The 143356-nt window shown below is 46.0% G+C and overlaps 3 protein-coding genes and 1 pseudogene across 5 annotated transcripts in view; 2 read left to right on the top strand and 2 right to left on the bottom strand.

Moving 5' to 3' along the window:
• Positions 1-26213, bottom strand: part of MARCH4 (membrane associated ring-CH-type finger 4) — a 101868-nt gene extending 75655 nt beyond the window's left edge. Inside the window, exon 1 of the mRNA XM_029225979.1 lies at positions 25526-26213. Within this exon, the coding sequence (XP_029081812.1) occupies positions 25526-26020 (495 nt within the window). The 5' untranslated portion in view covers positions 26021-26213. The remainder of the gene's footprint in view (positions 1-25525) is intronic.
• A 35234-nt stretch (positions 26214-61447) lies between these two features.
• Positions 61448-113669, top strand: SMARCAL1 (SWI/SNF related, matrix associated, actin dependent regulator of chromatin, subfamily a like 1). Of its 3 annotated transcripts, none has more exons than XM_029225315.1 (18): positions 61448-61628; positions 62751-62787; positions 63182-64050; positions 64634-64684; positions 67801-68046; positions 70374-70424; positions 74943-75129; positions 78664-78814; positions 80434-80592; positions 82318-82383; positions 88814-88954; positions 94627-94845; positions 100909-100979; positions 104225-104327; positions 107501-107683; positions 108822-108922; positions 109887-109983; positions 113417-113669. In XM_029225315.1, exons 3-18 carry the CDS (start codon positions 63240-63242, stop codon positions 113633-113635), a joined length of 2856 nt encoding a protein of 951 aa, XP_029081148.1. In that variant the 5' UTR covers positions 61448-61628; positions 62751-62787; positions 63182-63239; the 3' UTR covers positions 113636-113669. The 3 variants fall into 3 exon arrangements, with proteins under 3 accessions (XP_029081148.1, XP_029081147.1, XP_029081149.1); XM_029225314.1 differs by having other exon boundaries at positions 61448-61636; XM_029225316.1 differs by lacking the exon at positions 61448-61628 and adding an exon at positions 61744-61764.
• On the bottom strand, positions 90300-94148 carry LOC114896955 (annotated as a pseudogene).
• Positions 113670-131225: 17556 nt separating the features above from the next.
• On the top strand, positions 131226-133698 carry RPL37A (ribosomal protein L37a). Its single transcript, XM_029225448.1, has 4 exons — positions 131226-131306; positions 131722-131850; positions 132424-132506; positions 133575-133698. Exons 1-4 carry the CDS (start codon positions 131304-131306, stop codon positions 133636-133638), a joined length of 279 nt encoding a protein of 92 aa, XP_029081281.1. The 5' UTR covers positions 131226-131303; the 3' UTR covers positions 133639-133698.
• Positions 133699-143356: the final 9658 nt, after the last annotated feature.

The following is a 143356-nucleotide window of genomic DNA, read 5'->3' as shown; positions in this document are numbered from 1 at the left end:
AGTCTTTGACCTTCAGTATTGTAATTCCTGCACTATAGTTTGAGAGGATAGACCTTGGTCACCAAGATCCCATGCCCAGATCCCCTCCAGCAGCAGCTGTATCATGAGAGAAGAAAGTGCTTGGCCTCTGACAGAAGATGCCAAGAAATCCTAGCTGCAGTTAATGACCCCGCCTTCCTCAGCACCTCCCTCAGTTCCTCCATCCTCAATTGATAAAAGGCCATGATTCCCTTTGGAAAATCCACCCCTCCTTCCAGCTCCGGCTCCCTTGGCATTTGCACATCGCAGGGAATTCAGGTTGCTCTGACTCAAATTAGCAGGTGCTAAGCAGTTTCCACGTTTCTTAGTAAATATGTCAAAACACAAAATCCATTCATTCCTTCATCCCCCCTCCTTCCTTGAGACACACTTTTCTCTCTTAGCTGGTCAACTGAGAAGTGTTTTTCTTCAGCAAGAGCGAAAGTGGCATTAACTCAAGGAGGCTGGCAGTTGTACAGTCCTTTGCAAACCCTCCCCTGCCCTCCTGGTCATTCATTTGCCCACCGTGGGGCAGGCACCGACTTGGGGCTCTGGGTTTTACTGGGGTCCCTCGAATATAAAACAGGCATCATGAGGGATCCCACGGAGACCCTCCAGGAGACCCCATTATCACCTGGGACTCTGCCCGGGTGATAGGGGACCAGGGAGCCTCGGGGGAGTCGTGCACTTAATTTCCACCATCTCTCTAGGCCTCCTGCTGGCGTGATTCGAAACCAACTCCTTACATCAAGCAGCCGCCGGCTCTCCGCCCGCTGGGCTCCGCCCCCAGCCCGGCCCCCTTTCCCTCGGAGCCCGCCTGGACGCAGAAGCCAATTTCCAGTCGGAGCTGCCTGCCTCCTTCCCACACCTCGCCAGCAGCCCTCGCCCCAGACAAAGGAAACAGGAAGTCAAGGGGGTGGGCCCGGCTCTTCAGACCTATCACCGCTCCCTGGAGCATCTCCGCAAAGCCTGCTGCCTGCTTGGTGTTGCAGCCTGGGCTCTGGGAGCCATGCTTAGTGTTAATGGCCAAAATGAGGGACCTCTGCGTGCGCTGGGGGGGAAACTTTCCCATCTGTGTTGTTGCAGTTTTTGTAAATCTAGGGTGACACATGAATATAAACCCCCCATGATTTTGCTGGGCTGGCCAGCAGTTTCAAGCCAGGAACTGACACACATTGTCCTCCACAGCCTTCCACCTGACGGTATCCTTGGGGGAGGGAGAGGGGAGAGGGGGGGCTTCCAGGCCCGAGTCTCAGTGTGAACTAATGAACCCCACGCGAATCCAGTCAAAGCCAGTGATTTGAACTAATCCTCCACCACATTTTCCACTGTAAGTAGCCCGCCTGCCTGCTGCCTGCAATGGGCTTGGCCATCCCTCTGTCCATCATTCTGTCATTCCAGCACAGACACAGAACCTCCCAGGCTCCTAGGACCTCATGACCAAAAACAGAAAGGAAATAATTCCTGGCATTGAGGAGGAGCTCCAGGCTGAAAGAGAGAGAGAGAGAGACAAGCCAAATAATTGCAACAGAGGAAATGGAGTTGGGGGCATTCATGACGAGTATTTGAATATCAGGGCCAGTAGGGTCTTGGAAGCTCCACTAGCCCAGTCTACTCAGTGATGCGAACACTGGGGCCCAGAGAGGTGAGGCAGCTTGCCCAAGGTTACGCAGCCAGGAGCAGCGCAGGGCTCCCATCGAAGCTTCCTGGCTTCTCAAACTGGATGTCCACGCGTTCCTGTCCAGGCTGTGGACAGCGCCACAGTTGCGCATCAACTCCCTCTCCCTCCCCCTCACTCTCCTCTGAGTCATTCAGCTTCTTGCAGAACTAGTGACACTCCCTTCCGCTTTCAGATTCCCAAGTTTTTGCCCTCCCCGAGTACCAGACCCCCAAGTGCCGGGCGCCCAGGGCAGCCGCTGCTAGAACCGTTCCAAGGAGGCAGGCAAGCAGTGAGAAGTGCCAGCAGAATCATTTTCATTAATTTATACCATTTTGCAGCTCCTTCTCTGTCCTGAGATCGCTCTTCTGTTTCTTTCTATTGTCTGAGAAATAAAATGGTTTTGATTACACTCGCGGTCTCCCATGCATGACTACCTTTGGCTGCCCACAAGGCAGAAGGCACCGTCTGTGTTCCTCTGCCTCTGGCTTCTGGAGAAGGCCTGCTTGCTGCTGCAGGGCTTCTGCCGGGGTCACCACCAGACCCAACCCAACCCCACCCGCAGCAGCCAGTGTGGATTGAGGGGGATTGAGGGAGGGCTGAGTGAACAGACAGGATCCAGGGTGGACTGCTTTCCTTCCTGTTAGCATCAAAGGAAGGGGAGGATGAGGCAAAGGAGAGGAAGCTAACATTTTTGAAAGTATAAGGCAGAGTCAGTCAACAAACAGCACCTACTGTGTGCCAGGACCTGTTCTCAAGGCTGGGGACTCGGAGGTGAACACAGTGGGGCAAGCTCCCGTACGTCTGGGCTGTGATGTTGTTCAAAATATTTGGCAACAGGACCTGCACAAACATCAACCACTCATCTACCTGGGTAGCACAAGGGTCCCAAAGGCCCCCTGCTGCGCTTGGCATTAACCCTTTAACTGCTGGAGCTTGGTGATACCAGGGAAGTGGAGTCCCAAGGGAGGAACTGGGATAGCCAGGATGGTAGAGCCCCAGACAGCAGCTGCTCACCAACCGGCATGGAAGCTTGGGGATATTACAGCAATATTGAATTTCAGCCATGTACACGGAGCATCAGATCAGGGGGTTGAGGAGGGACTGTAGCAAACAGCCTACAGTTAGGGACAACCACTACTTAGCAACAGCCCACAGTGTCTCAAGGGAAGGAAGGGCCCAATGATTCTGGATCTTCCAGTTCTTCAAGAGTCAGTTCTGGAGTGTGTGTGTGTGTGTGTGTGTGTGTGTGTGTGTGTGTGTGTGTGTGGACTCTATTTTTTTTAACATATTTATTGGAGTATAATTGCTTTACAATGGTGTGTTAGTTTCTGCTTTATAACAAAGTGAATCAGCTATACATATATCCCCATATCTCTTCCCTCTTGCATCTCCCTCCCTCCCACCCTCCCTTTCCCACCCCTCTAGGTGGTCACAAAGCACCGAGCTGATCTCCCTGTGCCATGAGGCTGCTTCCCACTAGCTATCTATTTTACATTTGGTAGTGTATATATGTCCATGCCACTCTCTCGCTTTGTCCCAGCTTACCCTTCCCCCTCCCATGTCCTCTCTATAAGGTCTACGTCTTTATTCCTGTCCTGCCGCAGGTTCTTCATAACCATTTTTTTTTTTTAGATTCCATATGTATGTGTTAGCATACGGTATTTGCAGTGAGGTGGATGGACCTAGAGTCTGTCATACAGAGTGAAGTAAGTCAGAAAGAGAAAAACAAATACCGTATGCTAACACATATATGTGTGGACTCTTTTGATTAAAAATAACTATATGCCCAGCCCAGATCAAAGAAAATGCATCTTTGCCCACACACACCCCCAAGAGCACCCACTTTGAACCCTGTGGCCTTAGGATACCAGGAACTGTGCTGCACTTTACAGGTTAAACTGAAGTTAATTCTTACAACCACCTATCACGTTCATACTGTTCCCTCCAGTTGACAGATAAGAAGAACCGAAGGTGTTTTCTATGGGGCAGCAGGAGTCCACAAGGTCACTGGTACAAGAGAGGGCGGCTATTTGAATCCAGGATTTCCTGTCTCCAAAAGAAGAAAGGACACCTTTGGGTGCAAAAATGTTCTGGTGCTCCAGTAGGCACCTGCCCTTTTGATGCATGGGCTGGTGCTGAGGGCAGACCTGCAGAGGGCCCAGCAAGGGAGCTGGGGTGGCTGCGAGTGGCAGGATGGCTATGGGAGAGGTCGGGACATAGGGGTGCGTGGGTACAATCTATATGTAGAAGTGGGAATGGAGTAGGTATGTTAGAAAGATTCTGGACTTTATTCCAGCCAGAGGAATGAGCAAATCTGGGTCATGGTGGGAGAGGTAGGGACCCTGCAAAGAGAGTCAGGGGTGAGGTTTTGTTTTCCACAAGCCTGCAGAAAGGTCCACATGCCACCTTCTTCTTTGCACTGGGTCCCAGGGAACTGATTACCATGTGCAGCAGTACACCCTGCCCTTGAAGATGCCTGCAGTGCCTGGGCTGGAACCCAATCTGCTTCCACAGGTCTCCAGTGGAGCCACCAGCTGGTGTGTGTGTGTGTGAGGGGCTCCTGTGTCCCCTTCTGCAAGACTGTACTGTGGTAACGAGGTCGGAGAGAGGTGGCATGGCATTGAGGGCAAGGACCAGTTAGGCAGAAGGCACTGCCCAGGAAAAGAGGACAGAGACGAGAATGTGCCTGTCTGTGGGAGGAATGGTGAGTCGTCCCACTGTCCAGAAGCACAGGAACCAGCAGAAAGAGAAGGCTTAGACGGAAGGCTGTGGCTAAACTGAAGGACCCTTAGGAGACTAAGACCAGGATATTGAGATATTTTTTTTTCAGTAGGCAATAGGGAGCCATAGAAGGTTCAGCAGCAGAATGTCTGATGAATTAGGAGGCTGGAGAGTGATATCTGAGTTCCTAACATGTGCCAGCCTCTTGACATATCCTTTATCCAGGTTTATACATATTCCTTATGTATCTTTCAACTAATCCTAAGAACAGCCCTAAGAGAAAAGTATTAAATATTTCCACTTTGCAGGTAAGGTTAGCTTGTAAATGACAGTTCAGGATTGTAACGGACGGGGGGGCTTTGTGAGACTGGAGGTTGGGAGAGTAGTTTGAAGGCTATTGTCATAGTTGGGGTATGAATAGTGATATCTGTAACTGCCGCTGAAGCCAGGAGAGATGTGTGTGGGAGGATGAATGCTCAACTCCTCGGAGCAGGACCTAGTGACAGTCGGTGTGGACAGAACGAGAGGGAAAAGTCACAGATGGGAGGATATTACCCCGGAGAAACCATCAGCAGAAGAGGGAGTTTGGGAGAAGGGCTCAGTTTTCAGAAGACAGTCTTACTGTGATTTTAGAAATGTTGCAGAGGTGTGGGAAATGCTGTTTTTACTTCCCAGCTTGGCAGTACAGAAAGACAAACTAGAATAGGAGCCTCTCAACAATACTCGCCTTCCCACATGTAATGCATGCAAATGTTTTCCTATCCTATTCTTGTCTATTTCACGGTAGGACAGTGGGTGGAGAAAGGGAATGCTGGTTGCAACTCAATCATGCAACTGACTTGAGGACCCACAAATGAGCGGCCTGAAATCTGGACAGGACTTCACAAGCAGCAAGGGGATGGGGGCTGAGCCGCAAGTCCTCATTTTCACTGCACACGATGTTAGCAAAGACGAAAGCAGAAACATAGAGGCGAGGAGTGGGAACTCCAGAGTGCCTAATGTGCAGAGGAATCTAGGGAGGAGAGCGTTCTGAAAGGCCACATGTTTTTCGAATTAGATCACCAAGGACCTTCCAAGGAACATTTTCAGTAGGTGGTGGAGGTGGAAACTGGAATGCACAACTGGAGTGGGCGTGAGGAGATGAAAGGGGAAGTGCTGCCCCTTTAAGGGATATTAAAGACCTGAACACGCCTGTATCCAGAGGAGAGGGAGCCAGTGGAGAACACGTGATGGAAAGAGTCTGGCGGTGGCAATGGATGAAGTGAAGTCCCAGCGGAGACGGAGGCTGCTGGGGCAAAGGGCACTGGTGTGGTCACTTTGGGAAGGAGGCAGGCAGGAGGGAAGGGGAGAGCCTAGGTAAAGACAGACATTTGCAGAAGTGAAGAGGGAGCGATGGCCGGCAGGAGGGGAGAGATGATGGCATGTGAATGGCTGACCCCTATTTTCTCAGTAAATTAGGAGGCAAGGTCATCTGCTGGAAGGAGGTTGGCAGCTTGATGAGAATGGGAAATGTTGGAAACAGATGCTAGAAAGCATCCACAAGCAAGGAAATGAAAGAAATTCTGAAGAGTTGGAGGACCCGTTTAGATGACTCAGTCTGTGAAACCTGTGATTTGCTGGTTTCGCGACCTCTGTTCTCTGCTATCAGATACTTTCAGAGCGGGACCTCCTGCTTCTCCCCAAGGTTGCACACTGGGCTCCATCACCCTGAGGGCAAGGGAAACATTGTTGATGCCCTGCTAAAAGGCCAAAGAACACAAACCATTATGCCCCCAATTTTTTAAAACAATTTTGCCTCTAGACTTTCCAAAATAATCTCCTTCTTTTAGATTTCTGACTCCACTTCCAATAAATCTCTTGACATCACAGCCTAGCCCACCTGGACCAATCCATCAGCCCTTATCATCAGGCAGAACTTTTCTCTCCTTCCCCTCCCTGGGATTTGCAGCCCTGTGTGCACATTGGAATCACCTGGGGAGAGTTAAAAATGCTGATGTCTGGTCTCGCCCCTAGTGACTGACTTAATTGGTCTGGGTTTGTGGCTGCAGATCTGTAGAATCCGCCCCCCAGCCCCCCCAGATAATTCTAAGGATGAGAACTACTGAGCCCCTTGATACTCCAGTTGTGGTCTGTGGACAAAAAGTATCTGCATTGATCTGGGTACCTGTCGGGATGCAGATCTTCAGGCTCTGCTCCAGATGCGTGGAGTCAGATGCTGCAGCTCAACAAGGGCTCCAGGTGATTCATATGCACATTAAAATCTGAGACGCTTTGTACTGGAGATCTAACTTCTGAAGCCCTCCCTCCTGCCCTGTATGAGATCAAAAAGGAGGGTCTCAGAGATCACGCCTCCTTGACTCTAAGCAGCCCGGCAAACAGCTAATGGCTGCTTTCTCCTAGAGTGTGAAAACAGTCACCCATCAGCCAGTCAATCAACAAGTGCTACCCAACTTACGGCAGGTAGGCACTGAGCACCGGAGTTATTGTCCTGGGGTGTATTAGTCTACAGTGTAGTTAGCTGGAACATTCTTATAGGGTGATCGACTGTCCAGGTGGGTCTGGGACTGTCCAAGTTTGAACACCGTAAGCTCCACATCTTGGGAAACTTATCAATCCCCAGGGAAACTGGAATGATGCCCACCCTACGTTAAGTAACATTGAGTAACATTTAGAACCCCTGAAAACTATTGCCTAATTGTTTGCTGGATGCCCCTCAATTCTGGCCTGTCTGATGTCTACAGGTTTCTGCCTCCGATATCGAGAAAGTAAGTCCTAGAGGGCAGGGACATTGTCTGACTCTCACTGACAAATTCCCAGGGCTGGAAAAAGGATGGACTCACTGTAGGTGCTCGATGTTTTGAAGGAGCGACTGGGAGGGTGACATGTCAGCTACTGAGATGGTTAGAAATGATAACGTTTCATAAGTCTCCCCTCGCCCACTGTATTAGTCTGCCCAGGCTGCTATAACAAAATATCATAGGCTGGGTGTCTTAAACAGCAGACATTTACTGCTCACAGCTCTGAGAGCTAGAAGTCCAAGATCAGGATGGTTAGGTTTTTTTTTTTTTTTTTGCGGTACGCGGGCCTCTCACTGTTGTGGCCTCTCCCGTTGCGGAGCACAGGCTCCGGACGCGCAGGCTCAGCGGCCATGGCTCACGGGCCCAGCCACTCCGCGGCATGTGGGATCTTCCCGGACCGGGGCACGAACCTGTGTCCCCTGCATCGGCAGGCGGACTCTCAACCACTGTGCCACCAGAGAAGCCCAATGGTTAGGTTTTGATCAGAGCTCACTTCCTAGCTTGCAGATGCCACTTTCTCATTGTATTGTTACATGGCAGAGAGAGAGCCAGCAAGTTCTCTGATATCTCTAATCCCACCGTGAGCCAACCCCCACCTCTTGACCTCAGCTAAATCTGATTACTTCACAAAAGCCCCATCCCCAAATACCGCCATGTTGGGGGATAGGGCTTCAACATAAGCATTTGGGGGGAAACCATTCAGTGCATATCACCCACTTTAGCAGAAAGGGGGAAATGTTGGTCAGAAAAAATAGAGATTCTTTTCTTGAGTGAATCCGTGAAAGTATTCAAATACCTAATTGGCCTGGGTTGCATTAATTACATTACCCTTTTGAGCCCCTACAACTGCCAGGCATGGTGGGTGATACAAAGGTGAACGGGACCCATGGGACAAGCTCCTTTGAGCTTGCCTTTGCCCGGAGAGAAGGAAATGGCGGGAGGGGAGGGCAGGCAGTCCGTGGTGAGTAAATCCTATGGGGGCACAGCCAGAAAGAGATGAGGTATAGGATGGAGGAGGTGACGTATGAGGTAGGGCTTGGAGGAGGTTAGGGTTTGGGCTGATAAAGGAAGAGGGAAAAGGATGTCCCAGGCGAAAGAAAGCCTTTGAATGGAAATCAAAAGTCAGAGAGCCATGGGGTGTATTTGGGGAATGGCAGGCAGTGGGGATTGGCTGGAGCATCTGATGGGAAGTAGAGGCCATGAGGCTGGAGGCTGGATGGAAAGTCAAGTCCAAATCCAAGGAGTCCTTGACTGTTACTGTACTGAGGGCATTTAACTTTTTTTTTTTTTTCTCATGACAATAAGAAGCAGGAGAGTGAACTGCTCAGAACTCCTTATTATGTAGAGTCAGGGGGTAGCCTGGATATTTCCCCAGCTTTCTTAGTGATAGGAGTAGATGTAGGGAGGCAGCAAGCTGGACATGCTCAGGGGCCTCTGGTCCTCAGCCTCCCGTCTCCTGACACTCCTCACAAGTCCTCCTTTCACATGTCAGACCACCACACTGTGTCACACCCCCTCACCTTGGCAAGTGCCTGGTGCCCCTTTGCCACAGGTCTCTGGTGAACTCCTGCCCGTCCTCTTAGCAGCAGCTGGAGGTTCTTGTCTATGAAGCTGCCCACCTCTGATTCCCTCAGAGCTGGCCCTCCCCTCTTTTCTGCATATGTTGTAACTAGACCATCTCTCCATTGTGATTTTCACAACAATTTGCTTGCATACATACTTCTCTCTTGTTTGACTGAAAGGCCACTGAGAGAAGGAACCACATTTATTTATCTGTATTCGTAGGGCTGGCACCATGCTTGGCATATCATAGGTGCTTGAAAAATAGTTGCTGAATTGAATTATGCTTAATTAAAGAGTAGAAAGAGCCCTGGACCTGGAGTCAGGAGCCCAGAGTCCAAACCCAGCCCTGCAAACCAACAAAGGTACCTGCCTTTTCTGAGTCTGTCTCCTCAACCATAAGGGGAGTAAGGAATGATACTTTCTATTTCGTAATTTTATCCTGAAAGACTCTATTATATTCCTGGAGCGTGATAGCTGTACTTCTGGCCATCACACTTACCTCACCCATAGCTACTTGCTCAGAGTCTGGTGAGATCATGGAGGGGCAATATGAAAAGATCGGATGTTGCTACTGCTGCTGGGGGTCCCGCTGCCTGCCCGACATCACCAAGTGCAAGGGAAAGGATGTCCTGTGCATGTATGAAGCAGAAGTGCAGTGGAGAAGGGACTAGAAAGCTGATCAAGAAATTGTTAACATTATCCAGGAAGGGGTGGGGGCTTGTCAGTGGAGGGGAGGCAAGAGCTACAAACAGGATTGTGCCAGGGAGTCAGAGCAGCTGCCCAGGTGGCCAAGGAGCAACAGGACCACCATCATGACTTGCGGGCCATGATCCGGCTAGACTTCCCCTCTAGACTGTGAGCTCCATGGGAGTTGAGGCCTTGTCTGTTTTGTTCATGGCTCTGTTATCTACACCTTGCCCGGTGTTTGTGCATCTGACAGTAACACAGACGCATCACTTACTCTCTTTGGGCTTCGATTTCTTTATCTCGTAAAAGAAGGAAGGTCCCTTTCTCAGTGTGCTGTCCTATGCTGTTAACATTTTCTAGCCCGAGGGTAGGTAGTAATAATGCTTCTGGCGATTTTGGAATGATCATTTCCAAAGGAATCAAAAGGCAAACATAGTACGTTGGTGCTGTGTCTACCAGAGCTCCACAGGGATGAGCAAGCACAGAGGACTGGGAGAACTAGGAAAGCTGAAGGTCTGGGAAGATTATGGGAGCTGTGCCATGTTGACAACATTTTCTTTCAGCTCTGGCCAGACAGTGACCTCCAGGTGAGGGACCTGAAATGAAAGTGTTCCTGGGTCTTAAATGAGATGTTGTTTGCCACGCACGTTGGAGGGACCCTGCCGGGTTTAGAGCTCCTGTGCCTCTGCATGCTCCTTTGTCAACCTCTTGCACCCCTACCCCCGGCAACCTGAGGTGGTTGTTACCAAGGTGATCACCCACGATGGACGGACCCCTGTGTCCTCGCTCCTTAACTGGGCTCAGCAAGGCAGACTTTTGGCGGAAGCAGGACTAGGTTAGGCCGGGACCTGCACAGGGGAAGCCCCAAGTTGAGTGAGGCTCACAGCTGCTATAGCTGATGCCCTAGGGTGGCAGACATGACTCTACGGACCAGAGTACAGAGAATGGAAGATGAGGGAATGCTTGTGTATTGAAGCAAACTGGGCTTTTGGAAAAGCTTCTCCTTCTGCCTGGAATGCCCTTCCACTCTCTCATCTGGGTCAACTTCAGGGCTCCCATAGCTGTTTCCTCTTGTGAGAAGCCCTCCCTGATTCTCAAGTCTGTGCACCCAGAGCACTTTGCACAATTCTTAGTCCTTTGCATCCTGCATTATAATGGCCCCATCTGCAGTTACAAGACAGCAAAGCTCCCAGGAGACAGGAGCTGTGGTCTAGCTCAGCTCTGCTGAGGGTTCTGTGGATAGCCAGAATCCTCAGCACAGTTCTGGCAGAAAGCAGCTGCTCAATAAATATGTGCTGAACGAATGAACTGGAAATTTTACACCACTCTTGTGGGAGAAAGATAAAACAAGTTGATATCACAGTTTCAATAAAATCCACCTACTGATTTTTACAAGATATCCTGTGGTCTGTGAAGCTAAAAAGACATTCCTTTGCCTTCTTTTTTTTTTTTTAATTTAGTTTTTGGCTACGTTGTGGCACATGGGATCTTTTGTTGCAGCGCACAGGCTCCTCGTTGCGGTGTGCAGGTTTCTCTCTAGCTGCGGCACGTGGGCTTCTCCCTAGCTGTGGCATGTGGGCTCAGTTGCCCCGCGGTATGTGGGATCTTAGTTCCCTGACCAGGGATCGAACCAGCGTTCCCTGCATTGCAAGGCGGATTCTTAATCACTGGACCACCAGGGAAGTCCCTCCTTTGTCTTCTGTAACAGAACCTAACTTTAAGCAACAACACTTCAACATAAAGGGAATTTGGGGTGGTGTTCAAATACACTGCAAAGTGGACTTATGTTTTATAAAGATTGTCAGCAATAAAAGTTGAAATATAAATTATAGGGTTATCCCCAAATTCACTGGAAAATTAAATTAACCACGAATGTGTCCCATTCCTCCCCATTTTCCCTCCCTAATCTCTTTCATTCTCCAAACATCCTGATAAATTACCACTTCACTACAATATGTTCATCTGTTAGGAAGTGAATGAATGAATACTTCTGTAGCTGGTGAAAGGGTGGAGAAGGAAATGTCTTCCTCCTGGTATTTCCCATCTTAGCATTCTGCCTTCCATTCACTTCTGTAGAACCTGGTTTCTTACCTCTAAAAATTAGGAAAATAAAGTTTGCTCTTTCCTCCCTAGCACAGGAATATGACCCAGTGCCTCTGCACGCATTGGAGGGTAAGGAAGCTTCTGGACCCACAAGTGAAGCTTTCAGATACAAACTCAATTCAATCAGCCAAGAGAGTTTTTGTGGAGTTACTATTACCAGGTAGGTGGCCCCCAAGAACAGTCAGACCACTGGGATGCAATTACAGAAAGTCCAGTAGGACCAAACCCAGAAAGGCTGGCATTGAGCGGAATAGCTTCTAGAGAGGAGCTAATGCACCCCTCCCCCGTCTGCACGGAGCCCACACTTTAATCCGCCCAGCTCTCTGAGGAGCAGTTCTGGGTCTTAGAGCAGAGAAGGGTGATCTGAAAAGCAGAGAGGATTAGGCTGAGTGGAAAATGTTCCTGACGTGGAGAGTGAGGGTAGGTCTCGGATAGCCTTACCTTACACGCACTTCCACCTGGAGAATTCCCCCTACTCATCCCTATGTGGCCACTCAAGGATTAGCTTCTCTGGCGATCCTTCTCTAGCTTTCCCAGACATTACTAGTCACCCCTTCTGTGAGGTCCTTCAGCACAATGAATGCAACCCTGGTCCAAGGCACTCATCATAATGTCATCTTATGGTTGCTTCTTAGCATGCTGGGTTCTTGCACTGGACCCTGAGCTCCCCATCTTATCTCCACATTCCCAGGGCCTGGCACTGGGTGCGTTCACTCGATGTCTGTTGAATGAATTGTCACACTGATCCTTTTGCTGCCACCAAACCAGGTGGACAAGAAAAGGAATGGACAACAGAACAATTTCATCCTTAAATCATGACCTTTGGGGACAGAACATCCCTTAAGAGGTCATCAAATTCATTCCCCTCATTGAGCAAGACTGATGAAGTGCCCACTGGGATGCACTCTGGTCCTGTCTTTGGCTCTGGTCCTCAGCATCACTGGGCCCCAGGCTATTTTTTCAGCCCTCAGCTAGCTCCACCTCCCCTTTTGTAAAACCTGTTTAATAACTGTCTTTTCATAACATTTAATTAACCAGACAATAGGCCATACCTTTCTATTACAAAAAATTTCAAACAGACACAAAAATAGAAGAGTAGAAGAAAGCATGTACCCAATCACCCAACTTCAGCATCTATCAACTCATGACCAGTCTTGTTTCCCCTCTAGTCACTGGATTATTGTGAAGCAAATTCCAGCCATCATGTCAAATAAACACTTTTTTTAAACTTGCATTGCATTCGTAGAAATGATGAAAATTTATTTAAATCTCGAGGAACCTCTCTCTATGTGTTTTGGGAGGGAGGAGGCATAGAACTTTTGAAATCATATCACATACATCTCCAAAAGCCTCAAACTGATTTTTTTTTTTTTTTGCAGACAAACACTTAATGGATGTCAGAAGTAAGAAACAAACGATTATTGTATAGAATGTCAGTACTGACTTTGCAAGGACCAGACCCCGTGTGCTCTCTCTGGAACAAAGATGACAGAAAGGCAGGAGCAGCTTAATGGACCAACCCCCTCAAGCACCTTTTTCTTCTGTGTTAAACAGTTGTAGTCATGTGCAGACACATACCCACTCGCTCGCTCTCACCCACAGACACACACACACAACAGGAGTGGACATCTCTTCACTCCCGCTCACGCCTGCCCTTGTTCACCTGCAGCTGTCTGGTTTGGGCAGTTGCTTTCTGAACACACTGGAGAACTCAGAGCCTCGGCACTAGAAAGCTTTCTTTCTAAAGTAGCACACTGCTTCACAAGGCTTAGGTCTGTGGCTCCTTGAGGCATCGCCACAGGATGAATCAAATATACAGCCCACACTCACTCAGTATGCCAAAATGCTCCTTTCGGGATGTCAGGTTAGGCAGTGTTAAAGAGCTCTGCATAATGGCCAATGCTATTTGTACTGATGTTTATGAACTCTGTTTATATGCTTAAGATCCCGTACTGGGAAAACATTCCTGCCCACTCAATACTTTTCACTGCTCAGGTGTCACCCTGTCAATCTCAGAGCACTTAGCTCACAGTACTTATACCCGGGGAAATGTGTGAGGAATATTTATCATCCTCTTCAGACAGAGGGGTAAAGAGAGACCAGAAAGAGAATGAATGTTTTTCTGGAGTCCCCTTCATGTACTATGGCAGGGGTTGTCTCCTCAAATTCTCACAATAATTCTATGATGCATTTCTTTTATTGGCTCCATGTTGCAGAAAGAAAACATTGAATCTCAGGGGATTGAATTGATTTGCCCAAAGTTGCTTTTAGCTGCTAAGTGCTAGAGCCTGGATTCTAACCCAATTTTTCTAACCACCAAACCCATGCTCTTTTTTCTATACTTTTTTTTCTTTTTTCTGTACTCTTTTTTTTCCAAGTCTGAGAAACTACCCCCCATTTAAATTATTTTCAGTTTTTAACTTTTCATTTTGAAATAATTTAAGATTCATTAAAAAAACTTATAAACATAGCTTCCCATAAACCCTTCACCTTTCTTTTCCAAAGGTTAACATCTTATAGAACCATAATACAATGACCAAAACCAGGAACTTAGCATTGATACAATACTGTTAAGTGATCTATGCACCTTATTCGAATGTCACCAACTGTCTCACTAATGCCCTTTCTCTGGTCCAGAAGCCAATCTGAATCACGCATTGTATTTAGTTATCATATCTCTTTGGATGCCTCCAACCTAGGAAAGTTCCCCCTTCATTCTTCATCTTTCACGACCTTGACAGGTTGGCTGGTTGTTTTGTAGAATGGCCCTTAATTTGGATCCCTTTTAATGCTAAAAGAGTTTCACAAACTCTCAAATGACTGTAGTTGTACTTTGAGTATCTGTTCATTGAGAATATATTTATTGACAAGAAGCTGCACTGAAGTGAAGGATGCTTTTGATTTTGCTCATCACGATGCCTTCCACATACATTTGAAAAATTGTATGTGTATCTGTGAGATAATTTTTATTTACTATACTGGCAATGCTTAGGTATATTTAGTTTCATCTACCCCTGTGATATTTTGGAAGCTCCTCCTGAGGTCAGCAGCCCACAATCATACACACATCAAGGCAGAGGTTCTCAAAGAAAGTTTGGAGAAGACCATTGAGAGTTGGTAGATCAGATAACATCAAGAGCTAATGTTCACTCCATCTTTGAGAATTTATTGTGCATTTGTACTCTATTCTTTGCCAAGAGTTTTGCATGCATTATATCATTTGAGCCTCACAATAGTACCTCTAAGACAAGTACTATTATTAGCATTCCCATTCTACGGTGGAAGAAATTAAGATTTCGAGTCTGTAAGTGACTTGCCCAAGGTCACACATCTACTGCACAGCAACACTGGGATTTGAACACAGTTCTGCTTGGCTCTGAAAGCCCCATATTCTTATCCACCATGCTAATCTTCTCCAAAAACATCTCTGATTTTTTGCTTCCATTGTTCCTATGTCTGGAAAAGCCTTCATTTTCTATTTTCCAAATTCTTTCCCTGGTTCAGTCTTTAAGGCCTAGTGCTAAGGGCGTTCTTCTAGGGAGATTTCTTCTGGTGGAAAGAGAAACTGGATTTATACAAACCCCAGGTACAGCTCCTCCACCTGATACGGCATAAAAGAGGACAACAGAATTAGAAGGGGCTTGGATATTCCTGAGTACAACCTCTTCCTTATATAATAACAATAACTACTACTATTTATCGCATGCTTTCTGTGGGTCAGCAGTGTTCTAAATGTTTGGCATGTGTTATCTCATTGAAATACCACAGCAACCCTAAGAGGGAGGTACTAATACTGTGGAGGGGGAGACTTCTAGAGCTCACCCACATCTGGATTTCCTCTCTTTCCAGGTACCTAGGAGGATGACACTCTCCACCCCTGCTGCCGTTAGGCAGAGCCATGTTTCTAGATCCAGCCAAGTTGTAGGCGAGTGTGATGCGCCATTCCAGAGCTGAAGCACTTCATTGTTGGTATTCAGTGAGCTGTGAGGAAGCGGGCTGTGCACCATCTGTTGCCTTACTCTGGGACTCTGGGGCTTCCCCAGAGAGGCCCCTGATTGGACTTTGCTCAAGATTACCCTCTGAACATAATTCAGGAGAGGGAATTGATGGTTGTATTCATCAGGGAAATTAACATTAGCTGGGCAATGTCTTAACACAGTCAAAGTCTGCATCTCTCTGTCATGTCACACTCCCACGGTGGTTAGACTTTTCCATCTTGTGGCTGCCCCATGTGAAACCTGTAGCTCTCAGATCACGGAGGCAGGGATGGAGAGGGATGCAAGAGGCATCCCTTCCTGCCTCTGCCCCGAGTGACACATGTCCCTTCCTTCTTAGTCACATGGTCCTGTGCCCACCCAGCTACCGCCCTCTCCTCTACCAGTGCCCACACCTCTGTTTCTTATATGTCTGGGAACCTCAGGTCTGGTGGAAGCATTTCTCCTTCCTATTTGGCTTCCTCCTCAAACTGCTGCCTGATAAACAGTATTAAAACAGTATTACTGTGAAGCAGTCACCTACTTCGGAATTGTCAAAGCTAATGGTTAGAAATGCAGATTCCAGGGCACCACCTCTGCATTTTCCCCTTCCTGACGCACTTCGTGGTGCCCACAGATGTCTCAGAACTATTGTAATGTGTGCAGCCCAGGTCAGTGTTATCCAAACTTCAGTTGCTTACACTGTTCGACATATTCATACTATTGTTTTCTTCATACGTAACATTTTTCTGTAAATGTCTCATATTTTTACTTCAATAAATTTATTTCTAAAGGAGACTTTTTGCCACCACCATAAGTGAAAAACCGGTATCATTCACCATAAAAAGAAGAGACAAGTTGTGCTAATACAATAGAATATTATTCAGCACTGAAAAGGAATGTGCTATCAAGCCATGAAAAGACGTAACCGTAAATGCATACCAATAAATGAAAGAAGCCAATCTAGAAAGGCTACATACTGCATGATTTCAACGATATGACATTCTGGAAAAGGCCAAACTATATTGCAGGCGTTCAGGGGTGGGGGCAGAGGGATGAATGGGTGGAGCACAGGGGATTTTTCAGGCAGTGAAACTATTCTGTATGATACTATAATGGTAGATACATGTCATCATGCTTTTGTCAAAGCCCTTAGAATGTACAACACCAAGAGTGAACTGCAGTGCAAATTATGGACTTTAGGTAATAACAATGTGTCAGTGTTGGTTCATCAATTGGAAAAAAAGCACCACTCTGATGCAGGATGTTGACGGTGGGAGAGGTAGGGAGGAGGGGTGAGGGTGAGTATATGGGAACTCACTCAGTGTTTCTTTGAACATTAAATTGCTTTAAAAAATAAAGTCTGTTAATAAAAAAGAATAGACACAAACAAATGCAAGCAAAACAAGATTAACAGATTCTAGCTAGGTATTGCTGTATGTCCAAAGGCTCTGAGCCTGGTGCCTTCTCTCTTTGTTTGCAGAGGAGAATGACAAGCGTTAGAAGGGTGTTAAAGACGTATCATCTCTTCAATGAGATTTTCTCCTGGACATAATCATAAGGCATGAGAGCAAAATGAGAAGAGAACAACATTCTCACTTGAGGATCTATGTTATTTAATGTCGTGTCTGTCTGGGGTATCCATCCTACCCCAGCTTCCAGAAACACTAGTCTAGGCATGACCCTGAATGCAAACACCTCGCTGTCACATGTTGAGCAGGTTTTTCCGCTGTCACTTCCTCAACATGCTCCTCCACGTGCATGGTCTGCTCCTGGCCTCTAGGGACTCAGAGTCCAGAAAAGTGTCTTTCTGCACAGTTCCTGCCAAGCAGACAGTGTTGCTTAACAAAGATCTGTCAGGGACATGGTGGTGATGGAGATGGTAAAGACAAATATGTTAGGAGTGAAGGACCCAGGCAGGAGAGGACAGAGGTCCAGCAGAGTCAGGCAATGGAAGACAGAAAGTCAGCCAAACAGAGACACTGGATCTAAACGTGCATCCCTGAGGGTCAGGCACAAAACAGCTGGCGCTTACCGTGGTCAAAGCACAGCCTTAATCAGAGTATCTGATTTTTTAAGGTTGTCGTGAGACAGTGTGGTAGAAAAGGCATCAGTGTAATCTGGGGGCCCCACTCCAGGTCTCTGAGTTGCACGAACAGAATGGGACAAATATTGTTCCCATTTAATGAACAGCTGCTGTGTGCCTAGAACTTTAATCCTGCCCACTCCTTACGACAAGTGTTCAAGCTCAGTATTTTATTCCTGTTTTATAAACAATGAAATCTAGGTGCAGGGAGGTTAAATAAGTCACACAAGATCACCCAGCTAGGAAGGGCCCAAATTGTGATTTAAATCCATGTCTTTCTGACTTGAAATCCCATGTTCTTCCCATCCTTCTGAACTTGTACGAGAAAAGATCTGCTCCTGGTCAAGTGGTCGCAAACCAGGATGATGATCACTGTGATTACTAGAACAAGAATCATTGCTATTTGTTGTTATAGAATCAGAAAAGGAGGTTGGATGGGGTGAAAGGTATCTCAAGAGATTGTCCATATCCCCCTTGCTTGGCATTTTAATTTATATAGACACAAACATACACATATGTGCCCATGTACACACAAGCAAATATGCCTTCTACTACGTGTACACTAGGAACCAAAGATAACTCTGTCAGTCTGGAATGAACATGTACCAGGATGGAGGGGAAAGGATCAACAAATACTGAATTCCTACTGTATGCAGAGCCCTATGCTAGCCACCAGGGTGGTTTCAAGAGGCTTCTTCTGGAGAAATTGATGTTGATTCTCTTCAACCACATCCAGAGTAACCTTTCAATAAAGAAGGAAACTAATTTGATCTGTTTTCCTCAACACCTCTGAGCACAGGCCCTGGAGATATTCTCATCAGAGCAATGAGAATTGCTCTGGGTGCCAGACTGGGGCTTTTGTGTCCCCTTTGTGGGCTTGGATCACAGAGTTGGACAGAGCTTCTATTCGCAGATCCCCTTCTTTGCGGACAGTTTGCATCTACCTAGAACTCAATTTATAACTTATTCAATTTCACCTATTTTGTCATGCGTCGGTCATTCCCATGTGCGCCCCATTTTTACTTTTAACATACACAGAGGGAGGTATCAAATGTGTACTATATGTAATACAGAATCTAAGTGACTCTATCTTACATACGATACTTCTTGAGAGGGGGATGGTATACAGTTCAGCTCACACAGTATTCACTTGCCAGCTCCTTCACATCCGGGCTCACTTCCAACTTGGCTTCCCTCTCATCAAACAAGAAGCAGCTAGCTCATTCCCACACTCCTTTGAGTATCCCCTCCCCGTCAAACCTACCCGCCTCTCCCAACTCACAAGCCACAACTGGGCTTCTCCAACGTACCAGCTGGAAAAAAAGAGCAGAGAGAGAGAGAGATTGATTCCCAGTATCTCTCCTTTCTTCTTCCAGGCTCTTTTGAAATGCATGTTTCACTCCTGCTCTACTGGCTTTATTAAGTAATTCTCTGTATGGGGGCCTCAGCTAGAAGCCACACCCAATAAATTAGCCAACCACCACAAACAGATGCAGTCTGGCAAGTGAAGAAGGATTACTCCAAAGTGAACCCCGTGCAGAGGATCTACAGACAGTTGAGGTGAGAATCACTCCACCACTGTCAAGACACCAGGTGTCTCCCCTCCTCCAGTGCCTAATTCTGTCTGTGAATGACAGACAGCTTCACTCAACACTTTATTCACATGTATGCACGTGCATGTGTGTGCATGTAAAGAATAGATAGCTAAATATGGAAAATAGCCAGGGACCCAATGGTGAGGTTTGAACATCCTTACATCATCTCCCAATAAAGTATTAGAGCACTGGTGAGAACCCTAAGGAAGTGGTCCTTGGACCTTCCAGTTTAAATAGGACCAGGACTGGCAGATGTAGCAACTGAAAAACTAGAGTGGGGAAAAAAATCTCAGATGGGAAAATGAAAACAGCTCACTCATGACTTTGGGGAAGGTGTGGCAAGTGTGCTTCCCCTTTCCTGGGATGGTTTTGCATTCTAGGTCCATGATGGTACCTGTTCCCTGCCATTCATGAAATGCTTCCTCTCCTATTGTATGTGCATGGTGTAAATTCAGGATTGCAGCAATCACATGCTTGCCAACAACTTAGGATTTCTATGAACACAGGACAGAGAATATTCTTTGTGATCTTTGCAAAAGATGCCATGGCATAATACATGCCATGTAGTATATACACGGGAAATAGATATTCTGGGACTAGATGACCCCTTGAATTGGAAGGGATGCAGACCCATCTCTTTGTGCTTAGATTAAAAATCTCCCTGGACCCCCAAGAAATCTCATAACGAACCCCAAGTCTCAAGCTCAAAAGGGATCTTGAGGGTCACTAGTTCCAGTTGCCCACTTGAGCCCTCTTTCTAAGGCAGCCTATACTATCTTGGGACAGCTTTGATAGAAGGTTCTCTCTGATATCAAAACCCAAGTTGGCTTCCCTGGAGATTCCATCACTGGCCAAGGCACTGCCCTTTGTGATTTCACAGAACAGGTCTGCCCCTTCTTGCGCACAACACACGGTCAGCATTTGACGCCAGTGAATATCCTTCTCCCTTGCAGTCTATTCTCCCCAGTTACCCTACCTGTGGGGCTGCCCACTGGATGAACTCTAAAGGCTCATTCATTCAACAAATAATTATAGAACGTGAAGCAAGTGCCAGGAACTGGATTGATGAGCAAACACAACCAAGTCATTGCTTCCAGGGATCTTACAGTCCCTTCGCAGTACCTCCCTTAGACCCAGGCAAGAGGGCCCCTTGCTATAGAAGGCTCCACTCTGACCCTTCTTCAGTTGCATGCTTCCCATAGGGTGAGGCGCCTACAGGGTCAAGGACCCCCATCCTCCTTCTAGAACATGCTTCAGTTACCTGGAACCCTGGAATGCCTGCCTATTCAGCCAAGAGCCTGCTCCCAAAACCTTCATGGTTCTCTTTCTTCAGAATCAAAGGGAGAGGGGCAAGGGGAAGCTCTTTGGAGGTGGTACAGATAGAGCCTGGACAAGCCAGTGGGTGTGCCCACACATGTATGTCCAAGGCTTATTATGGTGCAGGATGGAGCCAGCAGTGGAAAGAGAATCAAATCAGAGTGGCCTGTTGACCAAGGGCCAGATATCCTCATTTGGCTAGTACAGAATTCAGAGGACTCTAAGAGTTTTAAATTCAAATCTGTCTTCCATGTTGTTTTGAAGGTATATTTGTCAGGATAGAAGGATAAAATGCACTTTGTTTAACAGTTTGTTAGCTGGATTTATTACTTTTAAATATTTTGGTCTATGATATGTGAGCCTCCATCCATACTCTTGCCCTGGGGTCCATAAATGTTAGGGATGGGTCTATTCTTTGTGGATACAGATATTCGTTAATTAATCACAGAAAGAAATGTAAAATTGAACCATATTTCTAAGAAAAATAATATACCATTTGGGTCTCTCCTAAAATGTTCTGCTTGATCTCCATTCCCAGGGTTCTCCTTGCATCTTGGGGTCTACAGGTTCCCTTGAGCCCTGCAAAGCCCTTCCCTTATTTTCTGAGATCCCAAAACACTGACTAAAATATTCCACATACTATTGCCCCTTCTGAACTCAGAGCTTCAGGGAAATGAACCGTAGGAAGAATAAGGGAGGCAGACCAAGATTGTTAATCTCTTACAGACTCATTTCCTGCTTTTCATTAGGTCCAAAACAGATGCCCCATCACCACACTGCCATGGTAGATTCCATCTTTGTACCCACTCCAGGGGCTCCACAGCTGACCCAGCCTGGGAGGTGGTTTCACCTCTTTGTTAAGGTATCCGTGTGTCTCACATCTCTTCCGCTTCCAGCTGTCTAAACTCAGCCTAAATCTATTTCTTCTCACTTGGTCTGCAGCAGCAGGAGAGAAACCTTCTCTGACTAATTGGGGAAAAGGTAGCAAATTCATCCACTTGTCTCTCTGAATAGGCACCCCACACACTAGCGGCTTTTAAGCATGCATCTCTTTCTCGTCCCCGATATTACTGTAATTCACCTGCGACTCACTGTCTGTGTGCCCTTGATCTCTCTAAGCCTCTGTGATGTCTGGGTTAGATTGTGAAACTCCCTGAGGGGGCAGGGCCACATCTGCCCTGTGTCTCCAGACCCTGCTCAGCAGAGCAGCCCACATAGGTAGGCACTTAATATAGACTTTTGATGATGGAAACAGAAGAACAGCATTCTGTCTAGAGCATTGTGAGGGGGCAAGAAGCAATCTACTACCACAGACAGACCACGTCACAGCAGCCCTCCTGCCAGACTGGGAGCTGGGGCACACTTTTTCCTTTTAAACAAGGTGTGTGGGAGGGGCACTGTCTCTTGTCTCTGAGATAACAGCAACAACAAACACTGTGACAGCATGGCTCTAATTGTGTGGACTGATCTGATGCTCAGAATAACCTTATGAATTTGGGGACTACCATTATTATCCCAGTTTTCAAATGAGAAACCTGAGGCACAGAGAAGTTGTGTAAATTGTTCAGGCCTCAGACTGGGGCCATCTGGCTTCGGAGACCTCAGCTTGCCCACCACGGCACATGGTCCCTTGACGTGAACTAGTGGAGCTTCAAGCAGAAATGGAGAGTGAAGTGTTGCCGACCAGGCTCTTGTCCCACACTCTCGCAGATCCTTGATCGACTGACCCCTGTCCCACCTGAGTGACTGGCTGAGGGAAGGAGAGTGTCAGTCAGCTGTCCAGCCTTGAGCCAAGTTGGCCCTCAAAGCATTTGTTCACACCCCATCCCTCTCCCTCCTCCTATCTTTTCTATTTCTCAAACATGCTAAGCTTGTTCACACTTGGGTCTCCTCCACCTGGAAAACTCTTCCTCTAGACCTATGTATGCATCGTTGGGTCATTCTCATCACTTAGGTATCAGCTCAGATGGTACATTCTTAGGGAGGCTCTTCCTGGTCACTCTGTGTAATGTAGCTCCCAAGCCCTCCCTTTCATTCTTGTCTAACTCATTTTGTCTTCATCATAACACTCAACGCCATCTGAAATCACTTTATTTGTCTACTAGTTTACTTGTTTATGTCTGTATCTTCACTAGAACTTTAGGTTCAGGAGATCAGAGACCTCATCTGTTTTGTTCACTCCTGGATACTCAGGGTCTGAAACAACATCTGGCATGCTGTAGGCACACAACAAACATTTGCTAAATAAATGCATGTGTGAATGAATAAGTAGTAAGTCCTTTATAGATATGTACAAATACGGAACTAGCTGGATCCTTCAGTTTCCTGCCCCTCACCACATACATTTCAAGCCATTGGCAGGAAGACACCAAATTTTCAGTTTTTGCAGCCTTTTAGCCCCTGGAGCAGTGGCAAAAGACTGGGGAGCTGTTCAGTTCCTTTGTCTGGGCAGAGAAAAGACCAAGACATTCAGCTACTGAGACTGCAGACTGTCTGCACTCCATTCAGGGCCACGTGTGGACAATTGCTGGACACTCCCTCCTTGAACAGAAAACAAAATACTGAAATCTCAGCTTTTCACTTTCTGTGTCTGACTGTCTCTCTCCCTCTCTTCCTTCTCTAGAGAGTTTTCCCCACCTCCTCCTCTTTGTCTCCCTTCCTCATTGAAATCCTGTGAAGAAACACAAGTAAAAAGTGGGAAGATGTGTTCACATCTAACACATTTTACTCTTATTACTAATAACACAATCCCATTAAAATCTCCTGGCTACTGCGCAAATAAAGCAAACCCCCAAAGTATAATAATATGCAGGGAGTGCTTGATTTGATCCAGTCTGAGTATCAACGTGACCCCCTATCCCTCCCACATAATAACAGAGCCCATTCCTTTATTGGTGTTAGCTTTTTCTTTTTATTCCATGCTTTATTTATGACACATTGTAAAAATAACAAACAAGAAAAGAAAGCTCCTAACCTCCAACCAGACCCTGTATCACGTGAGGGTATTTCACAATATTCCTAATGATCCTTTTTTTCCTTTTTATTTAGCAAAATACTGCTTTTCTGTGAGCAAAATACATGCCATTATATATTAATCACTTTCAAGTCATTTTCAGGCTCATTATCTTCCGGATCCTCTCAACACATTTATAAGCAAATGAGGGGAACAGAAAACGGCTCCTCTAAATCACAGAAGTTGGAAAAGGGGCTCAAGGGTATAAAGAAATCTGAAGAAGTTCACACAACAGGTAAATATCCTCCAGAACAGGCTCCAAGTCCTGCTGTATTCTAGAGACAAGGGTGTTCTTGCCAGAAGCCACACTCCCAGTGGCCCCTATGACATGCAGACCTGAACCAGGGCACATGGAAGAAGAAAGAAATAGCTTAAGAAGTTAGGAAGCTAAATAAATCCTTTTTTTTTTTTTTTTTTTTTGAGAAGATGGGGCTTCTGATTGGGGCAGATGCTGACCAGGAGCATCCTAAAGTAAAGCACAATTCTTGTTCTCAGCCCCGCCACTCCTCCTTGTGTCTGTGCTGGATAGCCAGCACTGGAAGAGGGGCACAGTGCAGGCACCCTGGGCCTTCTTGCCTAACAAGAGTCCTTGGCTCTGGGCTGCAGTCCAATTGGGACTTCAGGCAATCCTAGTCACAAGAAGGAGGAACCCAGCCCTCAGCCTCTCGGAGACATTTATTCACACTGAGATCAACATCGCCTCCTCTCATAATGCCCAGGCCACGGCCCCAGCCATCATCTGTCCCTGAAGTGCCCTGTCCCTTCTGGGCAAAGACAAAATGAATGAAAAAGTCAGTGAAGCCTGACTCTCACAGAGAAAGCCTTCAACAAGAACCAGAGCCGCTCAGGAGCACCAGCACGGCATCCTGCTACACCATCATTTGTCCAAGGAGCACCGAGAAGTCTTACCCCACTTCCGGGAAACTAGTGAAGAAGTGGTTGATGTGACCACATAACCCTGCCCAGGGTGCAACTGAATGTTCTTTCACCAGCATCACTAACTAGATCAGATTTTCAGGTGAATCTTTCTGATCTGGGATTCTGTGGAAAGTGTTGCCACAATTCATGATTCTAGAAGAATGTGCACATACTATCCAGCACTGCAGAAACTAGACTGAAAGTGGAGCTAGAGGGGCTGGGGTGAGTATGTCTGTGAAAATCTGATTGAATGTGGTAGGGAGAACCCTTGGCCTTGGGAAGACTCTGGTCCATAAGGTACTAAGCATCTCCTATCCTGGATGGGGAGAGTTTAAGGGACTTTCTCAGTTTGTGTGCTTCAGGGCTGAGAAGGGAAATAGTTATGACAAGACTCCCTACTTGCTTCTCCATATTCCTTACACTCACTCTCACCCTACTTACCTACCTGCTTTCAACCTAGAAAAACTTGAGTCTGCCAAGAAGTGTCATAACAAACTGTATAGTCTTCATGAACTTACAATCCCTCTCCATCTCATCCTCGGTGACTGTTGTGGATGTCAATATAATATGGGAGGGGTTAGTATCAAAGTGAAGGAACAGGCATAGGCTTGCTGAGGACAAGATCTCCACACACCATCAGAGAGGGAAGAAGTCTGAATCTGGAACTGAAGATGGGCTGGGGAAATGTCACTAACAACAAATCAGGTACAAGGATGCCTCGGCAACAAGCATGAATGTACCACCAAGTTTCTTCACTTCACCCCTTCCGACTTCTGAATCTTCTACTATGAGGATGCTTATGGAATTTTTGGATGGAATTGAACATATTCTAATTGAGCACTGGAAGGAAAATGCAAAAATGGGGTACAACTGAGCCACCAAACAGGCTCCGCCAGGCACCAGACACCTCTTGGGCAAACTTAACCACATGAGACATCATTGAGGAGCCCTTAAAACTTACAGTCCTCACACTAGAAACAGCACAGTGGTTCCCCAGGGCAAGTAGGCGAGTAGCAACCTGCAAGACCTGGAGATCCCAGAAGGAAGCACGAAAAGGGAAAAAGGGTCTCACCTGTTCCGGCCCCTGGAAGCAGATGCGGCAGAGCGGGGTTCTCATGCCACTGTCCAGGCTGCTGCCCAGCGAGTAGCGATCCTCAGCCTTCCCCTTACAGAAGTCATCTGAAGAGGCACTGCTGAGCAGCAAGGCAGGTGGCTCTGCGGCTGGGCCACCCCAGTCATCTTCCACTGAAGGTGGCAGGGGAGGGGTCTCCCTGCCCACGCCTTCTCGAGGCCCCCTCCAGCCTGCCCGCCCCCCGGCACCCAGAGCCGGAAGGGTGTTGTTGGCTGCCACGCCGGGGGGCTGGGGTTCGCCGTGCATGGGCAGGGGCGCTGGAGGGGGGCGCCGCAGGAGGAGAACCTTCAGGTCATTGAAGAGCATGCGGCAGCGGCACTTGAGGAGACCCTGGTGGCGCAGCATCTGGGAGGCTGGGAGGCACAATGCACAGCGGCACCAGGCACAGCAGTGCCACCACCACCACCAGGGCAGCCCGCTCTGGGGCATCAGCATGTGCCCGGTGGAAGCAGAGAGACCGGTAGGGGCAGGCGGAGTCTTTGCAGAGGATGGGATCGTTTGAGGGGGTCCACAGTGTATCTGTGTGATGGGGGGAGGCTTCGTTCGCACTGGCTCCTGTTACCTCCCTTCCAAGTAGCAAATAAATTGCCCCCAGGACTGACGACTGCGAGCCACTGCCTCTGAACTCTACCTGGAAAGCCCAACAACAGCAAAAGTTTTCTCGCCCCTCCACCTCTACCCCAACCTTAGGCTTTGCTCAGAGTGTCTCCTTTTTGCTTTTGACCTGGTGGCACTGGTAGGGGCGGGGGGAGGGTAGAAAAAAAAATGTTGAGGATGGGTTGTCAGGGCCTTGAGATCAAGGTCTAATTGTTAGAAAGTTCCCCAGGAGAGGCTTATTGGGTTTTTCTCAAATGCCTAGGCAGTGGGAAATCTTTTCTTTCATATAAAAGGGTGGGGAAGGTTATCAATAAAATTTGGAGTGGACTGAGCTGGGCTTAGGGCAAGCTAGCTCAGTGAAGAATTGAAGACTGCATGTACTAGAGAGAAAAGGTAGTTTCCCTCAGGTAACGGGAGGTTGGTGGTGAGGGGCTGAGGGAGGTAAGGTGGGGAAGAGAGGAGGTTGGGAGAACTTTTAATTCTCCTGGGCAGAAAACTGGGGCAATTAACCCCCAGAAGCACCAGAATTACTTTTAAGAGAGCAGCGGTGGGGGTAGGGAAGGGATTCAGGTGCAACTGGGCAAGGGGCTTGTGCTTTGCCTTTGCAGCCAAAGGGCTGCACAGAAGAGGGGAAAGCCAATTAGGAGAACAGAGGTGGGAAAATCAGGGACTGGAAGGCGGGGGGCGGGGGGGAAAGAAAGGGAAAAACCGAAAAGACCGTTTAACCCTTGCAGAGCCACCTCCTTCCTGAGCTTTAAGATCCTGGCTAGAAGAAGGGTGTGTGCTTGGGGGGTGGGAGGCAGAGAGAGGAGTAGAGATACGGGGTAGAGAATAGGGGCTTGTGGGAGGGGACTAGAGAAAGGAGTAATTACATGGTCTCAGCCCCCCGCCCGCCCCTGCGGCAGTCTGTAAATCCTCGGGCCCCTTCCCTTGGCGCCATCAAATGTCCCTCTGGGCGAGGGGCAAGGGCCGGGATAAGGGCAGGTCCGGGCGGGTGGGTGGCCTCGCCTTCTCCTCGGGGGCCTCCTCGGGGCCGCTGTCGCCCTGATTCTCTGGCTCCGGGTCCGCCCGAGGCCAGCGATGCTGCTGCGGCGGCGACCGCTTGTCGGCGTGCGGGTGTCTCCGGGGCGGGGGCTGCTCGGGCTCGTCCTCTGGCTGCCGCTCGCCGTCCGACGCGGCCAAGACTCCCGGCCTCATGATCCTCCTCCCCCTCCTCCCCTTTCCCGGGGGGCCGGCCCTGCGCCCCCGCGCCCGGGCAGCGCTGCCATGCAGCCGGAGGCGAGGCAGGCGTAGGGGCGGGGGCGGCTCAGGAGTCAGCAGTAGGGGAAAGAGAAGACGAAATCACACTAGTGGAATAAGCATAATTCGCTTCTCAAATAATCAGAGCAGAGTGCTGCTGGGTGGGCGGGGGCGGAGGAGGGCGGCTGTCGGGTCTTCAGGGCAGCTCTGCCTCCGCGGTCCCTACCCAGGGCGGCCTCGGTCGTCTCTCTCCCCCCAGCCCCACCCTCCTCTCCGCCGCCTCTGGCTGGCTGGGCTCGCTGTTGCTACCTCTCTTCCTAGAAGCAGCGAGGTGAGGCTTGTTTGCGGTGCCGGCTGAGGGTGGGGAGGGGGAACCGAAGCGGCGTGGCCGAGGCGGGAGGCAGCCAGCACTTGGCTCCGGCTTGGTCCTCGCGACCCCCCAAAACCATATATAAATATATCTCTTATAAAAGGCGAGAGGAAGCAAATCAGATTCCAGGCTGCTGCCAGGTGTTGTCTTCCGCCGTTGCTCAGCACCCGCCCGCCGCGACTGCTGCCCCCCTACACACACCCCGGCTCAGTTCCCAAAGGGGTGGTGCTGGAAGGGAGGTGGCAGGCGGTGGGCTGACCGTCCGAGGTCTGGAAACAGGGTTCCTGGAGCAGAGAAGGCTCTCAGCTACCTCCGCCGCCGCAGCCGCCGCCGTGCATTCAGCACCCCGGGCGAGTGGACAGCTCCCACCCAGACCCTGAGCGTCACGCAAGTGGGGGCCTGACGCAGACGCCGGGGAGGGATTGAGGGAAAGAGGCGAGAGGGAGAGGGCTATAGAGGAGGAGGGAAAAACTGTTCGAGGCAAGGAGATGGGGAGGGATCAAGCGAGAGGGAAGGAAGGAGAAGGAGGGATTTAGGAAGGAAGGGAGGAGGGAGCAAAGTGGTGAAAGAGCGAGAAAGGCAAGCGGGGTAGAGAGGAGCGTTCGTGTACGAACTCGTGCATTTCCCCCCGCTGGAGAGTCTCCGTGTGGACGGGACCGCTGTAGAATTTCTCCCCTCTGTACACTTCCACGGCCCCCCTCAACGCACATACACAGAGACGTCTACGTCTCAACCAGAGTCTGTTTCCCTGCTCATAGAAACATTTTAAGCAGATATCAGTCTGCGAGCTTTGAAAGAGATACATTTTTGTGAGTCTTGCACTGATGCTGGAACTTGATGGAGACTAAGTCCCTCATGACTAGGAACTCATGAGAAGAAAATATTTCTAACAGGGAGAGGGATGCTAACATTAGGGATGCTAACATTAGGGATGCTAATTTTTGCCAGTTTCTTCTAGAATTTAAGCTCCAAAGGACGGGATTTTTTTTTTTTTTTTGTCTATTTAAATCTTATGTGCCTAGGTCAGAGGTAGCATGTGGCAGGTACTTAATACATATTTTTTGAATGGATTATGATCACCATCACCAAAGTCATCATTACTCCAAGCCATAGACCTCTTTCAATTTTAGTCATAAGTACCCAGAGCAATATTACAGGCTCATCTTAACCAACATCTCCAACCTCCCCTCTATTTGAGACTTTCACTGAACCACTGATAAGAGGTAATTTGAAATGGATGTTAATTTCCTCTCTTATTTCTACTTCTGACTCATGTCATCCTACTCCATCCTTCTCAGTGAGTTGCTAGTGAATAGAAAAGTGTCCCTAAATGTGAAGAAAAAGAAAATTTAAAGTGGTCTGTACAAAATACTCAGTATTTGCAGCTGTAGACTGGCCATTTAAAACTTAGGATTTCTTTCTTGCCTTTCCTCATAACTGCTCCCCCAACACCCCCCCCCACATACACACACCTCCAAGGTCATAGACTTGGATAAGCTATCCCAATGAGTCATCTACACTCCTTTAAAAATGTTGGAGCCATAGACAGAGTAGCCTGCAAAAATGTCTGCTCCAAAATATCATTGGCATGAAGTTCAGCCCTATGAACCATAAGAACACTACCCCTTTGCCGCCATCTCCTTCAATGATTCATTCCTACAAGATCCAAGGAGTAAGGACTTAAGTGTGGGTCTTGGTTAACCCAGGGTGGTTGCTTGTTTGAATCATGCCTCAGCACCCACCATGGATGCTGACACCTGGCCCAAGGTGAGTGGTTGGAAAAGGATGGTGATGCTGTTAATAACTACAAAATAATATGTATTTTATTGATATGAGTATGACCACTGTGCTGCAAAACTTTTTTCTTTGCTTAAAAATAGTCCATCTGCTCTCAAAGAAAATTCTCTGCGCTCCACATCACGCTGTGCTTGCCGAGGGAATCGTGTGAATTACACTCTATAATAATGATCTCATTATATATTCATCTCCCTTCACATGACTCAGAGCTCCTTGAAGGCAAGAATCAGTATTTATAGCTGAACCATCAGCACATAATATAGCGCCTAAAGTCTGGTGGGTGATCAAGAAAATGAACACTGAATGAATGAATGGCCTTTTTATTTCAATGAAGCTACTGTACTTCTCCTCTTCATCTTAGACACACACATGTGAATGCTCTCATACATGACTGAATATCTGCTCTACCTAAAATTGAGTTTCAGGGTTTTATGCCAATAAAATACTAGTTCCAAGTGTGTCATGCAAGTAAATTGGGGCAGGAGATAGAAAAGCCATATGAAGCGTGTATTCAGAGTCACTGAAAGGGGTGATATCCATAAGAAGACTATTTTTTTCCAACCCTTCCACTGAGAGCAAAAAGATTTCTAGAAATAGAAAGTTGCTAAGGGTGGGAAGCAACAACAGGACTGTCTTCAAAAAACCTGGAAAGCTTGAAATTTCTGTTTTGAATATAATGTAAATCTTGAAAAGCGCCTCACTGAGTTGGATTCCTCTCATCCTGACGATAAAACAGTTGTTGCGAGCCCCCAAGAATAAAAGTCAGAGATCAATGGGTCTCCATTTAAGCATTCAAAAAATATTTACTAAACCCCAATCACAGGCAAGGAGTTGTATTGGAAGATGTGGGGAACACAAAAACGAATTGGTTGGAATTGCATCCTGTAGGATCTAGTACTATAAATATGTACACAATCATAATATAAGTTATAAAATAATAAATGTTACAAAGGTAGTAAAAGTTTTGGAGTGTTTAGAATAAGGAGATAATTAATGCTTACACCTTGGCAGCAATTAGGAAATGTGGGAGGAGGTGGAGATGCCAGAGCTCCAGGAAAGCCTTTTCTAAGAAGTGACATTTGGGACTTCCCGGGTGGTGCAGTGGTTAAGAGTCTGCCTGCCTGCCAATGCAGGGGACACGGGTTTGATCCCTGGTCCGGTAAGATCCCACATGCCACAGAGCAACTAAGCCTGTCCTCCACAACTACTGAGCCTGTGCTCTAGAGCCCGCGAGCCACAACTACTGAGCCTGTGCGCCACAACTACTGAAGCCCTCGCGCCTAGAGCCGGTGCTCCACAAGAGAAGCCACCACAATGAGAAGCCCGCGCACCGCAACGAAGAGTAGCCCCCGCTCACCGCAACTAGAGAAAACCTGCGTGCAGCAGCAAAGACCCAACGCAGCCAAAACATAAAATAAATAAAATAAAATAAGAAGAAGTGACATTTGAACTGAGTTAGTATGTAGCATTCAGAGGAGGGAAGTATATTTCTGGCAATGGGAGTGCTGAATACTTTAGTTCTTCCATTTGTCTGGAGTGGAAGGTGCTTGAAGGTAAGTAGCTGGAAGTAAGGTCAGAAAGGTAGGCTGAAACCAGATTACAGAAGGCGCTGAACTACTCTGGGAGAAGATTTATTCATTGACCAGGCACTTGTTTTAATGGTTTTAAAGATTTGGAGCTGAAGGTGAATGGCAGAAATAAACTTTATCTCTGAGCAGGTTAATTAACTGGATGGGATTTCACTGCTAACAGGTGAGAAGCAATCAATATTTTTCATTTCACGCCAGAAAGTTCTCAGGTCCTTAACAGATTTATTCTTTTAAATGAGGTTGTTTTCAGATATATTTCATTACATAGAGATGCTGGGGTCATATGAATTAGAAGAGTAGAAGAATCAGGGGCTCCAAGGAATAGTCTTCAGGAGGAAATATTAGGAGATGCGGAGTTTAAGAAAAGACTCATTATGGAGGCCATTGAACTTGTTTCACCAACCAGGGGAGCCCTAAATGGATCCCATCTAGTAGTTACTGTTTCTTTTCCTAGACGGAGAGTACTCAGGGTAGAAGGCATTTTACAGAGGCTGGGGGGAAAGGAGAAGTCCAGAAAGATTAGGTGACTCTGTGCCTAAGATTCCATAGCAAAGTAATCGTCAGACAAGGGCTACAGAACTTATACATCTTCTAATCCTCAATACAGTTTGCTTTCCACTAATTCACAGCTGACTCTGTTTTTGCGGTACGCGGGCCTCTCACTGTTGTGGCCTCTTCCATTGCGGAACACAGGCTCAGCGGCCATGGCTCACGGGCCCAGCCGCTCCGCAGCATGTGGGATCCTCCTGGGCCGGGGCACGAACCCGCGTCCCCTGCATCGGCAGGCGGACTCTCAACCACTGCGCCACCAGGGAAGCCCCACAGTTGACTCTCTTTAAGCATATAGTTCCTCAAGAATACTTGCAGAATTACTGTCGTCATGCAGATTACTAATAGCTACCATACACTGAGCCACACACATTTGCATACGTACTTATTAAAAATAACAATTCTTAGGTGCCACTCCAAGTCTACTGAATATGAATTTCTTAGGGAGCAACCCAAGAATCTTCATTTTAACAAGCATCTTGCCCGAGTAATTTTTTTGATCCTCAAAACTCCTTAAGTGGTAGGTATTTTCCACATTTTTTGGACGAGAAAATCGAGGCTCAGTGAAATTAAGTCTAAAGTTAAATACAGTTGGTGAACACCAAAGCTGAGATTCTAACAGAGGCCTCTCTCAACCCAAAGTGTATGCTCTTCTTATGCTGGAACTCTGCCTTTTAAATTAAATTCCCGGGTGCCACACAGAATTCCCACACAGTTATTATCTGTCTGTCATACTGTGTCCCATGTCAAAAATAGTTCAAAACTCAGGCTAAGGTGTGGTAGGCAGCTTCTAAAAGGGGTTCTAATGCTCCCCACCTTCTGGTATTCATGCCCTTGTATAAATGCCTCCTTTGGAGTGTGGGCTGGACTTAGTGACTTGTTTCTAATAAATAGAATACAGTCAAAGTGATGGGATGTCACTGCAGAGATCAGGCTACAAACGACTGTGACTTCCATCTTGCTCTCATTCTCCCTCTGGCTCTTCTCACCTGCTCACTCTGATGGAAATCAGATGCTGTGCTGTGAGCTGTACTATGGAGAGGCCCACATGGCAAGGAACTGAGGACAGACGGCCTCCAGCCAACGGCCAGCAAGGAACCAAGGCCCTTAGTCCAACAGCCCACGAGGAACTGATTGCCAACAATCACATGAGTGGGCTTGGAATCAAATCCTTCCCCAGTTGAGCCTTGAGCTCGGCTGGCATCTTATTTGCAGCCTCATGAAAGAACCTGAGCCAGAGGACCCAGCTGAGCTGTGCCTGGATTCCTGACCTATGGAACTGTGAGATAAATGTAGTTGTTTTAAGCCCTCTGTACGTTATCACAACCCTCACTCCCAACACATATATAGAGACATCTACCTCTCAACCAGAGTCCATTTCTCTGCATGTAAGCATTTTGAGTCAATTGTCACCTTCAAGCCTTGGGAACGATAAAGTTTGGGGAATCTCTCATTGAACCTGGGGACATGGCGGAGACTAAATCTCTCACGACTAAGAACTCACGCGAAGGAAATGCTTCCAACAGGGAGTGACATGCTAGCATCATGTCCTTCCATTTCCTCTTCTAGAATTTAAGCTCCGTGGGGCAGGGGTTTTTTGCTTTGTTTAGTTTTGGTTTTTTGGTTTTGGTCCATTTTGATCCCATGTGACGGCACGTAGTAGGTGCTCAATACATATTTGCCAAATGAATTATGACCACCCCCACCATCAACATAGTCACTGTTACTGCAAGCTATAGACCTCTTTCAGTTGTGGACTGTAACAATCTAGAGCAATATTACAGCCCCATCTTAACCAATATCCCAGCCTCCTTATCTAAACTTTCACTGAGACACTATTAAGGAATAATTCGAAATGGATTTTAATTTCCTCTCTTATTTATGCTCCTGACTCATGTCACTTTACCCTATTCCACTCAAGGAGTTTCTAGTGAGCAGAAAAGTGTCCCCAAATGTGAGAAACAGATTAAGTTTTGGAGTAATTTGTTACACAGCAACTGGTAACTCATACATAGGGCACTGAGAACATCAGTCACTGTGCCTGTGTTTCTGTGCCCCGAGGCACTCTGCTCTGACCTCAGATGAAGAGTTTGATCATTCACAGGACAATGCAAGTGTACATGTGAGAGATCACCAGGCAAAAGAAGTACTTTGGTGTGCTTAATTTGTGGGCTGAACTTAAGACCTAGGAGAGTTCCTCTCAAGCCTTAGTGTGCCTTAAAGATCAGCTTGGGTGGTTGTTTAAAGTGCAGATTTCCTGGGTAGACTCTCATTTCCAGAGATTCTAACTTAGTATGTCTAGTATGGCACTTGGGATATGCCTTTTTGTCTAGTTCCTCTTGAGCTCCATTGCGGAGAATACCGGCTTAGAAGACAAAGCTCAGAGCCAGGACCTCACCCTCCCACCATCAGCCGTCACATGAGCAGAGCTGGCCATTCCCCTGCTCTGAGTTGATATTCTTCTCCAGACAGGAGTGAGTAAAGAGCAAGTTCCAAATCAATATCAGAAAGAGGCAACACAGTGATATGGAAAAGGTGCTGAGAAGAGATTTGCGCATTTACCCCTGGAGTCTGGACCATTCCTGGTGACAGGAATTCAGTAGGAAGCAAGACAGATGAAGGTTTTGCTCTCACAATGTCCACATCCTAGTGTGGAAAACAGATAAGTAGGCAAATAAATAAAACAGGTAATTTCATATGGTGATAAGTGCTACAACGAAACTAAACAGGTTAATGTGACAGGGAATGATGCGCTAGCACGTGTATTGACTGGAGGGAAATAGATGGTGAGGGCAGGGAAGACTTCCTGAATTTAGACCAAAGAGGTGAAAAGGAACTAATGATGTAAAGATCTGCGGTAGAATATTCCAATCAGAGAAGTCAGCAAGCAGAGAGCTTCAGGTGGAAATGATGTAGCGTGTTAGGGGAGCAGAGAGAAGGCCAGTGTGACCGGAGACTAGGGAATGCGGGGAGGGGTGATGGAAAATGAAATCGGAGAGGAGGACAAGAATCATAGCATGTAGAGTCCTGTAACAATGGTGAAAGAGACTGCATTTAATTCTAAGTGAGTTGGGACACCACTGAAGGATTTTAAGTAATGGATGTCTATTTTTTAAAAGGTCACTCTGGTTGCTGAGTAGGGAGTGGATTGGAGGTCTACCATTTCTTGAACACTTACAATAGGCCAGACACTGTGCCAAAAATTTTATAGACTTTATCTCATTTGATCTGCACAACAAACTTATGGGTTAGATACTACTGTTTTTCTTATTTTATAGAAGAGGGAACTGAGGCTCAGACAGTTAAGTAACTTGCCCAAGATCAAACAGCTTGTATGTGGCTATGGTGGCTAATACCAGTGGTCACCAAGATTTCTGATTCTCCTGACTGAGGGATCAAAACCAAGTCTTTCTGAACCACAAGTCAGTATCCTTAACTACTGGGCAATACTGCTTCTCCCTACCTCATTATCCATGAAGACCTCTTAGATAAAGTTATGACCTTGAAAAGATGAGAGAAAGAGGATCTAAGAAAAAAATGTAATCCTTATGAGGACAATTACTAGAGGAATAAAAGTAGAAAATCATGCCTGTCTTTCCTTTTCTTACTATGTCAATTTAAAAAAATAAAGAAAATAAAAAGGAGAATTTCTTAGAAAAATATTTATAGTTAGGGTATCCAGGTTTTTTGCTCATGACCAAGGAATTAATTGTGGCTACTCCTCATTGAAAATAATTTTGCAGCCCATCTCTAGGGAAGCATAAATGGAAATGCTTTCTACTTTGGAATAAAGGCTCCAAGATATGGCCCTTCTAATTGCAAGCAGGACAGAATCTCCATTTGAGCCACTGTCCCCTGTGTGGCCTCTTTCTTGCTTCAGTAAAGACCATTTGTTAGTTTAAGACTGTTTATTAATCTAAACCACCTTCCCTTTCAGCTTTCCATCACCCATCATTCTCAAATCCCAAGGATTGACAGTCTCTGTATCTAAGTTAGGAAAGAACCCACGTAATGAGGCCAGTGTCCCCATATCTAAAGGCGATTGTGTAATAAATTATAGTCTCCCACGGTTACTAGGAAACCTGAGTTTAAAGAGATTACATTGGTAACCAAGATGCTAAAATGACCCCATTTTCTTGACTTAAAAATATAATACTTTCTATCAGAAAAAAAAAGGGAAAAGAAAAAAGGATTGACCAAGAAGGTAGCAGCTATTACCCACATATTCATACACCTATGGATGAGAACAGAGTGTCCGGTCTTATCCACATTCCCAAACATGTCTACAAACTGGGAACAGCTATGAGAGGATTTGCTAATTAGCCTCATGTTTACACATTTTTGGTCAACTATAATTACTTGTTTATTAGAACAGAGGCTTCCCTGTTTATTGCAGTCATTATAGTCTGTCAGTAAGAGATAATGTTCCTGAATTTCACAAGTATGTGTGAATTGCACAAATCTCGCCAGCCCTAGCTAGGACTCACTCTCAATGAAAATGCTCAGAGAAGATAATTCTCAAGGAGGCACAGAATTTTATTTCAGCTAATAAGGAGTTATCTTGCCCAACAGAACTGCAGACATTCCCCTAAGCAAGGAATTTGCAGCAAGCGCCTTCTTACTTGGCACTAATCCATTCATCTCTTCAACAATGTTAGGCACTTACTTCACAAGCCTATAATGTAGGGATCAGTGGTCCCATTTTCTAGATAAGGAAACTAAGACTCAGAGAGGTCAGGTAACTTGCACTGAGGGGCATGCCTAAGATCCATATCCAGGCCTTTCTTTCTACAAAGTCCACGTTTTGTTCATTCTCCACACACACATACCACTCATGTGGACTAGGTGAGTTTTTCTGGGGTACATAACTGCAGGGGTGTATATAAAAGGAATTGCTGGATGACAGGACCAGGACCAGCAGGTAGTCTTGAGACTAGAAAAGGAGAGGTATGACAGCATGTTAAGGTAGGGGAGCTGGTGTTGGGAAGAGGTTGTATTGTTTGCTGAGGAAGTTAGAAAACACAACGAGTAGCTGGGAATTTGGAAGACGGAACTTCATTTGTCTGGCTGTTGTGGATGAGGGCTGGACCACCAGCACGTTAATTAGGTCTTTGATTACATTGAATCCTTTTTACTTTTGCAGGTGCTTGGGGGGGGACAGAGTTGATGCTTTGCACTGAGTGGCCTCTGGCTGTGTCAGCACAAGGTGTTGGGATCATTGCAATCATAACGGGAATAGTCAGCTGTTGCTGAGAGGTGATTCTGTGGAGATGCCATGTGAAGTGATTTACCTTGATTTTCTCATTTAGCCTTTATACCTCTTCTCAAGGTTAGTTCTATTTTTGTTCACAGATGAGGAAACAGGCACAGAGAGGTTAAGTGGCCATGATCACACGACTTCCAGAATCAGGACTCAGTGTCCCACCGCTATCTGGACCAACAGAATTCTTAGACACACCCATGCACTACATATCTTCCATCGCCCTAGCCCCAGTTTATGAGAACGCATGCTGGATTTCAAGAGGCGACTTTGTGTTTTCATACTTTTTTATACTGAGGTATTTACTTACACGCACTCAAGTGTGCAAATCTTAAGTGGATAGTAAATACGGTTCCTGAACCCAATTCCAACGTGTGTGTGAGTTTGTGTGTGTGAGTGTGTGTGTCTAGGTTTCCCCATACCAACAAGTGATTCTCTGACACCAACAGGGTGTCTGAGAATACAACTCAATTTTAACATTATCTACCCAAAGATGGCATCAGATGTCACAGGTGAAGGGCTCAGTCCCACAAGACAGCCTTCAGTTGCCAGTCACAAGTCCAGGTTGTTACCTGTACTTTTGACCAACTGGCAATAAATCAGAGGTTCCCACAATCCCCTCCTCAGGTTCAATTAATTTGCCAGTGTTGTTCACAGAGCTCAGGAAAACCCATTTACTCACTAGATTACCAGTTTATTGTAAAAGGATATTAAAGGATACGAATCAATGGCCAAAGATGCACAGAGTGGGGTATGTGGGAAGGGGTGTGCGGCTCCCATGCCCTCTTCAAGAGCACCACTCCCCCAATATCTCCATCTGTTCACCAGCCTGGAAGCTCTCCAAACCCTGTCTTTTTTGGGTCTTAATGGAGGCTTCATAACAAAATCATGATTGACTAAATCATTGGCCAGTGGCAATCGATTCAACCTCAAGGTCCTCTCCCCTCCCCAGAAATCAGGGGATGGGACTAAAAGTTCCAAGCCTCTAATCACTTGGTTTGTTCTCCAGGCAACCAGCTCCCACACTTGGATGAGATCCAAAAGTCACGTTTTCTGAAGTGTTTTCAGGAACTGCGGACAAGAGACCAAATACTATCCCGTTGCTCTTATCACTCAGGAAATTCCAAGGGTTTGGGGAGCTGTGAGCCAGGAAATGTAGATGATGACCAAATATCTGTGAGAAATATCTCATATTTCATATCTCATCTGAATGACCAAACATATATTTTTCCTATAAATCACAATATCGCAGATAGCTTAAGGGAGTTTGACACAGTTAGATACCCATGTAACAACGTTCTGTGTCAATAAACACATCTGATCTGAAAATGCAGCAATGATAGATATTGCAGGATGTGCAGGTACAATTTTTTTTAACTCCAGATGACATTATTTAGAACATAATATTGTAGCATGCACATGGATGGTTTTACATTACATCTTCTTGTTATGATTTATAGAACTCAAGTCTCCTTTATTTTGGAAGGTACGTGAATCCAGATGTTCAAGGTATATGAGGTACAAGGTGACATAAACCAGGACGCCATGGGGGGCTTTCTATGTGTTTATATTAATTCCACTTCACACGATATTACAGATAAACTTTTGTGCTATCCACATAGGGGAGACTTGACACGTCCTGCGAATTCCCCAGGAGAAAGAAGGTATATAAATTCAAGGTTTTATTATTGCTACATATGTATCTAAAAATCAATATTTCTATCTGTTTAGCTATCGATCTACATGTGCACAATGAGTAGCCATTTAAAACAGGCTTTTTGAAAGCCACGTTGCATTAAGTGGGCTCTCTGTTAAAATAGGTTACATGTATGTACATGGCTAAAGGTTACAGGGTGTGGGTATCATTGTACACTATAAACTGGGAGAGTTTGTGGTATAAATATAGATTATTTTTCTATTTAGGACTGTGTATGTATCTGTACGTCTCAGATGCCCATAGCTCCATGCATAATCACATGTCACTCGAACGAGATGATATGTTACCAAGGAGGATTGGTCAGTGGAGGATTTTGTCCGCATGAAGAACAAAAGCCCTCACGTTCTGGAGCCAGGTGTGGGGTGGACACATCAGAGGCAGATCCAGAGGATCCTGGGGAACCTTCGGCTGAGGCCACCTCTCCCTTTGTCTCAGCCTGACTCTGAGCCGGCAACTGCCCTCTCAGGACAACTGAGAAGAAGATTCCGTCTATCATGTCCACTGCCTCACTGCAGCCTTCTTGAATATTTAATAATACCATTTGCCTTCCTAGAAAAAGAGCTCAGAGAAGCCTGTGCAGTCATGGGTACCAGCAGTGGGCAGCAAGGCTGTGGCTGACACGGAGCAGGGTGGCTATTCATTCCCCTCCAGGAGCATCCCCAAATTGAAAACCCCGACAGATGGCTCTGGATTGAGGATGTGGCAGAGAGGAGAGACCACGTGGGTGGTGTCAGGCGGCAGTCAGGAGCCTTGGAAAGGAGGAGGAAGTGCTGAGTTAGTATCAAGTGACCGGGGCATATGCAGTGAGAGGGAAACCATCAAGTGACCGGGGCATATGCAGTTGAGAGGGAAACCAGAGACTTATTTTCCACTCACACATAAAAACCTGGCTCAAATTCAGGCTACCACAGAGTATTTCATAGAATGGTAAACCAGAATGAACCACCTTGCTCTTCCGATCCCAAGCAAACATTTTACAGACTGGGAAACTGAGGTCCAGATTGTAACCAATCTCTGAAGTCATCTGGCTGATTAGTGGCCAAGCTGTTTATATAATCCAAGACTCTGCTTCCATTTTTGGAATGATTAGGTTATGCTGCAATAACAAACAGCACCACTTTTTCAGTTTCTTAACACACTGGAAGTTTATTTGACCTTCTCTCCAAGTCAGTACCAGTCCTAGTGACTCTGCAGGGCAGCTGCCTTCATGTAGTGGCTCAGCGGTCTAGGCTGCTTTAGTCTCATGGCACCCCCATCTCAACACGTGCTCCCGTGATTGAAGTGGCAGAGGAATCGGGCACTGAACACCGCATGCCAGCTCTAAAATGTGTCAGCGCAGGAGCACCTTGTCACTTGAAGTCACAATCCATTGGCAACCCTATCCACAAGACCCTGCCCGATTGCAAAGAGAGATGGTGAATATAGTTTTCCATATATCCAGGAAGGGGAAAAGAATCAGAAATCTTGGTGACCACTGGTATTAGCCACCATAGCCACATACCAGCTGTTTGACCTTGGGCAAGTTACTTAACTGTCTGAGCCTCAGTTCCCTCTTTTTTAAAACGGGAAAAGTAGTATCTAACCCATAAGTTTGTTGTGCAGATAAATGAGATAAAGCACATAAAGTGTTTGGCACGTGTCTGGCATACTATAAGTGTTCAAGAAATGGTAGGCACACACAGACCTACTGGAGAACGGACTTGAGGATATGGGGAGGGGGAAGGGTGAGCTGTGACAAAGCGAGAGAGAGGCATGGACATATATACACTACCAAATGTAAGGTAGATAGCTAGTGGGAAGCAGCCGCATAGCACAGGGAGATCAGCTCGGTGCTTTGTGACCACCTAGAGGGGTGGGATAGGGAGGGTGGGAGGGAGGGAGATGCAAGAGGGAAGAGATATGGGAACATATGTATATGTATAACTGATTCACTTTGTTATAAAGCAGAAACTAACACACCATTGTAAAGCAATTATACCCCAATAAAGATGTTTTAAAAAAAAGAAAAGAAATGGTAGGCACCATTACAAATATTGCATGGTTAGCACACTTTCTACTTGCTTAGACAAGAGGGTAAAGAGGTTGGCAGAGATTGGGAGGAGAGAGGGAGAATAACCCTTAAATCCATCATTTTAACAATTAGGCTTCCCAATAAGGCTAGGTCCTAAGGAACAGGTGTGAGTGGCTATTCTTTAGGCTCACAGAATATTAGGTGTGATCCAGGCACAGCACACCCTGGTGTGACCGCCTGGCATGAGTGGATCTTGCACCTGCCACCTGCCTGTTATAACAGGTTCCTTGGGAGGTCAGGACAGCACACTCAGAGACTTTCTAATGAAGATACTATACACAGATGTGTAGGTGAGATTAAGGGAACCAGTGGGGAGTGTTGAGTCACCTTTAGGCCTGAGGACACAGGGAGGGAATAGTGTTATGGAGTCTAAATGAATGTGCACCGTGGAAGGGGAACCACCCAACAGAAGCGCTAGTGGGAGATAGACACTCCCAGACCATGACAAAACCGGGAGAATCAGGAGGAATAAATAACCAAATCTCTCTCTCTTCCCTCCTTTTCATCTCCTGAAGTCACCAGTCATTGACCAAAGCCAATTGGAAGCCAGAGGACAAGGGTGCCTGGTGGTCCACAGGGCTCAGCTCCAGGGCAGAGAAGTCATCCAGGGTTGGGGACGCACAGCACCCCTGTACCCCAGCTCTCCCTCTCTCCGCACCAATCTTAACTGCGGCCTCCTCCTCTCCCTTTCCCCTTCTCTGCTCTCTTGCTTTCACTTTGCCAGGTTGACTGAGCATTTCCTTAGGTGAAAAGTGCTGCTTGGATGGAGGTCATTAAAGCCACAGGACTTCTAACCACAACATGGAATAAGCAGTTCACAGGAGCCAGCCCAGAGTGTTCCTAGACGGTCCCATTATAGCAGCCTACTGCGGCTACTGCTATTTTGCGTCAAAGTACAAACACAATTCTTGCCTCTCTAGTCTGTCAGTGAGAGGAATGGCGTAGTGGGCAGCTGGGGTTTTGTTTGTTTGTTTCGTTTTTGCTGCCTAGCTTCTACTCATCTCATCTTGATTACCATTCCCAGTTCTCTCTGGGGTGTTACCCTTTCTTCCCCCACTCTCAGCTCACGTCTTCAGGTAGAGCTGACTTGTTCCTGGCTCAGAGGTGGAACATGTGACCTAGACTTCAACCAATCACTGCATCTAATTCTCCCATACACAGTAACTGGTTCAGGGATGGACATGTAATGCAGTCAGAACAATAAGATATAGTAAGATTTTGTTAGAAATGCTGGAACTAAGACTGTTGATGAATTCCAGATAGAACGTTGTAGAAGATATTATGGTTGACTCTCCAGTAGACATTGCACCCAAGATGATTTTCTAAGCAAGAGTTTCTCAACCTTAGCACCACTGACGTTTTGGACCAGATAGTTCTTTGCTGTGGGGAGCTGTCACTGTGCATCAAAGATGATTAGCAGGGCTTCCCTGGTGGCGGAGTGGTTGAGAGTCCGCCTGCCGATGCAGGGGACACGGGTTCGTGCCCTGGTCCGGGAGGATCCCGCGTGCCGTGGAGCGGCTGGGCCCGTGAGCCATGGCCGCTGAGCCTGCGCGTCCGGAGCCTGCACGTCCGGAGCCTGTGCCCCGCAACGGGAGAGGCCACAACAGTGAGAGGCCCGCGCGTACTGCAAAAAAAAAAAAAAAAAAAAAGATGATTAGCAGCATCCCTGTCCTCCGCCCACTAGATGCCAGTAGCACGCCTCACTTTATTTATGACAACCAAAAATGTCTTTGGATATTGTCAAATGGCCAATGTGATACATCTTCCCAGGTTGAAAACCACTGATCTAAGCTAACATGGTAATTTTATTCCATGTGTCAGTGGTTGGTTGAGGAATGGGCAAGTGAAGCAATTCTGCACCATAAAACATGAGAAGAAGTCTTCTAGGAGATTCTAGGGGACATTTCTTCTTTCTGAAGAAAGAGCTGTAGGAAGAGGTAGTTTTCCTTCTTTTCCTGCACCTTGCAATGTCTAATTATGACACTTGAAATTTCAATAGCCATTATGTGACCATGAGGGCTCTTCTTCTAGAAAAAGAATTGATACTAGAAATGAAGGAGTAGAAAAAACTTGGCTCCTTGATGACGTTGTTGAGGCAATTAGTTAACCAATCTGGATCTCACTACATCTTTGGATTTCTTATTGTGTGAGGTGAAAACTTTTCTTATTGATTACACTAACTTGAGTCAGATTTTCTGTTGTTTGCAACTCAAGTTATCTTAAGTGACATAGACTTCAGAATGGATGTACACAACCTTGGGAGCTTCTAGATGTTCTCCTGTGATCACGGAGGGAGATCCTACTTAAGACTTGAGAAAATACAGAGAATGCAGGACTGAGAAGAGAGAAAAGAAATGTAATTTAGTGACAATGGTTTGGACATATCAGAAAATACATTTTCTTGCTTGGCTTTAGTCCATTAGAGTTGGGTTTCCCGGGGACTTCCCTGGTGATCCAGTGCTTAAGACTCAGCGTTTCCACGGCAGGGGGCACAGGTTCCATCCCTGGTCAGGGAACTAAGGTCCCTTGTGACATGGCCAAAAAAAAAAAAAAAGTTGGGTTTTCCGTCCCTTGCAATAAAAAGTGATCTAACTGATACAGATGGAATAAGAATAGAGCCTCCAGCATCAGAAAATCACCTCAGAGCAGATGAGAGATTAAGTACTTCGGATGCCAGTCCCCCCAAATTAATCCAAACCCTTTAGCTGTGTCTACACCAGCAAAGAAAGTAGAATGAGGTACTACCCAACCTCTCCCAGCCCACTTTCCCAAATACAACAAAATACCTATGCCTAAAATATTAATAAAATTAAGGAAAGTATGAGCCTCGAATATGGACACGTCACAATTTCAAATTCCACTGACTCACTATAGATTTTGCCTGGATGATCTGTATAGATATTTGATCATCTGGGGTGATACTGTATTCATAAAAAGGAAACTTAGATACATCCTATCTGACTTTCTCATTTTTCAGAGGAGGAAACTGAGGCCCAGAGAGCAGAAATGATTACCAAGGTCACGTGGTTACCGAGTGGCAGAGCCAAGACTAGAAGCCACACCTCTCGACAATTCCACTCTTCTTCATTCTCCCTCACCTCACTTAGCTGATATTGGGTTCTGTTTTCTTTTTTCATATATAAATTTATTATTTATTATTTATTTTTGGTTGCGTTGGGTCTTTGTTGCTGCGCGTGGGCTTTCTCTGGTTGCGGCGAGTGGGGTCTAGTCTTCGTTGCGGTGCGTGGGCTTCTCATTGCGGTGGCTTCTCCTGTTGCGGAGCACGGGCTCTAGAGAGCAGGCTCAGTAGTTGTGGTGCACGGGCTTCGTTGCTCCGCGGCATGTGAGATCTTCCCGGACCAGGGCTTGAACCCGTGTGCCCTGCATTGGCAGGCGGATTCTTAACCACTGCGCCACCAGGGAAGCCCCTGGGTTCTGTTTTCTGAAACGGTCCATGCAGACACTAGGGACTTGGCCTGGCTTTCCTGCAGTGGGAGAAGTTACTCTACCAGGATCCATATCTAATTAGTGGCACCCACAAGAGCATAGGTTGTAAAATCTTTCTAGGGCAGCTGCATCAGCAGCCCTGGGAAGCCCTGGGATGGGAGGGACCCTCACCCTCAGCTGGGACAGATGGCCAGTCTGGCAAGGCTGGTCTGGCCGCCTGTTCTTCTTCAGGCAGAGTTGGAGCCAGCTGGATGCTGGAAGATGGAATAACCAGAGACAGCAGAGTGGGAGAATGGGCCCTCCCAATGGCAGGAGGCACCGAATCTTTTGTGCCACCAAAAATTCAGTCCAAATTTAAAGCCGACACACAAGTGGAGTGGGCGGGCCTCTGTGATTTGATGGGTTCTCCGAGGCTCTGGCTGCCTAAAAATATCCCCTCTACCCACCAGCCTAGGACATCCTCCCTTCTTATCGGGCCTGCAATTCCTACCATTAGAGTCACGAAGGTTTTAGATGACAAAGAATGGAGCACGTTTCCCAGCAGGTCACCATTAAAGCAGGCTTCCTGGCAGTGGAAGGGAGGCCCTTGCGTCTGCTCCTTTTAGCACAAAGAGCTAATACTGCCAGGAGCTCAGAGAAGACAAGAGTGGCCTACTTAACAGTTTTCATCCAACTGAGACTGCAGTCACTCAATTCATTCATGCTCCTTTGACCAGGGCCTTGAGGAAATTATCAGGCTTTAGAGAAAATAAGGCAATGAGGCCTCCAAGCAAAGCATCATTTTCTGTCTCTCCTTGGCACTCACATTTGGGCTGTCTCCCCGTGGGGATCTGGGTCCAAGTTGGAGAACTTTTTCAAGTGCTTGCTGCAGCCAGAATTCGGGAGCTTCCAGAGCTCTGCAAGGCTCTCCAATGATTGTTGTTGTTTCCCCCTAAATTCCTTCCTACTTCCTCTTGCCACCACTTTCCCTTGGCCAATCCCAAGGAAAAAAAGGTCTTTAATCCTGGCATGCTCTTTAGAAGTAGAGGGGTGAAATGGCGGGGGGACAAAGCAAGGCAGTGGGAGAGATTCTCGCCCCTGATTCATTTTGTCCACCCCATGCTGCCGGTGTGAACCACCCTCTGCCCTGCTCTGTCAGGGCTGGGGCCAGGGAGAGAGGTTGACAGGGAGGGTCAAAGGGAACAGTTGCTGACAGAAAGGGCCTGGCAGGCAGCAGAGTGATTAATGATCTTGGGGTTAGGAAACGGACAACAGCCAAAGGAGAGGAGGCTGGTATTCACGGGATTGAGAGTTGGGCTTAGAATTTACAGCCTCTGCCTTGAAGGGGAAACTCTCTGAATACTTAAAAAGATGCTTGGTGTAAGCGCTTATTGGTTGGAATCGGGGTGGGTACCTTGGTTTGGGTCAGGTCGTTCATTCATTCATTAACGAGATGCCCATGGATAAGACTGGAGAAGCCAAATGAAAGAATGGACTAATGTGACCATTCCTGTGATTGCCAGACACACCCTTGTGAGGGAAGAGAGGAGGGCTTGTCCTTGAAGCAAAAGGATACTCTCATTGTCATTCATCCTGGCACAAATTTAACTGGATGCTCGCCCTAAGGATATAAGGAGGAGGGACTTATATTAGAAAGAAAAAAAAAAGTATCTGTTCTCCCCTGAGTAGAATATCTCCTCAGCTGGCACCCCAAGAACAGCCCCGGAATATTTCTGGTGTGAGTGTGTTTTGGGGCAGGCGGAAGAGGGCTGCCCTTTGTCAGTGGAGCCAAGCCAGAAGCGAAGCAAGGAAATAGATCTGAAGGATGAGCAGGAGATTTTGATAATTCTCAGTTTTCCTAACTTCTTCCATTAATCCCAGACTTAGGGAAAAGTCTCCCTAAGGTTTACAGCCTGATCTCAGTGATGCTGTAGTGGCTGAAGGAAGAGGCTGATACCTGCTTGAGACCCAGCAGCAGAGCAGTGAGCATCATCTCCTCTCCTGAGGTCAGAGAAGTAGCTAGAACTGTGGTAGTTGGAGGGCAGTGGTACCCAGTAGGAATGTCATGGAGGTCAGTGGCTGAGGCAGTGTCTCGGGGATGAGGCAGAGTGAAATAACCTCATGGTCTTTTTCCTGGACGTCGGTAAGGCAACACCCTGGAAAGCACTCCAAGGTGGTCTGAGGGTCTCAGAAGGCTGGGGTCTCAGCTGAGGTCACTGTTATTTGAGGCACAAACATGTCTCAAGGGGCCCGGCGTCGTGTTGGGCTGCAGGGATACAGGGATGAATTAGACAAGATCCCTCCCCTTAGGACCTGCTGCCTAAGTGACTTTACTCCATCCCTCCAGGTTGGAACCAGAGGACCCTGGGTAGGAAAAGTCATGCTGAATCCCCGGCTCAGGGAGACCACTTTGTTACCTTTGTATTGTCCATGTTGCCAGGCCCATGGTTCAACTTTAAGAACCACAGCCTTACAAGATCTGGAAGAGAGGTTGGAGAGTGTCTGGCCCGGCCCTCTGATTTTACAGACTCAGAGACATCTAAATGGCAGGATCTGGTGGGGGAGAAGGCATCCAGACCTGTCCCTTGGCAAACGGGCACTTCGATATCAGAGCATTGCCCTCACTCCAAGGCAGAGAAGAATAGGTAATTTCTGTGGCCAAGTGTGCAGGCTCAGACACAAGTATTCAAATCCTAGTTCTAGCTCTGTAACCACAGGTATATTATTGACCCTCTCGAAGCCTCCATATCCTGACGTGTAAAGTGGGGACAATAATGACAGCCACTCACAGGGAGTCTGTTGAGGATTAAACGAGGAAAAATCTGTGGCAAGGGCTTAGTGCTCCGTATTGTACATTAAAAATGCTCCATGGTTTTCAATTATTTAAAAAAAGGGGTTTTTTCTCAAAATATGCTTGGGTTGGGATTGATTTGCCTTTTTCTTTTCTGTTCAAAGTACATGTCAGCTGTAAACCTTGCTGCTTTTAATATCATTAGTCATTACCCATTGATGAGAATACTCTTGTTGAAGCTCTTGCCTCTTCCATTTTCCTGCAACTCCAGGACTTTTTCTGTACCTCACAGCTTCTGTTATAATACCCCAGGCAAGAGGTAATGTTCCAGTTATCTACTGTTGCATGACAAACTACCCTACAATTTAGTGCATTAAAAGGACAACTGTATATATCATATCTCATGAGTTTATAAATCAAGAACTTGGGCAGGGCTTGGCTGGGTGATTCTTCCGCTCCATTTAGTGTTGACAGAGGTTACTTGGAGATACCTGCTTTGCATTTGTGCAAATGGCTGGAATTCTGGGCTCAGCTGGGATGGTCAAGTGTTCGGATGTAACCTCTCCTGCATGGTGGCTTAAGGTAATCAGACTTCTTTACATGGAGACTCAAGACTCCATTAGCCTGTGCAACAAGAGTGTAACTTAGCTTCAGAATTCCCAGGATATTAGTTCTACCACATTCTATTGGTTAATCAAGTCACTAAAGCCACCTTGGAGAATTAGACTCCACGTCTCAAAAGTAAGAGCAGCAACGAGTTTGCAATCATATTTAATCTACCAGAGGTAATGAGAGCATACATATCAACATTTTTATGTAAAAATACAAAGCACTGGGGAAAAAATAAAAAGCAATATGCATGATTGTTTATCCCCTCTATGGATGGAGAAACTCTCTAAGCATAAAAGAATTGAAAGAAACCAGAAAGGAGAATTAGAGTTCAAACTTCTGTATTTCAAAAGAATTGTAGGGTTTCCCTGGTGGTGCAGTGGTTAAGAATCTCCCTGCCAATGCAGGGGACACGGGTTTGAGCCCTGGTCTGGGAAGATCCCACATGCCGCGGAGCAACTAAGCCTGTGAGCCACAGCTACTGAGCCCACGCACCGCATCTACTGAAGCCCGCACGCTCTAGAACCCGTGCTCCGCAGCAAGAGAAGCCACCACAATGAGAAGCCCACGCACCGCAACAAAGACCCAACACAGCCAAAAATAATAAATAAAAATAAATAAATTTATTAAAAAAAAGAATTGTACACAAAATAAAAATAAACTGAAGCCACAAAAAAATAGCTACAATACGTAATAGATTAATATCTCTAAGGTAGAAAGTTAATACAAATCAATAAGAGAAAAAGCCCAATAGAAAATTAAGAAAAGTAAATGAATAGACAATTCCTCCCAACAAGAAATGCACATGACTAATAAATAACGCAGAAAAAAAATTCAATCTCACATAGAAATTAAAACCACTATAAGATATTTTGTAATCTCTTTGACTTTGGCTGACCAAAAATACTCTCTTGGATGCTGGCAAAGATATCGGGAGACAGTCACTCTCAACAAAGCTCCTGGAAATCAGCTTCCAGGAATTATCGGAAAGAAATAATTATCTGCGTGCACAAAGATTTAGAGACAAAGCTATTCATTGCAGTATTGTACAAAATAACAAAAAATTGGAGGAAATCTAACAACAAAGGATTGCTTAAATAAATTATGATGTACTCACATAGTGTAATACTATGTAACCATTAAAAGCAAGGTAAAGTATGCTATCACATGAGAAAAAGACAAGTGATTTGCCACTTTCAACTGCATCCTTCTTTGCAGGGTTTGTCTAAATATAACCACACTGAAGAATCAAATAATTCTCCAGTTCTGACTTCCAAGGGACCTAATCTATGGTAGTCAATCTTTTTTTTTTTTTTTACATCTTTATTGGAGTATAATTGCTTTACAATGGTGTGTTAGTTTCTGCTTTATAACAAAGTGAATCAGTTATACATATACATACATCCCCATATCCCCTCCCTCTTGTGTCTCCCTCCCAGCCTCCCTATTCCACCCCTCTAGGTGGTCACAAAGCACCGAGCTGATCTCCCTGTGCTATGCGGCTGCTTCCCACTAGCTATCTATTTTACGTTTGGTAATGTATATATGTCCATGCCACTCTCTCACTTTGTCACAGCTTACCCTTCCCCCTCCCCATATCCTCAAGTCCATTCTCTAGTAGGTCTGTGTCTTTATTCCTGTCTTATATGGTAGTCAATCTTTAATCTGTAAATCCTCTCCTGATACGGAATTTGTCTCCAGGATGAAAGAATCTTACTAAGATTCTTTAGCGGTAAATAGCAGGCATCGATTTTAGCTGGCTTGAGCACAAAGAGATGGAATTTGGGGGAAGGATTCCATGGTGTCCCATAGAAACCATGGGAGGACTGAATTGCCAAACCCAAAGAAGGGCAGGAAACAAGGTGGTTCTGGAGACCTGAGTACTTGAGGTCTATGGGGCTTCTCTGGGAGCACTGTTAATGTGAACAACTCTCACACCCCAGGCTCCCAGGTCAAGGTGCCAGGTTCCTGTGAAGGAGCATCTGATTGGGTCAGGTGTACCCCACCCCGACCTCAACCAGTCACCTGGGTTGGGGCGGGGTGGCGTGGGAGCAGTTTACGTTACAAACGAGGGCTCACCTTGAATACCTTATGGAGGACGTTCCCAGAGAAGAATGAGTTTTGTGAGTTGAGCAGCCACTCCAGGAACTATTTTCTATAAAGCTCATAGACATATTGTACTCAGGTGGTCACCACTGAAATTTCCATTTTTGCATTATTGTATGCACATCTGTCGTTTTACATAAAATTATTTTTTTATCATACCAAGCAAAATGAACAAAAATTCTTTCATCTCATTTAATATCCAGCTCAAAATTTCTCAGGTGCCTTTTTTTTTTTTTTTAATATTTGTTTATTTGCCTGCGCAGGGTCTTAGTTGTGGCACACGGGATCTTCGTTGTCACGTGTGGGATCTTTGTTGAGGCATGCGGGATCGTTAGTTGCAGCATGTGGGACCCAGTTCCCTGACCAGGGATCCAGACCCGGGCCCCCTGCATTGGGAGTATGGAGCTTTAGCCACTGGACCACCAGGAAAGTCCCTCAAGGTGTATTTTTACATTTAAAACGTCTTGATTGTCTTTTAAATTTTTTTACATTTAATTTAATTTGATTCACATTTTAATTTTTAGCCTAGCATAGGATCACCCCCTAGGGGGTACTTTGGAAAAGTGTGGAGTGATTTGGCTTGCCCCAAAGATGGGTAGAGGTCCCGCTCCTGGCAAGCAGAGCCTGGGACCCCAGCAGCTTCATTTATTGCAACTTGTGCAACAATCCTACACATACCTCACGCCACGCTCCACACAACTTTCAAATGTCCCACTAGATTTTTTTTTTTTTATTGGTAGCTTATTTTATTTTTAATTTTTGGCTGCATTGGGTCCTTGTTGCTGTGCGTGGGCTTTTCTCCGGTTGAGGTGAGTGGAGGCCACTCTTTGTTGTGGTGCACAGGCTTCTCACTGCGGTGGCTTCTCTTGTTGCAGAGCATGGGCTCCAGGCGCGCGGGCTTCAGTAGTTGTGGCACGTAAGCTCTGGACCGCAGGCTCAGTAGTTGTGGTGCACAGGCTTAGTTGCTCTGCGGCATGAGGGATCCTCCCGGGCCAGGACTCGAACCTGTGTCCCCTGCATTGGCAGGCGGATTCTCAACCACTGCGCCACCAGGGAAGCCCCCCACTAGATATTTACAGAGCTGGAAACTCATTTATAATCATCTGAGCTTTAGACTGTAACTTCATTTTATATGTAAACAGAAAGACTTTTTAAAAGGCTTTTAATATACACTAAGTATACCCTAAGAATGGAACTACTATGTAAACTGCAGGAAGATTATACTTTATATTTTGTTCAGTGCTTTACCAGGAGTTGTTCACCAATTTGGAAGTCACATCACTGACAGCAAAGCGGCTTGTGGTAATTGAGACTTCAATATCCCTGTATTAGTCTTCATTCGTAGCTGTCACGTTTGTGGTGATTTTACTTTTAGGGACTAGCGTCTATTTCACTACATCATCTAGTGGAGTCCTCGCTGAGCTGTCACCTATTGAAATACACCCCTAAGTTCCATTTCTAGCCCCTTTCAACTCTAAGCCTTTCCCAGCCCCTCTTCTTATCATGCCCAAACCAGACACGGAAGGCTCCTGCTGCATTTCCCTTAGGATAATGCCTGACATCCAGGTTTGGAGGGGGTAGGAGTGAGAGGAGGGCATGGATTTCCTGAGCTCCCTGACTTTTGGGGGAGAGGACCGGGGAATGCCATTGTGTGTCACAACAGAAAGAGAACCAGCTGGGGCTTGCTTACCAGAGGACGACTTTCGTCGCCTCACTCCTGCCACAGCTGATACTGCCTTCAGAACAAAGCTCCTAATTTACAGGTTTCAGATTCAACTTACATTTCCTGAGCACCTCTGCTACGCCCGCCATTGTGCCAGGTGTCTCACAAGCACTGAGGTAGATGTTATTGCCCCCACTCTACAGGTAAGGAAACTGAGGCTAAGTTTCTAAAGTATGGAAACGATCCCAAGAAATCCTCCTGAAACCCCCTCCCTGCTTCCAGGAAGGGTTGGACAGTTCTTCCCACGTTCCATCCCCTTTGTCCCTTTCTATGCCTACGCAGGCTCAGAGGAGAAGGGGGCCAGGAGGAGTCCTGGCCAGATGGCAGGGTAATAAATGACTCTGATTTAATCATTTGTTGCACTCCTCTTAATTAAAAAGCTTTTCTCTGAATGACTTGCTGATCACACTGTTTGGGTGAGGACTGGAGGGCCAAGGGAAATCTAGATTGAGTGGAGGAGTTGGCAAAAGAGGTGTCAGATGGGTAGAAGAAGCCCACCCTACACATGCTGTGGGGAGACAGTTTCAGAGGCTCTCTCTTTAGGTCTGAAACGTGTTCAGTCCAATGACAGAGCCTTAGGGAACTGGTTCTTCTCTGGGTCCTGTGTTTATCCGGAAGCTGACTCAGCCATAGGGCTCTTGAATTTCTGAGATCAAGATGTAAGATTCATTTTATCTAATACGTGGCTTGGCACTCAGTTTCCCCGAAGCCCCATCTGGCCTTGGGGAATGGTTAGATGACCTATGGGCCATTTTGCACATGTAATGTTACTTATACACTTGATACACAGGGGAGGAGGTGAAGCAGGGGAGGGGGGATGTGGTTGGGGGCTCCCGTTGTTCCAAGCATTGTCAGGATCTGCAGTTGCAATCAAATGACATGATTTCATAATCTCTCTACGTCTTCTGTACAAGTACAATGTACAAGTCCCTGTGACTAAAATCCACTTCACAGCAATTATCATACAGAGCCATGTTTTCAAAACCTCAAATGTAATTAGAACATGTTATTGACAAAGCGTTAGCTAAAGATTTAAACTTTGAATCTGTCCATGAGGGATTGGATTTGTGAACATTGAGACTCCCCCCGCCCCCCTCACTTCAATTGCGGTTGAGAGTTAGATTGAGATGCCAAATTCAATCAAAGCCCATGTAACACCCCCTACCGAGGGACTCCTGGCCCTCCCTTACTCATTCAGACTTGCCAAAAGGCCCCCAAAGATTGTGTCCTTCAGGAAAACGTCCTGTCAATCTATAACTCTCTCTCTTAAAAGTTATTTCATTTAATTAACCAAATTTTCCTCAGCATTTGTGATTCTGTCAGATCCGATCATCCTTGGAGCTACCACTTTTCCTGGTTATTTCTGGATGTCAAATTCCTACTTGTCCTTCAAAGGCCAGTTCAGGTACCACTCCATCTACTTTGCCTTCCTTGTCCTGTGGGCCCTCTGCACCCACCATCACATTTTTTTAAATAATTTATATATATATATACACACATATATATATATATATTTTTTTGGTTTAATTTTTGGCTGCGTTGGGTCTTAGCTGCAGCACGCAGGATCTTCACTGCGGCATGTGGGATGTATTTTTGACATACATCTCCTCTCTTCCCCTAGACTATAAGAGACAAACATTTTCTTTTTAGTGTTTGTATTCCAATCATGGACAATGGCATCTTGCAGACAAATAATAAAGAGTTGCGGAGGCTTCTTACTTTGTTTCATCTGTCGTTATGTTATCAGCCCCACCACTGTTTGCATTAGCATAGCTTTGTAGCACGTTTTAAATTTTAACTCTAGAATAATAGCTTAATATATTGATCACTTCCTATGTTCCAGGCAATGGGCTAAGAATTCTACATGATCTCATTTAATCCTAACAGGAAGTCTCTGGGATAAGCCCAATTTTTCCATTTTATAATGGAGGAAGCCAAAATAGGAAGAAATTAACTTACTTCAGTACAAATGCAAAGATCAAAGTGCAGAACCATGTGACTAGCATGTTACCCTGTATAGAAAAAGGAATGAGGGATGAATATGGTTTTATTTACATGTACATAAAATATATCCAGAAAAATATGCAAGAAAATGATGACATTTGTTGCCTGTTGGGCAAGGGATGGGTGGCTAAAAAACAGGGATGCAGGCAGATGCAGATGCAAGTCTTCGAGATACTGAAGCTTATACAATTTGGGAGGGGGCAGCTTTTTTTATTTTATTTTATTTATTTTTGGCTGCGTTAGGTCTTTGTTGCTGCGCGCGGTCTTTTTCTAGTTGCGACGAGTGGGGGCTACTCTTCAATGCGGTGCGCGGACTTCTCATTGCGGTGGCTTCTCTTGCGTAGCACAGGCTCTAGTCCTACCGGCTTCAGTGGTTGCAGTGCACGGGCTTCAGTAGTTGCAGCACACAGGCTCAATAGTTGTGGCGCACGGGCTTAGCTGCTCCGTGGCATGTGGGATCTTCCCGGACCAGGGATTGAACCCATGTCCCCTGCATTGGCAAGCAATTCTTAACCACTGCGCCACCAGGGGAGTCCCAGGACAGGGCAGCTTTTCAAGAAAAAATAATACAAAATGAATATAGAATTAGGTACAGGACCTTAGAGGAGGCCTATTGCAAATGAGGGTCCCTGAAGTCGAAGCTTACATAACTTCGTGTTAAATCTGCTTCCAGCTGGAAGAAAACATTCCACTGTATGTGTTTTTACATGTGTACAGAGTTTGAATCATGTGAATGTATTGCTTATTCAAAAAATATATGGTTTTTTGATTAATATTTTTAAATGCTATCTCTTCAACTGATAGCATGACACAGGACTTTTAAATTGTGAGAAAAGCAAGTAACTAAGTATTTTCATTTGTTTACAAGCAGAGAAGGAGGTGCATGTAGCAAGCTAGAGAGGGTGCTGAGAAGGAATTCTGGAGTTGTCTGTTTACTGGAAACTGAGGGGTAGTGGAAGGTGGGGATTTACCTCCATCATTTCAAAGTACAGACTCATGCTGGGACTCTGAAAGGCTTGAGTATGTTATACTTAACAGGACTACACATCACTTGCTGTACAAGTAGGGTTAAGGAGAGAGTCCCTGCTCTTTCAGAAGCTTACAAGAGGAAAATAAAAACTCAAATAATATTGAACTGATTGCTAAGAGGGAGGTTGATTTCCTGGAAACAAGGGCTGGAGGACCAAGGAGGTGAGTGGGCTGGATGCTAATGAGCTTTCCCAAATGGATCTGATGGTCCGTGGTTTTCTATTATTGCAGCCAGGAGAAAGAGGTCCCTTACTGTAAACTACCTAGAAAGCATTCATTCTCTTAACCGCTCAATTAGGATAATTTACCCTTGTGATAAATGGGACTATTCCTTCTCTGTGATTTAGTCTGAGCGGGCCTCCTTCTAATGCAGGTGGAAATAGCTCTGTTCTCAGCAGACGGCCAACCTGTGTCCTCACCACCCTAATGCCTCAACCTGCAGCTTGCGGCGTGGCTCCGCAGAAGGGATTGATCGCAAGCCCCCAGGTCAGTGGGAACATAAAATAGATAGCAGCTGCCTCCATATATCCCTCTCCCATAGACAGAACAAATTTGAACATGCAGAGAATCTGGAGTGGACACTAAGGAGAATCTTCTGACAGTTAAGACACATGAAATACTGGAGTAAGGGAAGGAAGGAGCAGCATGTTTCTCAGATCCAGAGGAACCCCACACTTTGCATGGTTATTTAGATGCTGTCTTAGTTACAGTGGAGATAGCATGCGGCCCTCAAGGCCACTTAAATTTCCCTCTACTTTTTTTTTTTTTTTTTTGCGGTACGTGGGCCTCTCAACTGTTGTGGCCTCTCCCGTTGCGGAGCACGGGCTCCGGACGCGCAGGCTCAGCGGCCATGGCTCACGGGCCCAGCCGCTCTGCGACATGTGGGATCTTCCCGGACCGGGTCATGAACCCGTGTTCCCTGCATTGGCAGGCGGACCCCCAACCACTGCACCACCAGGGAAGCCCTCCCTCTACTTTTGAAATTCCTTGACGATTGAACGACCTTTTGTTTGTGTGATGTTTTATTTGAGTCAGGAGTGGATCCCCTTTCTTTCTCTATTGAAGGGGGGAAGGCAATTGATGGCCACAGAAGTAAAAATCAAACAAATGCGAGCGGGGAATGTCTAGGGGAGGGTAATATAAAGTGTTACCCTTACAGTCTTTGAGAACTGAAAACCAGGAGAAATTCAATACATGCAACAAACTACTAAAAATAAGTTTTAGTTCCATGATGTGGGCAGGCTGGTTATGGGGTTAGAGGAGCGGAAGGGGGGAAAGGGAAGAATAAAAAGGTAATAAATGTAATATAAGATGAAAAAGAAAGAAAGAAGAAGAGATAAACATAGAGAACCAAGGAGTAAAGAGGAGCCCAGACAGAGTGATGGGAAGCAGTAACGCGGGCTAGGATCATGGACTATTATTCGCCCCCTGGTGGCCTTCAGGGGTATTGCACCAAGCCAGCGACTTCTAATTGAATGTTAAATTTTCGCATCTGTGAGCACAAATGGGGGGCTGCCAAGGGGGCAATTTCCCATGGGATGGATTACCTATTCTATATCAAGAGTAGAATATTAAGCAAAGTCTGATGGCTCTTCCCTTGTTGTAGCACCTAGGGAGCTGCGTACTGGATGAAGAGTAGGAGGTAGGACGTCTGAGACTTTGAGTTCCAGTGTTATCTGTATCATTGAACAAGCTACTTGTCTCCCCTTTGCCTCCATTTTCCTTTAATCATCATGAAAGAACGCAATTTTTCCCATTCATATCTCTGTAAAGAAGCTGCCTAGTATACAGAAAAAAATACAGCAGTCCGTAGAAAGTTCCATCTACTACCCCAGCTTTCTAAGCAACTTCACATCCACCGCCGCAGTGGGAGGTGAGCAAGGGGGCGCTCTTTGAGTGCTGTGTGCTGTATTCAGACATTCAGGCTCCCTGAGAAGGAGACGTGGTGCCGGAGTCTCCCTCCAAGGAGCTTTCCAAAGCGACCATCTCCCCAGGCCACTGGGCTTCCTGGTCTGGACTCCTGCTTGGCTTCCTAAAAGGCCTTCCTGTTGGCACTCTTGCCTTCCTCCAGGGAAACCTCCAGTCAGCGGCAAGAACAATCTTCTTAACACACGCACCATATCGCACTACTCCAGGGTGAATCCTTGCGGTAGTTCCCCACCGCGCCCAGAACAAAATCCAAACATCTTTCTGGGCCCTGCAGGACCCTGACAGTATCTGTCCTACTTGCCTCTCCAGCCTCACCGTGTGCCCCTCGCCTTCCCTCTCACTGTCCTGTGGCCATACTTGCCTTCTTTCAGCTCCCCTAACATGCCCAGATCTTTCTTGCCTGGGAGCCTCTGGCTGAGGACCCTCCTCCCTATGACATTTACATGGCTGCCTCCCCTCCTCCTTCTGGTCTCAGCTTCAAGGCCTTCCTTCAGAGAGTTCTCTCTCGGGCTTCCCTGGTGGCGCAGTGGTTGAGAGTCCTTTTGCCGATGCAGGGGACGTGGGTTCATGCCCCGGTCCGGGAGGATCCCACATGCCGCCGAGCGGCTGGGCCCGTGAGCTATGGCCGCGGAGCCTGTGCTCGCAACAGGAGAGGCCGCAACAGTGACAGGCCCGCATACCGCAAAAAAAAAAAAAAAAAAACAGAGAGAGTCCTTTCCTAACCACCATGAAGTAGTTCCTTCTGTAGTCTCTCCTTGGGCCCTCTGCTCATGTCCCTCAAGCACTTATCATTTAGTTTGTTTCCTTGTGTGTGTCTGTGTGTGTGTCTGTGTGTGCCTCCCCAACCCGACTGTAAGCTTTAAGAAGAAAGGGTGACATCTTTGGGTTTTTATTGACTGTTGCAACCCCAGGGCCTTTGCCCAGTGTATGGCCCATAGCAGGTCCTTGAATTGTTGCTAAATGAATATATGAATATCCATTCATATGGTGAATAAAGTGGAATTTGTGATTTTGGAGAAACAGGAAAAGTGAAACTTCACAGGTTTAAGAAAACTGGAGCAGGGTGTCAAGGGGGGGGTGCTTTTGGCAAAGCCATCCCAGCAGAAAAGGTGCCAGATTTGAGGGAGAGGCTTGTGAATTAATCACAGCCACCAAGACCAGAAAGTTTGAGAAATTAAGATGCTTAGAGAACCCTCACACCAAACTGTGGGATGCATGGTGTAGAAATAATACTGAGTTTCTGTCTTTATAATACATTTAGAGGTTTTGGGGGGAGGAGCGATGGGGATGCAGATGAGAGAAGGGAGAAAAACTGAACTGTCAGACTCAAAGCAATTAAGTCCATCAGAATGGAACAACCAGCTAAGGAAGGTGAATTTCTTGGCTTATAAACCTTCACATGGCCCCTCTGTGCTTTGGATATACAAATGTCTTTACCAACTGGTGGCACCCGAGGAAGGAACAGCCTCCTTATCCACCCAAAGTCTTGCACCTGCTCCGGAATCTTATCACAGTGCTCTAGGTGTAATTAACCTGAGTGATGACATGCCCTTGAGGTGCCTGTCAGAAACTCTCTTCCCAAAGGGCCGTCAAGCCCTCTCTAGGGGATCAGAAACAGAGGGAAGAGGGAAGCCCAGGGCCTGCATCACTAGCATGTAAGCTCCAGGAAGAGGACTGCAGTAGGTACTCAGACATACTGTCAGGCAACTGCAAGCATGCAACGATTATCTGTATGTTTAATTAGTGTCAGAAAGAGTCCTACAGTGGAAATGATGTTCCCCGTTCCAGCCCAGCCTCTGCCTGGTCAGGCACAGCTAATGCCTCTGGGTGTGGTTTTACAACACACAAAGGTGCTGTCTGAACTAGCAGCTGATCTGGCCTCTGTTTCCTCACATATAAAACCACATAGTCCGTTCTAGCTTTAAAATTCAGCGTATCAATATATGTGTGAATCATCTATCTATCAATGCATATTTGTTCACTGCCCGCTGATACAGTAGGAGTGGACTGGTTTTATGGTTGTCAGATAAAATATAGGACCCTCAGTTAAATTTAAATTTCAGATAAGTAATACCTTTTAAATATAAGTACGTGCATGCAATGTTGGGGACAATTATTTGGGACATTTGCTAAATCTCACAGTTTTAGCTATTTGTCTTCTATCCTCCAAATACCGTAATCTTTTGGAGGAACAGGAACAGGATCTTATTCATCTTTGGAATCCCTTGCAATTGTGTCTGCCAGATTTTTGGATTTCACAGACTAAATATAATGGAATATTTTTGAAAGAAAAACTACTTTTAATTTTGGTAAATAAAGGCATTTATGACATTCATCACTTTACTAAAGAAAAGTCAGTTAAACTTTAAAAAACTACTAGATGAACTCTCAAGCCAATTTTTTTTTTTTTGCGGTACGCGGGCCTCTCACTGTTGTGGCCTCTCCCGTTGCGGAGCACAGGCTCCGGACGTGCAGGCTCAGCGGCCATGGCTCACGGGCCCAGCCGCTCCGCGGCACGTGGGATCTTCCCGGACCGGGGCACGAACCCGTGTCCCCTGCATCGGCAGGCGGACTCTCAACCACTGCGCCACCAGGGAAGCCCTCAAGCCATTTTTATGTAATTTTACATAATTATATAAATCTTTAAAAATTAACTTTACAAGATGCCTATCACATTGTCCTTTTGTTTGTGTGCGTCTAAGGCAACCAGGTGACACTTCAAACCAGTTGGCACCGCCCAGCTGACCTGCATTTGGGAGCTTCAGCAGTGCGGTGTTTATTTGAAGGCCTTGCACGATGTTTTCACTTTTTTGCTTTAGCTGCCAGGAAGCCCTGAGTTAATTTGGAGCTCAGCTGCTATAACTAGGCTCTTCTCTCCCTGCATTCCTTGGCTCCAGGCGCTTTCCTCCAGGCCTTTAAACCTTTTCAATGAAAGAATTTTTACTATAAGTTGCCTGAAGAACTTTGGAAGTATAGAAATTTAAATTTAAAAAGCCGTGCATATAACAGTACTCAATAAACGGTGCTGTTGACAAAGCAGGTATGAACAATGAGTGGTATTTGATTAGTTTACTTTCTGAAGACAAGGTTTTTTTTAACTGAATTCTTTTTTTTTTAACATCTTTATTGGAGTATAATTCAAATTTCACATTCTTAGAATTTTTGAATGTTTGAGCTAGAAAGGTAAGTACAACTTTTAGTTCAAATCCAGACTTGCCAAATTGGGATTTTGATCCCATGAATCCATAGGAATACTACAATCCAAGCTCCACTGGTCCACATGCCTTCTTAGCACACATCAAAGGGCAATATGTCATTCTACAGGTGAGCCAACTGAGCACAGCCAAGGGCAGTGACTGTCGTATGAATTGGTAGCAGACGTGGGTGAAGTGCCCAGCACCCAGCTTTCTTAGCAAATTAACTGAGTCTGCTGGGGAATAGAAAGGGCAGGGAAAGATGTTCATTCATTTCTGTTCACACTATATAGTAAGAAATGGCTGCTGGGTGTAGAGAAATGAAGGACCTGAGAAGATTGAACTCAAATAATAGGAACATCCCTCTCCCATCTGTTTTGGGATTTCACAGTTCACTAAGTGCTTCTCCTGTATTTTCTCAGTTTGATCCTCACCACAAGGAGATTTAGCAAGGTAGTACTGTTTTCTTGTCCTAACTTTACAGATGAGAACTTAGAGGCATGGTCGTGTGTTGATGTGGCCAATAAAAGGGGTGGAGCTGAGATTTGAACACTATCTAGTGCTGAACTTCACTCAAGGCCTGTAGCCAGGCCAATGTTTTTGTCATTTAAAAAACCAACCCGATTTACTTTTTCAAAAGTCACACAACTTCTATATGATTATTATAAGAAAATTCAAATAATTCAGAAAAATATAGATTAAAAAGGAGAGGAGTGTATCCCATCCTCCCCTGTTCCTGAACTATGAGTTTACATGCATTTATAGGTAGGATTTTTATTTTTAATGCATCAAACTATACACATTGATGTGCTTTGTTTTTCTTAACAATACATCTTGGCCATTTTTCCAAATCCTTAAGTAGAGATCTACCTCTTTGTTTTTAAATGAGCCATGTTTGAAAATAGAATAGCAACGTTTATGTGAATACTGATGACAGGGAAATATTATATTCACCACCAATATTTAATGGTGGAGTTGATTATGGAATGGAAAGGGTGTTGGTGCTCAGAAATGGGGTAAACTGACTCTGATAGTGTCAGCTTACTAATTTTCTCTCAAAAATGTGGGTTCCAGAGTCAGAATCACAAATAGGCTAATAAGGCTTTGAAAAAGTTATCCAATAGCTGCTCAGTTTTCCTATCTGTAAAAGGGGGATACAAATACTGTGTGTTCCTTAAGGTTGTAGTGAGGATTAAATGAGATAATTCACATTAAATGCTCAACACAATGACTGATGAAGACAATGGTGATGACAGCAATGACAGTGACGACAATGCTAATTCTCTTTTGATCCAAGAAGGTCAGGTCGGGGTTGGAACAGCAGGTGGTGCTTAAATTGCAAGGTTATCAAATCAGGAATGGATACCCCTGGGGATACTTTTGTTAAGAGCTACCAAATCCGTCTGCCCGTCTCTCCGTATTACTATGAGATTACCCACAGTTGCACTATCTTTGGCTTGTCAAATCAAACTCTGTGTTACTACGATGTTGTACATTTTGCACAGCTCATATTGCTTCCTTCCTGGGTGCTAATAAAAATAAGGAAGAGCATGTAAAACAAAAACCTCCGACAACTCCTGACAGCGTGACTCCAGTTTTGGAAACAACAACCCAGGCTTTCACGGTCTGGTGCTTGCTGAAACCTTTGAGGGACTCGAGGACTACAATTCCCAGGGTGCACCATTTCAGCCCCGCCCACGACGTTGCGTCTCCTAATTCTCGCCAGGCCCCGAGTTCAAACTACAAATCCCAGAAGGCCCTGCAGCACCGCTCGGGTCGCGTCTGAGGTCTTTCAGTTTTTAAAGCGTAACTGGGGCCGCGTTGCCCTCTGGGAAGTGTAGTTCCTCGGGGAGCGACCACCACCACCACCACCAGCACTGCATCAGAGGCTTGGCTGCTGAAATAAGGCGAGCAAACCGGCAGCGCTCGAGTAACTGGGCCTAACCGGCCACCTGGAAGAGTAACCTGGCTCGGGGCGGCCCTGGAGACGCGCCTGGGTTCGGGGTCGGGTGCTAATGTGGCTCACGTTCTAGGCCTCACCGGGTGAGAAGGTAAACTGGGAGGAAGGCGGTGGTGGCGGACGAGACCAGATGCCACCCTGGAGCAGGGAGTGGGCCAACGGAAAGGGCGAATCCAAGTGGAGATGATAGGGGTGGGAGTGGCGCTCCCATACTGCCAGGTCGGGGAGAGGCGCGCCCCCAAAATGGGGTGGAACACAGGTCTCAGCACAAAGAAGAGGGGCGTCCATGTAGTGGGATGGCTTTATGGTTTGGGGCTGATCAATGGGACTTCATCCCATGGCGTCGTCTCCCATGGCGTCGTCTGCCCTGGCTAGTGGAGGCAGCGCACCTGGCCTTGGACCTGGAGAGTCTGGGGGCGCAGCGGAGCGCTGATTGGAAAGTTAGGCAGGAGTGTTTTACCCGGGGAGCCTGAGAACTGCAGCCGAGCTCGGGAACGATGCCTTTCCCTAACTCCTTCTTAACTGCTGGTGGTTGGAGGAAGTGGAAGGTCTCTAGGGATCGATGTTTGGAGTTTTGGTCAAAGAGAGTCCCAGCAGGAAGGAAAGCTTTTTACCCTCGGGCGCTTCTCAGAGGCCCCCCCCCTCCTTGTCATATTATAAACATTGCGTGGCGTTACATTGGGTAGCGGATCTTCAGTTCGAATCAAGCCAGGGAAATTGGTGTCCAGCGCCTGGGTCTAGAGTATTGTAAAAGTGGCTCAGCTCATAGAAGAATGATCTAAGTAAATTAATTGGAAAAAAGAAATCGGGATAGGGATACAAAACAGAACATATATAATGATCCTATTTTGTAATAAATTATCTGTCTTCCAAATATTATACATGACCTGTATCTATGGATATGGATAGAAAAAAATCAGAATTATACTGTACTCTAAACTATGAACAGTGGTTATTGATGGATACTGAGATTACACATTAATTTTACTCTTTTCTTTACATCTTTATGTAGCGTCTGAATTTGTACAATGAGTGTATTACTTTTTTCTTTCCTTATTTTTCCAGAAGAGTCAGTCACTCGTTGCTCTATGGTGGGGGGTTTACCACCTGCAGACTGACTTGCCAGGAATGATAAAACGATGATATTCGAGGGGTGAATTTAGTGTGCAGTATATGTGATGCTAATGCTTTTTTCCTTCTTCCAGGTTGGAAAGAGGCTGTTTTAGCAAGTGTCATGCCATGGTATGTGTTTGTTTTGGTCTATGTCAATCTAGTCCATTATCCTTTCTAGTTTGAAATGTCGCCCTGCTCATTATCTGATGGATTTAGGTTGCATTGTATAACTTTTTGGGATCTGATAACTCATGTTGGCTGGTGGATGAGAGGGAGAAAAATATTGCAGTTGAAATACCTTTTTGGCTTTGGATTTGATCGACCTTGCTTTTTACTTTTTGTCAGAGTCATGGTTTTGGGCATATGCTACCTACTATCTGTGTGGGTATGTGTTTGATTATAAAAGAAACTTTCATATATCCTTTGGCTCCTTGTGCATTTCCTGGGACAAAAGCTTGTTAAAATCAAGGTAAGCAAATACATACATTTAATGTTTATTTCAATATTGTTTTTTCCTTCTCAGCTTTTGCCAAGTTTCCGATTAAAGATTGACATTCCTGCATGAACATTTCCCTGTTAAAATGTCCTTGCCTCTTACAGAGGAGCAGAGGAAAAAAATTGAAGAGAATCGGCAAAAGGCTCTGGCCCGTAGAGCTGAGAAATTATTAGCAGGACAGCATCAGAACACAGTCTCGGGCTCCTCCATTGCTGCCAAACCTTCCCAGTCCAAGCAGGGCCCTTCCACACACCTCCACCAGGATCCTTCTAAGTCAGGGAGCCATGGTGTCATTTTCAAGCAACAGAATCCCAGGAGTTCATCTGATGGTGATCAGAGACCTCAAAATTCCCACAGTTTTCAACTCAGCACCTCAGAGCAGGCAAAGGGGACATGGCAGAGGCAAGAAGAGATGCCCACAGCCTGCCCGAGCCACCGCCCACCAAATCAAGTGACTCTCGCTGGGATCTCCCCTCCCTTGGCAAACAGTCCTCCAGCGGTCTCCAGCAAACAGCTCTGGGTTTATGGGTTAGAGCAAGGTCAGATTCAGGCTTCACACAAGACCAAATCGACACCCTTTGTTAACACAACTCATGAGCCTTTGGCCAGAGCAAAGAATTTCCAGGAGACGACAGCCTCTTCCTCTGGACAGCCTCCCAGGGATCCTGAATTAGAGGCCAGGATGGCAAGACCCTCCACCTCTGGGCAGAACGTTTCAGGGAGTGTGATGCCCAGGCCAGAAGAAAGACTACAACAGAAATCAGGGACCCCACTCCACAAAGCAGCAGGCTCCCAGCAGGGAACATGCATAAAAATTGGTGATCGTTTCCAGGTGAAGATTGGGTACAATGAAGAGCTCATTGCAGTGTTTAAGAGTCTGCCCAGCAGACGTTACGGTAATGAGTCTTCCATCTAGTTCTTCCAGATGTTTTTTCCTACTTCTAGAGTCTCTTTAAATCTAACAGTTTCTCATAAATATGAAGAGAGTGCATTGGCACGTTATATCCATCCAGTTGTTAAAAATTTTCTGTTTTATTTAGCTCACATTTCCTATTATAATAGACGTTCCTTCAAACAGCTGCCATGCTTGGGGGCTGCCACATGGCCACATGGAGAATGGCTGAATAGTTCCCCTGCCAGGTGCTTTGTATGCAGTGTAGCACTTAAGCCTAAAACAGTTTTTTGTGAGAAGTAGGTGTTATTTGCATTTTAAAGGCGATGGAGCTGGCTCAGCCAGGTGACATGGCACGCTCAGGTTTGTTCTCCCAGAAGGGCAGAGCCAAAGCATTATCCTCATTTATATTTGCTGTTTGTCCTCTACGGGGATTTTGTACATCAGTAGGGGCTTTTCAGTCAACTGTTTTGAACTTAGCATTCATTCATTCATTTAACAAACCCTTACTGAATGTCCAAGTACAGCTCATACCAGCAGTCATCCACCTTATTGTGGGCAAACCAGGTACTTCTGTTTCATTTCAGATCCTGCCACCAAGACGTGGAACTTCAGCATGACCGACTACGGTGCCCTGAGTAAGTAGGCGTGTGGTCACCCCCTCATGCAGGGGGACGCTGGTATTGAAAAGTTCCTCGAGTAGCAGATACAGTCTAGCTTGTGGTTCAGATGGCTTTGGGGACGCCATCCCAGTGCTCTCCTTCCTTCTCCCTATGGCCAGCCTAATGAGGCAGGTCCTTGGGAGGAGGGCACCGGTCATATTAACAAAAGCTAGCACTTACAGAACCTGCTACATGCTAGGCTGTTCTAAGCCCCTTATCTGTGCTGACTCTTTCATTCCTTATAACACCATTTTACAGATGGGAAAACTGAGGTCCAGAGAGGCTCTGTAAGTAACATAGGGTCACACAGCCAATCGGTTGTACAACTGGGGTTCAAACCCAAGCCACTGACTTGAGAGTATATGTTCCCACTGGACTGCAGGCTCCAGCCATGCCAGGAAGCTGTGCCGGCCCTGCTCCCAGGAACGGTAACAGTTCAGCAGACCCCGAGAGTGTGGAGAGCGGGTGTTGCCCAGGCTGGCTCCAGCCTGTGTCGTGTCTGGTGGTGGTCAGGGCCCCTGGGTGCGCAGCACTCTGTCTTCTGAGATTTTGTTTACTGTCCTACACCAAGGTTTTTGTCACCTTGTCCTAGTGCCTGAAGCCTGCACCTCTGTTAGAGTCAGCCCTGAGTGTCCCCATCTCCCGCTCTACTCTTCCCTCCCAGCAGCCATTTCTATGCTCTCTCTGTCCCCACCCGGTTCAAAAAGGGAAGAGTGGAGGATGCATGGTGAGGTTACTCCTCCACAGATTTGGGGCACGAGGTGGAATTCTCTGACATCACCAGTACAGTTTCTGGGGTTAATGGGACAGCTCCCTGCAGAACTTCCTGTTTCTCTCCTTGTCCTCTACCTTTTGAAATGTTTGACACTAGGTTTGGGGGAGCTTGCTTCTCCCCTTATTTTAATCCATTTATTAGGTGTTGGGGGGAGGAGAGCCAGTGCTCTGGGTTAACATTGTAGGTCTTGATACCTGGTGTTGTGTTATTGCTCATGTTAAACCAGTGATTTCCACTGTTACGAAGTTTTTTTCATGTCATGTCAATTTTTTTTTTTTTTGCTTTTCTTATACTTTTATATATGTAATCAAAAGTAACCTACAGAGACTGTTTAAAAGTCTCTGTTTTGTTTTGTCCTCTTTTTACTCCTGTCCTCTGACCACAATGCATGGTGACTCAGATGACTAATGCTTTTGCACATTCATGTAGGTTTTCTGTGCAGTATGGTCGTTTTTGGTAATGCTCCACGTATTTTTTTTAACAGTTCATTGGGCACAGGATTCTGTCTATAGCTTTCAGGTGAATTTTGCTGATGAGGCGTTGTTGAGCTGCTATGTATCCTTCTCAATGTTTTGCGTACTCAGTCTGCTCTCTACCAAGATATACCTGGAACACTCTCCCAACAACCGTGGATTTGTGCCTTAACCCTTGTTTCTTAATTTTCGGATAGTTGATGATTGCTGTGTCATCTTAGTACATTTTACTTTTTATTAATGCAACATATGAAGACTTTCAGTCTTTCTGTTATTTGTTTGGGTCCACCTCTGAATTTTGCCTTTTTAACCCTACCACACACCCACTGAAGGTCATGTGGAAAGTATGTCAATGTGCAAAGAAGAGAAACCAGCCATCCTCCCCCACCCCCATCTGTCCCCACTCACTTAACCGCTGTCAGCATTTTAGTTTTGTTCCTTCCAGCCTTTTTTTCCTATGCATTAACGTATACAGTGTTTTCTATATGTAATGTAATCTGTATCTCGCCTTTTTCACTTAATGTTCCTGCATAAAGCACTTTTATTTTAATGGTGCATATTAAACAGTTAATTCTGGGTGATGAAAATGTGCGTGTCCATTATTGAACCACTTTGACCTCCAAAAACATGATTTCGTACTTAATAGCGTCTTTTGTCTTTTCCAAAATTTCTTCCAAAAAACAAACAAACTAATGGCTATATAACATTCTCCATTTTAAGAATGTGTGATAGGGACTTCCCTGGTGGTCCAGTGGTTGAGACTCCGCCTTCCAATGCAGGGGGCACGGGTTGGATCCCTGGTCAGGGAACTAAGATCCCACATGCTGCACGGTGCAACCAAGAAAAAAAAAAAAAAAAAGTGTCATATACTGGGTAAATCATTTTCTTTTTGTTTAATATTAATTTGCTCCTTGTTTCCCCAGTATCAAAGCTGTAAGGAACACCTTGGTCTATAAATTTGTGGTTTTTCAACTTGTGTTAGTTGAGATAGATTCCTAGAAGTTGAATCATTATGCTCACTTTTTAGGGCTCCTGCTGTATATTGCCAAATTGTTTTCCAAAACGTTTTATTCCTATCTGATATCTATTTTTCTAATCCTGCAAGTTCGATAAGTTAAAAATGGCTTTTTATTACTCTGATTGTTTGCGGAGTTGCACGTTTCTCCAAATGTCTATTAGTCATTTTCCTCCTTTTGAATTGGTTGCCTAACTTCTTATCTTATATGGTCTTAGTATTTTTTTTTTTAAAGTGTGAGCTCTGTTCATATTTCTTGCAAATATCTTTATTCACTAGTTTTGCCTTTCATTTCAGTTTGTGTTTTTTGACAGTTCTATGTCGTCAAATCTATTAATCTATAAAATGCCTCAGTAATAGAGAAGATAAGGGTCAACAGTGTACATCTGTGGCCTGATGATCCTGTGTCTCCTTCCTTGTCCTCCCAGCGGTGGACAGAATGGTGACCTGGGAACAGGGTTAAGGGGGTGATTTCTGGTGTGTTGACTTCCTTCGGTGGCTTCTCTGACATGGCCACAGAAATTATCTGATAAGTTTACTCATCCTGGTGAGATCCCTGTCCCCCCTGTTCATTTCTGAATTCTAAGTTTTTTTAAACTGGGAAACCTATGGAATAGAAGAGTTACATTCAGGAAATCCTGAAATACCTGAAGCCCCAATTAAAGCACACCTGCACACCTTCCGCATCTGCCTACGCTTTTTCTCTCCCGCCTGCCCAGCGAACCTCCTCCTCACCCTGCGCCTGCCCTCCTCCTGTGCCTGCCTTAGCATGCCAGGGCCACCTAAAAGTCGCTCGGGTTGTCACCCCTGTCCTTTTCTTCTTCGGCAGTGAAAGCAGCCCAGCACCTCCAGGCTGTCACCCTGCAGCCTTTGGAAGGGGCCAAGGGCCACGTGGAGTCACCCTCTACCAGCAGCAGCAGCAGAATTGCAGCCCAGACCTGCCTTCCTGTAGCTCCCTCCCTTGCCTTTGTCAAAGGGCAGTGCATACTCATCTCCCGGGCCCGCTTTGAGGCAGACATCAGCTATTCAGAAGACCTGATTGCGCTGTTTAAACAGATGGATTCCAGAAAATACGGCAAGTAGTTGGCCGCCGCCTGATTTCCAGGATGCAGAGTGGCCTGTGACCTCAGACTAGGCTGTTTTCCTCTCTTTAAATGTTCAGAAATAACTTTCTTGGTAGAGCCTTTCTAACCTTCTCCTCTTCCTGTAGAAAGATGCTCCCTAAATTGTTCCAGACTGTTGAACACATAGTGGGGCCTGCTCTGTCTTTAAAGGCCTCGCAAAGAGAAGACTCCTTCCCCAGTCACCTGGGCAGTGTCTTCTTGGTAGAAGCAGGTCAGTTCCTGCTTCAGCCACTTAAACCCATTTAGTTTTATTTTGTCCTTAGTAGAGCTTGAAAAATAGGCATTTGCCATAAAAATAAATGCCTTTGGGTAGACTAAGCCAGTGGTTTTCAAACTTGAGCACGCCTCCGAACCACCTGGAGGGGTGGGTAAATCACAGATTGCCGACCCCCATGCCCAGAATAAAAGCCGGTGCCTGGTTCCCACCCAGAGCTACTGATTTAATTGGCTTGAGGTGGGGCCTGGGCATTGGCATTTTAAAAAAAATCTTCAGGTGAGTCTAATCATCACCCAGGATTGAAAACCACCAGCTAAAGCAAAGCAGTTTTGCTTTATTTTTTGTGAGGTTCTTCAAAAGCTGCCACATCAGAATAGAGAGCAGAAGAATTCTGAACACCTGGGTTTCATTCTTAGCTTGGGCCGTGTTGTTTTACAAAACAGTGTGGCTTTTATGGATTTGTATTCCCATTCTTGAAATGGTTTTAGCTTTCCCTAGGCAGGTAGAAAGCAGACCTTTAAAACCTCCTGCCTTTGAGACATTACGTGCAGGCGGCATCATGGAGGAAGCCTCTGTGGAATGACTTGCCCAGTGGGCTTTCATCAGGAGCGGGTGATGCTGGCTGTTGCATTTTTATCCCTTAGATGGAGAGAGTTTTGACTGGTGAGAGCAGGCTGGTGAGTAGGGTTTAGGCACAATGTGCAGGGCCCAGCCTCAGTCCAGAGGGCATTGCCTCCCCTGGCCCCTCAGGTGTTCGGCTTCCGCTTGGGGTGGCCCTCAAAGGGCAAGTACCGATGACCTGTGTCTTCTGACCTGTGGCCTTTGAAATCACACTCCTGACATGCTCTGCTGTTTGGGGAGGAATGAGAACAGTGAAAATATTCACACCCAACCCTGCCCCGGCCCCTAGACATAAAAACACCATCATTGGATTTTTTTTTTTTTTTTTTTGCCATAGCACTTATTCACAGACTTTCCCATTTGCTGCCCTGCCACTGTCAGGATCAAGCTATTGTCAGAAAGGGTCTCCTGCACTATTCCCACATCAAGAGTAGTCGGTCTGCTTTTGGTCTTTCTGTCAGATTACACCTGGGCCACCTTGCTTCTTTCCTGAAGTGGACTCAAAGTATCCATGATGCCTTCTGCCTAACTGCCTTGCTTTTTCAATGACCAGACAGAGAAGAATTCATTTTTGCTGCCCAGAAAGCGCTTACTGAGTTGAAGCTTGCTTGCTTTTCTCAGAAGGTCGATTGGTAGGAAAACCTAAGTGATTAGTCAGTGTTGGGTACCCAGACGCCCACCCGTCTTAGTTAATATTACGTGTAGTTTATGCTACACCATACTAATCAGAAGATGGCAGAATAATAATAACTTTTCATTGTTTACCTTTTTTTTTGAGTGCGTTGTTTGCCAGAAACTCTTTCGTAAGCATTTTACATTTAAATTTTATGTAATGCTCACAAGAGCCCTGTGAGGCAGGGGCTATAGGATGCTCCTTTTTCACATGTGGAACTGAGGCCCAGGGAAGTTGCATAACTTGCCCAAAGTCACACATCCAGGAAGCAGCAGACCTGGGATTTGAACATAGACTGTTTGACCACACTGACCACATGTAGCTTGTTTTCCATGTACAACATGGAGCTAATAATGGTGCCCAGCTTATAGCGTATTGAGGAAGTGATGAGATGGTGCATATGAGTCTCTTGGCACTGTGCCTGGCTTAAGGTAAGCAGTGAATAAGTACAAGCTACAATATTATCCCCACCTTGGAGATTCAGAGTGTTTCTGACTGTCCCCAGTCCTGTGTCCCCATAGCTCCCTTTATCACCACGCTTACAGCCCAGTGCTATCTTCATGTCTGCTTGTCTTTCCTCCCTGAATTTTGTGAAAGTCTCGATTACTGGTACTCTCGATCTCTGTGTCCTCAGTGCCCGGCACAAGATCAGCCACATCACCCGAGATTCCTGGGGGTTTGTGAAAGCAGGGAATGAATGAGTAAGTGTGGTGACATTGCAGGAGGGCAGGGTGTCACATTTGCCTATTTGTTTCTTGTCATTGCAGATGTCAAGACCAGGAAGTGGAACTTTCTCTTGGAAGAGTACAGTAAACTAAGTGAGCTGACCACCGTGCTTGCTTTATATTATGCTGTTGTTAAGCCTTAATTATGTGCCTTAAATTTAATGTATTTTGAAAGAATCACCTCCTTCCTCCCCTCCACCGTGGTAACTTCGCATGCTTGTGTACAGGACTAGTAAAGGTGAAGTTGGTCTCGGGCAGCCATGACCCTGTGCTCTGGGACGGCGGCTTTACAGCAGCCCAATCAGATGCAGGGTCTCATCTTCCATCAGGGTGAGGCGCTACTAGTCAAATTCTTGAGGCCTGTGAAACCTCACACCCATCACAGAAGTATTAGAAGTGAGGGTTTGTGGATTTGGGGAATCAGAGGCAAGCTAGGATTGCTGAGCTTAGATGGAAGCTACTTTAGATTCCCTCTAAGAACAGGCTCTCTCAGCTTACTTCTAGAACCAGATGGTCTGTGAAAACTGGAGAGCCGTAGTGGTTACAGGCTTCATCATGGGCTGAGCCCTGCCAGAGGCAGAAGCCAAGGCCGGGGCGCATCAGCGTTTAATAAGCGCTTTGGAGTCTCACCAAGGGAAGGGCCATGTGTACAGATGTAACTACAAGAAGGGGAAGCCAGTTTGGGCTCATTTTTCTTCTCTGCTCTGCTTGGGGGGGGGCAGTGAATGAATTCCAGTATGCCAGAGAAAGGGGGTGGGCTGTGGTCATAGCTCAGCCTGTCCTGGAATACCAGTCTGTCACCCATCTTCCAGACCGTCGATATTCTGCAGTGGGTGTGCAGCCGGCACAATGGAGGTTCCTCCTGCCTGACCCCCTGAGAACTTTCTGGTACCAGGGTTCGGCCAGGAGAGACATGCTCCAGCTCAGTGGGGCTGGGAGTGGGGATCCACATCATTGGCTGTCTTGCCCACCAGGCTAGGGCTTTAAGGAAGAGGGTCTCTTCCCTCTGTCTCCTCCTTATGTGACTTACTATGCAGCGTCAGGTAGGTAATTCAATATTCTGGGTCCCATGTGTCCCTTCAGTAAAAAATGGGGTGTTTAATCCATATTTGCCCTACTGACAGAAATTAAATATAAGGGAAGAGCTTTTGATTCCTTGAGGAAAGACTTGCTGCGAACTCGAGGTTAAGTTTGCATATGATGGGTTATTTAGTGTCAGCACCACTAGCTGAAGCAGGAGGATGGCTGACGTTGATCTGAGACCCCTTGGGTCTGCTATTTGGAACTCGTGACTTAGAGCAGATTATTTGGCCAAAGCTGAATTTTTGATGAACGGCAGGAGTGAGTTTGTCCCTCTCACCCCTTTGTCTTTCAACCACAGAAAGACATATAAATATGTGAGCTATAAAGACTTTGCCTTTTATGGAGCAACAAAAAGCAGGATATTTACAGCACTAGCAGATGAATGTAATGTTGAAAAACCATGACTTGCAACTTACATAGCGTCATATAATGGTTCCAAGTCTTGAGGGCCATAGATTCCTTGAAACCTCTGCTGAAAACAATGGATTCTTCACCCAGAAAAATGCACATAACAGCCACACGTAAGATTTTGCCTTTGATATTAATAATTCCATGGGTGTAGAGTTAAGAATTCTAGAGTCAGGGGTTCATAGAATATAAGACTGATTCTCCCCCTTTCATAGATTGGGAAAAATTTGGACCCAGAGAAGGAAAACAGTTGTTTTCCTTGTCGGGAGCCTTGTTAGGGTCACAATGAAGTCTGACTAAAATTGCAATTTTGAGTTTGTGATGTGACCCACTAGGAAACTTAGAAGCCCAGGTCTATGAACTAAGAAGCCAAGGTGAAGAGGTGCTGCAGAACACTGCAGTTCCCAGTTTAGTTCCAATTCCACTGTTAACAGATTGTAAACCTGGGGAATTTGCACCTCTCTCCTCACCCCTAGGTCTCGTATGTGAAATCAGATTATTGACCTGAGCTAGTGACCATGCGCGTGTGAAACTAATTAAGAAATGATGGTGGGAACTGTGTGTGAGTGCTCACTGCTAACGTGGTGACTACAGTCTCCAGGTCAGGCCAGTCGCAGAGCGATCCTCTTCCCTCTTTTCTAAGTGACTTGCTTCCTCGTGCCCACAGTGAAGTTGGCATAAAGCCTTCTGTTTTCCCCCCACCTGTCAACAGTCCAGAAGGGTTCTTCGTCCCCCTCAATGATCTTGTCAGCTGCTATTTGAAAACGTTAACATCTCTCTGCTGTGCGGCCCGGTACCGTTCTGCCAGAGAGCTATTTTACAGAAACACTTCTCTATGACTCATGAAGCCAGACTGCACATTCCTGTCGTCTTCCAGCACAGGGAAGGGATAGCAGTGAGTCGTTGACAGCGAATAGAGGCTGTCTCAGAAACACACTCAGTTGACTGAACCAGCAGCAGAGGATTTGGGGAGATAGTAGTCGATAGGAAGCAGAGTAGAAAGTGGTTTTTGTTCCTCTTGAGTGGCTGAAAGGACATAATGCTTACAAAGCACTGTGTTTCACAGCAGCCGGATCCTTAGCCCTTTCTTAGCTTTCATCAGGTATTTGAGTGCTGCAGATCACTAGAATTAAAATGAAAGCACGTGGAGTGCTTAGTCTCTTGAAGTGTGCAGAAATCAGCATGCTCAGATTTAATTTGGAAGCACGCAGTGTATTTCTGCATCAATATGGGCACTCTTTTATATTAAGCAATCAACCTTACCTGATTTCTTATCATGGTGATTCTATTCATGCAAACTGTTTCCAGAAATAACTGGTACCTATATTTAGGGAAAGAGAGAGATGGATTTAAATATACTGAAAAGGCAAGACAATTTAAGGTGGCGGTAGATGGCTCAGCCCTCCATATTCACATCAGTATTTGCAATTGCCAATTGATGGCTGTGGCAGAAGACTTTTCGAATACCTTGTGACCATATGGAGTAGAGAACTGACAACCTTAGAATTTCAAGTAATATTGGGAAGAAGTGAAATAGACACAAGTTCTCTATTTGATTCCTTCTGGATTCCTGGAGAACTCAGCCCCTTGGTGGGTTACTATGACTATCTCAGGGTGCCCCGAAAAGGTAAAAGGTAAAGAGCAATCAAGGATCTGTAAACAATGGTCACTCTCCTAACTCTGCTAGTTAGATTTTTCAAAGGAAATGTTGAAAGGGAAGAACATCTTGAAAGCTACAACTGTAGGACAGCAGGCTGTGATTAGAAGTTTAATGATAATTCTACTACCAGGGATTTCTAGGTCTATCCTCTTTTCTCTAACTTTTTAATTTTTAACTTGTCTTCTCCTGCCGTCCCCCACCCCCCAGAATTATGTTTTATTTATATCTCTGGTTTTTTTCTTCTTTTTCTGTTTCTCTATTAAATAAAGGGCTTTTCTTTTTCCTCTTAATTTTAAAATCAGGTGAAGCTAAATTCCTTCAAAGAGAAAAATCAGTGAAATTGATTTTCTTTTATTTCCGTGTAGATCCAAGGTCATTTATTTTTCCCACCTGGGTTAAAGACTCTGACTAGAAGAGATTTCCCCATCCATTATATTGGGGTCTGGAACCAGCACACATGGAAGGAAAGTAAAGACCCCTAAATATAAGCTTTAATTGAAAGAGAGTCATGGTCATCCTTAGTAATAGTTTAGACTCTAAGCTTAGCGGGGGTTGGTAAACTTTTTTTGTAAAGGGCCAGATAGTAAACATTTTAGGCTTTGTGGGCCATGCGGTCTCTGTCCCAGCGACTCAGGTCCACCGTTACGGCATGAAAGCAGTAAACGACAGTCCATAAACAAATAGGCACCACTGTGTTCCAGTGAAACTTTATTTACCAGAACAGGTAATAGACTGTTTTTCCCACAGGCCTTAGCTTGCCAATACCTGTAAAACTCACCTCTCTCAAGAGGAGCTGCTTATTCTCTCATGGAAAAGGTCAGAAGTGTGCAGGGCCATGTGCATTGTTGTCAGTTGGTGGCCTTTGCCTGGACTCTGCCCTTTGTTGTTGTTTGTAAATAGCACTACTGTCCTACTGATCTTTCTTGGAAATACCTGACAGCTTCTCTGCATAGACCATAGTGCTTCCTTGCCTGGTGACAGCATATAGCTTAAAGTTCTCCATCTTCTCAAACATCGAAACCAAAATAAAACATAAGGAGAATGGAAACAAGACAAGATTTATTCATTTTAGGCCTTGCTTTTCCTGGGCTGATTTTTGAAGAATATGGGTCCTTATTTATTGAATGGGAATACTAAGATAATTTTTTAAATGACTTGAGGTTAAAAATAGATAGGTCGCAAGAACACTTTAGTTCTTTCTGGTGTTTGTGTAGTGTAGTGAAGATCAATTTTGCATTACTGAGTGCCCTCTTGTTTGCAGACACTAGGAATAGAGAGGGAAAACTGGTTCTCTGCCATGCATCTGTCTGCACCCAGTTTTCTCGCCAGTTACTTTTCGGAGAAGATGGCATGCAGCAGAATTCCAGCCATTGAACTTTGTGTCTCAAAGCCCCTTCTTTTTCCCCCAGAAATCTTGGACATTAGCACTCCAATTCACACACCTCTGTTCTCCTTTCTAGTGGAAAGGGTGCGCTGCCTTCCACAAGTTCAGCTGGATCCTCTGCCCAAGACCCTCACCCTGGCTTTCGCTACTCAGCTCCAGAAGACGTCTCTGTGTCCCGTGGCAGACATCCCCGAGGCAGACCTGTCCAAAGTGGATTCCAAGCTGGTGTCGAGCCTGCTGCCCTTTCAGAGAGCTGGAGTCAAGTAGGTTCTTCATCTGTCTTCCTCTTGCTCTCTCCTGCTCAGATATATATCGCTCACCACGGACTGGCTTCAGATGCTCCCTCTTGCATGATGCTCCTCTTTCACAGCCGTCTAGAGGCATCTGGGTATTAGCATTAAACAGCCCAGGTGCACTGTCACCAAAGCCTGATTGTACCCACTGATTTCAAATTCCATAAGTTAATTAGGACTCTGTATTGCAAGTGTACAGAAACCCAACTCAAAGTAGTGTAAGAAAAGAGATTTCTCATTGCATGTAATAGAAAGCCCAGGGTCTCTAAAGAGCTCATCAGGACTCTGTACCCCTCTCAGCTCTGCTTTCTTCTTAGTTTGCTTTGTTCTCAGCCAGGTGCTCCTCAAGTGTGGCAGCAGGGGCAGCCAGGGGCTTCCGTTTTGCACCCAGCGGAAGCAACTCTTTTCTAGTGGGTCCCACACCGAAATATCTGAAATTTGGTGCTGACGCTTGAACTGGTCAGTCACTGTGTCTTGGGGGGCTCGGAGGTCTTACTGGTAAGACCAGGTGACAGGCCCATCCCTGGAGCGAAAGGGTAGGGGCTGCCTCACCCCAGTTACTTGGACTGAGAGTGTAAGGTGGTGGTTTTCCAAAGGAAAGTGCTCTTATTATATTGATGGAAAGAAAAAAAGATAAGCCCGTGTCCTGACCTGTCCCTTTTTCTGCAGTTTCTTAGGAGAAACAAAATGACAGGTTTGCCCCAAGTAGAAAGATGGGAGGTGGAGGAGAGGGCAGAGGTTCCATGTAGAAATAATAAGAGCTAGATCTGATGTCAGGTCGTGTGGTTGGAGATAGAGCCCCATGCAAAGGAAGGACCTACATTGTCAATGGACATGGCCCACAAAGGCAGCCTGCCCGCGTGCAGCCCACTTGTGGTGGTTTGGTTAAAGCTTGGCTGCTGTCTCTGTAGGATTTTGTTCTCCGGGTGCAGTTTGGGCACAGTGGGACCTCACTGCATCCCCACGGTCCCAGCTCTGCCCACACCCTTTTCTTCCTTTGCCTTCCAGCTGCCACCTCTCTTAGATAACGCACTTTGCCGTTTCTTTCATCTGTTGAGATGTCCTTTGGGCCTTGTTTTACCCAGGCTCAAGGTGGGTTTTCCCTTTCATCTTTCTTCCTCCGTCTCCTTCATTAATGCTGAGAGAGGTTGCCCACCCCCAGCTCCTGGGCAGCCCCCATCTTCAGAATCCAGGTTCTGGAGATCCCTGGGCACATGCGGTGCACGCTGAGAGGTGGTGGGTGCGAGGCACCCCAGGGTATGTACATCAGAGCCAGAGCACAGCCAGCTGTTTCTATCTTTTTCTCTCTGGCTCTGAAACTGCTAATGGTACTTGCAGCCTTTCTTCAAAACTTTGCATTAATTCCAGATTTTAACTTTCATTCCCTGAAGTGGAGGAGTTTGGTATTAAGGGAAGGGCTATCAATTCCATGTTTTTGTTTTGTTTTTTACGTAAGTACTACAACTGGAAACTCATTTAAATGTACGGAGCGAAATCTCTTAGATAGATATCAGCCTGCTCTAATATCGAAACGGTTCCTTTTAATAGAGGAGTGAGTTGAGACCAAGGAGGACAGTCCTCTGTCTAAAGCTGCGCAGTTTCCCAAAGTGGAATTGGGGCTGAAATCCTGCCTTCTGATGACGAGTGCAGCGTTTTTTGTGTAAAACCAAACTACGGCATTCAGCTGTGCGATTGTCTCTCTATTATCCAGGCGACATCTTTGTTCTCAGTTGTGAGCACTTTGTTCCTTAGTTGGACTACCTCGAGGCAGAGTAAAAGGAAAGGCTATGAAATCCAAGGGTCTGTTCTGCTTTGGGAATGACCAGGTGGATGAAGCCGTGCAGACATTGTAAATGGTTGCGACGCCTCGGAGACTGAAACAAAAGGCCCTCCCTTGTTTGTTGCATAGGTGCCCCGGCCATCCTGACCACCAGTTTTGTAAATCAGAAAGTAATGTAAAAAAATAAGTCTTTTATAACTTGTCTCTCTGCATGCGTCTGTCTGAGTTGATCCCGGAAATGGTCCGGAAGATTTCACCAAGGTCGGCATGACAAGGGGAGGGTGGGCTCCCTTCCCGCCCATTGCAGGAGTCTGGTGGCCATGGCCAAGGGGGAGGGGAGGGGGCACCACCTCTCACCAGGTGGGCCGTGTGGCAGCTGGGAGGACAGAGAAGTGCCAGGACCACGACAGGACGCTCATTGTCTGCTGAGCCTGGGTGTCCTGGGCTCACGCCCCCCGCAGACCCGCTGCTCACTTTCCCACCTTCGTCGGGCACTGGCTTCTGAAGGGCGGAAACGCCGTTTCCAGGCAATTCAGAAAGGCCGTGTGCAGCCCGGAATTCTTGTGGGCCATAGCAGCTGCTGGTCAGAAGAGGGGCCGTTCTCTGTCTTTTCTGGGTGAGAAGGAAAGGAGAAGAGCTAGCCGACTGGCTTATCATCAGGTTTCTGAGCCAATGATCAGTTCTTCAGGAATTCTGATGAGAGAGGAGCGGTGTTTGCAGCAGACCAGGCATCTGGCGCTGGGGACCCTTTTAGCTTTTCTCTGATTCACATGCCAGTCGAGCAGGTCACCATCACTGTTTGTGTCTTGTTTATTTTTCTCCTTTGGGGGAATAATTGTTATAAGGGAAGCACTTCCCCAGCACTTACAACGGCAGCAAGCGCTGTTTTAAGTGCTTTAAACATCATGAAGCCCCGTAACACTCTCTGGGGTAGACCTCGTCGTTATTCCACGTTACAGCGGAGGCACGAGGAGGTCAGATAACCTGCGTGAAGGCACACGGTGCCCAGGTGGTGGAATTGGGATTCCAACCCAGGCCAGTCGGGCTCCGAAGGAGTAGAATAATAATTCCATGCTTTATTCACAAACTGTAAGCAAGGGCTGCTGCCCTGGAGGGCTTGGGGACCCTGGAGGCTGCTAGGTAATGAGACACGTGGCTGAGGTCGGTACCCCTCTTAGACAAACACTCTTGCTCCATCCTTCTCTCTGGCCATCCTCCTTTTCTCCAACGCTTTCTGTCTTTGCCAGCTTTATGCGTACAGAGTCCTCTCTGATCTTGAGAAAGCCATTTTTCCACCACACCATCTCTTCTTTCTTCCTTTCCCGGCAGATCCCTCATGTGATAAGCGTGCCCCTCCCCGCCCCTCGTTAGGGACTGTTTCCCACGCTCTTCCTTTATATCCCCTGGGCCTCGCCTGCGCGCCGGGCAGAGGGTGACTCCTCTTACTGGAAACTCCCTCCCTCGGCTTCCACGACCTAATTGTCTTCTAGAGCTTCTCCCTCCCCTTCGACTACCTTTCACGTTGTCCCTGTCTGTAGTCTTTCCTTGATTATTATTACTCTGCCCCCTGTTTGGCCCCTGGCTTCCCTCTCGGCGGAGCAGGTCTCTTGCGAGCCGGTAGCCCACACCGAGCAGCCGTGTGGCTTCACGCGGCAGCTCGACGGCGGGTTAACCGACGCCCTGGGAAGCGCGCCGTGCTCTGTCCTGACCGTGTCTGCTTTCAGTTTTGCCATAGCGAAAAGAGGCCGCCTGCTGCTTGCTGATGACATGGGCCTGGGGAAGACCATCCAAGCCATCTGCATAGCCGCCTATTACCGGAAGGAGTGGCCGCTCCTGGTGGTGGTACCGTCCTCTGTGCGCTTCACCTGGGAGCAGGTCAGCTCTCCTGGTGCCGTGATTTTAACGAGGAAGCCTTTCCTCAGTGTCAGAGTCATCAAATGACAGTTTGGGGACAGGACCTGGGGAGCTCCAAAGATCTGTCTCAGCTGGAGGAGGAAGGGAGCCTGCTGAGGCCAGGCTCCTGGGTTTCTGAGTTAGAATCAGGCTAGGCCTTTAGGGAGGAAGGGCAAGGCCTTACCAAGCTCAGACTTGCTTCCGTCTGTCAGTAGACGCTTCCTGAGCACCTTCGGTGCCCCTGCAAAGAACACCTTTCACCTCTACCCCACTTAAGTTTCAAAATAGTTTTACTTCCTTTATTTCCCTTAATCCTTAAACAGCTGTGTCCAGCAGACACAAGATATTAACCCCATTGACGGATGAGAAAACTGCGTCTCCAAGAGGTTAAGCCCCATGCTTGCTGCTAGCGAGGAACGGTTCCGGGGCCTTGAGGTCGCACCTCCTGTCTTCGGGCTCAGGGCCCACACCGGTAGCAGGTGGTGTGGGCAGGATGTTCACAGTCTACCGGGCACCTTTATGGCAGAGAAACCTGACATGACCATTGTATTATCACTCAGCTGTGAGCTTTGTCTCCCGTAAATCCAGGGATCAGCGTGGTCCCATGAAATGAATGAAACTCTACGTAAGCAAACGTGGTGAGGATGGAAGATGTGGTTCATTGTCCGTAGCTTTTCCCAGCTTCGTGCTCCTCGAGGTGGCTGTCGGCTTCCTCATGCCAAGGCTGTTACTAAGCCCCCGTGAGCTGCTCCTGGGGAAGAGGCAGCTCTGCCTGCAGCCACGGGGCCTGACGCCCAGACATGCCCTTCCAACCCAGGAGAAAGCAAAACTTAAAAAAAGTGCATATCGAAACAGTACCTCACTCTTCTTGTGCTTGTGATCTGAACTGTGCCAGAGCCTCTAGGAACTAACAGTTCAACACACGTTAGATTCCCACAGCACCCTCGGAAATTCTAGGGAAGAATAGATGGTCAGAGGCTTATAAGCAGGACAGAGCCTGGCCTCGCGCTCCCGGAATCAGAATGGTGTCAGCCCAGGCTCACTGGGAGCACCCAGACCCCCGACCAATGACAGAGGCACCTGGGAGCCGTCCACTGGCTCCAGGTACTGGCTTTGGCTAGAGATGGCAAGATTTCTGGGGAAAGGAGGTGCCTTTGTAGAAAGCACTGAACATTTTCATCATCTCAGTGCCTTTGGTGTACCAGGCTCTGCTAAAAATTCCTTGATAAAATTCCCCTTTAAGACAGTTGCATTCTTTCCTCGCAGAAACTTGTCATCCTGCTAGAGGTCACAGAAGTGGAATCCACAGACACCCCAAAGCGACTGCTAACAAGGGCTTGCTTACCGAGGAGAGAAGTGTCCCGTTAGTGGAAAGTGAAGGGGTGTGGGTGGGTGGGAGGAACAGGGAGGCGACGGTTGTCCGTGGGGACAAGGTTATGCTGAATGCAGGAGGGCGGGAAGGGGAAGAGACCGAGTTTGTCTTCAGGGGGCGTTAACGTTGGTCTACGTGGAGAGAGGTGGTGGGTGGGTTAGTGGGGCCACAGCTGGCATCTGCCAGGCTGGATCACCACTTGGGTTTTGTTCTCTCCTGTCACCCCCAGGCCTTTCGTCAGTGGCTGCCGTCTCTGAGCCCAGACCACATCAACGTCGTGGTGACTGGGAAGGACCGCCTGACAGCTGGCTTGGTCAACATTGTCAGTTTCGATCTTCTGAGCAAGTTAGAAAAGCAGCTAAAACCCCCTTTTAGAGTTGTCATCATTGTAAGTGACTTGGCAGAGTGTTTAAGTACTTTATCTCTGGGGGAACTTTCTGCTCGAAAGCTCCAAGAACTTCCATATCTGTAATCTCATGGAGCCTCACTAGGTTTCTAGGAGAGTAGAAATCACTGGCTTTGTTTTGCAGGGAAGTGATCTTTCATTTCTCTCAAATAGCGCTTCTCGACGCTGGCTACATATTAGGATCTTCTGGGGCAGGGGCGGGCGCTTTTTGAAAAATTGTGGTTTACTAGGTCTGTGCTGGGGGTTTCTAGCCCACCTCTCCCCACGGGGGGTCACGTTGGAGGCGAGCACGTGAACCCCCGACAGCCCGGGGCTCCGGGAGCTACAGCCTAGGCAGCATGGACCTGTGCCTCCATCTGGTGCCCTCCTGTTGGCGTGACTCAGACGTGCAGTTCAAACAGTTAATAGATTTTCTTCCAGATGATATAAGGACGCTCCCTTCCTACCAAAGAAAAGCGCTTTTTACCCTAGTTGTTTTTTTTTTAAAGGAGGCTTTAGAGTTTAGAGTCCTGCTCCCAGATGTGATGGTACATCTTTTAGCTGCCGCTTTCCTTCTTCTAACTCCTTTCGTACTCCAGAAGGAAAGTCTAGAGATGCTGGCTTCCGGCCTCCTCTGTCAGTACTCAGTGTGTCTACATGGCTCACAAATACAGCCCTGAAAACGTGTGAGTCTCTCGCATCCCCACTCCCGTCCAGCCAGCTACCACCCCTAGTCCAGGTGACAGACATCCTGGGGCGAAGTCTGTGGTGGATGGTTTCCAGGGGAAGCTTATCCTCGCTTTTCCTCTTGGCAGAACAGGGAAGCCCAGTGCCTCCGGGTAACACGAAAGGTTTTTTATTCAAACACGTGACTTGAAAAAGCCAGTGGTGTTTTCCTCCTCTAAAAATAGGATTCTCTACCTACAGTGGCCTCGCAGATCTTGCTGCGCATCTCGTCTAGTGCACATCTCATCTAGAAGGAGCTAAAGAAAGGGCTTTTAGAAAACTCTTTGAGGACCTCTGAGTCACTCACGTCAACAAGACTGCAGTGGGGACTCTGCCTCGGGTTTCCCGGCAGCGGGCTGACTGCGAGGGAGGCGCCTTCGTCCATTGGCTCAGCTAGCCAGAGGTCGCAGGCAGCTCTGTGCCCTGCCCAGGGCTGTGTGCCGCGGGTGTGGAGGGAGCGGTCAGCCCCTGGTCTCCGGGGAGCCGCAGTCCAGTAAGACAGACCGACACACACGCAGATCGTTACAATCCATTCCAGGGCCTTCGGAGACGCGGGAGCCAGAGCCTGTGGGAGCTCAGGGAAAGCGGGGGAGAAGGCGTGGGCTGGGCCGCAGAGCCTTGAGCCAGCTCGGGGCATACATGGGTCTTCAGCACACAGTGTTAGTGCTGTGCAGGGGGGTGGTGCAATCTTACAAGCCAGCAGAACACCTTTCAGGAGTTTGTCCCATGCCATGTGTGAGGTGGGCAGGGCAGGGGAGTCGCCAGCCCCACTTTGCAAGTGGAAAACTGTCCCTGAGAGATGAAGCGACTCGCTCACAATGTCATAGAGAGGATGCCCCAGAGCCTGGTCCTTGCCCAGGCCCCCAGCCGTCTCCTTGAAGGAGAAAGCACTAAGAGAGGCAGCCTCAGTGCGACGCTGTACCAGGGTCAAGCTTGACGTGGGCTCTCTCTCCGTCTGCTCAGGATTTGGCCTTGTTCACTTACGTGACTGTTTCTTTTCAGGATGAATCTCACTTCCTCAAAAACATTAAGACTGCCCGCTGTCGTACAGCTGTGCCCCTCCTCAAGGTGAGAGCTGCTGAGGACGGGCTTGGTGCCTGAGCCCACTCGGCACTGAGATCTGCTGTATTTTGCTCGGGCTGGACTGGTGTCCAAGGGGAGCAGGGGCCGCAAGTCCAGGGCTGCAGGCCGTGGATGTGACTTAGCATTGACTCAGGGCATCTCTACTTAGGACTTTGGTACCAGATTCGTTTTTCTTCCTAACATCCTGCTGAGGAACTAGTGGTCAGTGCAGTCGTCTGTCTCTCAAAGATGAAGACCTGTTGAAGGACACAGGCCAGGTGGGAACTCACTCCGGACTGTCCTCGGGCTCCTCCTGGACAAGGCAGAGGGACAGCCTCCAGCAGCGGGTCCTCTAAACAGCCCAGGAGGAGCTGCCTGTCTTCCACGTGGCTTGCGGGGCAAAGCTCTCATGGTGCAGACTCAGAACCAGGCCGTGGGCATCAGCAAGACGCACCACAAAGCGGAGGCCTGCTTTATAGATAAGATGATAGCCTTTTCTGGGGCTGCCCCAAGGCTATTGTGTTAGCAGGAAGGTCAGCCGTCCACACCCTTTTCCGGGGTGGTCTAACATATGCTGACTCTTTGGCTGCCTGAGTCCTGGTTTCAGAGCAGAAGGGGTGTGGGTGTGTGTGTGTCTGTGTGTGTGTCTGTGTGTGTGTGTGTGTGTGTGTGTGTGTGTGTACAGCGCAGCTTTGAATCTTTATCCAAAGGCATTGTATCCTGACCTGCAGTATAAGCTCCATGCTTTGTGTGGTACACACTTCAGTGTCTATATTTTGTGTCCCAGCCCCTTCATCCCCAACAGAGGGAAGGCCCCCAAATTTCCTTCCATCTATTTGGGGTGAGCTTTTTCCTACTTCAGGGAAAAAAGTTGTACAATTAGAAAAGTAGTCTTTTCTCTCATAACAAGGTAGAAATATCTCACAGATGACTTTGGGGGAATCTCCTTTGGTTTGTATGAACTGAGCAAACGAAAGCGCATGTTCATCTTGGGCTCTTGGGTTGCACCTGATTTTAAAACTGCAGCTTTTATTGCTTAAAAGAAGCTTTAAGTTGTACCTAAGCTAGGGAAGACATATGCTAAATGTTGGTGAAACTTAATAGCATTTGAAAATTAATTTTTTCCAACTCCCCACAAAACACAGTTGAGTGTCTGCTCATTTCAAGTTGGTTTTGTGTTCGGAGTAACAGGTAATATGATAACATCTTCCAAAGCAGGATTATGTCATTCCCTCCAAACCTGAAGGTCCTTTACTTAAAAACCTTGATTCTCTGCCCAAATTACCTATAAATGTTTATAGGTTGAGAGCCATTTATGGACACACTTAAATGTTTTTCCCAAAGTGGTGACCCTTCTTTTGGGGAATTTTCATATGTTTTCTTTTGAAAAATGTTAATAGACCCTGGTACTGTGGTTCCAATTTTACAGCCATAACTAAAATTAAATCTGTATACCCCTGATTGTTTAGACAAAAGAAACTGCACAGTAGATAGATATCATTAAAGATATAATAGGAAAGCTTCTTAGCAACTGTCTTGTTAATGCACTCATTGCCTGGTCAGGCAAGCTGGACTTAAATATTGATTTCTGAAATATGTGCTTCTGAGACCTTTTAAAGCAGTGTCTATGTTTTTCAGATCTTGGGTATATTTCAGAGTGACACATTTAAAACAAAATTTTAACTGCTAACTAGTATGTATTACTCTGCATTGGCCGTAGAACTCGGATGAATTAATGTTTCAAAACAGGACCCGTGAATATAGCCTGTTCATGGGTGTCTCGAAGCCACTGTCAACCATGACGTTGACTTCACGTGTGCTGGACTGTTGGCACAGTTGAGGAGGATGAGGCGTCCTGTGTTATTCTGTTCATCAAACCTCCCACCTCTCTGCTGTATTTCCGTCGAGACCAGAGTTCCTCAACCTTGGCACTGTTGACATTTGGGGCTGGATAATTCGTTGTTATCCACAGGGCTGTCCTGGGCATCGTAGGACATTTAGCTGCATCCTTGGCCTCTACTCACTGAATGCCACTGGCTCCTTCAGTTGTGACAACCAGAATTGTCTTGGCAGGTCTTGCCAAGCGTCCCTGGGGAGGAGGGGGGAATTACCCCTCCCCATTTCTGTTGAGAACCACTGATCAGATACTCTAAGGAAATGAGTGAATCTAGGTATTTTGGAAATAAGAGGAGAGTTGGGAAGAAGGAAAATAATGCCTTTGAAGAGCCAAAGAAGGGCCGAATTTAATACCACTTGACTGTTCCTCTAACTTGTGCATCTCTTAGAACTATATTCTGATAATTAATGTGTCAAAATATTTTCAGCAGATGTTCATGTTGAGGTGATTAGGTTATATCCTACTGTCTGTGAGATAGGCCGCATCATGTGGGTTTCCTGAATGGAAACAGCAGCTGCATGCAGAGGACGTTTTGCTTAGGTTGTAAGAAACTAGTGGTGTTGTCCCCTGGGAAATGTGACATCTTTCTTCCCCTACAGCACCGTTTTCCTGGGCTGCGAAGCGAGGTGGTTCTCTTTTCATCTGCAGTTGACCCTTGAGCAGCGGGGGTTTAACGTGCCTTTAACTTATATTTAGCTGGCCCTCCATATCTGAGGTTCCTCCACATCCTGAGATGCATCCAACCTCAGGCAGTATAGGACTGTAGTATTTACTATTGAAAACATCTGCCTAAGTGGACCTGTACAGTTCAAACCCGTGTTGTTCAAGGGTCAACTGTGTGAAAGTAGGCAAGACAGAAAGCTATAAAGAACAAAACTGAAATCACGTTTAATCCCTCCAACACAGAAAACCACTGTTAACAGTTTGTACATTTTTCTAACATGTCAGCTGTAGGGCAAGATCTTTTTTTTTTTTTTTTTTGCGGTACGCGGACCTCTCACTGTTGTGGCCTCTCCCGCTGCAGAGCACAGGCTCCGGACGCACAGGCTCAGCGGCCATGGCTCACAGGCCCAGCCGCTCCACGGCATATGGGATCCCCCCGGACCGGGACACGAACCCGCGTCCCCCGCATCAGCAGGCAGACTCTCAACCACTGCGCCACCAGGGAAGCCCCCAAGATCATTTTTAATGGTTTGGGAGCGTTCTGTGGTTTGGACACATCCCATGATTTGACCCTTAGTGTTGGACACTGTTTAGCTATTATAAATAATTCTGCAAGTGAACGTCATCCGTATGTTCATAGCTTGTATACTTTGTCCTCTTAGGACGAATTCTTCCACTCAGAATTTCTGGGTCGTAGTTTTACCTTTTGATAGTTGCCTCTGAAATCCAGTCTGGCCACGCATCACCACCTTCACTCCTGCTCAGGCCAAATCACATGGTCTTTTTCTCCACATGACTCCAGCCCTGAAGGGTATCTGACTTTTCCATTGTGAGCAGTGAGGTGTGTTTGAGTTTCCTTTAGTGGGTTTTTTTTTTTATTTATAGTGCTTTTTATTGTTAAACCAGTTAGATTATTTCTTTAGAAGAAGAAAGGCCCTCAGAATCCCACCATCCTTCCCTAATAAACAGCTGTTTCTCTTTTTGTGGGAGTAGAGTCCTTTTATGTCTGTCGATTGGCTAGATCAGATGAGCATAGTGGTCTAAGGTGTCTGAGCTTTTTCTTTTCCTTTTTCATTGAAGTAGTTTAACTAGGTGATATATTTAAAGAGTACAGAAGGGTGTACAGTAAAAAATAACTCTTTCTCCCCCCTCTGGATCCCCCAGTCCCCTGATCTCTCTCCTCGAAGACAGCCACAGTTACTGGATTTTGGGGTTTAGTTGTAAAAATTAGTCTGTGCCCATGTCAGTACATTCAACGTGTGTTTCCTTTCTCCCTCCCTAGAGTGTTCTACAACCAGTTTTGCACCTTCCTTTTTTCCCTTAATGGCGTATCTTGGTAATCATGCCACCTCATTCCCAATAACTGAACCTCATTCTTACAAATAGTAGTCTATTGTATAAATCTGTCAGAATGTGTATCATCTGATCCCTTTTGTTGGATTTGTAACCAGGTTTTGGATGTTTTGTACAGTACTACAATGGCAGTACTTGTGATATACAAGCAGGGAGTCGAAAACCCAGTTCCTCTGCACCTAGAACAGAAAACCCAGTCCCTCTGCGTTTGGAGAGATGGCTCTTTGCCTCTTCAGGCCAGAGCGGGGGTGGTGTCCGCTGGAGGGTCTGCTCTCACCCCCAGTGTGATCAGGCAGGCTGCAGGAAGAGTCCCCTGCTCGTGTGAATCAACTCACTTCTCTCTGACGCTAAATAGAAATCGTTTTTTTGCATTGTTCCATTGTGGGTTTCTTGGGTGCTAGAAGAGTTACCTGTAAGGCGTTCAATTTAGGGTTGATTTATGTAGTTTTATGCATTTATATTTTCCTAAACTGGAAGTTCTCAAGGGTAGAGGGTGGCATATAAACCACGTGAAACCGGGCACAATTAAAGGCCTTACGGATGACAGGGATGACAATAAACGTGTCGGGGCTGAGCAGGCTAAGTCATTCCATAATAGATGAGACGCCATATTGGTTTCTTTTCAAAGCTGGCCTTTTTTCTCTTTCCATAATGCTGCCTCTGCTTTTTTAACACCCACAAGCATCCATTTTCAACGGTCCCATCACCACCCTAGTCTGGACAGTATATGGGAGGTCTGACTCCATGTTAACTCCGTCCTATAAATATCAGGTAGAGAACCCTGGAGTTAATTTCCAGCACCTGATCTGTGAGCTGCTGCCCAGGCTCCATCCCCAGGCTACAGCAGTGACGATGTGGGGAATAGGTTTGGATGGTGAACTGATTTTCTCTTACTGATAAGACTTCTCATTTTCCCCGTTTCATTGAAATGGTCTCGAGCCAAGGCAAGTGGTGCAACAGGCGTCCTTCAAGAAGCTCACTGTTATTTTAATGAGTCTGCATTAAACCATGTAGGAAGTTAGAAGGCCCAGGTAGTTGAGCTGTGGAAGGTTATAGCTGCAGGAATTCATAGCTCTCCTGTCATAATGGAATTAGGTCCTGGCAGCTGCTGAGAGGGCAAAAGTGCATCTCAAGAACGGTATATACGTTGTATATTTATAAAGAATCATTTTCCTTCCCTCTGCTGCACCTGTATTTATTTTTATGAGGCCGTGTATCTATCTGAAAACCTGATTTCCTCCCCTAGGTGACTGACTGCATGCGATTGCCTTACGCTGCCATCATTAACTCGAGGTCACAGTGGTTAACAAGCTGTTTCTAGACAACTGAGCCCCCCAGCAGGGTCCCTTCCCAGAGCTGAAATGGATTTTACCGCCAGTGATCTTTGGCCACTCCATGTTCTAGTACAGTAGGGAAGTGTCTGCTTTTTTATCTCACCCTCTTTGTCATCTGAGTAAGAGGTAGGATTTGGGGTCTGGTCTCCTTGGGTCAGGTTGGTGTCACGATGAGGAGGAGCCCGAAGTCTGTCATTGGAATTGACCAGCTGTTTATGCCCATCCTGCCCTCAGCTGAGCAAGCTGCTGCAGGCCTGGGCTGGGTGTAGGGTAGATGGATCCGGGTCCCACCTTTTAAAGTCCTTATTAACTACCAGATGAGCTTGGATCAGGGACCTCTAGGCTCAAAGCATTGTGCAGCTGAGATAGTGACAGGCTTTTTTTTTTTTTTTTTTTTTTTTCTCCTCTAAAGAAAACAAATAAGAGGCTTATACACAGGCCCTTGCTGATGCTTTCTCCTGGGATTGAGAAAGGGCTGGTCCTAGGTGTCATTATCTAATCATAGGTTCAGCTTGGGTGTCAGAAATCCATCCTGGAAAAAGTTCGGACCTGCTGCTGTCTCCCCTACTTCCCCTTCCTCTAACCACGCTGGATTCTCTGAGTTACTCCGCGTTCCGTAGGACGCCAGTTAGCTTCCTGGTGAATATCTTTAGGCATACAGTGAATACTTATTGATTGCTTACTTTGTGCCAGCCACTGTTCCACGAAAACAGAGGTGGACACAGCCCAGTCCTTGACCTCAAGAAGCTTGCAGTCTAGTGAGGGAGACAGACAAGATAGAATTCGGTGTAAGGGACTAAGTGCTGATGTTCATGCAGGCAGAGGGTGTGGCCAAGGCAGCCTAGGAGATGACGCCCAGCCTCCTACACGGGTCACACCGTGAGGTTCTTGGAGCACACATGCTCTTTTTCTCTGGTCATGGTACCTTCGCTTAGAGTTCCCAGGTTGTGGCCACCCAGAGCTCTGGAGTGAGGCCAGCCGGAGTGTCTTTGGAATCTAGATCTACCTTGGATCTAAGATGCATGAACTTGAGAAGTGCCTGCAGTCAGAGTGCGAGGAAGTGAAGGTGTTCGTGCAAGATTCCAGGGGTGTACTGTTCCGGGGGCCTCGGCTCCGACTCCTGGGGGTGCTGCGGACATCCCTTGCGTGTCCTCTGTGTGTCTCAGCATCTTGGGCTTTTGTATTCTAGGTTGCCAAGAGGGTGATCTTACTGTCGGGCACCCCAGCCATGTCCCGGCCGGCAGAGCTCTACACGCAGATCCTCGCCGTCAGGCCAACTTTCTTCCCTCAGTTCCACGCCTTTGGACTTCGCTACTGTGGCGCCAAGCGGGTATTTGTTCTTTATTCCCCCTCTTCCCCACCCACCCCCACCCTGATTTTCACACTTCCCTTTCCATTCCTTCTTTTTGGCTGTGGTGTGATCAGAAGAGCACTGGCCGTAGAGCTGGATTCAAATTTTACCTCTGCTTTGCCCCTAACTCTGACCTTGGAGTGTCCTCTAGGGTAAGATAAGAGCAGCCCCTCTGAGTTCTAACGCTTGTGGTGATTCCACGTTAGTGTTTTCCAGTAGAGCGACCAGTGGCCGATGCGTAGGTGCCTGGAGCTCTGAAAGCCAACAGCTCTTGCCTCAGAGAAGGGCACTGAGGTGAGCTCCAGGTGAGGCCGAGGCCCTACATACTCTGCGCAAAAAGGACAGAGGAAGCCTTTGAACAGGTGGAGGGGGAAGCATGATCTCAGGCTCCCCTGGTGGGCTCTCATCAGTGGGCCTTTGCTTATAAATGTCGATTATAAATGTCGATTATAGTGAATCGTGCCCGGTCAGCAGGCCAGAAGCCTCTGACCTGCAAATTATCTCTATGAATACGGTGCCAATGGAGCAGCTGCCCCAGAAGCTACAGTCTGCACAGCTTCCGTTCTCCAAAAATGGCAGAGGAAGCCTTGTAAACAAATGCCGTTGCAATCAAAATCGTGATTTCTGGACTTCCCTGGTGACGCAGTGGTTAAGAATCTGCCTGCCAGTGCAAGAGACACGGGTTCAATCCTTAGCCCGGGAAGATCCCACATGCCGCGGAGCAGCTAAGCCCGTGAGCCACAACTACTGAGCCTGCGCTTTAGAGCCCACGAGCCACAACTAACGAAGCCCACACGCCTAGGGCCCTTGCTCCACACGAGAAGCCACCGCAATGTGAAGTCTGTGCACCACAATGAAGAGTAGCCCCCGCCCGCCGCAACTAGAGAAAGCCCGTGTGCAGCAGCAAGACCCAACGCAGCCAAAAAAATAAAAAAATTTTTAAAATCACGATTTCTAAAACCTGTTTTTTTTAATAGATTTATTTAATTAATTAATTAATTATTTTTTTGGCTGCGTTGGGTCTTCCATGGCTTTGTGCGGGCTTTCTCTGGTTGCCGAGGGTTTCTCATTGTGGTGGCTTCTCTTGTTGTAGAGCACGGGCTCCAGGCGTGTGGGCTTCAGTAGTTGCGGCACACAGGCTCAGTAGTTGTGGCACATGGGCTTAGTTGCTCCACGGCATGTGGGATCTTCCCGGACCAGGGCTCGAACCCGTGTCCCCTGCATTGGCAGGCTGATTCTTTACCACTGCGCCACCAGGAAAGCCTCCTCAGTTTTTTTTCGCTGAAGAAAAAAAGTTTATTTAATGACATGAGGAAATAAAAGAGTGGAAAAAAGTAGGATGCGAAACTTTCCCTATAGTTCATTATTCATTCTTTGTCTCCCTCTCTTACCCCCGCCTCCTTCACCCCCCTCTGTGTCTCTCTCATGTATGACTGGAAGATGAGGTATGCCAAAATGGATTACTTTCGTAAATGAGAAAGTCAACATTTTAAAAAATATTTAAATTACATTAGTCACAAATGCGAATTCCTCCTGACTGGCCGTTGACTCCATTAGCGGTCACCAGTCTGGCCATCTGGCTGAGCGTGGGACTCCATCTTCCTTAGCGGTGCCTTTCTGCCAAAGCCCCACTTTCAGAAGGATGACCTTGCCAGACCAAGGGCCACTGCTGAAGGATGAATTCATCACTGGGCTTTCCTCTGGATGCCCCAGTACCTCACTTTTGAATACACATCAAGAAAATTCTAGCTGCCACCACCATCTCTTTTGCAAACCAGAGGAAAAGAGTCAGGAGGTGGAGAGCAGAGGAAGGGGTAGAGGGCAACGTTTTTGTCTTTTCTCACCAATCTCCTTGTCAGCTGATGTATTACAGGGCACATGTGTAGCGTGTGTGATCTCCACACTTGGCAGCTGAACTTGGCTGAGATTCCCTGTGCTGGGTCCCTCCAGACATGGCATAGGCCTCAACTGGTAACATGCTCACCTCTGCGGTTTGGGGGCTGAGTCAGTGAACAAAGAAACACGGGTCGAATGAGCCTGCTGCCAGTGCTGGCGGGCCTGGGCGTGGTTCCTCTGTAGACTGATCACTTCTGACATCCTGTCACCCTCAGCAGTAATAACGTTGCCAAGTGCCTTTTCAAAGTATGCCTGAGCTGTGTTCAACCTGCAGATGGCCAAGGAGGCCCTGCCCCAAGCAACACGTGGTCCTTCTCTGAGACTGGTAATCCCCAGACGCCTTCCTTATGTAGTTCTTTCACTCCTTCGTGTTCCCTCTGCCTCTTCAGGTTGAAGCAGGCCTCTGTGTCTTGGTTCGGCAGGAGCCAGGCCACCCCCAGAGTGTGGCAGAGCACGACCAGAGCTTCCAGGATTTCCTCGCTCTCCTTGTCTGCGGCCGTGTCTCCCTTGTAGCTCAGCAGCGCGTTCTTGGTGGACACAGCATGTTTCCTGGCCTGAGCTGGGGGGTCTCTCAGTGTCAGGTAGCCATAGCCAGGTTGGCCAAAGCCTGTGCCCATTTCCAGTGTTCTTCCCCAGAATAACCCGAGACAGGATGACACACAGAATTAGCTCCTTGTTTGCTTAGGAGTTCGTTGTTTTTTCCTTAATCAGTTGAGCTGTTTTCTTCAGGCACTGGGCTGTTCTATTTTCAGGAAGAGACACAGTCTGTGGCCTTCTCCTTCTTGGCCTCTGTGCCCTCTTCACTCTCTCCAGACCCACCAGTGGGATACAGTCTCATCTGTTCGCTGGTGTGCTGGGGCCTTGGTGTGCTGTGACGGGTGGAGCAGAAGTCCCAGTCGGTGTCATTGCTGACAGGTGGGAGGTGATGGGGCTGGTTCGAACCTTCTTCCTGAGCCCCGAGTAGTTCTCTCTGATCCAGGCTCCAGAACATCCACGATCTGAAAACCAGAAAGGGAGAGTCACTCACTTCTCTTTCTAATCTCTACTTTCAAAACTGTGGCCAGGGTGATGGATTTATCCTTCAACAGTCGTCCTTTGTCCGGCAAGGTAGACTTCTCAGATGCCTAAACCCTGTTCCCATGAGGTTCCAGTAGCACTAAATTAGAATGGCAGGCGCTGGCCCCTCTCTCAAGGGCAAATCACTTCTCATTTTCCCCACTTGTTCTACTGTAACCTTGAAGCCACAACTCCAGCTCACCCTGGCTTCTTTCCTGCGGGCAGCGTCCCTGTGCAGAGGCTCTAACTGACTCTAAAGCCTCATTACTTCAGACCTTAAGGATTCCTGTCTTGTGATCAAGTCACAAATATGCCGAGCTGCTGTCTGCATTGAAGACACTGACGCTTGGAGAAACGGCTGCCCCTCACTCATCACCCATGCCACCTGGGAGAGAAAAGCCTTGCCATGCAAGTTAGTGATGTTAATAAGATCATCTGCCTTATTTTAAAATACTTTTGAAAAAGAAAAGACAGCTTTTCAAGTACTTTAAAAATATCCACTTACATTCAGAGTACTTATAATGTAACTTGTGGTGCTTGGCAAAGTTAATGGCAAACCGTTTTTAGCTGGCTATTGAGGCAGGAGATTTCTGTTATTAAATGTATTTAAAGCCATACATGCCTTTAACAAAGTTTCCCCGTGGATCAGTCCAGGTTAGGTTGTGTGTAGTTGTGTTGATCCCTCAAGACAACTTGATTTCCGAAAAGGATCTTATCTTCTTTGACTGTCTAGGCGCATGCTGTCGTGTTTAGCCAGGGGTCGGGGGGGTGGGGGGCTGAGGGCAGAGCTATTCCCTGTCTTTACTGCTGCACTGTCCCTCCCTGGGTTCCCAGTCTCCGGCCACCGTCTCCGCAGTCATTCAAGCCATCCTCAGATTCGCCCTTGTCCTCCTCCTGCTGCCACTGCCCCAGCATCCAAGAAAACATAGTCAGACGCTGCCTTCCCCATCTTTGTATCCTTCCTTTCACCTAGCCCAATGCCTGCTCCATGAAAAGTTTTCAATAAAAGCTTGTTGGATTGTAATTACGGTATTATGCATTTAAAACCTTTGGTATTATTGGGTTTTAACCTGCAAGGTTAAGAGTTGATAATATTAGAAGGTAGGAACATTATACCTAAATTAATTACGATATCCATTTGTTCCTAGCATGATTTTTATATAATGCAGCCAGTAGGCCAGGGCTACTTTTTTTTTAAATTAATTAATTATTTATTTTTGGCTGCATTGGGTCTTCGTTGCTGCGCACAGGCTTCCTCTAGTTGTGGCGAGTGGAGGCTACTCTTCATCATGGTGCGCAGGCTTCTTATTGCGGTGCCTTCTCTTGTTGCGGAGCACAGTCTCTAGGCGCATGGGCTTCAGTAGTTGTGGCACAAGGGCTCAGTAGTTGTGGCTCGTGGGCTCTAGAGTGCAGGCTCAGTAGTTGTGGTGCATGGGCTTAGCTGCTCCGTGGCATGTGGGATCTTCCCGGACCAGGGATCGAACCTGTGTCCCCTGCATTGGCAGGCGGATTCTCAACCACTGCGCCACCAGGGAAAGTCCCTACTTTTTTATTTTTCTTTTAACTGTGGCCAGATTCTTGCATTAAGAGAAGCCACTGAAAAGAATGCCCCATGCCGAGCTCATTTTCGACCCTATACCGTGAAGGCATTTGCTGAGAACATCCAGTTGATTTCAGAGTGTATTTTTTTAAAAGAAGAAGCAGTTTTTGATCATTTTATTTCTCCACCTTTGGCTGTCTCTTCCTGCTCTCAATCTAGCAGAGGTTTATAGGACACCTGTCACATCTCCAGCATTATACTAGGTCCACTGGCCCTCGAAAATGATCAAGCCTAGCCCCTGCCCTCGGTGGTTCACAGTCCAGGGTGGGGTGAGGCATGAGGGAAAATGAGCAGCTGAAACCCTAAGGCAGCAGATACCCTGGCTCCCTGATTTTCTACAGGACCGTAAAAGTCAGTCCTGTTTCCAGTAAGATTGTTAGTGAAGGGCAGGGTTTTTATTTTAATCGGTAGCATCTTGTCTACCTGTGTGGTAGGAAGTAGACATTTCTTGCTCATCGCCTCCTTGAGCTGCTAAATGAAGGAGCCATTTTTATGAAGGACTGCCTGGGCGCTCTAAAACCCACCTCTGGTTTCAGCAAGACTGCAGCACCTGTGTTCTGGGTTCTTCCCTTCAGCCGCCTCCACCATGGCCACCGCGATGGCATTCACCAGGTCACGCATGGTGAGGCCCACGCTGGGGAAGAGCAGCTTCGTAATCCCTGTAACCCTCATCAAATAAAGATATTACAGCATCATCTGTTACCTTGTGCAACAGGCTCAGTCGGGTAAGCCCTAGGGAAACTTTCTGCATTTAGTGTATGGGAAGAGTCTGACAAGCTGAGTGTCTCGTTCGTTCTTGAATGTAACAGGTACCAAACCACTTGACAGCTTACCTTTGCTGCTGGAAAGGTTAGCGCCAAACTGTGGGACGCCATGATACACGTTTTTGGTTCTCTCATTCCTGACTTTCTTTCTTCCTTTTCCTTCCTGTTTCTCATTTGTATTCTGTGAGATTTTATTCATCCCTTAAAGCCACTTGAAGTTCTCTGAACAAAGCCAAGGGAAGAGAGGGTTGCGAGAAGGCCGTTCCCGGAGGCGACAGCTCCAGTCCTGGGCCCTGGGGACTCTCACGAGCTGTGTCTCTGTTCTGCCTCCACAGCTGCCCTGGGGATGGGATTATTCAGGCTCCTCCAACCTGGGGGAGCTGAAGCTCCTGCTGGAGGAGACCGTCATGCTGCGGCGCCTCAAGGGCGACGTCCTCTGCCAGCTCCCAGCCAAACAGCGCAAGATGGTGGTGGTCGCCCCAGGCCGGGTCAGCGCCAGGACCAGAGCTGCCCTGGATGCCGCGGCCAAGGAGATGACCACCAAGGAGAGCACTGTGAGTCCGGGGCTGGAGATGGGGATTGGGAAGGTCCCCTTGTGCGCAGCTGTTCCTTCCCTGGAGGGGCACTGCAGAGCTGACCCAGAGTCCCCCGACCTTGTCTTCCCGTAACCTCTCTCCCTCGCCCCGGGCAGGATGGTGAGCCCGCTTTATTTCTCAGCCTACCTAGTCTACTTCCAAAATCTCGTGTTAATTTGCAGTTTTCTACTTGTGTAGATCACTGTTGACGGACAGTCATAGAGATAAACCCCAGGGCAGCCACAGGATGGTGATATGTATTCTGAATCCCTCAAAGAAAGTTGGAGTTTATGTTTAGTGTATTTTGAGAATACTTCCTTTAGTAACGGTCATTAGAAATTAGTCCTAAGTGTATTTGTTATATATGTTAACGCTCTAATCATCTCATGTCTTTTGCTTTAGTCAAAAAAACAAATTGACATTTATATAACAAAGAGTTTTCAAACTCTCTTAACTTTTAATCCTTATTACGGTCATTTATGGTTGGCAACAAGTTGGCACCCCCATTTTATAGAGGGGGAAACTGAAGCTCACAGAGAGTGGGATTTGCCCAAGGTCTTATGGCTACTCCATGGCAGAGCTGAGGCTATAACCAAGCCTGTTAGCCCTATATATTAGGGCTCTTTCCACTATGGTGACTTTGTCTTTTCAAAACACTTTCGTTTCATGTCTGTCTTTAGTGTCATACTGTGCTAACCGCTATAAAGTAAAATCTATACCAGACCCGTTTCTGTCCTCTTGGGATAGAAACCTTGCAATCTTCATTCCCAAGAAAATGACAGTCATTGACACTTTCTGACATTATCATAAAGCATTATCTGGGCTTGATATTACCCTGTATACGGAAACTTAGATCTACATGAGATACTAGCCTTCTGGGAGAGTACAAAATAAATAAGACGACAGGAGACAGAATGTGTGATTTTTTTTTTTTTAATGTTATTTTACCATGTGATGAACAAGACTGGCTAGTAATTTTTAAGGAACAGTGTAGGGTAGAGGATGCACTGGTAACTTGTCTAGCAGTATTTAATTTATGCTGTATTATACATAATAATCGGGATGGCCTGGAGGAAGTGAGCAGGCGTAATCTCTTTGCTGTGGAGCTTTCAAGTGAAGTTCCTTAACGTTGATGTGGACATACAGACCAGTGGTTCTCAAATTATATTTCAGTGGAACCACGAGCAGAACCGGGGTGTTCTGTTGATAAAATCAGCATTGGTGTCTTTTTCTGATTTCTAGAGAAAAAAAGGCAGTGAATTAAAATATTTTCTCAATTTTAGTTTTTTCTTAGAACTTTCTTAAACCTTTAATGTCTACTAACTTTTGCCCACCAGTGAACTCCACCAGACAAGGAAACCAAGGAACATGTATAGCATATGTAATATTAATGGGAAAAATTCAGATGTATGATCTTTTTAGATGCAGAAGTCTGAATGTTTATAAAATGCTATGTTTTAGTTCCTTGCGTGTGTGATGGAAGAAAGTCTATTAGTATTTCGTGGGAGTCCCCGGAGGACACCCTCACCTGTACCCAGTCCATCTCCTGAACCAGGTGGTGGAGAGCGGCCAGTGTAGACAACTGACAAAACGGTCTGTGGGCGTTAGAATTGAGGAGGAAAGTCACGTTAAGTGGTCAAGAGGCAGTATGGCCAAAAAGATGTATGGGAATTTTGAACTTAGTGCAGCAAGGTTTGAAAGCATTTTTTAAACTTTCCGCCAATGTACACAGTTAGGTGAGTGGCTCTTTCCAAAGATGATTTCATATGTAACCTGCAAGTTTGATTTCTGAGTTTATCGACAGTGATGTGAAATTGACTAGGCTGAGCCATGGAAATCAGGAATATTGGGTGTTTATAACTCCCCGTAGCTATGTAAGTCCCTTAAATTCTTTGGGATTTGTAGATACTTTCTTCCCTAAAAAGGGGAGCCACGACCTACCTCATAGGCTTGGTGCTGGAAAAGTATGAAGGACTTGGGACAGTTGCTCTGAGTCCTACCTGTTGTGTGTGATTGTTGTCTCTGCTTCTTCAGCCCAGAGTCTTAACACTATTTTGCCGATTGTGAAAACAAACCCTAAATTGCATTGTAATTCTTCAAGAATCCAGTGGAGAAGGGGCCTTGAGTTCTTCCCAGTCCAGTGCTTGAGAATTGCTATGTTGCTTCCTTGGTGTCTTGGGAAATTTAGGTTTGTCCCTAAGAGAGAGAAATTGAAGAGATACAGGTTGCCTTCAGCATGATGCTCAAGCCATATGCTTAATTCTTTTAGATAATAAGACAAATTCTTGAAAATTTGGTTTTCTTTTGTGTTCTTTAATGTAAATTAATTTTTATAATGGAAAATCCAAGTAGCAAATGAATTTATGAGCATGACCCTTTAGAACATCAGAACCTTTCTTACTGTAAAGCCCCAGATTTGATGCATCTACAAATCTGACTGGGAGCACCCTCCTGCCAACTTAACCCAGGAAGGGGAGCCAGTGTCAGCCGGGGCTTGGGCCAGATGGCCATCAACATGCCTTCCAAGCCCTGACTGGCTGTGAAATCCTGAATTGAAAGTGTTAAAATGGAGAATCATGGTTTTGTGGTTTTAGTCTGTGAATCTACAGAAAGGACCCCACCACCACCATTTTTATAGTGACTCTGTAGCCCCAAGTTTCCCTGCAATTTTACACATTATGGTGGTTCCAGCAAAGTACTGCTAACCTGTCAAAAAGTGATTTCTTTCTTTGTTCCCTCACACCTTCCCATCTGGAGGAAGACAGTTTTTAAAAAGCTTTAAATCACAGAAGCCAAGGTGAAGCAGCCAATTTATAAAACATAATGTACAGTGAAATCTTTTTCTCATTTTCAGCCAAAATAATAGATAGCTGTTCACAGGCTAAGAAAAGCTGACTCTAATCATCTTTTGTCTAAAGCCGTTTTTTTGATCAGCAAGACCAGGAACAGAAAAATGGAACTGGTCCATGCAGACTTCCTGGTGACAGTATCAGCTCACCTTTCTGCCGTTTGACAATCCACTTAGATTCCAACATAGAAAAATAAATTCAGAACCCAGTGGATCTAATTTAATAAAAATCTAAGAGGCAGGAACAAAGAATGCAGGTTATTTAAAATTTCCCAGTCCATGGCTGACAAAAGAAGTAATAAGATAGTTAATGGGCTAGTATTATGTCTATCAGTTTGGGGAGCTTTTTTTTTTAAGATAAAACTATTGATTTCTCCCACATTAAAAATACAATAGAGGGCTTCCCCGGTGGCGCAGTGGTTGAGAGTCCGTCTGCCGATGCAGGGGACACAGGTTCGTGCCCCGGTCCGGGAAGATCCCACATGCCGCGGAGCGGCTGGGCCCGTGAGCCATGGCCGCTGAGCCGGCGTGTCCGGAGCCCGTGCTCCGCAATGGGAGAGGCCACAGCGGTGAGAGGCCCACGTACCGCAAAAAAAAAAAAAAAGAAAAAACAATAGATATCTATTGTATAAAATCTGCCAAATAAAGAAAAGTATAATATGTAACACTTATTGTTTTTTTATCACTATACTATAAAAAAGATTAACCCGGGGCTTCCCTGGTGGTGCAGTGGTTGAGAGTCTGCCTGCCAATGCAGGGGACACGGGTTTGTGCCCCGGTCCGGGAAGATCCCACATGCCGTGGAGCGGCTGGGCTCGTGAGCCATGGCCGCTGAGCCTGGGCGTCCGGAGCCTGTGCTCCGCAGCGGGAGAGGCCACAGCAGTGAGAGGCCCACGTACCGCAAAAAAAAAAAAAGATTAACCCATCTATTTATATTACATAATTTTGGCATATCTCATTTTGGTATTTTTTTCTTTAAAATTTATGTGTTTTTTGCTTTAAAATATATATTATTTATCTCTCTTTATATATATTGTAACTTATGTACATAATAAGCAACATATATATTTTAAAAGCAGAAATTGGGATCTTATAAAGATCCATCAAGTGGGGAAGAAAGCAAGTTACAAAACTATATCTGTACCCTTTTCCATGTTGTTGTATGTTCTTCTAAAACATAATATTTGAAGACTGCATGATGTTTTCTCACCTGGCTATATTGTAATTTTGCCAGTCATTTGTAGTTGGACATTTAAGTTATTTCAATTGTTCACTATGCTAAGTAACACTACACTGAAAAAGCAGTTTACATCTGAATTTGTGTACCTCCAATTCTATCCTGAGGGTAAATTCTAGGAGTGAGTTGCTGCATCACAGGGCATGGGCGTATTTTGAAGACTTTTGGTACCTATTGATAACAGCCCCAAAAGGGTTATTAGCCCAGGGTACCATCTCCCAAGCTGTGTGTAATAATGATGTTTGTTTTCTCACACCCACATTGGCTCTGCGTGTTAAATCTTGGGGCAGGGTTCCTGAAAGTGCTTTTTACCATCTCTCCATCTGTTTTGCCCTCTCCCTTTCTAAGAGCAAGTGTGGCCTGAGTGTGGGTGGGAGGGAAGGACCTGACAAGAGTCTCTGAAGGAACAGGAGTTTAATTGTGGACTGAGAACGGGTGGGGTGCAGTCTCCTTGAGGCATACACGCTGCGGGTGAGGTCGTCAGATGGGAGCCTGACACTGTCCCTTCAGCATATCCTACTAGGGATGCGTTCGGTGGTTGGAGGGCCTAACCTACTGCAGGGGACCCTTTGAGAGACACAAATGGACTCCATGTGAGTTCATGGGCCACACGCGAAAAGTGTGTGTGTCCAGAGCCTCGTCAGAATCCTGACTGGGCCTGGGGCCGAGAAACAAATTAAGACACACACACAGAATCACATCTTCAATGTGAGTTCCCAGGAGGTTAGAGTGGTTTAATTGAACTGCTGCCACAAAATAGGAGGGACGGTGCCCACCACTGCCACGACTCATGTAGAAAAGGAAACGGATCCACTACCCCATCAGTGCCCCTACGGATTCCTGTGGTTCCTGGGTCTCTTTCTTCTTTCTTGTCAAGGCCTAGAGGAGAGATGCTGTTTAAAGCCAAAAAGCGATTTTGACCAGGTAGCTTTTCTCACCATCTGTGGTATCTGTAATTTAAGGTACAGTCCAGCTGTGGCTGCTTTCCTGAGTTATTAATGAGTTCAGGGCCATAGGTGTTTTTACTGTTGGGTCACCTCTTTGTTCCATGAGGAAGCTGCCATGTCAATCACTGGCCTCACAGGGCCCAGGCCCAAAATGTAGGAGCATCTATAAACCCATGCTGGCTAGTGGAAGGGGATGGCTGCCCTACCAAGGATGGTAAGAGTATCTGTCCTCTCTGGGAACCCAAGAGTAATGGTAAATGTTATCTCATATTGTTGTGAAACTGGTTAAGCACCTCCTGGGTTAGCATTCTTTATTGGGATTTATTTAGATGCAAACTATAAAGAAAATACCGTTTCTTCTTGAGGGAAGTCAATTACCTTCTGTGCACACAGGCCAGAAACATGTGAATAACATTTTGAGATGATACTAGAATAGACTAGTTGGGGTCATTTGGAAATGATTCAGTAAGTCTTAGAGGTGAGCTTAGTCAGTTGGGTATGGACACAAGTTGGCAGAAGGAAAGGGGTGGGGGAACATCGTGGGCCACCGTCATGTGTAAGTTGTCACCAGGCTGTAATACCTATAGTAAATAGGTATGCTTAGCAGGGCTGCCTTCCCGCTGAGCACATGAGCTTGGCATGGATGGTGAAGCACTACCTGCAATGCCCTTCCAAAGAGCTTGCATGTTCCTTGCCTCATTGGATTCTCACAACAGTTCTCGAAGGGTGACAGAACATCTGTAATGCTACTTTGTCTCCCAGTACAAAACCAGAGTGCAGACAGTTCCTGTGGCGTGGCTAAAGCGAGTGGGTAAGTCAGGGCCTCTTGGTACAAAACCAGAGTGTAGACAGTTCCTGTGGCGTGGCTAAAGCGAGTGGATAAGTCAGGGCCTCTCGGCTCTGGCGATGGATGTTGGGATTTGTGAAGCTCTTGGTGGTGATGATTATGTCAGCGTGTCACGGAGTTCTCAGAGTGGGAGACTTCAAACCCTCGATTTCTCCTTCCACAGAAACAGCAGCAGAAAGAAGCCCTTATTCTCTTCTTCAACAGAACAGCTGAAGCTAAAATCCCATCTGTCATGTAAGTGGACACCAAGTGTCGACTTCTCTCTCTCTCTTTCTTAAAAAGAAATACCTGTTATCTTAGTCCGTCAGGATGGTTTTATTGCTCTGTAAGAAATGATTAGAGATTTGAATGGTAGTTGCTTTGAATATAAAGTTTAGGGCACCATCACCCAGGAGGCATAAGTAGGCTTGTCGCTGGAGCCCTGCCAGGATGTGCTTGGGGTCCCTGCCAGATCCCGTCTTAACCCGAGTGAGCTGGAGCTGTAGCCACTTATGAGCAGGGTTGGGTGACCCAAACACTGAAGGGAAGTTTTCCTCTTGCTAAGAGAACTGTGGTCACTTGCCTGTAGGAAAAAAATTAGGGGTTTCGCAGAAGACCAGGAAGCTGCCTTACGGAGACTCTCTGGTCATCTCCAAAGACATCATGTTTCAGCTGTCATTTACCTAAATAAGAAAGAAGGTGAATACCATCGTTTGTTCGAAAGATACGGGCAAGTGGCTGTTGTCACACTTGGTCTCCTTCTGTCTTCTCAGCTAAAGCTGGTGTAATAATTTCTGTTCTTAAAGTTATTCACTGACTTGAAAGAAAAAAATCTCAATTGTCTGCCTTGGCTAAAGAAAGAAAAACCCACTGCTCTTCACATATCACTGAGATAGAAACTTGAAGCAAGTCTAACGACGTGCAGCTTGCCTAATTTTTTACTGTTTAACGTTTGTGTGAGACTCGGGCAGGATAATGGTCCGAGTGATCCAATTACAATGAAATGAATTTAGCGTGGGTTGAGCGGTCCCAGATTGGCTGTGGGGACCGAGATCCATGGATAAATGGAGACCCACAGCCTGCCCTGCCCTCTCACTCAGCCTCTGCATCTCCCAGCCTCACCGGCCTCTCCCTCTGCACCCTTAAATGTGGTTGGAGAGTGAGTTCGCTGCGTTGTTCAAATCACAGACTCTGCGCAGACTCCTGAATGTCGGGCAGCTCTCCTTCACCCTCTGGGCACTGCCCTTTTCATTTATGATACTGTTTAAGAGACCAGTGAACTCCAGATGTGGTTTTTATGGCCTGGAACCTTCTCTCTCAGGCACCAATCTGAATTGCCTCCGCCGACATTTCTCATGTGCTGCTGAATAACACATGGCACGGGTGTGAGCCCCTTCCCTCGCTCTCTCAGCTTGTGACCTACAAAATCCAGGGTCCGTTGAGTGCTGGGCCCAGAGCCATCCATTTCCCTTAGGAATTTTAAATCTAGCCATTTTCCACCTTATAAATAAACTTCGGTAATACCTTGTCTTAGTCCATTCATGCTGCTATGACAAAAATATCGTAGGCCGTGCACCTTAAACAACAAACATGTATTTCCCACAGTCCTAGAGGCTGGGAAGTCCAAGTTCAAGGCGCTGGCGGATTCAGAGCCTGGTGACAGTTCTCTTCCTGGCTCGTAGACAGCCATCTTCTCGCTGTGTCCTTGCATGGTGGAAGGGGAAGGGTGCTTTCTGGGGTCTCTTTTATAAGAACATTAACTCCATCTCCTCCCATAGGCCCCACATTGGGGGTTCGGATTTCAGCATATGAACTGGGGGGCAGGGACACAAACATTCAAATCATAACATACCTTATACATACTTTTTCAAAATTCCATGATAAATTATATAGTGATTTATAGTTTCCAACAGTTTTGACATCTGTTAACTCATGTCACATTTATAGACTCCTCGTGAGATCAGTAGAATAAAGTTAAAATGCAGAAACTGAGTAAATCTAACGTAAATCTCTAAACTTAAGAATCATACAGCTAGTAAGTGGAAATTAGATTATAAATCTTAAAACCCCAGTTTCCTCTGATAGTTGCTTTTCTTCCCATTTTTGCTGTGTTCGTTTTCATTTTAATGGACATCTTTCAATATAAAGCCAAGGTTATTGTGGTCGGCAGATATTTCCAGCTCGGTAGCTCAGGGACGTGAGGAAGGGCAGAGCAGCAATGCCACGTCTGAGATGTAGAGGGATGAGAGGCATTAGGAAAACTGGGGGCCGTGGTGTTTATGGACTGGCCAAGTTGATTTTATGGCCTTGTGACTTTCTGATGCTGTAGCAGTTAACTTTTTTGCTTATATCATGGCAAATTTTATGTCTCTCAAACTAATTAAAGTAGATTCTATTAGTACCAACAATTCACAAATTGAACTCAAATCCATACCGTAGTTGGTCATAGTATTGTTTGAAAAAATTCTTAGACGTTTAGAAGAGAGTCCGCTTCCCTTTTCCCCACCTGCCTGTACTGTAATAGGAAACCTTGGAGAGTTGTCCTTCTCCAAGGAGAGCAATGTCTGTTCTTTGCCCAGACACACACCCATGTGTGGGGATGCCCTCAGGCAGAGCGAGGGCTCCTTGTGTCCTGTCCGAGGAATCTGACCTTCCCGCCACCCGTGCAGGAGCCACCGGTGACCTGTACTGGGACTGGGAACCCTCTGCAGGGCGCGAGTGCCAGGGCAAGCTTGGGATCTGCCAACTGGGTGACTCTCCTCTCTACAGCTCCTGGGGGTCGCTGCCTTCCTTTAAGGCCACAGCTAAAGATAAGGAGCAGAAAGTCACGAAAAAACACAGTGGATGGAGGAGAGAAGTAAATTAAAAGCAGAATGAGGACCGTGTAAACAAGGCCTTTTCACCCATATTCCTTGGCCTTGGAAAAAAGAATTCACTTATACCACTGCCTTAATTGCTGGCCCTGTGGTTTGCAGTCTGATGTGGGAGGGAGCTGGAGGGCGATCCCTGACGTCTCTTCAGTATTATTACTTACATCTCAATACTACATTGCCAGAAACGTATTACTGTCAAGAATCCCTCAGCCCCTGCCCAGGCATTTTCAGATCTGTAAACAACACTTCAATTTTTATTGAAAACACATTATAATGATAGTAGCAGCCAAAGTGCATACTGTTAATTATCTTGTATGATCCCAGGTAATAATAAGAATGTTTCAGTAACCTATCAGAGACACGTAAAACATAAGGATACTTTGTTTTATTTGTGTTTGGGAGATGACTAAAAAGTATGGAAGAACTCTTTCTGCATATGGCGGGAGATGACTTCCCCACAGTTCCTGAGGGCAAGGGGGAGAGGTCAGCTCTCAGAGGAGGGAGGGAATGAGCTGGGGAGGCAGGTACCCAGAAGGTATCTGCTACAGATGCAGTCACTTTTCAGTAATTAATCTCAGCTGGATTGCGTATGTGTTTAATTTATTGTGTTGTCATTGTCAAATGCAGTGAATATATCCTGGACCTACTGGAAAGTGGAAGAGAGAAGTTTCTAGTGTTTGCACACCATAAGGTAGTTTTGGATGCAGTCACTAATGCGCTTGAGAGAAAGGTAAGCTCCCCTTGAAATTCAGCACAGGGTGCTTTTCTTGTTTGTGTGTCGACTGCTAAGCAGGCCAAGGTCAGATCTGAGCAAAGAAATGAGGTGAAGGTTTCCGGAAACATTTCTGTCGACTTTCCAAATAATTTTTCTTCCTTGTAGAACCATGAACAGGTTCGTTTTAACCCATCTTTTATTTTTATTTTTTTTTATTTTTTATTTATTTTGCGATACGTGGGCCTCTCACTGTTGTGGCCTCTCCGGTGGCGGAGCACAGGCTCCGGACGCGCAGGCTCAGTGGCCATGGCTCACGGGCCCAGCCGCTCTGCGGCATGTGGGATCTTCCCGGACCGGGGCACGAACCCGTGTCCCCTGCATCGGCAGGCGGACTCTCAACCCCTGCGCCACCAGGGAAGCCCCCCAACCCCTCTTTTAAAATGTTTTATTTTAATAGCTTTATTGAGGTATAATTACCATGCAATGAACTGCGCATATTTGAAGTATACAGTTGAGCAAGAGTGGAGGTAGTTGTTGCACAGAAGGAACAAAAAGTGCCCACTGAACTGAGAAGGTATCTTGAGACCTAAAAACAAGGCAGGCAGCTCCGTACCATCAGTGGATCCATTTATTAAAGGGTAACTTACATGGAGGGTAGGCCTGGGTAGATGGTGATCCAGAGCATTTGCAGCTGCACTCTGCAATGCTGAGGAGCCACTGGAACAATCTTGTAGCTAACCTAGAGTAAAGGGGTATGTGCTTGGAGACAGGAAGTACATTCCTAAGTCCAGATTTGTGGTGGGTTACTACTCTCCTGAGCATCAGGAATGCGTCGGTGAAGGTCGTTGTCGTTGGAGACTAACCGAGCATACAGGCCACCTGGACCTAATGATCATTAAACAGTATCTATTAACTACGAAGCCCTAGATGACAAAGAAGAGATTTACTACAGGACAGCACAGTGTACTACAGTACAGCCCTAGGTAAGGTCACTGGAAGGACAGGAGGAACTGCACGGGCCCAAGATGGCGCCAGTTTTGCTAACAGCCATACAGTCGTGAATATATCCGTCAGCCCCAGAAGTTTCCTCCTGTCCTTTGTAATCCCCGTTTCTCCCCATCCTCACATCTCCAGGCCACCACTGATCTGCTCTCTGTCACTGTAGATTAGTTTGCATTTTTGGAGCCTTATGTAAATGTGGGATCATACAGGATCATACAGTGTGTACTCCTTTTTTTTTTAATCTGATTTCTCTCACTCAACATATTTTGAGATTCATACACGTTAATGCATGTATCAACAGTTCATTCCTTTCTATTGCTGAGTAATATTCCATTGTATGCATGTACCACACTTTATCCACTCATCTGTTGGTGGACATTTGCCAACCCATCCTTTTTTTTAATTAATTTATTTATTTTGGCTGCGCTAGGTCTTAGTTGCAGCATGCGAGATCTTTGTTGCGGCATGTGGGATCTTTAGTAGGAGCATGCGGGATCTTTTAGTTGCAGCATGCGGACTTCTTAGTTGAGACATGCAGACAGCCCATCCTTTTTTAGTGACAAGTAGAAACCCACCCAAATGTGAGGAAATAGATAAGTGGTTAAAGTATACTATTGTTGCATAATGAACTATTACACAGCCATTAAAAATCATGTTTTAGAAAACATTTTAATAATTTAGTTTATTTACAATATAATGTTTATCAGAGAAAAGCAAGATATAGAACTTTTTATTTAAAAGATGTAGCAAACACATTGAGAAAAGAGTGATGAGAAAAAATAGATCAGTAATTTATTTTCCTCATAATGTCTGTCTTTATCATTAGGAAACAATAAATGCCACTTAAAATAAGCTGATCTCAGGAACCTAATCCTGTGTTTCCCCAGGGGAGATTATCCAGGATTTGCTAATTCAGATTTTATAATAATGACTATATAGAACGTAACTACTGTGAATAACAAGACATAACTACATAAGGTTATAAGGCGTTTTATATATATATATTAAAATTAAATTTTTAATTGCAGATAAAAAAATTGTTTTTTTAAAGAAAATAAGCTGAGCTAAGCATGCAACTATCAGATACAGCTCAGCAGTTGGTTCCAGGGCAGTTGTCCCAGAGGAGTGAAAAGTTACATTCACTCGTACACCAGTGTTCAGGGCAGCTTTATTTGTAGTAGTGCAAAGCTGGGACCAACCCACATGTCCTGCCCAAGGTGAATAGGTAACCATGGTACATCCCTGCCACAGAACACTGCTCAGCAATGAGAAGGAATGAGCTACGGGTGTGTGTGAACCGACTGTACGTGCAACGACAGGGGTGACTCTCCGGGCAGTGATGCTGAGTGAAAAGAGTCCAGCCCCAAAGGTTGCATAGTGTTTGACTCCATTTATAAATGTTCCTGAAATGGAACATTTTAGAAATGCAGGACAGGGCTTCCCTGGTGGCGCAGTGGTTGAGAGTCTGCCTGCTGATGCAGGGGACACGGGTTCGTGCCCCGGTCCGGGTGGATCCCACATGCCGCGGAGCGGCTGGGCCTGTGAGCCATGGCCGCTGAGCCTGCGCGTCCGGAGCCTGTGCTCCGCAATGGGAGAGGCCACAGCAGTGAGAGGCCCGCGTACCGCAAAAAATAATAATAATAATAAGACAGATTAGTAGGGACTGGGTGGGTGAGGGGGAAGCAGGAGGGAGGCGGGCAGGGCTCTAAATGGGCTACAGAGCATCCCTGTGCGGTTAGAACTGTTCACTGTCTCGACTGTGAAGGCAGATACATGAAAACCCACGTTCGAGATAAAGTTGTATAGAACACACACACCCAGGAGTTTAAGTAAAACTGGGGAAATCTGGATAAGGTCAGTGGATTGTATCAAAGTCAGTATCCTGGGTGTGATATTATGCTATAATTTTACCAATATTCCCAGTGGAGGAAACTGGGCAAATCATACGAGGAATCCTTCCCTGTATTATTGCTTAAACTACATGCGAGCCTACAGTTATCTCAACACAAGTTTCAATTATGAAAGGAAAGGAAAGACCAGGAAAGAAGCTCGGAAAGCAGTACAGAGTGGCGAGCTTGATGCTCCACCCGGCTTGGAGCCAGAGCAGCGCGGGGCTGTGTCCCTGGAGCCGTGCCGCCGAGGCCCCGCACCTGCGCCCACCTTGCTTCCCTCTCCTGTTCCCGCAGCGTGTGAAGCACATCCGCATCGATGGCTCCACCTCCTCGGCCGACCGTGAGGATCTGTGCCAGCAGTTCCAGCTGTCGGAGGGGCCCGCCGTGGCTGTGCTGTCCATCACCGCCGCCAACATGGGCCTCACCTTCTCCTCTGCTGACCTGGTGGTGTTTGCGGAGCTGTTTTGGAACCCAGGGGTGAGGGGCGTACTCCTGGCTGCTGGCAGAGAGAGCCAGTGGCGCGGGGCGGGGCGGGGGGGGGGGGGGGGGGGGGGGGCTTCTGTGCGCTGTCCCTGATGCCTGCGTCATCTTCCCTCTGTTTCTGTTAGGCCTGGTAAACACGCTTATACTTTGCACATCCATTGGCCAGGTATTAGGTCTTCACAACAACCTGCTAAGTAGTAGGCTTATCGACCATCTTATTACCAACGGGAAGACTGAAGTTTTAGAAGGAGTCTCATGATCCATGTCTCCATGAAGAAATTGGAGCACAGAGAGCTCAAGACCATAGCTGTCACTTAAGGAGAGCACGTGGCAGCCCTGGCCTGAGGCCTCTGGCTTCCCAGCCTGAGCCCTTTTTTATCAGCCGCCCCCGGGAGCCACTTTACCAGTGGGGCCACAACAGGGCGACTGCGGTGGGTATTCCTTGGAACATGCGCAGGGTGCCCACTGGCCTTATCTGATCAGCTGTGGAAGCAGATGGAAGACATTTGTTTGGACTCAAAGTTTTCTCCTCAACTCCAGAAAGAAGTTCTTTCCCTTCTGATGTTCTGACCAGTGTGGCTCTCATCGACCACACGTCGGCGACGGCTGTAACGATGGCTGGGCTTAGAGCGTGAAGGCATTTTATAATGGAAACCATGTTCTTGGTTTTCATTATTCGTTGTAGGGTTTTTCCACCGTATAAAAAAGCCACCCTACCCCCTGATCACATATGGCCTCTCCCTGCGCGCGGTATCTCTTATCTGTTTAGAAGATAACTTTTCATTCCATGGAGGAAGAGTGGCAGTGTGCCGGGTCTCCTTCGTCACAGCTGGTGGCAGAGCTGAAGCTGGCTCTCCCTCTGCAGCGCCCAGCAGCTGGCCCGGCCCTGAAGGGTCATCCACAGCTTCCCAGCTGCAGATCGAGGTCCCCCCTGCTGACCAGGATTGTGCTTGCTTCTCCCTTTTGTCAGATGACAGACCGTTTGTGGACAGAGGCTTGCAGGCCCCCTGCCACGTGACACGCAGTGAGGAGGAAGGGTTGTGGTGAGGCTCCGGGGCAAGAGGCCACCCGCTGCGGTGGGCCGAGCAGCTTCCAGCCTTGACCGACATGCGTCCCGCTCCCCGCCCCGCAGGTGCTGATGCAGGCCGAGGACCGGGTGCACCGCATCGGGCAGTCGAGCTCTGTGGGCATCCACTACCTGGTGGCAAGAGGCACGGCTGATGACTACCTTTGGTGAGGCCCCTGGCTGGCCCGGCAGTTGGGTCGACATTGATGACGTATTTCCTTTGCTCCCTAAGAGCCTCTGCTTTGGGGCAGGTCTCCAGGGATCCACACAGAAGACCTGCTAGTAGTGCGCTCCCCCTTTCCTCATGACCCTGTTTGACCTCCTGCATAGTGTTAACTGGTGGCTGCAGGAGGCATGAGGAAATCCTGTAGGAATAAGGGGATGTGGCTCCTTCCCACTGACCTGAGACAAGGGAGGAGAACGTATTGGGATGCAATGTAGGTGGAATTTTGTTTGTAAAACACTCTGTTCCCAGACGTGAAGGCGTTTGCTGAGTCAGGGAGACTGCCCCCCTGGCCCCTTGGGAGGTGTGCTGGTTCCGTAAGGCCACGTCTCACAGTGCTGCTGCTGGGCCAGTGGGGGAAAGTGGCTCACCCTGGGCCGTGTAGTGCTTCCTTAGCAGAGATGGGGTCAGATTTTTAACTCTGGGGTTTCATGTCCATCACTTAGGCAAAAACTCCCCAAATGCTCCCTCCCCAGTTCCATTTCCTCCTTCCTCATATTGTTTCTTGATTATCTTATTAGTTTCCACTACCTATCTCTGTTTCCAGCATTATGACTAAGGCATCTTACCTTTATTTTGCGTGTGGGTTGCCCCTACTTCCCTTTCTGTTAATGGATTTGTTAACTGAGCAGCTCATAACAGTGCCAGGTTCAAATTTTTGTCGCAGTAGCATTTATTTCCTACACATCTTCCAGTAGAAAGAATTTTGAGCCTGACGATGTGAGCCCTGACTTGGTCGGTTTACAATAGAGAGGAGGTCAGTATTTCAGGATGGGCGTTTGTGCCTGAAGAGATGGAGAGATGTGAAACAGTGAGCGTGTCTCACAAGAACAGGGGCTGGTCTCGCTATAATCAGTCTGCTGGTTCTGTGCAGGTTGTTTCCACTGCAGCTCATTTCTCCCCAACAGGCCCCTGATTCAAGAGAAGATTAAAGTTCTGGGTGAAGCCGGGCTTTCTGAGACCAATTTTTCAGAAATGACAGAAGCCGCAGATTATTTCTACAAGGTAACACCAGCATGTGGCTCCCTGCCACTGGGGTGTCCAGAGGTCCTGAGCGGGAAGGTGTGAATCACTCCTGGGGACCTCCCCCAGCTGGGGAGCTAAAATGATGGTTGCATTCGTTCTCGGGTCAATCTGTGTGTGTGCGTCTGTTTACGGAGAAGTGCTGGCATTAACTCCTGCTGCTTCTGACATGCCCTCCTCAAAAACCAGGGCCTCCAAATGCTGCCTCTTCCATCAGGCCATTAGAAACTGACAGAAAACGCCCCATGGCAACAGCTGAATTGTTGCAAAAAGTACATAGCAACACCACCCAAACACATCCCCAGCAAAGAATGGGGAGTGTTTCACATAGGGTGTTGCTTCTGTGTAGCATACTTTCCCCTCTGTTGCTGCACCTTATCCTCAGTGACTTCCCATTTTATAAAGGGGTGAGCAGAGACTTGCGGAGCAGCAAGACTCTCCCGCAGTCATGGGTCACTTGAAGCCAGCCCAGGCGGAAGGCTTCCAGACTCAGCCAGCATTCCCTGTGCGACAGCCCCTCTTACTGTCAAGGAGAGTAAGAGGCTGGTGAACATCCTTCCGTGACCAGGTGGGGCCTTGTCAGAGGTGCTGAGAGGAGGCCTGTTTGCCTCTGGAGAGGGCAGCCCAGGGCCCAGCAGGCCTGCCCTGGCCTAGCTCTCCAGCCCCATGGCTGCCACAGCCCTTCCCCCTCCATTTCAGTGAAACAAGGTAGAGGAGCCAGAGGTGCAAAGACTCCCAAAGGCTGGTCTTCTTTCACCTGCTCGGGTGGTTGACAAGGAAGGTGAGAACTCGAGAGGTCCTGCCTGATGGAGGGCGACCCCTGGGGGGTTATTTCTAATGAGAGCATGGACAGAGGTCTGAGCCTCGTGTAGAAATGCGGCCCTGCGCTTCAGGAAGCTGACATGCCGCCTCCTCCCTGTGGAATTGCCGAGCATCAGAAGCTGTCAGGTCGACACGATCTTGTAGGTGATGCTAAGACTTGTCTGAGGATATAATCTTTCATTTACATTTGCTTGCAACTAAATTCTTTCTTCGTAATGTAATTATTGAGATAAATAAGACTCAGGGGAGATCATATTTTTAAACACAGGGTATAAACTATCCTTATAATTAATAAGCCAATTTTAAGACAAGCTTCCTTTTAAACTTTTTGAAGAACTGTCTAATTCAGTTGAATGGTGACTGTTTTGACAGAGCCTTGGTTGTTATGTGCCCTTTGAAAAGAAAGAGGCTTATTTTTAAAGGCTTCTCAACTAATGAGAATAGGTTTATTTATAACTCATTTATTTATACTGGCCTGACCCTCAGTTGCTTTGAATTAGTTAAGAATTTCTGCCTAGGGACTTCCCTGGTGGCGCAGAATCCGCCTGCCAGTGCAGGGGACACGGGTTCGAGCCCTGGTCCGGGAGGATTCCACATGCTGCAGAGCAACTAAGCCCGTGCGCCACAACTACTGAGCTTGTGCTCTACAGCCCGCGAGCCCCAACTACTGAGCCTGTGCACCACAACTAACTGAGCCTGTGCTCTAGAGCCCACGAGCCACAACTAACTGAGCCTGTGCTCTAGAGCCCGCGAGCCGCAACTCCTGAAGCCTGTGCGCCTAGAGCCCGTGCTCCACCGCAAGGGAAGCCACCGCAACGAGAAGCCCGCGCACCACAACAAAGAGTAGCCCCCGCTCTCCGCGACTAGAGAAAGCCCATGCACAGCAACAAAGACCCGATGCAGCCAAAAATAAATTAATAAAAAAAAAAGAATTTCTGCCTAAAGTACAAATGGAGTTTATCAATATTTATTTTGATTAATAATTATATCACTTAAAAAAAATTAAAATAGGGCTGAAAACTGTATCAACTATTAGGAAAAGAAAGTGTTGCCTCCTGTATAGGAGCCAAAAGCAGAAGAGGTCATGTCTGCCTGCCTGCTGGGAAGGGAAGTGAAATACTGTCTGATCTTGGAACTTGCTTCCCTTTAATTATGCGTGCTCCAAGTTAGCACATAGCGTTGCCATCACGTCCTCAAATGCACGTGGACAGCTGTTTCTACCTGGAGTAGGCTGCCTTGTGGGCAGCATTTCCTCGACCTTGCAGTTGCTCAGACAAAAGCTGATATCACAGAGGAGGACATGCGGCTGGTGTGGGGATGACCTTAATGACCCTTAATGTCACTTCCCATCTGAATAGCTAGGATCCTGAAAGGCGAGAGAATGTAGGGTACAGATTATTGAATAATCTAGAGTCCTTGCAGGATCAGTTTTTAAGAACTTCGCTAGTGTGGAGGGCTTCTGTGAAAGCAAAGAAATAGTGGCCAGTTAGGCTGAGACCTGACTCCAAAGGGCCTGGAAAGCCAGGGAAGCAGCATTAGACTTGATGAGGTAGGCACAGGGGTGCCCAATGATGTGACAGGAAAATCTTGTTAGAGGATAGTCTGTAGGGAGAAATTAGCCTGGAAAAGACCGGTGAGCAGTTGACGTGGGAAGAGGCCCGAGGTGGGAAGTGCAGTGAAGCCATTGCAGATTCAGGCAGGTACAAAGCAATGTGGCCCAAGTAAAGAGCCTGCCTACTAAGTATCTGGGAGGGAACAGACGGAGAAACCAACCTGATGCAGTTTGATGGGTGAGATCCGGAGTCAGGATGCCCTGGTGATTGCAAGCTAGGGGTACTATGAGAATAGTGCGAGACCATCAAAACTAGGGAACAGGACCTGCTTTGGGGATGTAGGAGTGAGATGACAGATGGTTGTGGTTTTTAGACAGGTTTAGTTTTATGGACCTGTGGGAGGTCAGTGGAGATACTGAATATGTGCCTCTGGGTTGAATGATGGCCAGGGTTAGGAATTTAGACAGAGGAGAGATCAGCAAAGGGGTGAGAGCAAGCCCGTCATCTGCTGTGGTCATAACAGCTGGGTGTGATTTTAGCACTACACCATCGTTGTCAATGCATAGATGCAGTTGGAGGGCATTTTGATCATTTGTAACTTTAGGGTAGTCAGAATCAGGGACATGTATCTACTTATCAATATGTTAAGTGTGTGTTTTATAACCACTCAGAGAATTAGGTATAAGCCATGGCTGAACACACCAATTCGGGAGTTGAATTACAGCCTAACTAACCTCTTAGTGGAGAAAGGCTTGGGAGCTGTTTCAATATTGAAATACTGATTTGTAAAGTTAGAAGGGAGAAAACATTCCCAACATAAATTAGTGTGAGAGCAGGTCCTGTGTCGCTTTCACAACCGTTCGTTTTCTGTTTTTCCTTCTTTACCCAGCAAGCAGCAGAGAAGCTAAGAAGCCAGACAGAAAGACAGTGAGGCTGCTTGAGTGATAAATAGTTGACTGAGCTGGTCCCACAGTGGTGGGGGGAGGGTCAGTGTTGGTGCCTGGGTGCTGATGTCTTTGTCTTTTCTTCCTCTGGTGAAGGACCCAAAGCAGCAGAAGATCTATGACTTTTTCCAGAAGTCCTTTGAGGAAGACGGAAGCGATATGGAGCTCCTGGAGGCAGCAGAGTCATTTGACCCAGGAAGTGGTTCCCAGGACACGGGAGACACACTGGATGAGAGCACATTGACAGGCAGTCCGCTGAAGAAGAGCAGATTTGAATTTTTTGATAACTGGGACAGCTTCACCTCTCCTCTGTAAGAGGGGCCAAAGATGCATTCAAAATCATGGAATTTATTAAAACAAAATGAGGCACTTTTTTGGAAAGGCTATGCTCCTCTGGTCATTACCACAGTGTCGGTCTCTGTCTCCAAGCCCGGCAGGTTACCAGGCATGTGTCAGCATTTCCTTTCATTATGTGTGGGTTTGCTTGGGTCTTAATTAACCTTAGCTTAACCTACTGAGAAACAGACAGTAGGCTGTAGTAGTGGTGATTCATGTTCTTTAATTAACGAGGTGCTTCCTACACAGGACCCGAAATCTAGATTTGTAAAATGTATTGATTCAACAAATATTTATAGAGCGCCTAATGTGTGCCAGGCACTGTTCTCTAGATGCTGGCAGGAATTCACCAAAGAAGAGAAGAAAGTACACGCCTTTGCCAAAGTTATCACGTAACAGGAGAGGCAATAGTTCTATGTTCTATAAAGAAAATACAGTAAGCTGAGGGTTTAGAGCAGGGGTTGACAAGCTTTTTCTATAAATAGCCAGATAGTAATTACTTTTGGCTTTGTGAGCCAGGATGTCTGTGTTGGAACTACTCAGCTCTGCTTCTGTGGTGCAAAATCAACCATTAGATAATCCGGAACAAGTGACTGTGGCTCTTTTCCAATAAAATTCTGTTACGGACACTGAATTTTGAGCTTCTCATAATTTTCATGTGTCGCAAATGACTATTATTTTCAACCATTTAAAAACATAAAAACTGTACTTGGCTCACAAGCCATACAAAAACAGGCGGAGAGCAGGATTTGGCCCACAGATCATAGTTTGCTAACCCCTGGCTTACAGCAGCACCGTCCAATAGAAATGTAACACAGGGCACATATGTGTTGTATTAGTATTACTAATTTGATCCTTCTTTATTTCCAAAGAGTATTTTTAAAAATGAAGGATCAGGGCTTCCCTGGTGGCACAGTGGTTGAGAGTCCGCCTGCCGATGCAGGGGACACGGGTTCGTGCCCCAGTCCAGGAAGATCCCACATGCCGTGGAGCAGCTGGGCCCGTGAGCCATGGCCGCTGAGCCTGCGCGTCCGGAGCCTGTGCTCCGCAACGGGAGAGGCCACGACAGTGAGAGGCCCGTGTACCGCAAACAAGAAAAAAAAAAAGAGGATCAAATTAGTAATACGTTTTTAACCCAATATATTCAAAATACTGTCATTTCAACATAATCACTATTTAAAAAGTTATTGAGAAACTTTTTATTCTCTTTTTCATACCAAGTCTTCAAAATCCAGTGTGTATTTGACACTAACTGCACATCTCAGTCTGAACTAGCCATGTTTCAAGTGCCCGGGGGCCCCTATGTTGCCAGCTCAGGTTTAGAGAGGGGTGAGGGGAGTGGTGTATCACGTGGGAAGAGTAAGGTGATGACACTGAAGAGAGAGATGGGCCAGATGATGTAGCGCTCCTGGGTCATGGCAAGGATTCAGATTTCATTCTGAACATGAATGGAAGCCATTGACTGGTTTTGAGCAGGGGTCTGAGGCAATCTGATTATAGTTTTAAAAGATCACCCAATTTGTGTATAGGAAAGAGATCAAGAAGGATGAGCGAGGGACTGGTTGGGTAGGAGGGGCTACTGAGCTCTTGCAGCTGACCACAGGGGCAGTGCTGGGGTGGGCCGGGCCAGGGAGCAGTGTGAAGGAGGTGGGAAGTGGTTGCAATCCGGATATGTCTTGGATGTGAAGCTGAAAGAATTTGCAGATGGATTGCCCATGGGCATTTGAGGAAGAGTCAATACTGAGACATGGGGTTTTGCCTCAGCAAATTGATAGTGCTTTTGGCCACTTTGAGATTAAAAAAAAAAAACGGGAGAAGAAGTTGCGGGGGGGTGAAATCAAGGGCCAGGTGTAAGTGGGGGCTCGGAGTGAGACCAATGTTCTTGGCGGCAGTGAAAGCTGCCGAGTTGTGCTGGTGTGATGGTATGTGGATTATTTGTCAAGCCTGAATGGTTTTGCACTGTGTAGTAGATGCGGGGCACTGACCAGGATGAGCACTTTTCGCATACTGACTTAATGAACCCCACCTCGGAGGAAGGTAGTTACATTTTCATGGTGCAGATGCAGAAACTGAGCTGAGGGCATGTCAGCTGGGAAGAAGCAGAGTGGCCTCTGCAGCCAGGCCGTCCCCCGAGAGCCCACTCTAGGCATCAGAGTGCTGTTCTGCCGGGGCCGGAGGCCCACAGTGCTTTGGGGGGTCCTGTGAGCAGTTTGTTACACAGCCCCCTCCCGAAGGACTCGGCCCTGGCTGTGAACCTGTGCTGGCTTCCCTGCAGGCCCCTGGCCGCCTTGCCACTCTGATCAACAAACCAGAGCAAGACCCTGGAATGCACCCCTTTCTCATCCCTTTGAATGCCCTTTCCTGGGCTCCCAGACAGCTCCAGTTGAGAGAGGGGATCTTTGGGGGCCACCCAACCCCCCTCACTGTTGTTCAGGCTTACTGACCTCTCAGCACAGTCTGGACTGGGGGTCATGTCCTCTGTAAACTCCAGCCTCAGGAAATAACTAGGAAGATGCTGACCTTTCTGCTTTCCTCTGTCAACCTTGGTTTTTGGTGATTGTGCTTCCTATTAATCACAGTGTTGATCCGTTGCTCCTGGCTTCCCTGCAGGGTCAGAGCTCTTTGGAAAGTTCAGCCTGAACACCTAAGTCTAAGGAGCATGAGTTGCTTTTTCTGTCTTTCCGAGAAGGATTGTGGAGATTAGCAGCTGAGCCTACATCCGCCAGCTTATCCTGCCATGAGAAGCCCTGCTGGGGCCCCAGATCTCCATAAATGATTGGGACTTTGGTATCCTCATCACCCGCTGACATGAGAACTACCCACGGTTGTCTGGAGAAAATTCAGGGCCAAAGGCTTGGGAGAGAACGCTTGTCTGGGCTCTCCTTTGGGCCACCTGAAGTTGTCTCACTCCCAACTCTGTATTTATTTTTTAATTTTGTGAGCTGTCAACATGTTTGTCTATAACACGACCAGTCTTGCTGGAAGCTTCCAGAGGACAAATGATTGTCTATCTAAATTTTACTATAGAGAGGGAAGACAACAGAAGAAAAAAGAACTATAATTCTGCAGCCTGTGGAAGGAAAACCACATTCACAGAAAGATAGACAAAATGAAAAGGCAGAGGACTTTGTACCAGATGAAGGAACAAGATAAAACTCCAGAAAAACAACTAAATGAAGTAGAGATAGGCAACCTTCCAGAAATTCAGAATAATGATAGTGAAGATGACCCAGGACCTTGGAAAAAGAGTGGAGGCAAAGATCAAGAAGATGCAAGAAATGTTTAACAAAGACCTAGAAGAATTACAGGACAAACACCTAGAAGAATTAAAGAACAGAGATGAACAATACAATAACTGAAATAAAAAATACACTAGAAGGAATCAATAGCAGAATAACTGAGGCAGAAGAACAGATAAGTTACCTGGAAGACAGAATGGTGGAATTCACTGCCGCAGAACAAAATGAAGAAAAAAGGATGAAAAGAAATGAAGACAGCCTAAGAGACCTCTGGGACAACATTAAGCGCAACAACATTCGCATTATAGGGGTCCCAGAAGGAGAAGAGAGAGAGAAAGGACCTGAGAAAATATTTGAAGAGATTATAGTTGAAAACTTCCCAAACATGGGAAAGGAAATAGCCACCCAAGTCCAGGAAGGGCAGACAGTCCCAGGCAGGATAAACCCAAGGAGAAACACGCTGAGACACATAGTAATCAAACTGACAAAAATTAAAGACAAAGAAAAATTATTGAAAGCAAGAAGGGAAAAACAACAAATAACGTACAAGGGCACTCCCATAAGGTTAACAGCTGATTTCTCAGCAGAAGCTCTACAAGCCAGAAGGGAGTGGCATGATATATGTAAAGTGATGAAAGGGAAGAACCTACAACCAAGATTACTCTACCCGGCAAGGATCTCAATCAGATTTGACGGAGAAATCAAAAGCTTTACAGACAAGCAAAAGCTAAGAGAATTCAGCACCACCAAACCAGCTCTACAACAAATGCTAAAGGAACTTCTCTAAGTGGGAAACACAAGAGAAGAAAAGGACTTACAAAAACAAACCCATAACAATTAATAAATGGTAATAGGGAGATATATATTGATAATTACCTTAAATGTGAATGGATTAAATGCTCCAACCAAAAGACACAGGCTCGCTGAATGGATACAAAAACAAGACCCATATATATGCTGTCTACAGAAGACCCACTTCAGAACTAGGGACACATACAGACTGAAAGTGAGGGGATGGAAAAAGATTTTCCATGCAAGTGGAAATCAAAAGAAAGCTGGAGTAGCAACACTCATATCAGATAAAATAGACTTTAAAATAAAGAATGTTACAAGAGACAAGGAAAGACACTACATAATGATCAAGGGATCAATCCAAGAAGAAGATATAACAATTATAAATATATATGCACCCAACACAGGAGCACCTCAATACATAAGGCAACTGCTAACAGCTATAAAAGAGGAAATCGACAGTAACACAATAATAGTGGGGGACTTTTAACACCTCACTTACACCAATGGACAGATCATCCAGACAGAAAATTAATAAAACACAAGCTTTAAATGACACAATAGACCAGATAGCTTTAATTGATATTTATAGGACATTCCATCCGAAAACAGCAGATTACACTTTCTTCTTAAGTGCCCATGGAACATTCTCCAGGATAGATCACATAGTGGGTCACAAATCAAGTCTTGGTAAATTTAAGAAAACTGAAATCATTTCAAGCATCTTTTCCGACCACAACGCTATGAGATTAGCAATCAATTATAGGGGAAAAAACGTAAAAAACACAAACACATGGAGGCTAAACAATACGTTACTAAATAACCAAGACATCACTGAAGAAATCAAAGAGGAAATCGAAAAATACCTAGAGACAAGTTACAATGAAAACACACTGATCCAAAACCTGTGGGATGCAGCAAAGGCAGTTGTAAGAGGGAAGTTTATAGCAATACAAGCCTACCTCAAAAAACAAGAAAAATCTCAAACAATCTAGCCTTACACCTAAAGGAACTAGAGAAAGAAGAACAAACAAAACCCAAAGTTAGTAGAAGGATAGAAATCATAAAGGTCAGAGCAGAAATAAATGAAATAGAAACAAAGAAAACAATAGCCAAGATCAGTAAAACTAAAAGCTGGTTCTTTGAGAAGATAAACAAAATTGATAAACCTTTAGCCAGACTCATCAAGAAAGAGGAGAGGACTCAAATCAATAAAATTAGAAATGAAAAAGGAGAAGTTGCAACGGACACCGCAGAAATACAAAGCATCCTAAGAGTCTACTACAAGCAACTCTATGCCAATAAAATGGACAACCTGAAAGAAATGGACAAATTCTTAGAAAGGTATAATCTTCCAAGACTGAACCAAGAAGAAATAGAAAATATAAACAGACCAGTCACAAGTAATGAAATTGAAACTGTGATTAAAAATCTTCCAACAAACAAAAGTCCAGTATCAGATGGCTTCACAGGTGAATTCTATCAAACATTTAGCAAAGGGCTAACACCCATCCTTCTCAAACTCTTCCAAAAACTTGCAGAGGAAGGAACACTCCCAAACTCATTCTATGAGGCCACCATCACCCTGATACCAAAACCAGACAAAGATACTACAAAAAATGAAAATTACAGACCAATATTACTGATAAATATAGATGCAAAAAATCCTCAACAAAATACTAGCAAACAGAATCCAACAACACATTAAAAAAATCATACACCATGATCAAGTGGGATTTACCTCAGGGATGCAAGGATTCTTCAGTACACACAAATCAATCAATGTGAAACACCGTATTAACAAATTGAAGAATAAAACCATATGATCATCTCAATAGATGCAGAAAAAGCTTTTGACAAAATTCAACACCCATTTATGATAAAAACTCTCCAGAAAGTGGGCATAGAGGGAACCTACCTCAACATAATAAAGGCCATATATGACAAACCCACAGCAAACATTTCCTCTAAGATGAGGAACAAGATAAGGATGTCCACTCTTGCCACTATTTTCTTTTTTTTTTTTTTTTTTGGCTGTGTTGGGTCTTCATTGCAGTGCACGGGCTTCTCATTGTGGTGGCTTCTCTTGTTGTGGAGCATGGGCTCTAGGCACGTGGGCTTCAGTAGCTGTGGCACATGGGCTCAGCAGTTGTGGCTCACAGGCTCTAGAGCGCAGGCTCAGTAGTTGTGGCACACGGGCTTAGTTGCTCCATGGCATGTGGGATGTTCCCGGACTAGGGCTCAAACCTGTGTCCCTGCATTGGCAGGTGGATTCTTAACCACTGTGCCACCAGGGAAGTACCCTCGCCACTATTATTCAACATAGTTTTGGAAGTCCTAGCCATGGCAATCAGAGAAGAAAAAGAAATAAAAGGAATCCAAATTGGAAAAGAAGGAATAAAACTGTCACTGTCTGCAGATGACATGATACTATACATAGAGAATCCTAAAGATGTCACCAGAAAACTACTAGAGCTAATCAATGAATTTGGTAAAGTTGCAGCATACAAAATTTTTAATGCACAGAAATCTCTTGCATTCCTATACACTAACAACGAAAGATCAGAAAGAGAAATTAAGGAAACAATCCCATTCACCATTGCAACAAAAGGAATAAAATACCTAGGAATAAACCTACCTAAGGAGACAAAAGACCTGTACTCAGAAAACTATAAGACAGCGATGAAAGAAATCAAAGATGACACAAACAGATGGAGAGATATACCATGTTCTTGGATTGGAAGAATCAACATTGTGAAAATGACTATACTACCCAAAGCAATCTACAGATTCAATGCAATCCCTATCAAATTACCAGTGGCATTTTTTTTACAGAACTAGAACAAAAAATCTTAAAATTTGTATGGAAACACAAAAGACCCCGAATAGCCAAAGAAGTCTTGAGGGGAAAAAAACGGAGCTGGAGGAATCACTCTCTGACTTCAGACTATACTACAAAGTTACACTAATCAAGACAATATGGTACTGGCACAAAAACAGAAATATAGATCAATGGAACAGGATAGAAAGGCCAGAGATAAACCCACACACATATGGTCAACTAATCTATGACAAAGGAGGCAAGGATATACAATGGAGAAAAGACAGTCTCTTCAATAAGTGGTGCTGGGAAAACTGGACAGCTACATGTAAAAGAATGAAATTAGAACACTCCCTCACACCATACAGAAAACTAAACTCAAAATGGATTAGAGACCTAAATGTAAGACTGGACACTATAAAACTCTTAGAGGAAAACATAGGAAGAACACTCTTTGACATAAATCCCAGCAATATCTTTTTTGATCCACCTCCTAGAGTAATGGAAATAAAAACGAAAATAAACAAATGGGACCTAATGAAGCTTAGAAGCTTTTGCAAAGCAAACTACAAACAAGATGAGAAAACAACCCTCAGAATGGGAGGAAATATTTGCAAATGAATCAACAGACAAAGGACTAATCTCCAAAATATATAAACAGCTCATGCAGCTCAATATTAAAAAAAACAACCCAATCCAAAAATGGACAGAAGACCTAAATAGACATTTCTCCAAAGAAGACATACAGATGGTCAAGAAGCACGTGAAAAGCTGCTCAACATCACTAATTATTAGAGAAATGCAAATCAAAACTACAATGAGGTATCACCTCACACCAGTTAGAATGGGCATCATCAGAAAATCTACAAACAACAAGTGCTGGAGAGGGTGTGGAGAAAAGGGAACCGTCTTGCACTGTTGGTGGGAATGTAAATTGATACAGCCACTATGGAGAACAGTATGGAGGTTCCTTAACAAACTAAAAATAGGGCTTCCCTGGTGGCGCAGTGGTTGAGAGTCCACCTGCCGATGCAGGGGACACGGGTTCGTGCCCTGGTCCGGGAGGATCCCACATGCCGCGGAGTGGCTGGGCCCGTGAGCCATGACCACTGAGCCTGTGCGTCCGGAGCCTGTGCTCCGCAACGGGAGAGGCCACAGCAGTGAGAGGCCAGCGTACCGCAAAAAAAAAAAAGAAGAATCCCTCTCCTGTGAGTCTGTGGACATCTGCAGAGATGCTGCCTCCTGCCTGCTGCTCCCTCCACCCTTATCAGAGCCTCTGGGGAGTGTGGGTACAGCTTCTCCATGGGCTCCACTGGCGGCGTTTGGTCAAGTTCTTTAATTACTTAGGATCTCATTTCCTACTTCTATTACTCGTCCCTCCTTACTCCAGGGATATGGCTAGGATACAAGGGGTACAATTCAAAGGAAAAATGAATGTGTAGGTGATTTTGAGACATACAGTGCCACTTAGAAAAATCACTTTTAAGTTAAATTAACAGATAACCTGCTGCATTCACCCCGGGCCTGCCACACAGAGTGGCCTCCCATGTTTTCTGGAAACGTCAGTTGGATTGAAGAAAATCTGGGGGCATCTCATACCGCTCCTCTCCCCGCCATCAATGTTCCCCTTAAAGGCCCACTGCAGCTGCTTTGCCTCTGCTCACCAGGTCAGCAAGTGAAGTCTTGCTCCCTGAATGACCCTGGTTAATTTCTGCCTCTAGGGCCGGCGTCAGGAAGACTCCAAAAGGCAGCCTGTTAGCCTTGATCCGCTTGTGCTTGAATTAATCATGTCTTTTCCGTCTTGGCTTCCCACGAGCCTTTTTCTAGGTCAGAGGGAGAACTGAGAAACAGATCTGGAGGTGGCCTCCCCTCCTTCCCGGCTCCTGGGTTTTGCCTTATCTGTGCATTCTTGTCTATGGGAAACAATGTTTTCTGAAGCTCTTTTTAACTGAAGTTTAAACTGCAAAGGGGATGAAAGTAAGTCTATCCTTATTTTTTTACCCTATCCTGTGACTTCTTACCAAGTTCAGGATTACAATGTAAAAAAATGCTTAGAAGCTTAAAGAGGATTCACTGGCTCACTCTCTCATACCTATGTTTTTTTTTTTTTTCCTGCGGTACGCGGGCCTCTCACCGTTGTGGCCTCTCCCGTTGTGGAGCACAGGCTCGGGACGCGCAGGCTCAGCGGCCATGGCTCACGGGCCCAGCCGCTCCGCGGCATGTGGGATCTTCCCGGACCAGGGCCCGAACCCGCGTCCTCTGCATCGGCAGGCGGACTCTCAACCACTGCGCCACCAGGGAAGCCCCCATACCTCTGTTTTATTTTGGTGCTGCGTCTTCCGGGGGGGGCGGGTCTCAGCGAAAGAAATGGATTCCTCATCATAGCAGAAAGCATTGAGAAGCCTGTGAGTCACGGTCTTTGGGGTATTATGACAGCTAACAGTTATCGGATTTTGTAACACCCTCTGCCCACATCCCCCCCCCCCCAACCCATTCAACAGATACGCTGAGTACCAAGCGCTCTTCCTCTTCCTTTTAACCCCTCTTTTGGGGGATGAAACAGAACATACAAAAGAGTTCATGAAACAAATTTACAGCTTAACAAAATATTATAAAATAATTATAATAGTATTAAATATTATTAAAATATTTATAAAATAAAAACCTGTGTAACCATGATCCCAAAGTTATGAATATATTATCTTCTAGAAGCTTTATTGTTTTGCTTTTAATGTTTAGATGTACAATCCAACTGGAGTTTATTTTTGCACATGGAGTGAGATAAGGTCAAGGTTAATATTTTTCCATATGAATATGCAGTTATCTCAGCACCATTTATTGAAAAGCCTGTCCCTTCAGCCACTGCTCTATTCACTACTATAAATTTTATAGAAAAATGAACTAATCTAGAAATGCCTAAATAAAAAAATGAAAGTCCTACATCCTCATCCCTCCTACTCCTAGCCCTATTTCCTAGAGGTAATAACTAATATAAACAATTGGGGATGAAGCCATTGGTAACTTATTCCCTTTGTATACAAATCTGTGTAAATGTACAGAGAATTTGCTTTTATAAAAATTGTATCAAATGCTTCATACTGACAATGGCTCATTTTACATAATACATTTGGCCATTGTTTCATATTGCTTTCCCTTATCCCTTTTAAGAGGTGCCAAGTAACTCCCATCCTGATGGATTTAACTGCCTGTGTCAATTCTCTATGAAATGTCCATTCAAAAAAACAACCAACCACTAGAATGAATTTAAAGTAAATTTGTAGAGAGAAGAGAGGAAGGAAGGAATCCATGCGCTGAATCCAGTTCAGACAGCTGATTCTTTCCAGGTGTCCAGGCCTTGGCCTTGGCAGCCTCTCCCTCCTCTTGCTGAGTCAGCTCTTCCCAGCGGAGCCTGGCTTACAGTACTCTTTGACAGTTCTATGCAGACTTTGCTCTTGTCTGTGGCCATCAGAGAAGGGAGAGCAAGAGCTCTTCAGGCACAAAGTGAAGAAACAACGTGGGCCCCGGGACCCCGGGATAAGCCCTTTCTGTCTCCAGCATGAGATGAATGTAGCATGATGCTTGCACCTCAGATTTCTTTCAAGAATAAAATGTTCCATATGCCCCCAAGAGGACTGGTCAATGCAGCAGCCACAAGAACTCTTCTCTGGAGGCGACTTTTAACTTATTTATTTTTCTAAAGGCAAAAAGTGAATTTTGAGGGCTCCTGTGGAGGAGGAGTGCCTCAGCAGAGCTTTTGTTTTGTTTTGTTTTTGCGGTACGCGGGGCTCTCACTGTTGTGGCCTCTCCCGTTGTGGAGCACAGGCTCCGGACGCGCAGGCTCAGCGGCCATGGCTTATGTGCCCAGCCACTCTGCGGCATGTGGGATCTTCCCAGACCAGGAATCGAACCTGTGTCCCCTGCCTTGGCAGGTGGATTCTTAACCACTGCACCAACGAGGGGAGTCCCAACGACTTCCTCTTATAATGGAGTGTCTCATTTTCAGGCACTCTACTGCATTTCTACTCATGCATCCTCTCTTCTCTTGCTCTCTGTGTCCCTTTGAAGGCCAGAGACATAGGAGGCTATACAGGAGATGGGGTGGGCGATGGTAAATGTGCTAAGAGATGGTCTGAATTAGACTCTAGAGCCAGCCCAGGAGAGCTCACCTCAGCTCGGGCTGCCCCAGTGCAAGGCTGGCCGTGCTTACCCACCCACCCTGGACAAGTGAGCACCACTCCTGCCTGGCCTAGAGGCACAGACTGGAACAGGAGGGCCATGAGAGTGCTTGGGTTTGTTTTTTTTTTTGGCTAAGCCACACGGCTTGCAGGATCTTAGTTCCCTGACCAGGGATTGAACCCACGCCACCACAGTGAAAGTGCCGAGTCCCAACCACTGGACCACCAGGGAACTTCCAAGTGCTTGTTTCTCAACACTCCTTCACCCGTCCTGTTTGTTTGCACTAATACGTTTTAATTTAGTTTTCTGGAGACAGGACATAGTTTGGGTGGAAAGGTTTCCAGAAATTGTCCCCCAAAGGCAGTGTGTTTCTCTTCTGGAGAAGACTTGCTCCCTTGGCCCCTTGCCGTCCTCCACCCTAAAGGGACAGAGAATGTGTGGGTGGAGCCTCTGGTGAAACTGAGGGACACTGAGTACACCCTACTCCATCGGCAGTGGCCATGTAGTCGGTGGCAGTAGCCATGACTATAATAGTCTCATTGTGCTCAAGCTAAAGAAATTAAGGAGACAAGAGATGCGCATATTTTTAAGAAGAAGTAGAAAGCAGATATGTTGAAGTTCCCTGAGTGTGGCAGAACAGAAAATAGGATTGAAAAGGCATCAAGAGACATTGAAATCATGTATCATCATCACCATCTCAACAATAATAGCCATCATTTAGAAATGCCCACCAGGTACCTCATAGAAATTATTTAATCGTCCCAAGAACCTTAGAAGTTATGGTATACTCATTTTGCAGCTGAGGAAACAGCTTGAATCTTGTGATATAGTAGAAAGAGCACTAGTCTGGAAGTCATTTATTGACTGTATGACCTTGGGCAAGTCATTTGACCTCGCTGGGCTTCAGTTTCCAGTCGGAGCTATGTTATCTCTAAAGCCTTTCTTTAGTTCTAACATAAGTGGATTGATCTTGTAAGGCAGAGAAGCCCAGATAAATAAAACCCTTAAAACCCATCATCGCCATTATACCGTCTAAGGTAACACTTCCCCACTCAATACATATCCATTACCACTGATGTGCCAGGCTCTGTGCTCAGTCCTGGGATGCAGAGGTGGACAACTGAGGCCCTGTCTTCAGGGAGTTGACTTGTGGTGACCTTGGCTTGTTGCTTTTCAAATAGACTTTATTTTTAGAAAAGTTTTAGATTTATAAAGAAATTGAAGAGATAGTACAGACAGTTCCCATATACTTTCTCACCCAGTTCCCCCTGTTATTAACATCTTACATTAGTATGGTACATTCATTATAATCAATGAACCAATATTGATACATTATTATTAACTTAAATGTATAGTTTATTCAGAGCACCTTAGTTTTTACCTAATGTCTTCTTCTGTTCCAGGATCTCATTTTTACATTTAGTCATCATGTCGCCTTAAGCTCCCCTTGGCTGTGACAGTTTCTCAGACTCTCTTGCTTTTTATGATCTTAACAGTTTGGGGGAGTGCCGGTCAAGTATTTTGTAGGACACCCCACTATTGGAATTTGTCTGATTTTTTTTTCGTGACTAGACTGGGGTTATGGGTTTGGGGGAGGAGGATCACAAAAATAAAGTGCCATTGTCACCACATCTATCAGAAGGACATACTCTCTCCATGATTTACGACTGTTTGATATTGACCTTGACCTGTTTGGCAGTTTCTCCACTCTAAAGTTACTCTTTTTTTCCCCTTTTTTGTGCTCTTTGGAAGAAGTTACTCTGCACAGCCCACACTTAAGGAGTGAGGAGTTATATCCCCCTTCCTAGAGGGCACAGAATCCACAAAAATTGTCTAGAATTCTTCTGCAAGAGAGATTCTCCCCATTTATTTATTCAACCATTTATTTATATCAGCATGAACTCATGGACATTTATTTTCTACTTTGGGTTAAAAATCAATAAAACTTTATTTTTTGATCAAAAGTTTCCAGACTTATCCATTGGGAGTTCTTTCAATTGGTTCCCATGGCTCTTTGACGTAGCTCCATCACAGCAGGGTTTTTCTGCTTTTTGTGTTTTGAGCACTCCTTTACTTTCTGGCACTACAAGATGCTCCAGGCTCATCTTGTACATGTTCTGCCCCAGTCCTAGAATCAGTCATTTCTCCAAGGAGCCCTGGTTCCTTTCATCGTGTAACAGAATGATATTAGAAACCATGATGAGAGCTAGGTGTACTCGCTGCTAATGGACTTAAAAAAATTTTTTTTCCAATTATAAATACATACTCATTAGAAAAGATAATTAGAAAATGCAGAAATGTATAAAAACAAAACTCAATTGAAATATTCCCACTACCCACAACCACAGAAAAGTAGACTTTTTGCTTTTTCTCTGGAATTACATAGCCAGAGCTGGCATAACAGAACAGGGAGGGTAAAGAGAGAACTGCTTTTGTTCCACACAAAAAGTCTACAGGATGGTGAGAACACAAATTGCCCGGTCAGTCCTCTGTCCCAACAGCACTCAAAGTCTGGAAACTCTCCCTGGAATCTCAGAACACAAGAACTGGATGCGACCCTAGAGGTCATCTTGTCCAGCCCCTCATTGTAAAGATGGTAAGTGCTGGGAGGCAGGAGGTGGTTCTCCAGGCCATGCAGGGACCGTGGCTAACCCAAAGTCATACCACAAGGTAGTCAGAGAGCCTGCCCTGGACCAAGTGCCAGAGACCCGATTTCAAGTTAAGAACGTCTTCTGCTATGATTTAGTTCAGTGCACTAAATATTATGACTTGGAGTGGTATAAGCCAACAATTAACAGAACTTACTTTGGGGTCAGATAGATGTGGATTTCAGTTCTAGTTCCACCACACTGCTGTGTGCCCTTGGACAAAGTACTTAACTTCTCTGAGTGGTAGTCTCTCCATCTGAAATGATAACAGTAATAGTTACAACTGTATAGTATTTACTATGTTCCAGGCACTGTGGCAAACGCTTGTCATGTGTTTAACTCATTGACTCTTTACAACAACATCATGAGGTAGGTATTATAATTATTCAGATTTTACAGTTGAGGAAACCGACACAGAGAAAAGTAAAATAACTTATCAGAGGTCTCACAAGGGGTAAATAGCAGAGCCCTGCTTTGAAACCAGACCTATGTTCCTTACCATAACATAAGACCTCCTCTCTTTATCCTAATGATGAAGATAATGATTCTTCCTATCTCAAAGGATCATAGTGAAAAGTAAATGTGAACATCCATGTAAAATACTCAGAACAGTGCCCACCATATGGTACCTTCCAGAACATGCCAGCTGGCATTACTGTTATCACTTCTGCTGCTTTGAGCCCCAGTGAGGCAGGCTAGGACCTGGGGCCCTTCGCTGCAGTGCTTGCATCTGGACAACAAAATACAAAGAACCTATATGGTACTAAAAATAACTGTGTGCCTGCGCAGCTGGGGCAAATTCTGCACAAAAGATACAAAGAGACCAAAAAACACATGCTACTTTTGAAGAGCCAGGAGCAAAAACAGGGTACTGCACATACGCCTGCACACAACACCTTCTAATCCACCCCTCCGCCCGGCCCCTGGACACACCCCTACTCACACCCCATAAGAGGAACCAGCTGGCTCCCACTCAGAGAGCAAGCAAGCAAGGGAACCTGTTATTTCTTCTCCATCCCCCCTGCTGCAGCAGGGGCCCCAATAAAGCCTTGCCTGAATTTCTTGTCTGGCCTCTGATCAATTTCTATTGATTAAGGAGGCCAAGAACCCTGGTCGGTAACAACTCTACTCATCCTGTACTCAAATCTTGAAGGGTTGAAAGATCGTAACCGTATGAAATTCGAAGTATGTAACTGTCTGCAAGGTGTGTGTGTGGGTTTTTTTTGTCAGGTAAGGTTTTACTGTGGCCCCTGCTGCAGCAAGGAGGAGTGAGAACTAACAACAGGTTTCCTTGCTTGCTCGGGAACTGCAGGGGTGGGGAGAGCAGGTTCCTTATATGGGGCGAGGGTGGGGGTGTGTCCAGGGGTCGGACTGGAGGGGCGGCTTAGGTGTTTTGCCCACCCCTCTGGTGGTGCTGAGTGCAGGGGGCATGCTCAGTACCCTGCCTTTGCTCCCTTCACCCAGTTTTTGCTCCTGGCTCTTCAGAAATGGCAGTTGGGCTTTATTGGTCTTTTGTATCTTTTGTCCAGAATTTGCCCCACCTGGTCATGCACACAGTTATTTTTAGTCCCGTACAGTTTCTTTGTATTTTGTTCCTGGAGGAGAGGTGTGTCCAGGTGCAAGCGCGGCAGCAAAGGGTCCCAGGTCGCAGCCTGTCTCATTCCCCCGGAGAGATTCTACACCCCTATCCTTTTTTTTTTGCGGTACGCGGGCCTCTCACTGTTGTGGCCTCTCCCGTTGCGGAGCACAGGCTCCGGATGCGCAGGCTCAGCGGCCACGGCTCACGGGCCCAGCCGCTCCGCGGCATGTGGGATCCTCCCGGACCGGGACACGAACCCGTGTCCCCTGCATCGGCAGGCAGACTCTCAACCACTGCGCCACCAGGGAAGCCCCTACACCCTTATTCTTAAGGGGGAAGGGGCCGAAGGTCTCTTCTTCTGAAACTTCTTCCTGCTGGACAGGGGCCGCCGACCGTAGCCTACCCTAGAGGTGTAGAAGTCCCTCGCTGACTGTTCCAAGGACCTGTGGGGACCTGGGCCACTCTCTGCTGAAATGGGTTGAATACCTTGAGCCATAGTGAGCCTTACTTCAAACTGTTGGAGCCTAGAAGACACAAACTTAACCAAAAGGTTAAACAAACACGGGCCAAAATGAGAAGAACAACAACAGCCTTAAAGAGTCTAGAAAGGGAAGGAACCAGGTTAACTTTGGGAGGGCTTCTTTAACTGTTGACCAGACGGGGAGGCAATGTCACCCCTACCAAGAAGCCATTCTTTCTGGGTGTATACTTTTGTTAATCTCAGGGTTAAAGTTTAACATGTTTCTCTATTATTAGAGTGGAAGGTCGGACCTGTTGGTCCCAGGTCTCCTTGGACAAAAAAGTCTTAGTCACAGGTTTACAACAGTAGGGAAAACCATGGAGTACTAGATGAAATATAGCATAAGTCAGTATGACTGAAAAGAAAAGGGTTATAAGAAATTGAAAACCTCCTACCAGAAAGTTTTTTATACCTTGTGGGATCCAAGAGAACAAACTAGAGAACCAGTTTTTAATTTCCCTGCCCATATTCAATAGCGAGGATTGGTGGTTAATTGTCTGCTGAAGCCAGGTGGCTTGTAGAATTTTAATATACCATGAGCCATGAACACATGCACAATCATTTGTGAACTGAAGCCTTTTTTTTTTTTTTTTCTTGCGTTACGCGGGCCTCTCACTGTTGTGGCCTCTCCTGTTGCGGAGCACAGGCTCCGGATGCGCAGGCCCAGCGGCCATGGCTCATGGGCCCAGACGCTCCGGGGCATGTGGGATCCTCCCGAACCAGAGCATGAACCCGTGTCCCCTGCATCGGCAGGCAGACTCTCAACCACTGCACCACGAGGAAAGCCCGTGAAGCCAGTTTTTAACCTGAATTCTGACTGGAAACAAGGTCAAGTAATCCCACAATGCCTTTCGGCCCTCATGGTCTTTCTTAGCTCCTAAATCATGGATCCTCCCTTACACTTTTATTTCAAAATTCTCTGAGCTTCCTCTCCTCGGAAGTAACCATCTTCTGAGAAAAGACAGCAAAACTTTCAAGAGTGTGTTCTACATGTTCCCAGCCTCTTTATTTGAACATACCCTTCAGTTCCTGGCCTTAACCAGAAACCTAGCTCTTCTCTGCTGACCCTTATGAAGGAGCTGGAAGGAAAGATAATAGATGTGGTTCAAGAGTGAGATTCTGGGACTTAAGGTTTCAGGCAGGGACCTGACAGCTGAGGATGGGGCCGTGGGAGTGGATTCTGAAATGAAGCGGGAGGTAGGCCATCAGAACTGAGATGGAGGGGGAAGCTGAAAGACTTACATGGTTCACTCCTCCCCAGCCTTCGGATCTGACTTTCCTCAGGGAACCCAAGGCTCTTCCGTTTTAGGAGTCGGTGGAACCATCTTCCTTCCTTCACAGCTCTGATCAGTTTTATAACTTGTTAATGTGGTCATATGGCTTCCTCTGGCTGGACTGTAACTTATGAGTGGAGCCTTGGTCTTTAGTCACCTCTGTGCCGGCCCCCTGCACAGGGCCTGCCGCTTTTAGAAGGCATACTGTAGGAAGCAATGAGATTTGGAATCATAAGATCTAAGCCCTTATCTAAGCCAAGCGTCAGTGAGCAAGTCACTTAAATTCTGAATCTTGTCCATAAAAATGACGGAAATCGTACCTGCTTTGCAGGATTTCGTGAGATATGTGTCAGATAATGTCGATGTGGGAAAGTGCTTCTGCTACACAGTTTGCTGCTACAACCTGGGAAAGAGTAAACCTGTCTCAAAAGCGTCCAGCCACACCCTCCGGGAGGCACCCGGAATGAGAAAAACCTCCGAACCATAGAGTTCAGTTCCTAGCTGGGCCTCCCAGCCCTCCACTTCCGCTTGACCGCCTAAAACCGCGCCTGCGCAGTTGGCCACTTCCTCTCTGGGCTTGGACCTAGGTTGCTGCGTCATGGTGAGTGTTGCTCCCGGGTGAGGCCTAGATGTGTATCTGCTTGCATCTATCCTTTTTTTTGTTTGTTTCTTTGTCTTAACCTACCTCTCTTGCTCGCCCGCTCTGTGCCGTGTCCCCGGCCTCTGTACCCTCGCCGCTCCTTTCGGATGCGGCTTGGAGCGGATGGGCGGGGGAGCTTGGCGGGGGGGCTGGCGCGTCCGGCCGGGTTAACCGGGTGCCCTCGGAGCACCGGGCCCACCGTCGGTCCTGGTTTTACCGGGATGGGGTGGAATGGGGGGGAGCTACGTGACAGGCGGGGGCTGGGTGGGTGGAAGAATGGCGTATGGAGGCCCCGGGACTTGGTGGAGTGGAGGGGCGAAGTCTCCGTTTCTTGGTCCTAATATCGCTGGTTTCTCTCTTATCTCATTCTTAACAGGCGAAACGCACCAAGAAGGTCGGAATCGTGGGCAAATACGGGACCCGTTATGGTGCCTCCCTGAGGAAAATGGTGAAGAAAATTGAAATCAGCCAGCACGCCAAGTACACTTGCTCCTTCTGTGGCAAGGTAAGATGGGCGCTGGGACGGGGGGAGAGGGAGGGAAGGTTTCCTTCTGAAGTGAGCCCTCTCTTGAAGGAAGTTTATAAATGGTTTGCTGGTTCTAAGTTGTTGAGCGGTTAGAGTTGCACATACCATTGGTGACCCGTTATGAGATAAGAGTATTGTTTATAATTTCAGGTTTTGTCAAACGCTTTTCATTTAAAGAAAACTATTTGGGAGCTAAAGGGGGAAAAATTATTTGGCAGCCCCAGCCGAAACCAAACCTGCTTTGTGGGACATGTTCTGTGTTTTGTCTACTGATGTTGCTAGAGATTTTTGTTAAATATTTGTATGTTTATTGTGTGCAAAAGTACTGTTATGGCAATGCTTGCTTTGGGGGGAGGGAAGGGTCTTCCACATCCCTGGAAGTGTCACCATGGTGAATGCAAATTTTGCACCAGCGAACTTGAAATTAGAAAAAACATGAATAGCCACATAAAATACACCAGCTTTAGTTTTCTAGTGTAATTTAGACCCCTGGATGTTTATTATATAAAAGGCTCTTTTTTGGTCATAGGAAAAATTGATTGTCTTTTACAGACCAAGATGAAGAGACGAGCTGTGGGCATTTGGCACTGTGGTTCCTGCATGAAAACTGTAGCTGGTGGTGCGTGGACCTACAAGTGAGTCCATTTCTTTCTGGTATTTGGAAGCGTTGGGAGCATGTCGAAATTCCAGGTTTGTTGCTGGATGGGCTGGTTTGTTTAACAGGTCTGTTAGTTGGGCTGACTGCTGAACACTTGTGTGGCAGGCTGTTTTTATAAAAACTAAGCGGTCAGTTAGCTTATTACTGTATGTGTATGGAGGCCATCTGGGCCACCACGCCTTTGCCACTCTAAACAGTATTGGTTGGACTTTTTCAGCTTTGTGACTGACAAGGGCCAGGTGATATTTATTGCTGTGATAAACCTCTGTGCTGGTTATTGATTGTGTGGACTCCTGAGTTTATCCGTTTCTGGAAACTCAGGCCACTCTTGAAGGCCGCTAACCTTGGAATTCATTGCTGACCCTGGAGGTTGACATGTTTTTCCTCTAGCTAGTGTGTGGACTTGTGCTGTCCAATACAATAGCCACTTACATACAGTTAAGGGACTTGGCTAGTGTAGTTGAAGTTGTTGATTTTTGTTAAATTTAAATTTAAAATGGAAACAATGTAAAACGTTGGAAAATGTTGAAATGATAATGTGGATATACATAAAAGCACCTGTGGGAGTGTCTGTGAGGATGAAAGGGGAAGTGGGGAGTTGGTTGCTCTCCTGGCCGTGATGGTTAAATTAGCGTTCATCTACCACGTGGGGGTGGGGTGGGTGTATGTTTTTCAGGTGCAGTTCCTGAGTGTTGTGGCAAAACATTCTTCTGTCATTTCCACAATGTACTGTAGTCTGCTTTACTACCTTAGTCATTGTTTTCTTGATATCTCACCGTACCATCTTATAATTTATTAGTTTCTTCGGACATTCTGTCCGTTCTCTTTTAATGAGTTTAGTCCAGCCTCTTGTAGTCATTCCTTCATGTTAATTTCATGCTCCGCTGTCTGAGAAATCAGATGCATGAGATTCAGGTTCTGAAGACGTGGCTGTTAATAGATGCCATCATCGTCATTAAGATTGTAATGTAAAAATGAGGCACATTTCTCATTTGCCATTCTACATGTTAACTAGTTTTGGAACCAAATTTGTTTTTCTTTCCAGCACCACTTCTGCCGTCACAGTAAAGTCTGCCATCAGAAGACTGAAGGAATTGAAGGACCAGTAGAAGCGCCACCATTTGATACGTTGCTAGCCTATAATAAATGGGTTAATTTATGTAACAAAACTACTTTGGTTTGTTGTTAATTCTATTAGTTAGATGTTCTTATTTGCATTGCATTAACTTTCTAAAAAAGGACTTGGATACTAAAATTCTTTTAATTTTTGTTGGAAGAACATGCTCAGATGGGTTGTCATAATCCAGTTTTTTTTCAATAGTCAAATGGTACATGACATAAAAATATGAGCCTAAGTCTGTTCTTGCCAGTTAGATTTCTTTGAGATACATTGGTTCAAAAAATGCAAACTTCTAAAATCACAGTTATATAGATTTTAATATTTTGAAGGCAGGATGACATACACTGCCTATTAACTTGGTGTTTTGTCTGACCACACATTGACCTTGTAGAGATGTTTGACACAGGCCTGCAGGAATGGGATTTTGGATCCACATAGGGAGTTGAGTAAGCATTAGGTGTCTGCGGTTAAGAAGCACCAACTCAGCCAAACTGCCTGGGTAGTTGTGTGGTGTATGTTAAGTTTCTTAACTTCTCTGCTTAGTTTCCCACGTAATGCCTGGTAGTAGAATGGAGTATGTGATGGGAGCTGGGATTACTAATTTGGAGTCTTATTTGCAGGCTTTTGTGTTACTTTGCTTGGGAATTTGGGTGTGATTCTGTAGGCAATAGAGGATTACTAGAATTTTAAAAGTGGTAAGGTGACGTTTAACATTTGTTGAGCCTGGGTATTCTAAGCATAGAGTATTATTTAATACCACAACAACTTAATGAAGTGTAGATAATCTCATTTACACATGACAGAGTTATATAACTTGTAAATGATGAAGCTGGGATTTCAACCCATGCATTCTTGGCTCCAGAGCTGATATGCCTAGACGTAGTTGTTTTTTTTATGATAGTTTAAGAGGAGTGGGTGGGGGGCATAGAGACCAATTAGAAGGCTGTTGAAATAGTAGGTTGTTTTTTTTTTCTCTCGGTACATGGTCTCTCACTGTCGTGGCCTCTCCTGTTGCGGAGCACAGGTTCCGGACACGCAGGCTCAGCGGCCATGGCTCACGGGCCTAGCTGCTCCGCAGCCTGTGGGATCTTCCCGGACTGGGGCACAAGCCCGTTTTCCCCTGCATCGGCAGGCGGACTCTAAACCACTGCGCCACCAGGGAAGCCCAGTAAATATTTTTGTGGCTAAAAAAATAGTGACTTTTCAGGCTTGCCTGGTGGCACAGTGGTTAAGAATCTGCCTGCCAATGCAGGGGACACGGGTTCGAGCCCTTGTCCGGGAAGATCCTACATGCCATGGAGCAAGTAAGCCCCTGTGCCACAACTACTGAGCCTGTACTCTAGAGCCCACTAGCCACAACTACTGAGCCTGCATGCCTAGAGCCCATGCTCTGCAACAAGAGAAGCCACTGCAATGAGAAGCCCATGCACCGCAGTGAAGAGTAGCCCCTGCTAGTTGCAACTAGGGAGAGCCCACACACAGCAACGAAGACTCAGCACAGCCAAAAATAAATAAATTCATAAGAAAAAAATAGTGACTTTTCCAAGACTACAGGAGGTAGCTGGTAGGGGTAGGGCTGGAAATTAGGTTTCTGACCCCTAATCCGTGCCTTCTCACCGTACTAGGCTGCCTTCTATTTTATGGGCTCAAGAGTGTGTGCCTTCCTAATCTGCTTCCCCGCCCTCTGGCTTGGTTTTACAGTGGTTTTCTGAGCCTTTGTTTTTCTAAGCTGTTTAATTGACTCTGCATCAGGGTAAAAAGTAATGCCTGTGTTCCTCACTAGACTCTCAGCTTACCGGCCATCTCATTGTATTCTAAATATTTCCTAAGGATGTTACAGAAAACCCGAATGAACTTTTGGGCCAACCCAATGCTATTTGTGTGTATACAGGTCACCAGAAAGCCCAAACAGGAACACATCTAATTGCAAGTTTTGTTTTGGGTGTGTAGGTGAGGGCTGGGGATACTTGAGCTTTGTTTCAAAGGATAATTAGCGAGAGATGAGGACTAGAGGCTGAATTTTGGGACCAAAAATGGGCTAAGAAGGAATTGTGGGAGGACTCGGTTAAGATTGGAAATAACATCAGCAGTTTGGGAGTAGAACCAGAGCCAAGCAATCTGTACAGAGTTTTAAAAATTTCACTGTTAACGGTCTTCCTCTGGAAAACCAAAAGCCATTTTCTTGTTGATAGCACTTTGGGCCAGAATTCAACAACGGGGAAGGGAAACTTTGAGTATATGTTTTGGGATACGTGAGTCAAAATGAGTCAGGGGTCAAGTTACTGCCATGCCACAGTCAGCTCTGTAAGCCAGGACCCTTGAGAAGAAGTATCGAGGAGTGTGGGAGGTATGGCTGACACCAAAGAACTTCAGGTATATTTGTGGGTTCAGCCAGTGAAGAAGGGGGTTAATTAAAGATAGAGACCGTTCATTAAACCAGTGTGCATTGACCACTCCCTGAAATAAGGGCAAGATGTGATCACTACTCTTTTTAAGTTTGCTAGCAGGGGTGAAACAGCTTGGCTCATTAAACATTTACAAACTCCTGGTTTATGTGATAAAAGTGTTGTAAAGTAATTATATAAGGCAGTTTCAATCAAAATGCTAATTTTTTTTTACCTGAAATCTGCAAAGTGTTCCCAAAATTTAATTTGGAAACAAAATTAGGACAAGAACAAGAAAATGTAGAATAGTGGTTAAAAACATGGATTCTAGAGTCAGAAGTAGGAGTTTAAATTTCTTACTAGCTAGTGACCTTGGACAAGTTTATTCTGTTTCTTCAATTTCCTCATTTGTAGAAAGGATATACTAGTTTCCCCCTCAAACAACAAATTAGGTAAAATTGGCTTTAGAACACTCAGTAACTGGATCTTGGAGAGGGAAAGAGTGCTAAGTTTGGAGATAGTGGTGCTGTATTTCAGTAGAAAGGAGGTGGAATCAGGAGGGAAACTGCCTGTGACAAGAGGATGAGTTACGATGTTGGGGAAGGAGGAAGAGATGTGAGGTTTGGGCTGAGAAGCTTTTATAAAGTACATTTTTGATCCCAGGGAAAAGAGCTAAAGCAAGATTTTTTGATACAGGAAGCTAATATGCCGTGTGTGTGTGTGTACGACCGTATGACATACCCATAATCCGGAGTACTCTACAGCTAAAATTCTTTGGGCTTTTGTGCTGTTCCTTGTAAGGAGAAGGTTTGTTTTACTCTGCTGCATCCCATCTGCTTGTGGTTTTATCTGTGACGTTGTCATGTGGATCTGTCAAGGGTTACATTCTAGGATATTTTTGCTAAGGATCAAGAAATAATAACTTTTCCAGGTGTTTCACCTAGTATTTTATTCTAATTGTAGATTAGTCTTTCTTTAGCTTACTCCAGGCTGTGGAGGAAAGTAAGTTATGGTTTGGCTGCTTTTTGCACATGAATCATAAAAGAATTTCCCCAAGCACTATTGAAAAGGGATGGACAAATGATAGAGTAAATGGAACCAATCATATATATATTTTTTTTGACCGTGCCTTGTGGCATGCAGGATCTTAGCTCCCCAACCAGGGATGGAACCTGGGCACTTGGCAGTGAGAGCAAAGCGCCCTAACCACTGGACTGCCAGGGAATTCCTCCAATCATTTCTTTTTAGAGAATTTGAATCAAATGACCCAGATACACTAAGGTAAAGCACTAAGCTTTGGAAAACGTTCATGGACTCCTGCCAAGATCACAGAGCTGCCCCAATTCCTACCTGTTTCAGTTAGTTTTTTGGTTGCAGGTAGGAGACTGACTCAGGCTAACTAAAGCAGAAGAGATATTTATTGGAGCATAATTGAGTGCTTCACAGGCTAGAAGAAAAAGACTAGGTTTGTAAGATGAAGAAACCAGGGCATCTTCACAGTTATCAATGGAGGAGCTGAGAGACGGTCCCCTTTATTTCTTTTTTTAATAAATGTATTTATGGCTGCATTGGGTCTTCGTTGCGCTGGCTTTCTTTAGTTGCATTGAGCGGTGGCTACTCTTCATTGCAGTGCGCAGGCTTCTCATTGCGGTGGCTTCTCGTTGCAGAGCACGGGCTCTAGGCGCACAGGCTCCAGTGGTTGTGGCTCGCGGGCTCTAGAGCGCAGGCTCAGTAGTTGTGGCGCACGGGCTTTGTTGCTCTGCGGCATGTGGGATCTTCCCAGACCAGGGCTCGAACCCGTGTCCTCTGCATTGGCAGGCGGATTCTCAACCACTGCGCCACCAGGGAAGCCCCCTTTATTTCTTTTGGGCATTATTTTGGAGTCAAAAACCTGAAGAGAGGGTCCAATTGGCTTAGTTGAGGTTACATTTCTGTCCCTTGGAACCTTAGTCAACCGTCTCATCAAAACTACACATGACAAATCTCCAAGAGGAAATCAGATTGGCTATAATTTTAGAAGGGCAAGTATCCATAACATAAAACTTACTACTGGAATTGTATTCTAAACTTACAAACCGTCTAGTTTAAAAGTAACACTTCTTGCATTTTGTCCTTCAAACCACCTTGCAAATTGCAACTCACTGAAGAACATTACAACTAGGCTACAAGTATACACTGTAAATTGTGCCTCAGTTCTTCCGCATGGAAACCTGAGGCCATTGACTATGATCAAAACAGGAGCTTACGGAAGTCAGATGCTATCTTGGATTGAGTCATCAGTGGGCAGTGTGGAATGCTGCCTCCCATCCTGGGGTTTTTACCCCACTCCCAGAATGTAGAATGGGACTAGATAATACTTAGTAGCTGGTGAATTAACTTTCATTCATCCCTTGGCCAACGGAGGGAAGGCTCTTAGTTTTGGAAAAGTCAAGCACAAACCTAGAATTGTACTCCTCTCCCTCCTCCCCTCCCCCTGCACCTAAAACATATACCAAGATAGTAAACCAAAAGGAATCCCTGGGGAATCAGATTAATGGTACGACTGAACAACTGAAATTGTCATGAGCAATGGTCTTGGTCATAACCAATCTCGGTGTGATTCCAAATGTAGTTCTATATTGGAGGAAAGCAACACCTCTGGCCCTGGCATGCCATTAACCTAACAAATGTTTCCACTCATCCCTATGTGCAAAGCAATCAAAATTAGTTTGCCTTCACGCTACAGGGACAGCAGTATACTTTCATTGTTTTACTTCAGGGCCAGCAACTCACGTATTCTCTGTCATAATTCTGATGGATCTTGATCATGTCTCACAGAATATCAGTGATCCATTACACTGATGAAATAACTGGACCAAGCGAGATCAGGAAGTATTGTGAACCTTACGTGCCTTCGACATGCATACGGTGATTTAGGTCACCCTGCCTATCTAAAGTGACAGACAAGTTTCTTCACTTTAGACCACCCCTAGTTAAGAAGGGGGCATGATATTTATTGGATCTGTTTGGATTTGGGGGACAAAACATCACATTTGGGTGTGCTTCTCTGTCCCATTTACTGAGTAACCTGTAAGGCAATCAGTTTTGAGTGGCGACTGGAGAAAGGACTTTGGAACAGGTCCAAGTCATAATCCAAGTTACTGCCATTTCATCTATGACCTAGCAAATCCCAATAGATTGGAAGTGTTAGTGGTAGAGGTGCTCTGTGATGATCTAAAAGAAGAGTCACATGCACTAAGGGTTTGGAGTTAGAGGCTTCTAACATCTCTTATCCATTTGAAAAGTAGCTCTTGTTTGCTACTGGTAGAATGCCTGAACATAGAGTTTCTATGCATGTGAAACTGCCCATCTGTTACCTGGTCCATAAAATTATAAATTGTATAAATTGTATAAAATTATAAATGTACAGCAACCTTCTAAAGTGGAATGTTCCCTTTGCTAGATTGTAGAGACTGAGTGGCAGAGTGACTTGAACTACAACTTAAACCTGCTCCAGAGTCTTAGACTCAACCAGCTGGAGTTGGAAAGAATAAGAATCAAAGATCGGTGACAAGAATGTTGCAAGGACAAATTTGTAGACGATTCTTAGAATGAGTATGGAATTAATGATATGTGTATCCCATGTAAATGCCTACGAGAAAGCATCCATTATGGATATTGTTTTCACTAAGCAGAAAAATAAGATAACCCATTCTGTGGATGTCAGTCAGCAATTTTCCCCAGTCACTACCTCGGTGCTTGCTCAGTAGGCCCATGAACAAAACAAGCATGATAGTGGCGATTGAGGCTGTGTATGAGCTCAGAAAGAGGGATCTCCCCTTACCAAGGATGACACTGTTGCCTCTGCTGAGTGGTGAACTGCAAGAGGCCGGTGCTGAGCTAAAGTGACACCATTCCCTAGGGGTGCCACTTGGCCAAGTGATTATATTAGATGCCTTCCATCACGCGAAGGATAGCAGTTTGTCTAATTAGGGATAGATGTGTATTACAGGTGTGGATTTGTCTTTCTTGCCTACAACATGTCTGCCAGCATCAATGTTCGTGGACTTGCAGGACGCCTAATTCATCACTGTGATATCCCGTACAGTGATACATGTAGTCTCTGACAGTGAAGGAAGTAAAGGAATTGCAGCAGTTGGCTCACACTCATGGAAATCAGTTGTTTTACCACGTGCCCCGTTATCCAGAGACAGTTTGCCTGATGGACTTAATGGTTTGCCAAAGGCTCGGTTATAGGATCAGCTGGGCGGTAACTTTCTGTGAGGTTAGGTACCGTTTTAGGAGATACAGTATGTACCTTAAACCTAACAGTATACGGTGCTTTCTCCCCCATAGGATGCACAGGTCAAGAAATCAAGGGATCGAAGTGGGACTTACACCACTGAGAATTATGCCAGTTGACCCACTGAAGGCATTTTTTGTTTCCCTTGCTTTGTGACCTTGAATTTGATGAGTTTAGAGGTCTCAGTGCCTAAGGAAGAAATGCTTCTTCCAGGGAACACAATCTTGGTTCTATTTAAATTGAAATCTTGAGGCAATTCTTTGATCATTTTGGGTTCTTTATGCCACTGAAGCAACACGCAGAAAAGGGAGCCTCTCCAGATACATCATCTTTACCACCCAGCTCTGCTCCAGGAGATTCTCTGCCTTGTATGGGCTGTAGCAATGTGTTTTCTTGTTCTCTGGCTTCTGGTTAGGTTCAATAAATGGGAGGCACCAGCAGAAGACTTGGCAGATGAGAAGAAAGCAGAATCATGATATTTATTTCCTCTGTTCCTCCTTGGCAGAGTTGCTTCAGGTAGACCTTCTACTGAAGGCTTCCGCTCTCTTAGGTGGCTCTTTCCTGTATTTACAGCTGCTCTTTCTGAGATTTAGTAACCACTCTCCCCTTATTCCTGAAGGCCTAGGGTGGTAATGACTTCCGATTGTTACTAGTCCTTGAAGGCTTCATCCATTGTTGACCTTAGTCCCTTTATTCAGCTCTCCTCAGTCACCCCATTTTAGTGTCCCATCTGTTTTCTGCTGGCACCCTGACCAAATCAGATGTTTCACAGAAACCTGTTTTGACATTTCTAGAGCTGAAATCATATTCTCCTCCAAATTCGTTCCCCATCTTTTGTGATCTCTGATTCCTTACTCTTTCTTATGTTCCATAATAAGACATTTTTGTCTCCCCAAATCTCTTCCTTTGAGCAACTTACCTTTTTCATTCCATTTGGTTATGGTGGGGCTACCAATAGCAGGATCCTTTCCCTTGGTCACATAATACAAACTGATATAATTGATCAAACAAATTATTCTTCTGGGAATTTATAAATTGGGCAGAGTCACACACAGAGAGAGGTGGTTAGCTGGAATTGAGTCTTTTAATGGAAATACCCTAAGAGACAGATCATGAATTTTTGCCTCTAAGATTCCCTGAAGTTGCCCAGGTTCTTGCCTGGATATTAGCTCTTCCTTTGATTTGGTGAGATCCCAGTATGGAGTAAAACTCCTCCAGCAGGCTACACACCGGGAGTAGAAGTGAGCAAGAAATAAGTCCTCACTGGGACTGAAGATGAGTTCTGAATCATCTTAACCCATGATTGGATTTAGTTAATTTAGAATTCCTAGTGCCCTAGCTGCCTACAAGAAGCAAATGTAAATACTCTCTGGAAAAAGAAAAGATATTCTGATCTTCAATTATCTCTATACTTTTTAATATATGATATCTGGCACCCAAGTAAAAATAACCAAGTGTACAAGGAGACAAGATAGTTTGATTTTAAAAACCAAGAGAGGGGCTTCCCTGGTGGTGCAGTGGTTGAGAGTCTCCCTGCCGATGCAGGGGACACGGGTTCGTGCCCCGGTCTGGGAAGATCCCGCATGCCGCGGAGCGGCTGGGCCCGTGAGCCATGGCCGCTGAGCCTGCGCGTCCGTAGCCCGTGCTCCGCAACGGGAGAGGCCACAACAGTGAGAGGCCACGTACGGCAAAAAATAAAAAAAATGTTTAAAAAAACCAAGAGAAACAATAAACAATGGAAACAGATCCAGAGAGTATCCAAATAATATCAGACATTGACTTTAAAATAACTACATAATATGAACAAGGTAATAAAAGACAAGACTAAGAATTTTATTACCAAAAAACACACAAAACAATTGTTGTAGTAAAAAATTTAGTAGCTAAAATTAGAATTCCATGGATGAATTTAACAGCAAATTAGATGCAGATTAAGAGAGAATCTGTGTCTAGAAAGAGAAATCAAAAGAAAATATCCAGAAGCACAAAAAACAATGGAAAGGTATGAACAAGTGTAAGAAACATAGGAAATGAAGTGAAGAGTTCTAATAGCAAGTGTGTAACGAGTTCCAGAGGGAGAAAGAGGAGGGGTGATAATGGGTAAGAATTTTCCCAAATCAATAAAGAAATATCAAGCCACATATTCAAGAATCTCCCTGTAAGCCTTAGGCAAAATAAGTACAAAGAAAATCACACCTAAGAATATCGTAGTATTATGAATACCAGAGACAAAAGGAATATCTTAAAAGCAGCTAGTAGAAAGAAAGGAGCAGCACTAAGGCGGTCAACTTCTTAACAATAGACTCTGTAAGACAATAGATTTATATCTTCAAAGTTCTTCATATTCTGTACTCAGTGACCATATTCTTAAAACATGAAGGTGAAATAAAGACAATTTCAAACAAAACTATTATCGCAGGTCCACCTATTGGACAGAAAGTAACTAATCTAAGACTTGAAAATGCAGCAAGTAATGAAAGTCAACAAAGAAGGAGAAATAGGTAAGTACAAGTGAATATAGACTGTATAAATAGTAGCAATAATAAATTTGGGGGTAATACTAAAATGTATTATAGCAACAGCATATAGGTTGAGAAAGGGTAAATAGTTCTAAGGTTCTTGGATTGTTCTGGAAGAGGTCAAACTACAAATCAAGTATATGTTGTAATCTCTGGTAATCATTAAAAGAATAGAAAATAATGTATAACAAATTAACGCAGTGGAAATAGAATTAAAAAACAATCAGAAGGGATAGGAAAAGAACTAGTAGGACAGTATGTAGTAAGATGGTAGATTTAAGCATATACATAAATATACACATATGTGTATGTACGTATCAGTAATAACATTACATACAAACAGACTAAAGCCTTCAGTTAAAAGATAAAGATCGTCAAATTGGATTACATACACAAAATATAAAGATTAAAGAAAGACCTAAAGAATCAGATACAGACACACTAAAAAAGATACAGAAAGGTTTAAAGTAAAGGGATAAAAAATATAACCTGAAAACACTAATCCATGAAACAAAAGCAGTA

The sequence above is a fragment of the Monodon monoceros genome, unplaced genomic scaffold (assembly GCF_005190385.1).
Source record: "Monodon monoceros isolate NGI ecotype Baffin Bay Population unplaced genomic scaffold, NGI_Narwhal_1 Super_Scaffold_16, whole genome shotgun sequence".
NCBI classification, from domain to species: Eukaryota; Metazoa; Chordata; class Mammalia; order Artiodactyla; family Monodontidae; genus Monodon; species Monodon monoceros.
Note: the sequence above shows the minus strand (reverse complement) of the source record. Positions and strands in the feature narration are given on the sequence as shown.

Excerpts from the sequence above, each read along its gene's own strand:
- SMARCAL1 (XM_029225315.1), top strand. The coding sequence starts at position 63,240 with ATGTCCTTGCCTCTTACAGAGGAGCAGAGGAAAAAAATTGAAGAGAAT. Across the intron at positions 64,685-67,800 it reads GACCGACTACGGTGCCCTGA|TGAAAGCAGCCCAGCACCTC; the intron begins GTAAGTAGGCGT and ends CTTCTTCGGCAG. Across the intron at positions 108,923-109,886 it reads ACGGCTGATGACTACCTTTG|GCCCCTGATTCAAGAGAAGA; the intron begins GTGAGGCCCCTG and ends TCTCCCCAACAG.
- RPL37A (XM_029225448.1), top strand. Across the intron at positions 131,851-132,423 it reads CTTGCTCCTTCTGTGGCAAG|ACCAAGATGAAGAGACGAGC; the intron begins GTAAGATGGGCG and ends TGTCTTTTACAG. Across the intron at positions 132,507-133,574 it reads GGTGGTGCGTGGACCTACAA|CACCACTTCTGCCGTCACAG; the intron begins GTGAGTCCATTT and ends TTTTCTTTCCAG.